Consider the following 142473-nt stretch of genomic DNA (forward strand, 5'->3'; position numbering starts at 1 on the left):
ATTTTCAGCCCTGTAGAGCAGCTCCCTGCGTGAACCAACAGTTCCCTGTGCCTCTGAAGAGAGCAGGGCCAGCAGCCTGCTTTGGTCAGACCCTGCTAGGATGGAGGAGGGTGGCTTGTCTGAAGTGCTGAGGGGGCTGGCTTGCTTCTGTGCTGGGCTGTGTGCCAGTGTGATCCTCCCTCCATGCCCTGGGCTGCTCCACATGTGTCCTCTTGGAGTCAGAAACGCAGGCAGCCAGCTGAGAGCCAAGTGTGAGCTGGGAATGATGGCTCCGAGCTGAGCTTACTGGTAACAGTTGGATATTGTGCAGGAAAGCAGAGGGGAGCTCATGTGGCAGAGGGAGTGTTGGCAAGGGAAGAGGGGCTTGTTGGTCCCTGAGGGAGCAGAGGTGGGTATGTCCAACCCCAGGAATGGAGAGGGGGCAGCGATATAAACCCCGTCCCTCCTCTGACTCCATGGTCCTGAGCATCCACGGTGGTGAAATTTCAGCTTCTGGGCTCTCTTTTTGAAAGCGTGGGTCTCCCCTAGGGGTAGTGGCTGATGCTTCCTTTTGTGGCTGGCTTGCGAGCCTTCTTGGAACTGATAAGCCCGGTCATTGGGAAGAAGCCCGGAAGAGACTTGGTCCTCCTTCGACTTCCCTGTCTCAGCTGCACCCGTGTACCTGAGCAGGGAGCTCTGTGAGAGGGGGGATTGTCTGAGGAGTTTTCCATCTCCAGGCATGGTGAGGCCCAGGACTGGGTCAGAGAGCGGAGCAGGGTCAGCAAGGGACTGGCTGTAGCCGCTGCCCCGTGCCGGGGTAATGCACCCGGGGCTGCAGCTGTGCTGGAGCTTGGCAGGTGTGCTGGAGGCAGTTTCAGGACCTGCTTGCTGTGCTCACTGGGGGCTTTGGGCGTTGAGCGTCCCTGTCCCCTCTGCCTCCATGTCCCGGAGATGCCCGCCTCCCCCCACCCCCGGCACATCACCGCTGTTGCCATGGCAGTTTGGGGGCCAGCCAGGATGCCCAGTTGCCCTGGAAATGGGGGCAACAGCCTGTCTGGCATTGGGGATCCTCCCGTGAGTGTGTCCCCGTGGCCCTTGCGGAGTGAGAGAGGTGAGGGATCCTGGGGGGGGGGGGGGGGGTGGCTGCGTCCCCTCCCCGACCGAAAGCCGAAGGGTGGCTCTGGGTGCCAGTGCTGCCAGGAGGCTCACCCATGGGCAGGGGGGTCTTGGGAGCGAGGCTGAGCAGGGACCGGGGCTGCGGGGGAACTCGGGGGGGGTGGTGACACCCCCTGCCCCATGCCGCAGGGCTGGGGGCATCCCTTGTGCAAGAGTGGGGTGCCTGGGGCAGGGTGGTGCCCGGGGCAGGGGGCCCACGGTCCTGCCCAACCTCTGCTGGCCGTGGGCTGTGCTCGCCCTCCTGTGGGATCTGTGTCCCTGCACGGCAGCCGCTGGTCTGGGGAGGGTCTGAGGGGGGAGGTTGCCCCCGGAGCACAGGGCAGAGGGGGCTCTTGTGCTGGGCGAGAGGCACCTGGAGGATGAAGCACTTTCCCTGTCAGGGGCTGGGAGCTGGAGCCTCTTCTCCCCCCAAGCAGAGCTGGGCAGGGAGCAAGCTTTGCTCCCAGAGAGAGAAAGTGCCGGCCTGTCTCCCTTTCTTCCCCGGGGCTGCGGCTGTGAGTGCACCCGGGCTGTGGGTGAAACGTGGAGGGAGGGGTCTGCCTGCCTTGCTGCCGCTGGCCTTGCCCGCCTTGGTTTACACATGGCCTTTGGGCTGTTTTGGCCTGGAATCTGTTTTGCATGGTGTGTACATGAGGGCTTAGATTATTCTTGCTCTGTCTAGAAAATGCTGTGGAGGCTGAGGATGAAAAATGCAGCAGGTGGCCTAGCTGGGAGGGACTGCAAAGCCAACTCCCCCTCCCCGTCCTTTCCCTGCATTTGAAATCCATAGGGATTTTCTGAGCAGCAGTTCCTGCGTACATCCAGGGAAAGGAGCAGTGGGCTTGGCAGTGCTAGGTCTACAGTTGCACTTGATGATCTTAAAGGTCTTTTCCAGCCTAAATGATTCCATGAAATGTGGTCCAGATGCCAGTAAAAGCATAAATAAAAAGGGAGATGCAAAGTTGCCAAGCCAGGATAGCAGAGATCGGATGCTGGGAAGGGGAAAATGGTGCTGTAAATACCTAAGGCGGGAGCTCCATAGTATGTGGAGCTCCATAGTATGTGGAGCTGGGGACTCTCCAGCAGACCCTTGGAAGGGACCCTTGGTGCATCTCACTGTCAGCGGACAGCTGAAGTTCATTAAATAACAGGAAGGTGTAACACTGGGCTCCTATTCATTCTCTCAACTATGGTAGAGCTTTTGTAATAAATTGCGGGATGACAGTACCAAAGTGATAAAATTCAGAGGGACTGAATTTCAGAGGTGACGGGTGAGGCTTCCTGGGTAGCGAGACTTGATTTAGAAAGCACTCAGCCACTTAGCTGTGGGCTGGAGGGGCAAGAGATTAGTCCTGGAAATCCTCCTCCTTTCCTGGATCCCTTGAGATGCTGTTTATGTGATAATTATAGCTAAGCAGGTGAATTCTAGGCAAGAAATGTGACCTTTCTACTTAAGCCTGAACAGGGCAAGATGATGTAACTGAACAAAATTGTTCAACAGCATCCTGCGTCTCACTTGTAACAGATCTCCTCTATTCCTCTTCCAGCAAAGTGTAATAGGAAGGCAAATTAACCAACTACTCCAGAGGGAGATGGTTGATCTTTGCGTAAGGAAGAAGGCAGAGGCTTTATTGTGCATAGTGAAGCAAGGTTCAGACACCAGCCTGTGATCCCACAAGAGCCGCTGGGTGCAGTGTATTCTAGGGCAGAGTGTGCCCATCTATCCCCAGCCTTTAAGTTTGGAGGGCGATCAGTTGGTATCCGACAGCTCTGAGGCTGGTGCTGCTGCTCCAGCACGAGTGACGTGGGGTCCCTTGAAACAAGAGCTCTGGCACGGGGCACAGTGACAGCCACAGGATCTGTACAGGCACGGAGCTGTGCCTCTACATGGAACTTGCCTTTTTGTTCTTCATGTCCTTTAAGCACTTTGCTGTTTATTCTTAATTTCCCGTCCCTGTCAGCACAGTCTCATCAGAGCTCTGTTCAGTTTTATTTTACCAAGGGAAGCTGTTGGACACATGCACAAAGGAATTTGGGTGCCTGAGGGCCGTATCGAAGTGCTCACATCAGCTTCTTCCTCAGCACAGCTTTTGCCAAGCTCCCGGGCCCTGAAGGCCTTTAATCCCAGCTCTTGCTGCAGCATGGCCTTGTGTCCATAGGACAGGGCTGTGCTCTGGGGTTTCTTGCAAACACAAAAGGAACCGACAACCTTGTCCTTTCCTGAAACTGTAAAGGGCCCAGTACCTCGGACATGTACAACACTGCAGCTGTTTTGGGGGGAGTGAAGGAGTGAAGTTACTGCCTTGCTTGCAGGCTGTGTGTAAAAGTTGAGGGGAAGAGAATGTTAATCTTTGCATAGATGATGTGGAACAGAGGAAGCAGAAGGGAATATGATCTGTGATTTTACTCAATGTCAGGATGCAAAAAATTTTAGAGTAGAGCTGTGTTTGAGGGCGCTGGTCTTTCAAGTCCCAGAAAATAAGTGGGCAAATCCATCTGTTCCTTGGTCCAGTTAGCCAGAAAGGGAGGGAAAATTATTTCTAGTCCAGAGTAGTGCTTAGTAAATGTAGATGTTTATCTTTGATTTTTGTTGGTTTGCCAAGCAGGAAAGTGTTCTGATTTTGTTGACACTCGGAGCAGCAGCGATCCGTGGGTTTGAGGCTGTTCATAATATTCTGAGCACTTAGTAAGGTCAGGCACGAAGTCATGTCGGGTCAGCTGCTCTCGTGAAGTGAAGCAGCTAAGTGACGTTTACCTTCCTTCTGTTCCCACCAAAAAAATCTAAAGAGTAATAAAGGACAGTTTGGATATTAATAGCGGTTTAGTTCATAATCCCAGTAAATGGGGTTCCAAAAGTAATGGAAGCGGGGGGAAGGTGAGAAGTGCCAGCAGGCCCTGGTGTGTGTTTGTGGCTCGACCGTGGCTCGTTTTCCGCTGTGCTCTGGCCAGCCAGCCAAGCCGTCCGGTTTTGCTGGTTGCAGAAGCATTTCTGGCCTTGGAATGAACACGAGGGATTTGAGCCAAGCTCAGCAAGGCCTGACCTCCCCTTAGCCCCGTGCCAGCCCCTGCACAAGGGCACTGGGCAGAGGCACTGGGGTGCGATGCATCTGCTGAGCGGAGCCCAGGGGGTGGAGCTGCTGGGTGAGGGCGTGGGGGGAGCCGGGGTTCAGTCAGGAGTTAGTGCTGTGCCTGTTGGGCTGCGCTTCGCAGGGTTAATTTATGACAGGGCGTCCCCGAGAAGGACAGGGGTGGTTGTGCTGTTTGTGCATCAGTGTGGGCCCGTGCCAGAGCCCTGCTGCGGGCGGGCTGGGAGGTGTGAGCTGGCAGCAAAGCAGCTGAGCTGGTGGAACTGGGATCCGGGTTAGGACCAAGCGTGCGGAGAGGGAAGCAGCTCATCCTTTTGGAGGGGGGTGCTGGCACCACTGTGGGTTGTGTGTGAGTGGCTTTGGAGGCTCTGTTGCCCCCCTCGGTGTTCCCCAGAGAGGGAGAGGTGGGGGATGCTGGGGGGGGTGGTGGCTGCATCCCCTCCCTGGCCGAAAGCCGGAGGGCGGCTCTGGGTGCCGGTGCTGCCGGGAGGCTCAGCCGCGGGTGGGCGGGGGGGGCTTGGGAGCAGGGCGGAGCAGGGACCCGGGGTGCAGGGGAGCTCGGGGCGGGGGAGGGGGTGTGACACCCCCTGCCCCATGCCGCAGGGCTGGGGGCATCCCTTGTGCAAGAGGGGGGTGCCTGGGGCAGGGTGGTGCCCGGGGCAGGGGGCCCTCGGTCCTGCATTTGAAATCCATAGGGATTTTCTGAGCAGCAGTTCTTGCGTACATCCAGGGAAAGGAGTGATGGACTTGGCAGTGCTAGGTCTACAGCTGCACTCGATGATCTGAAAAGTCTTTTCCAGCCTAAATGATTCTATTAAATGTGGTCCAGATGTCAGAAAAAGAGTAAATAAAAAAGGAGATGCAAAGTTGCCAAGCCAGTATAGCAGAGATCGGATGCTGGGAAGGGGAAAATGGTACTGTAAAGACTTAAGGCAGGAGCTGCCGCAGTAAATGATAGTATGTGGAGCTGGGGACTCTCCATCAGACCCTTGGAAGGGACCCTTGGTGGATCTCACTGTTCAGCTGACAGATAAAGTTCATGAAAAGATATAGTTGTGGCTCGTGGGACTGCACCCACAGCAAAAGGCTTTTTTGTCTCAGGGAATATTTTTATGGAGTTTTACTTCTATGAATCTTAACTCTGCCACTTATATATGGTCTAATCACGAAACAGTGTGGGACGGCCTTATGTTCTCCACGTAGGAAGGATTCCACAGCCTGGAGACACAGGTGTATCCTTTGGGTCTGCTGTGAATGGGATTCTGGATTTTCAAAGTCTCATTGTTACTCCTTCCAGGTTTGCCTAGTCATGGCCACTGGCAAGATTCATCGGTCCATGGGATCCTCCAAAATGGCTGATGGACTCCAGAGTAAGGTGGCAGTACGTTGTTATCCGAAGCTGGTCAGAGAGGCAGAGCAGCGTGTGACTGTAAGTACCTGCTGGGGGCCGGGTAGGAGCTGGGTTAAGGCTGGAAGCTGCCCCTGTCCCTCCTCTGCCTTCCCCTCCCGTTGTCAGGGTGCTGTGGAGCCAGGCACCACCTCCCCACCTGTTTGCTGCCATGCTTCTGTTGGAGGGGGCTGTCATGGTGCAGTGGGGGGTGGACTGTGTTGCTTCAGGATAAAGTCCAGGGTCTTGCCTGAACGTGCCAGCGGAGCTGAGATAAAGGAATGTACTGGGCATTGCACGGGAACAGCTGAAGCACAAACATGTGCTTCCGTCCGTCCTCTTTGCTATGTGGACAGTAACATCTTCTGTCACGTGGGCATACCTGCCAGTGCTGCCCTGGCCACACCTCTGGGCAGCTGGGCATGTGGTAGGCTGCTCAAACCACCTGGAGTCTTGACAGGACACGGCTGGTTCCCGATAGAATAGCTTCCAAAAGAGTTGTTTCATGGTATCTCGTGTCCTGTGTGGAGCACAGATGCAGCCCTGCAAACAGCAGTGGATCCAGGGCGATTCCTCCTTCCCATCCACAACTGTCCCCTTTGCTGGCTGGAGCTCCCTTCACTGGAGGTGACCCAGTGCTGAGGCTCTGTCAAGGAGATATCTCTGTATCCTTCTGTGGAGGGGTCTGTGAGGCCAGAACAGAGAGAAAACAAGTGCTAATGGAAAAGAAATAATGAAAACTTGGACCCATTCATCTCCACCTCAGTCTTGGCACAACGCTGCTTTTCTGCTTTCCTCTGACTCATCCAGCAGTGCCATCTCCACCTGCGTGTTGGTTGTGAGCACTGTGCAAGGGTGAAGTTAGGGGATGTCTGATAACTCCTCCCCGCTCTCTTCAAAGGTCTCTGGCTCAATCCAGCAAAACTCAAGAGGGTACAAATACCCGAAGAGCAGAAATCCCCAAACATGTCACATCATCTCATGAAGGAGAAGCTAATGGGACAGAGCCACTTGCTTAGAGCGTGTGTATTCCGCTCTATATCATTAATTTACTGATGTTAAATATTTCAGCAGGTAATTTACGGGACTTCCAGGACTATCCTAGTGGCTGTGATCACAAATTACTCATCAGTGGCACTTGAACGAGAAAAGTCTTTCTGCAGAAAGGCATTTCTGTAGCTCTTGCTGGTGTTTTGCATTTCAGCTGACTCCCTCTGCCTTCCTGAAGGAGATGTCTCTTACCACCAAGCAGAGGCTGGCCAGCACCCGGGAGATGAGGCGGCCCCGGATTACCCAGCTTCTAGACATGGGTGAAACCTCCCATCACAAGGTAGCCTTTTCCTGCCCTTTTCCTTGCTGTTTGATGTGACATTTGAAGAGGGTGTGTGTTTGTGACAGGAGTGCCTCCGGCTCATCTGAATACCTCAGTGACTAGGGCCTGTTGTCTTTTCAAACTGCTGGTGGTGGTGGAGTTCCTTCTGCTGGGGAAAGGTAGAACGTTTTTCCCTGGTGAGAGGTTGGAAGTCCTGATCTGTGCTAAGTCAATATAAATAACCTCTGCTGAAGTTGGTGGGTTTTGCTGGAGTTTAGCTGATACTGGGGAAAGGCTGGGGCAGGCCACAAGGGCCTGAGCTTGCCATTTTCCATCCTCCTGGTGAAATAGCCACCTCGTGCTTTGGTGTAGTCACTGTCAAATGCTTGGGGTCATGGGATTCCCTCAACGGTGGCAGCATTGGCCTTTGAAGGCTGAGGGCCTATAGTAATTACTTAAGATTTAACAAAACCAAGTGCATTAATGTTTTGGGTTGGAACAATGTGTGGGACCTTTACAGGGTGTTAGATTTTGCAGGCTGCCAGATATACAGGGGAATTGCCCTGGGCAGAGGGGAGTGGAAGTGCGTTCTCTGGATCACTTAGATGTATGTTTAAGCTGCTTTTCTCACAGGACTGCTCACTGTAGCACACAGTCCAAACGGGTGGATCGCTGAGGTAGGCTGTTGAGTGGAAAATTGGCAGCAAGATACCTGTAACCATTTGGTTAAGGATTGCCCTAGGCAGCACAGGAGGTTGGGAACGCATCAGATGAGCGCACACATAGCTGGCAGCGTGCTGCAGGCACAAGCTGCCGTGTGAGCATGGCTCCTGTGGAGCAGCAGGAGGCCTGCCTGGGTCTTTTGAGTGGGAACAGTGCAGCTGGGAGAGGGGAGACAAAGCAGGGAGGAATTTTCTCAAGTATTGCCTCTGCTCTGTGAACATTTGCGGTTTGTGTATATTTTCAGACGTGCTTCTGCGGTGGTATTAAATGAAATGGCAATAATGGAATATAATAAAGCATCTATTTAAAGCCTGTGGATAAAGGAGATACCAAGTCCAGTCTTACTCAAGTTGCCCAGTAATGCTGAGAAAAGAGCTAAACCTTACCACTATTCAGCATTCACCTCCTTTGTCTTTTTCCCAACTACTGTGTTACTTTCTTTTTAGCCTTACCTCCTCTGGTAGTGTGGTCTTCTAAGTGGTTTCTAGGCTCTCTATCAAAAAGGTATTTAGGGATGTGTGGGACTCGGTCTCTCTGTCTCAGAGTAAAGATCATCCCAAAATTGTTTCCCATGGAGTCTCGTGTAAATTCTTGGGTTTCGCTTGCTCCGTGAGTACTCGTGGCTCTTCCAGGAAGTGCTCTGGAGCTGTGTGACCACGTTAGCACAGGGCTCTGCTGGCAGTAAGCGCTGCCTTGCATTCTGGAGAAGGAAACCTGGAGGAACACCCGCCAAAAGAGCTTCTTAGCTTGAGCCTGCTCAGTGTGGTCCAGAAACTTTTGATCAGCTCAGAACACAGGTGGGGGGCTGTTTCCCTAGCGTGAGCCACGTGGACGTACTCACCAAGAGACTGTACTCCACTGGAGATCGGTAGGATTCTTTCATGAATCCTTCTCCCAGCAGGTGACCCTCCTCTCACCGCTCTGTCTTGCCTCTCCAGTTCTCAGCAGTTGACCTGGAGCAGAGCTTGTTTCAGCCTTTTCCTTCAGAGGTGGTATTTCAGAACTACGTCCCCGTCGAGGTCTACGAAGTGCCACTGATTCTGAGGAACACTGACAAGGTAAGTGCTGGGATGCGGAGCTTTAACACTGTGCTGGAAGAGGAGAGCAGTGTAATTCCTGTGGTTTAGAGCGTAACAAGTTACCTGCTGCAGCACAGCACATCCAGAATAAAATGTCTCACCACCTTTATTTTGCAAGACAGTGGAAATCTTCCCATGCTGGGAATCCTCCCCCTGATTTTGGCCGTGCATTGGTGGTATCTAACTCAAAGGAGCTTTTCTAGTCAGCGTCCTTCCCCTTGAAAGCCCTGGATTGATGGGAATGTTGAGGGTTGTACAGTTCTTTCTGCTCTCCTGCTTTACCTCGAGTGTGCACCATGTGCTGGTGGCTCCCTGGTTAATCTCCGTTTCTGGCAGGACACCTCTGCCTCTCACAGCCTGTTTAGCTGCCTCTGTGCAGCTCACTGTCAAAGCCCAGGGCTTGAGCCTTCTCCATGCTGGAGGAAGTTATGGTTAGTGGCATTAGCACTCCAGGAAGGGTGTTTTGAAGCAGCAGGGGAAACGGACTGATTTAGCAGAAGCAGTGGGAGGCCTTTAGGTGCCACTTTAGGCTCCTGCTAAGCTTAATGCAGTTCTGCTCAGGTTTTTCTAAGCAACGTGGCTCTCTGCTTTCCCTTTGGAGAACCACAGCACATCCAGAGTAATGTTCTCTTGAAGGTCTCCACCTTCACTTGAAAAAATTGTGATCGTTTTGAGATTTCCCGGGAAAGTTGAGAAGGGAGAAGTTGAAAAATGCCAGCAATGTTGTTGCACTGTAAGGAGGAAAATTGAGACCTTTTGAATTTCGGCAGGGGAAACGTTTGCTTGAATGAGGCATGTGCCAAGAGCAGCTGGTGGGAAAAGACAGGAGGGAGGAAAGGAGCTGAGTGGGAAGGTGCTCTGGGAGAGAACATTGTACATGCAAGGGTTTCTCTTGACACGTAAGAGTAAGTGTGCTGGAAGCAGAGAATGTTCAGAAAAAGAAAGGTGTAATTAAAGATACTGTTCTGTAATAAAGAGTAAGATGTGTACGTGAGAGGAGGGCAGGATGGGCAGGTGGAAGTGTACGTGAGAGCACGTGAATTAACCCCCCCTCCAAATCTACCAGTCTTGTTGGAAAACAAACAAGTGGACAAAAAAAGCTGTCAGGGCATGTTGCAGGTGGGGGAACAGCAAGAGAAGTCAAAATGTATTCTGAGATAACAGGTTTTGACAGGGACATGGTTGGAAATGGAAGACCCTTTGGCAAAGACAGTTGCAGGGTGGTCCCTCAGTTGTTCCTGGAGAGTCCTGCGCCATTCCTGGCCTGGCGTTTAGCTTGGGAATACTGGAAAGAGCAGCGTGGGTGCCCCTATCCAAGGGATACCATTCATGGGGTCCACGCTGATTCTGGGCACTCTTTGCTGTAGTATCCTCTGTCCTGATTAAAATGTGCCTCAGCTTCTCTTTTTTCCTATAGCTCTGCTTTGTTCCCATTAAGGCTTTTGGCTTCAGCTGCTCTGTTATCCAGACAGCACTTCAAAGTATTTGACGTTGCCAAGTACCAGCCAACAGGCAAACAGTCAATTTGCTCTATTCATGCTTCCTCCAGTGGAAAAGAACATCTGCATCAACATGTCTGCTATTCCCAGTAAAAATTAATAAACTTGTACAGCTGCACCTTGTGATTTTTATGCCCTGTAAAGGGGAGGCAATGTGTGAGCTGTTGATTTTTTCCAAAAGGAGTTAGTTTTGAAGCTAGTAAGACCTCAGCCATTGGACAGCTCTGGTGTAAAAGTAAGATCAGCTTTAAGGAAAATCCTTGGCATATTTAAGTATACAAACATAGAGATGATAATCCCAAGAGAGGTGGTTATATTCTAATTTTGTTGGCTTTTGGTGATGTCCAGCAACATTGTACTCTGTCTCAAAGTTTTCTCACCAGTTTCACAGATTCCTCCAAATCACACTGACCTATACTGCATGGTAGCCTGAGGTTGTCTCATCCATAAAAATCCAGCTGACAGCAAAGTATATATTCCAGATAGAGGCTCTGTAATCATTCAAATACAGAAGTGCTTTGCTGTATAGTTACTGCTCTTCCCTGTGTGTTGTAAAATTGCTTTTCTGTCTTCAGGCTGCTCCTCACCACCCTCAGCGATGTTCTGGGTGGCTTTTGCTGAAGGTCTTAGCTCATCTCCCAAGGGACTTGGTGACCAAAATGTTTGTCTGCAGTGTGAAATTGACTCCTGGAACTCGCTGTCCCAGGGCACTGCTGGGAGCAAAGGGCGTTTGGAGACTTCAGGACTGCCTTGGCCATGGGTTATCAGGCTCGAGCGGGTGGTGAAGAATGAACCTCCATTTTTCCCAAGCCTCACGTGCGTTTGTTGTTTATCAGCGAAGCTGCCTGTCAGTCAAAATTGCCTGTTTTAGACTTTCTGAGATGAGATTTGATGCTCAGGGGTTGATATCAGTGTGCTAGAAAACACCTATTTGCTGTGTCTGTGCTTGTGGTATCCCAGAGGGCAGAAACTTGCAGCAAGGTGCCTGCCTGGACTCCTGGGTGTGGGGAGGAATGCCCAGAAATCTGCCTTGCCTGCACTGGCAGCTGCCTGGCTACAGGCACCAGGCAGCAAGAGCCTCCAGAGAGCCGAGAGTGGCTTTTAATAATGAAACCACACTGTGAGTCAGTGCTGGTCATGTATCTCAAGGCAGAAAATGCCTCTGAAGCCCATAATTGATAGGCCCAGCCTGGGGGGTTGTCTGGCTTTCCATCATTTTGGCAAGTTGACCGCTCTCATCTTCTGCATCAGACTTTCCTTGTATTGTATTGGGCTTCTCCCTTGCTTCTTTACAGCCCCCTTTAAATTCCCTTAGCCATCTCCTTGTTTCTTGTCTCCTTGTCTTTCTATGTTCCTCGTTTTGCTCTTCAGGTTTCCTTTTATTCCCAGTAAGGCCACAGTGTCTGTGGTCTCCTCCTCTTGCTGGTCTGCCTGCATGACTGTAGCACTGCAGCTTGACTGCCCCACTCAAACCCAGTATGTTAGTAGTGAATTTCTTCCTCCCCCCAGTATAACAGGTACTGTTTTGCCTTCAGGTCTTTCATCCCCCTCCAGAGGCATGACTGCTTGGGTGTGTGCAGGCAGAAGCCCGCAGGTTCTTTGGGCTGGTTGATATGTGGACTTGATTCAGGTATTATCGCTTGGTGCTGCTGGTGTCTCACCTGCTCGGTGATTCCTTCACAGCAGGGCGTTGCCGTACTGCCTCTGGCCTAGAGCTGTTTTGCCCTGGCAGGATGGATTCCATCCTGGTGTATTAGGTGAATGTACCTCTGTAAGGAACTGAAGGAATTGATGCCTCAAACATTCATCGACACAGAAAACCTCCAGGACAAGCTGTGGCCTTTGTGATTAGTCTAAGGAATGTCACCCGAGGGAGCGGGGGTGTATGGAAGGCCGCACCCCCCACTCCCTTGCGGTTGTATTGACAAACTTCTTATGTGGGCCTCAGAGCGGGGAAACTGAGTGAAACCAAAAGTTTCCCCTCAAGCGCAAAGACCGCTAATCACTGTCTGCACTGTGTAAGCCCGGTACTGTGTGGCTCTATTGTGTAAGCCAGACACCATGCTTGCCTTGCTAACGACTTTGTGCCTTCACCATTGAAGAGGCGACAAGGCCTGACGAGAGGTAAGCATTTCTGCCCCAGAAGCAGAAGTATGTTAATCAGCTGATAAGATGAAACTGAAACTTTGCTGTGTGTGCACCCACCACCCAAGATGGTCGGACCTGAGACAACTCTGGATCCAGGGGTGCTGATCCAGATTTCTTTGACTCTCTTTCTCACCTTTCTATTTCTTTCCTTTCTTTTATTTCTTACAGATTTATAAGAGATCACATTGTTTATTATTCTTTTCCAAGTTTAAATTGTTTTCTACTGCAAGTAAAACATTTTAACCGGTCGTTTGGTGTCGTTTCACCTTAATTTAACCCAAGGGGATCACGGAACTGTTGCGACTTCCTGGGCTTCCAGTCTGGGTTGTGACAACCTCAAGAGTTAAAAGTGCTTTGGAAAGGTGGTTAAGGCAGGATGTCCCCAGGGCATGGCCAGGTATTTTCTCCTCATGTTTCCATATGAGTGGCAAAATCATAGTTTCCTGTCTTTCCTGCAGGTTTCTCAGCTGGTGAAGGTTGTCTTGGAGACGTCGTCTTACTTCAAGTTCACCAGCCCCGGTGGTGTGTGCTGTAAGGTAGCACCTGGCATGTGTTCAACTTTCCGCATCCAGTTCAACCCTGAGGAGAACAAGGTGAGACTGGAGGTCCAGAGAGGTTGGTGCCTTCAGTGGAAGCTGAACCTGCTGGGCTGGATTCAGAACAGGGCATCTGCTGTGGGTTTTGAGGACTGTCCTGGTTCCAGTGTGTTGAAAGAACGCAGAGGGAGCCCAGCCATCATTTAATGCACAAAGGCTCAACTTTATTAGTACTCACACTCCTTTTATATCTACAATAATCAGTTCATACATATTGCAAAAGCGAGCTCCTTATAGGTTGCTAAGGTTAGATACATTGGTTGCTAAGGTTAAATACCAATCCCTCCCCTTATGATTTCTGCAAGGCCTTGTACATAGTCTTGCTTCTGTTCTTTGTTCTTCTTTGATACTTTTCGGTATTTTCCCATCACGTCGCCGTTGTCAGCAGTTCCTCGGTGCTATGCCCTTTCTCACGTAGCCAGTTGTTAGCAAACTGCTCCACATCTCCCCCGTTTTCTTTTTGCACTTGTGCTAAAAATATTGCAGGGCCCTTTGCAGAAGACTGACAATACATGGCAACATCAAAAGTATAACCACAATTACCAAGATCATGACCCCCACAGTTTTGACCAGAGATATCAACCATCCAGAAAGTCCCCAACCTTTAAACATCCTTGTTAACCAATCTAATCCATCTTCTTCTGTTAAATGTTTGACACCATCCTTTAGCTGCTGTATGCTTTTGAAAATAGATTCTGAGTGGTCAGACAAATTCATGCAACACATTCCATCAAAATCTTCACATCCATGTCCTTGCGCTAGAAGCAAAAAGTCAATTGCAGCCCTGTTCTGTAAAGTAGCATGTCTAACACTATCAACATCAGTTAAAAGGCCACTTAAAGCTAAAGAAGTAGCGTTAGTCTGTTTGCTAAGCCAACATCCCAACTTATTCAAATTCGTTAAGGCATTTGCAACACCAACTCCTGGTGCCAATATGGAGGCCGTTATGATCTGGCCTGGATTCCAGAATTCAACGTTATCTCGACAAGAACTTTCAAACCGATGAACGGTCCTTGGGACTCGCTTATGTTTTCGAGTCATATTCAGAATCATTGACACATTTGGTGTTAATAACGTGAGACGTCCGAGGCTACACAGGCCTCCATTCAGTTTAGATGGGACGCCTCCCCAGGCACGATCTCCACAGATTAGAAACACACCAGGAGGTAATGCAAGAGGAACAGCAAAAGATCGTGAGATGTTAGTCGAAGTATAATTGCACCAAGCAGTTGAATTATGATAAGCAGCATTAGTTGCATTCACATTTTGCCCTCTCCGTGTGGTGTTATAGGAGTAATTAAAAAACACACAAGCATCCATTATAACAGAGCCTAGCAACTCTAGCTCTTGGGGTTCTTGCGTAACCTGTGGAAGGTGACTATATACACCATCCCAATTATCTGTACAATTTTTTGAAGAGTTGCAAAGAGAGAAAGCCTGAAGGGTTTGTGGGATTGGCCATGTGTCTACTGGCACTCCCACCAAACACGTGGAGAATGGATTTTCTGGGTTCGCAGTAGAAAGGCACAAGGTTTCTTGATGTGTCATATTTGCCAAAGTTACCCAGATATTCTGCTTGGGTTGTGGAACTACCCATCCTTCAGCCTGATGCAGGTTCCAGCACAGGCCGAACACACCAAGCAGGAACCCAGCGAGGGCCAGCATCTGTAGAGACACAAGCATAACCCTTGCCCCAGGTTAATAATTCACATGGTCCGCTCCACTGGCCAGTAATTAGATCTCTAACATGCACTTTGATGTCTTTTTGCAAATCCTGATTTCTGCATCTTCTATCCTTGCTACTATTCCTGCTACATACATAGAATCAGTTACAATATTCAATGGTCCATTAAACTTAACCATCGCCCAAACTACTGCCAACAGTTCCAAAGTTTGTAGTGTGTCTTGTGCTGTGGCTTTTAATATCTCATGTTTCCATGTATTATCTTCCTGCCACGTTATAGCTGCTGTCTGAGATTTCTTTCCTGCATCTGTATAAACTGTGATGGCATTCGGAATCGGCGCCTGTTGTCTTTTTGGCTGTTCAATCCAATGTAATTGTCCTAACCATCTCAAAGGTTCCATAGATAATTGATCAGTTGACAACATCATTGGCCCATTTAACATGGCTTCCTGCAATGCTATGCTATTTGCCAGGTACCATTGCATGGTTTCCTTCTGCATTGGACAGTATATGAATTGAGGTTCTCTTCCACTTATTTGAATAACTCGCACACGACCTTTCTTTACTAAATTTGCTAGTGCCTCAATTCTTTGAAGTAAAGATTTTGATTGTTGTAATGCTGGCGTGATCCATTCTAGCACCCATGTCTCCCCCGTTTTCTTTTTGGACTGCATAATAGCTCCGAGCAAATGCTGTGAACCCATCCACACAAGTATGTCCAGGGGGAGCTCAGCATCTCTCCGACGCACTTGTCCAGAAGTAATACGGTCCATAATCTGTTGTAGCACTCGCTTCTGGTGTGCTGATAAAGACACCACCTGTGCAGGGTCATTTCCTTTTAACAGTGGTCGTAATTGTTGTAAAAGTTCGTTTGGAATGCCCACTATAGGTTTTAGCCATTGCAAATCTCCTAATAGCTTCTGAGCATCGTGCAGTGTTGAGATTTCAGGATTAATTGTCAATTTTTGTGGTGTTACTATTTGTTTCATCAAAGACAATCCCAAATACTTCCATGGAGCTGTTTTTTGTATCTTTTCTGGTGCAATTACCAATCTTTGCTTTGCGAGGGTGTTTACAATTTCTTTTATCTGTGTTTCTGTAAATGGTTCTTTCTGCGCAAATAATATATCATCCATATAATGATAAATTATAACATTAGTCCATTTTTGACGTAATGGCTGTAAGGCTGCATCTACAAAAATCTGACATAAAGTTGGACTATTTCTCATTCCTTGTGGTAAAACTGTCCATTCAAACCGTTGATCTGGCCCTTCTCTATTTATTGTTGGTAAAGTGAAAGCAAATCGGCGCATGTCCCTTTCATGAAGCGGAATCGTAAAGAAACAATCTTTTAAGTCCACAATCAATATAGGCCATTCATAAGGTAACATAGCTGGATTCGGCATACCTGGTTGTAAAGCCCCCATTGGTTCCATTTGTTTGTTTACTTCCCTAAGGTCATGCAAAAGTCGATATTTGCCTGATTTCTTTTTTATGACAAATATCGGAGTATTCCAAGGACTAGTAGATAATCTTAAATGTCCTTGCTGATATTGTTCTTGTACTAGCAGGTGTGCTTGCTCAAGACTTTCCCTTTTTAGTGGCCATTGCTTTACCCATATTGGATCGTCAGATGTCCAAGGAAAGTCCAAGCAATGGCCATTAGAATAAATGGTGATCGTTTGTCAAAACTATTCCCATTTGTGCTAACACATCTCTTCCAATTAAACAGTTTACCCCTGGAGGTAATTGCACTACAGCAAGCACCGCTGTGACTGTTTGTCCTTCAATTGTTAATTGTAGGGGCGGCGTTCGATTAGCTAAAGTTAAACCACCCACGCCAGTGATGGTGGTGGTATGCTCTTGTAACGGCCAGCCTTGTGGCCAAGAAGAAGGCGACAGTACGCTGGAATCTGCGCCTGTGTCTAACAACCCTTCCACAGTTATTGCGTTACCTTGAAATGACAGATGAACAGTCTTTCTGGGTCTCGTACTCAGATTTAGTGTTAGCAGGGTCAGGCTTCCTGTAGATCCGAAGCCTTTGTTTCCACGACTCTCTTCAGTCACTGGTCGTATTGTTTGAGTCACTTGTGGCAGGGGCACCAGCTGTGCAATCCGTTGTCCCTGTGCAATCTTTACTGGTGGATTCAGTGTATATGCCATAATATAGATTTCACCTTCATAATCTGCATCGATAACTCCCGGTAAAACAAATAGTCCACATTGTGATGCCGATGATCTTCCTAATAATAAAGCTCCCATGGCTCTCCCATTAATAATGATAGGTCCTCGTACATTCGTAGATATTGTTTGAGGATTATTTGTTAACAGGGTAACATCTACTGCTGCTGCCAGGTCCAACCCGAGACTTCCCCGTGTGGCGGGTTGAAGGACTGCGCTGCGGCTGCAACTTTCGTCGTCGCGCGGCGGCCGGCGAATGCGCTTCGTGTGGAGTTTCCCGACCGTCTGCGGCAAGCCCCCTCATTATGGGAGTTGGATCGGCAAGTTTGACACCATACATTTCTGGCTGTACAACTCTTTCGTACATGCCCTGGAGCTCTGCATCGGTAACACCGCAGCTGCCCCTTTTGAGGTGTTTGCACTTTAACTGTTGCTGAAGTCTGGAGAGGCGCAAGGGCTGCCATAACCTGACTTTGAGTAGCCTGAGCCTGTTCTTTCATTCCTTCCCCTAATTTCTTTATTGCCTCTACAAGAAAAGCCTGAGGTCCAGTGGGTATCGATGACGCCTTTTCAAGTGCCTCCTCTACAGTCCAATTTGCCCCTAATGTATTCAATAAACTCTTTGTAGCAGGATTGCCATTTTGCAAAATACATTGTTTTAAGAGAGCACCCTGCATGTAGATAGGTACTCTTGCTCTTTCAATTGCATTTACCAACTTATCCACAAAACTGCCCAAAGTTTCTTCTCTCCCTTGCTTAATTCCCATATACATTGGAACTCCGCCTGGCTCTTTCACTTGCTCTATGGCTTCTCTCACTAACCTCATTGCCTCTCTCACTTTATCCGGACCGAGCAGTGCTTGAGCTTCTACTCTAGCATAAGGTCCTAACCCCATTAATTCATCCATTGTAATCCCTTGTAATGGATCTCCTGCTTGCCGCTGTATCGCTACCGATTCTAATACTCTCGCTTGCCAATGCGCATTAAACAACAACAACTGACTAGGAGAGAAAATTAACTTTGCTATACCCCGACAATCTGCAGGCAAAAGAAGTTGAGTGCTCCAGAGATAATCTAACATTTGACGAACCGGTTCACCAGTAACACCATAAGAACTCACTGTAGAGCGCAATTGTGACAAAAGCTTCCAATCTAATGCCGTAACAGTAGCATTTATTCCACCAGCTGGGTTCAGCTGAAACTGAACTGGAAAAGCCATTGCTGTCGCCATCTGAGTCATCGCCTCATCCCCTTTTTCTAACCCCTCTCGTGCCAATGCATTCCAAGCCCGACACCTTTCTTTAGCGATCTCTATCCCCAGCCCATCTTCTGAGCCAGGAGTAGAATTCTCGCTTTCCGGCGTCACAGTGTGGCTGGACGCGTCAGGGCTACTCAGGGCGGGGGCGGGGGGAGCGGTAGGGAGAACTCGTTCTGAGCTTTCCTGTCCCGTCTCTTCGGAACGTAAAGGTGGTAAAACAAGCTCACGAAACATAGGCGGCAATGGCCACCTAGTTTCCTCCTCCCCATATCTGGTGTTTTTCTCTTTTGCCGCAACTGCGCCCTGTGCAGCTCTTTTTTCCGCCTGATACCTTAGCAATTCATTATGAACCATCCTCCATAACTTTCCCAACTTTTTTGCTGTCTTATCATCGTTCAATGTTAATTCCCATAACTTATCTCCAAATTTTCGCCATTCCGATAACTCATGAACTGTATGTGGATTAATAAAACAACCTTGCTCTACCCCATAAGCTAAAAGCCCCTGAAGATCCTTTTTTACATCTATTCCCTCAACCCGGCGTTGTGTCAGCCAGGATGCAAATAAATCATATGCTGCTTGCCTGTCCATACCTGAATTTTTCCGTTGCAGCCTTTCCAGGTCTCGGCAGCACATATCAGCAGGGTTCACCTTTTATGACACCCAGGGCGCGGGCCTTTTCTCTTATTTCAGTCGCCTTTCGCCGTCCTCGCTGCTTAAGGACCTGAACCACCTTCACTGGTCTTTATCCTTCGTGGCGCCTTATACGTCCTTTGGCACGTATCATGTTGGGGTCACCACTTGTTGAAAGAACGCAGAGGGAGCCCAGCCATCATTTAATGCACAAAGGCTCAACTTTATTAGTACTCACACTCCTTTTATATCTACAATAATCAGTTCATACATATTGCAAAAGCGAGCTCCTTATAGGTTGCTAAGGTTAGATACATTGGTTGCTAAGGTTAAATACCAATCCCTCCCCTTATGATTTCTGCAAGGCCTTGTACATAGTCTTGCTTCTGTTCTTTGTTCTTCTTTGATACTTTTCGGTATTTTCCCATCACGTCGCCGTTGTCAGCAGTTCCTCGGTGCTATGCCCTTTCTCACGTAGCCAGTTGTTAGCAAACTGCTCCACACCAGTGGGGTTGCCCTGGATCTAGAACGGGGGGAAACTCTTTCCCCATGGTGAAGATTATGCTCTCATAGGCTGGAGTCTCTTATATGTTTCAGGCCATTTTTATCCTTCAGTGATGGAACATTTAATGTCATGTCTGCTGGTTTCAGAGATAAGAGAGACTTCCGTCTGTGGTGGGGCGGCCTCCCAAGGTGTTGGTTTCTGGTATCTGTCCAGTGCTGTGTGATTATGGGTTTGCTCCACTAACGGTAGATACAGAGATCTGTTTAAAAGTGACCTGTTATTTGGAAGACCCAAAGTGAGCCTGATCAGAGTGGGGACCGCCACCTTTGAAAACTAGAGTCACCTTAATGCCTAGGGTGTTGGACACGGTAGCGAGACAGCGGAACATTATGTCTGAAGTCATCGTGGTTTTTACGCACTGGTTATAGCCCACAGACTGCTGTGGGGTCTGCTCCAGGCTGTGGTCGGGCAGTCTGCAGCTGGTCCCCTCTTGGCACTGCAGGATGCTGTTAGCTGCTGCAGCAGGGACTGACGGGCTGTGCTTTCCCTCCCTGCGCTTCCTTGAGCGTTCGCGAGGGAAGATGCATGTGGAACAGTAGGAAAATGGCAGGGTGGGGTACTCAGATAGTAGGTGCTTTAAATTCCCATGGGCTGCCCATCCCTTTTATTTTAGATGGTTTAGGCTGCAGGATTGAGTACAAAATTGCTAATTCAGAAAGACTTGCTGAAGATGAAACACTCTCCTGAAATGTGATACTCAGTTCTGTAGGACGTTTGCTGCGGTTCCCTTCCTGATATTTTACCTTCCAAATACGAGAAGCAAAAGCCCTTCTGCAAGGTCCAGTGTTAATATTTGATATGTCTAGGGAAGAAGATCCTTCTTTATTCTTTTTACATCTTGGCTGTGACAACATCTGTTACAGCAACCTTAAACCCCAGCTGGTGGGTAGCGCTGGGTGTTAGTTGTTGTGTTAAAGCAGTAGCTCTGTGTCTGTGCCTCCTCTGGCTGCCTTAGGTCCCTTCCAGGCTTGGAGGGGGCGGGTGTGGGAGAGCAGGAAATCCCAAGCACAGAGGAATCTGAATCTGTTCTGGTTAAGAGTTTGTTGTGTGCAATTCCTAAATCAAATTATCTGCTTGCTGCTTCAACAATGATAAAAATATCAGACGGCTTCAAAGCACCGAGGAAAAAAGATCAGGACAGCAAGCGAGTGATAAGATGCAGAGGTTCCATCAACTCATGGATAAGAGAGCTGCTGGAGGTAATGGCTCCTGGCCCTACTGCAACAGTTTTACCAGTGATTTCAGCGGGGGCAAGAGGATACTTGCAGCCCTGCGATGGCACACCGTCCATCTGGAGATGGATCTGCTCCTCCCTACAGTGAAATGATTTGGGTGATTTGATTTGCCTTCCTACTGCTAAACGCCAGACAGCTGGGGGAACTGTCTGTCTCTTTTGTGATCAAGCCAATGCCGGGGAGTAGCACAGTTGAGTTTGCTCTGGCAGGGCTGTCCCAGTGTCTCCCATCTGCAGCTCCTGCTACCACCTGCCTCAGGTAGGCATGCTAACAAGGCATCAACCCTGCAGCAGAGAGGAAGCAAAGCTATTTCCCACGTCCCCTGAGGCTAGGTGAGCTGGAAGGGGAAACTGAGATTAGACACAGGAAGAACTCTTAAGTCTAGGGTAGAGCTGGAATAGGCTGCTGAGCGCAGGGGTGGAATTGTTAGTGCTTTTAAGTACTTGTCAGACATCTTGCAAGAATAATTTGGGTGTAGAGCTGAGCCAGTTCTGGGGTGGGGAGATAGATCAGATAGCTTTTTAAGGGAGTGTGTCCCCAGCCTTGTCCCTATAATGCTCTGGGAAGGGGTGGGAAATACACACTTACCCTACGCTCACCTGAGATTAAAACAATTCCCGTGTCCAGCTTGTTAAATATTTCACCAAAGACTGCGTGTTGGTTGTGCCTGTGGCAAAGTCCTTTTGAAAATGCACCTGAGCATCCCCTGGTCAGTGTCAGTGAGGTCACTGCGTTGCTGGGATTGGAGTTAGTGCTGTGGCACAGCTGGGTGCTTAGTGGAGCCTTTGATCATCTGCGGTGGTGATCGAAGCGGGTTCTTGTTACTACAGGAATCCCTTACATGAAATTGCTCTATTTTGGTGCCTCTGAATCAAAGTATCAGATAATTTTGTCTGGTTCTGCCAGCTTGCTGTGAAAGCAAGGGAATCAGTGGGATTGGTTCTTCTTTGCAAGTTAACAGCCCTGTTCAAGTCATGCTGCAGGAATGAAAGGTCGCTAAGGTAAAAAGTACTTTGACATTGCTGGATGCTACTGTTAGAGTCATAGAAAACAGCAGTTTTTCTTCTGCCGTGGGATGGTACTGAATGCACTGTGCTGAGATTGTTTCTTTCCCTGCAGGATTATTTCTACCAGCTCACCTGCATCACAGAAAGGGAAAAGTTTATTGTGCCAATCTGAGCTATAGGTGCCCGAGCTATCCTGGACTTCCCTGACCAGCTGAACTTCTCCGTCTGTCCAGTCAAGTACAGCTCCCAGAAAACTCTGCTGGTTCGCAACATCGGTAACCGGGAGGCTCGCTACCGCATCAGCACTGAGAGGTAAAGGAACTCGTCTTCTTTGTGTAAAACACTGTTGCATGATAACGTGGTTGGTAAACAGTAACAACAAGGAACCAGAGCATCTGAGCTGCTGTATTGCAGCCGTAGCTGGAAACGGGCAGGACACATGGGGTTTGCTGTTGCTTATAGTGTTTTAAGTGTGTTAGGCGTTGGAATGGGCTGCCCAGGGCAGTGGTGGAGTCCCCATCCCTGGAGGTGTTCAAGAGTCGGGTTGACATAGCGCTGAGGGATATGGTGTAGTTGGGAACTGTCAGTGTTAGGTTAATGGTTGGACTGGATGATCTTCAAGGTCTTTTCCAACCTAGACGAAAAGAAAAAAAAAAAACAAAACCAAACGCATGATGCAACCTTTGATAAAACTCTGCATGCTGCAGCGAGGTTTTGTACTGCAGTGGTGTCTCTGACACAGCATCTTGCAAGAGTGATTCTGTTAGATTGAAAGAGCAAACGAAGGAAGGCAACCTGGCTGCCCGTGGGCTGTGTAAGATGCTGCGTGGCAGGCGACAGCTCTAGGAGCTCAGTTCCTGTAGACCAAATGCAGTGTTAAGAAATGGGCAAGCTGTGAGCTGGTGAGAGAGACATTTAAGAATTTACCAGCAGCTGTGTCTTTATTTGCAAGTGCCATTAGATATCGTAGATCAAAGTAATTGGTATTGAGGCCCTGACAAGAACACTGTGTGGTCCAGGAACTTTGTTTTCCAGTAGGTTTGGTCTGGTCCCTGGGACCAAATATTAAGTAGAATGAGCTTTTAGGTGGAGATGCGCAGACACTGGCTTCAGAACTGCACCACAGCCCCAAAGCGGCATGCTAATGAGGGCACAGGCAAAAGATGCAGCAAGTGTCTGGTGCATGAGTTGGGGGCCTTTTCTTCTAGAGCTTTCTCTCTCCCAGATTTCCTGGAGAGTGCTCGAATCTGTAAGGATCCAGCTTGCAACCTCCTGATCCTGAGTACCTTCTGAAACGGTTACATACCAGTGTCGGCCAAAGACACCCACGCTCTGGGAGGCTGCAGGCACGTGGTGTTCCGATGGTCCCGAATCAAACGCCTGACATGAGTTGTGTTGTGAACAGCCTGTCCTGCTCCTTTTGGTCTCAGAAGAGAGTCACTCGTTTCCCAGTTTGCTGAATGGGAGAGGGTGATGCAGCTGCAGGGAAAGTGGTTCAGTTGGCTGGTAATTCGTGGTGAGTTGCTTGGTCATGGAGGTCTTGGTGTAGGAGCTGAGGTCAAGAATGCAGCAAAGACCAGCGCTCTGACTTGGTGCACCTGAGTTGCTTCAGCTTCTTCTCCAGGAAAACAGGGCTCAAAAGGCTACTCTTTACTTCTCTCTTGTGAAACGTGAGGGTTTAAGAGGAGCTTCCACCAAAGCCTGTCAAGGCTATTTAAGCAGGCTTCTAGGATGCTATTTAAGGAGGCTGCTTCTTTTCCCTGTGGAAACACGTAGGCAGGAACTTGTAAATCACTGCACAGTTTTCCTCTGGGATCTCCAGATCTAGTTGTTGCCACCAAAATAAATACTCAGTGAAGTCTAGCATCTTTTTGCAATGTACTCTCCAACTCTTCTATTGAGTGATACAGCACATGTCGAATCCTGCTTGATATGGATTTTAAGAGTTTCTGAACTTCAGCAATTAAATATTTCAGTCCTGATTTGCAATAAAGAAATGGGAAGCATTGCAAACGTTTTATTTCAAACTACACAAAAAAATATTCTGAACAACTGGATTGGATGTGTACAGGGATGGAAAGCTGGTATGATTTCCTTTGTCAGCTGATGACATCTGCCATCTCTTCCATTTCATTGTGAACTTTTGAAAGCCACTTTGACATTTCAAACAGATGATTTAAATCTTTGACTATAAGTAGCATTTTATTCTAATTAAGTTGCCCTGACTTTCATTCAGATTTCTTTTTAAATACTCTTAAAAGAGTATTTAAAAACACATGCTTGCATGTGAGAGGAGGAGGAGGATGATTAGTGGCGTAGAAGGGAGTGAGAGATCTGTGTAAGCTTAGATCCATCAGGTGACCTCTGTATCCTTTATTCTCTATCTAAACAATTTAAACTTGTGTTCTGGCCTGAGCATATTCAGGCTCTTGCCCATTCACAAGTCAGCTGCAGATGCCACCATTTCCTAGTCCATCGTGCTGCTCATATCATGTTTCCTTGTAGCTTTTCTCTGGATTTCCTTCTCTGTGGCACCAAGCATAACCTGTTTGCCTTCACCTTCAGTGCATTTTTCAGCCCATCTCCAATCCTAACCTTTCCCCTCAGTACTGAGAGCTCAGCTCTTGCATCTGGTCACTTCATGATGATGTTCCCTGCCTGTTACTCATTTATCTAAAGGCTTTGATGTTTTCTGTTGTGCATTTCCCTCCAGGGAAGAGCTCTTAAGTGAAGCCATGGGGCCAATTCAGCATCCTTCTGCTGTTCCCTGTTTGGAGCTCTCCCTTGCCATAGTTTCTACCAGAAGCATGGCTGCATTTTGACCACTTTTTCATGAAGGGAGAAAACCACCAAAGCACTCCCTGTTATGCAGTCTGGCTTTGTGCCTCTCCTCCCTCTGCATGTCCATACCCAGCTCTTAACTGCATAGCATGGTAATAAAAATTAATAATAGTATAAATAGAGAAAGTCTCTTCCTGTTGTCTCATTGTTAAGGCAGGATAATGAGTTTCTGCTCCATGACATTCACAGAGATAAATGTCATTCCAGTACATTCGAGTTGAAAATGGTGTCTGGAAGCAGATCTCAGTGCAGCACTGCCTTTTCCTGACATTGCCGACGTTGTGCTATGCCATGCTATGGGACTAGAGGGGATCAGTCCGAGATAAGATCCATTTAGGAATGTCCCCAGCAAGCTCTGAAAGCTCAGGAAATGATCCTGCGAGGCACAGTGCCTCGAGCCCCCTTGCATCCCTCCCTGTAGTACCCATACGCTACGTGGAGGCGTGAGATTGGCCAGTTACCATAGGACGTGCAAAGACCATCCAAGGACATGAAAAATAGAGCCTAGGTGCAGTGAAAGAGGGAAATACAGAGCTTGCGAGATGCTGACTCCACACAGGATTTCTCAGCACGGAGATGGAGTCTTGGATGCTTTGACTGTAGCAGACTGGGTTTACTGGAATGGCTATACTGCTTGACTTTGGCTGTTATACCATTACTAAAAATAATATATGTGAAGATTAAACGACCTTTGTTTTTTTACCTGCAATAGATCTTAGTGGACAGAAGAGGCAATTCAATCTCCGGTAATGTTACTGTCTTCCTTGGGTTTGGAGGTAGCTTGTAATGAAATCAATTGTCCCAAACTCAAATGATTTTATAGTGCACCAATAGACCAAAGAAAGGTTGGCTGCAGAAGATAAAGATGCCACGGCACTTGAAGTGTATTGCAGCCTCCTTGCACACTGCATGTGCCAAAGGTGTGGTTGCAGGAGAACAGGCGGCATGGTGGTTTGAGGGCCTGGGCCACAGAACTGCCAGCTTTGTTCACTTGTCAGTTGTGTTCCTCAATTCTGTCAGGAGTATTTGGCCTTTGGTATCATCATGGGATGCCCAGCTGTCAAGATGGTGAAAGTAAGCAAGATGTAAATGCCAAAATATATCCTTATGAAATTGCTTACAAATCTAGTGTTGCTTTCTTTCTGAAGGGCAATAACAGGCAAGATATCGGCAAGTGCTGATGTGCAGGTCTCTCCTAATTTGGTGTGGCTAGATAAGTTTATACAAGCTGGGGACTGCAAGGTGCCATTGGGAGATCTGGACTTGTGAAAGTTTAGATGTCGTACAACAAAGCAAACCTACAAACGGACATAGTTAAAAAGCATGTCAGAAGAAAATGAGCTATTAAAAAACCTCCAAACCTTATCTTTTGTGTCTTTCAGGAGCAGTAGTGATTCATTAGAAGGGTAGATCTAACAGGATGACAATTATCCTAAAGAACAGGTCACACTTAATGGATAAAAAGCCAACGTCTAAATCACTAGCGTCATCTCTCAGCAGTGGTTTTCATTTGGCTATGACAATGTGTCAGGGGTGTCTCCTTGGCATCTCTTCTTATCTGTAGGCTACAGGCAACAGCTTAGTGACGGTGACTGAAATTCAGGGGAGTTAAATTTAACCATGGAGCTTTCATCCTTGTGTCTTGGAGAACCAGGTCCATGTGAGGAATAACGAGCTCCTGCTACAGCAGTAAGAGAGTTGTCTTGTGGGTACAGCATGGGGTGGGATGTAGGACATGCAGTGTCTGATTTGTGCTCCGTTTCTCAGTCCTGAGAATTGAGTCCTGAACTTGGTTGGATCCTCTTCTTCTGACAATTTGAAAAGATGAAGATATCTTCAGGAGTGTTATTCCCATCCTATCCCATCCATCTGAGGGCAGGAGTATGTAGCCATGGGGAAGGAGTAGGAAGGTGATGGGATGGGAGGTAGTGCTGAAGTGTTGCCCGGGATCCCCCTTAACTAGCAGCTTTTCTGTTCTGGCAACATTTCTGAAAAAAAAAAAAAAAAAAAAAAGGAAACAAACAAAATCTCTGCCTTTCCCACACCAGGCAATGGTCCCACCCAAGCCCTGGCAGAGACCTGCAGCAGTCCTGCCATAACCATCAGTGCGGATTCAGGACCGTGTAGAACAGCCTAGTTCTGAGGCTGGTGGTGCCTTGTCTTTCCTCCTCTCTCTCCAGAGTCTCAGGTCCAGCACACAAACATTGCAGGCCCCGTGCTTCGGTGGCAATGTTCTCGCTGGTTGTAATGGGAACAGGTCAGGCCCCTAATTGCAGCGATATCTCCTTAATGAGCAGAAACTCCAGCAATTTCATCAGCTGTCACTACTTACATGAGCAAAGTTCAGCTTGCGCATGGCTCCAGTTGTTCTCAATATTTTTGTGTGTGTTGCATTCTCTAATCATGGTAAAACTCTCCAGAACATGTTTTTAAGGTGACAAATTGACCACCAGCAAAGCACTAAACCAAATAACTTTTGTTTTCTAAGTGGGGCTGTAGAAGAGCCATGAACCCCAGCTGCAGAAGCATGTTTCACCTGACTTGTCCCTTTGCATTAAAGCACTGAGTTTTGTGTCTGTCAGCCAAGAGCCATTTACCTGGTGACAAATAACAATTGCTCATATTAAATTCAAAGTACCCCAACACATTTTCATAATTATTTTCAATGCATTGCACAGAATTTGCCTGGTGGGCCAAGCAAACAGTTATTGAGCTTGGATTACAACCCAGAGTCCCAGATTGCAGTGCTTGTGAATACACAGAAAACCTCCTGTTAAACTCACCTTGATGTGCTCCTGGTAATGGCACTTCATGTAGCCAGGGGTTTAATGGTTCAGGATGTAAATGGGATCCCCCTTCCGTGTCTTGTTTCCGTGTCATTGTATTGCTCTAATCTGCATTTGCACTTATTCAGCTTTTTCTGATTGTTCCTTTTCTTAGAGCAGCTTTCGTTGTAATGCCGATAAAACATGCCCTTTCTTAGGCTAAACTAGGATGTTTTCAAGGTAAAAAAGTGAATTCTGCAAATTAAACCATAATTATTCTCTGGTCTTCCAGAGGGACACTTATTCTCCCTGTCTGATTCCTAGGCTGCAGTCTCACTGGGACAAGTAATGCCCTGACATTTGCATCTCTTGAGGTGGAGTTTATAGGTGGCAGAAAAAGACAGATTCCTGAGGAAGTCAGTGTCAAGTTGTGCAGGCAGATAGCTCTCACCATCTCTGTGCTCCTCAAAACCCATCCTCTGTCTGTATTACTAGTGGTCGGACTCCTGAGCCTCCCTGCAGAGAAGGGGATGCAGAGTATGGGGGAGATGAGGTCGTTTGACACCACAGGATGTTCGGAGAGCTGGATCTCTTCAGAAGTGAGAGTCAGTAGAGCCATTTCTGATCCTCTATGTTCTGGGGTTTTTTACTGACTGTGGCTTGTTTGCTTTTTGCTTGCACAAGTGAGCTGAAGTGGAGTAGACTGCAAAAGGAGTGTAGTCCCCGAATCGCCCACAGTAGCCCTGATGTGTCTCTTTCTCTGCGTTGCAGCCCCTTCTCTGTCAAGCCGTCCATTGGAACTCTTGGGATTGGCGATGCCATGCAAGTAACAGTGGAGTTTCACCCGCTGAAGACTGGGGATCATTCCAGTTCCCTGGTAGTTCACTATGACACAGGTAAGTGCTGGGCACTGCGTGGTGCACGCTCTCTGCATCCTTCAGAACAGAGCCCTTTCTAAGCAGAATAATGTTAAACTTGCTTTGCAAACTACTTCTGAAAGCTTTTCTTTCAAAACCTCTGCACGTTTCAGTGTTTAGAAGGGAGCAGATAACGGACAAAGGCTGAGTCTGTTCTGTGTGTCCTGTGTGGCTGTGTGCTGGTCCATCCCTGGTGTCAGCATGGTGTTCTCCACCCAGCACGCCCCCGTGACAGTCATCTGCCATCATTTCCCATTGCTGCAGCCACCTTAATTCCCTCTCTGGGTGTGCCTCCCCTGTCCTTTACCTCAGGGAAAAAGTGACAAATAGTTGGTGTTCAGGGGGTTGTTAAAGTGGATCCCCTCAAGCAGGAATGAGATTTTTGGCAGGCTGTTTTGCTGGGAGTTGCTGAGTGGAGGAAGGAGGAACCTTGATTCTCCATTGCAGTGCGCACATGCAGGTGTGAAGTTTTATTCCTAGACAATGCTCTGTTTGAAGTGTAACGTGGGGAATGCATGTCTCTGTCGGACTCTCTCTAAATGCCCCCGTCTCTTACACACCTCTGTCCCCTGTACTGCTTCTCCGTTGTCTTGCCACAGACCCTTTTTTTATGATGCCCTCTACCCACCTACATCCCACACTTCACAGCATCAGGACTGAAGCAGCCAGGACTTGAGGGCTCTTGGGGTTTGGCAGGGAGTGCTCGCTGCCTCCCAAGATAGGTATAAAATTTATACTAGGGTACGAGAAGCCAAGCTCAGGCCACAGAAATGCTGTCAGCTTTGTAAGTCACTTTAAGAGTAAGTGGGAAAAACTCAAGAAAAGGTGTGATGTTAAAATGGCTCTGTCTGCCTTGGTTCAGCAGAGGTATCTTGTGATGCCGGTCGAGACACTTCCGCAGTTGCCTGAATGCATTTGGTGTGCCTTTTCTCTTGCCTGAAAGAGAGGTTTGTTTTGTCCCTATTCCTGAACTTTGGTCCTGGGAAGTGTGATGTCCTCACCTAGGTGCTGCTGTGATGCTTTAGCCCAGCAACGAGCATTTTATTGTCTTGAGTTTGTAGAAGTTCTAGAAATGCTCCTGTATCTTCCAAATGCTCTTTGTAGGCTTCTGAGTTATCACAGCTTTGTTTAATATTTTTCAGTCAATGACACATTCACAGAGAATGGTTTATGCTCACTCAGAGAAGCTCATTGGTTTGGGTAACACTGTCTTGACAGAACTACTGAAATTTCAGATAGAGAAGGACAAAAGGTGCCTCATTTGTATGCATATAGGGAACCTATAGGATAAACTTCAGAGGGATAGATCTTCTTCTGAGTTAGATCAGGGCTAACTACCCTAGAGGTTAGGGCTGTGGGGTTTATACCATGTGAAATGAAAAGTCCAAGTGAAGAATCCAGGGCCAGGATCTTCACAGCTTGCTTTGAAAACCTGAGTCTTGTTCTTACTGAAACACCTGATTCCTCCATGGTTAATCTTTGAAAAAGTGATTTTCATGGATAGGCCACAGGGACCAAACTATCTGCTGGCTCTGGAATAGGCAACCTCCCCGGAACATGGTGCAGCCACCTGGGAGATGAAGCCGGGATTCGTTCCTGCCTGTCAGTACAGCGCTGCAGTTATTTTTCAATAAACCACAGACTGAGAAGGAGAGCAAGGAATAATTAAGGGATTATCTCTCAAGCTTTGAAGCATACAAATAAGTAAAAGGCTGCTGAGATTAATTGCTGAAGTGAAACCGAAACATTTAATCAGTCTTAAAAGCTGCTTGTTGCAGGTGTAGTGCAGAGCAGCAGACAATGTTACCCAACCTGGCGGGGCGAGCCCTGGCTGATTTGTCCTGTGCTAAGTCAGACTCCCTGTGACTCGCATACAAAAGCAGCTGGGTTGCTCTTTCAGAGCCACCAACAGACTGTTTCTTAGGAAACAGAGGCACTAAGAGCAAAATATCAGTGTAGGGTGTTGGGAGGCATTTTCCTTGCTTTACTGTGTGTCTGTATTGACTTGCTCACAAGTGGCAGTAGTTCTCAGTGAATCACACTGTTGTTAGTGTGACTGACGCAGGATCAGGTGCATGGTGCGTGGGTTTAGTTTTTGCTGAACTTGAGTCAAATCTGTCCCTAGCATTGCTTAAGCAAACATGGAGCTCTTCCCTTTGCCTGCTGTTTGGTTGATTAGAATTGTGTGTCCTTTAGACTGTCCTGGTTAGGAGTACAGGTGTTGTCCCCTAGATAGACTGTCTATGTGGTGGTAGTTGTGTTGCTACAAACTTTACAGGTGAGTGTGAAGAAAATGTCTTTGCTGCTAAGAGCATAATGATTTACAATGAAAATTTGACCTTCACTGCTTTATATGTCCAAACTCCTCCATTTCCCCCATGTACATGGGTCTGGTGTGAAAAATCCCAGCTCATACTCCAGCTGGGAATGTAAACATGTCGGGATGCTGAATCCCTCTCTTCGGGTAAAATTGGTGCTGGGTTTGGCTGAACCGGCTTACTTTGGTAAATGAGGCCACCCATGCAAGGGCTTGGCGGTGTGTTAGTGGTCACTGTACACATGCAGGAAACTCATGAAATCCCAGCCCTGGTTGTTTACTGCTGTTTGAGGTTGAATAAGCAACTGTAGCATGGACGTGCCAGCACATCTGAACATCTCAGCTACCCACAAGGATAAAGCATCCGAGAAAAGCACTGCCTTGCTGTGATAGTCATCTGTGGTTTTGTGTAGGCTTTGGAGAAAACAACCACCTTTGCAGAGCTCTGTTCTCTTTCCTTTAAGAACCCCCTTTCAACCAAGGCTCTTGTCATCTGTCTTGCAAGGCTGGCATTGCAATCGGTGGCTTCCAGGAACTTGTTTGAAAATGAAATGAAAATCCTATTGATGTAGTCTCTAGATCAAGCCTTTTCCTTTCTCTTTTTTCTCCTTTGTAAATCCACTGAGGCATGTGGACAGGCAGCAGGGTTTAACTGAGGTTTAGCCCTTGTTGTGCTGCATTTTCCATTCCTGAGATCACTCAAACAAGTTGCTGAGTGTTCTCAATTTGCACTGACTTCAGCCAGAATGGAGGAGGCTCAGTACTTGTCTGAGCAAACTCCCTACCTCATTGCATACTTGAGTCGTCCCTGTATTGTGCAGGATACCAGGGTGGGAACCGAAACCATTTTCTGGTTTTAATCTTAGTCTTGTGCCAGTGTTTACAGGGACTCTGACATTGCCGTGAGCAGCGTTAAGTTACTGTTGAGCTAAATTCATGGCAACAGACCGTGAGCTTCTGACGGCCACCGCTGTGTGCCACTGCCACTCCAGCCTGCAGTTGTTCATCTTCATGCACTTCTCCATTCCTTCCACACCAGGCAGATTTATAGTAGCTGCTTACAAGTGCTAAGAGGTGGGGAAATCTTCCACTTCCTAAGCAGCAGCCCCTTTTGAATCCAAAGCTTCACTGTAGTGCACTAACCGATGTAATTCTTGTTTATTTGTGTTTAGTGCTGGCAGATGGTTAGAAACTTACAGTATTCTTACATTATTACAGTTTTTAAAGAAGATCTTGTTTCCCGTGTTATCCTAAAGTGTAAGCCAGAATGCTGTACAAGAGGCTTCTCTAGATTTTCCTTGGTCTATCAGGCATTTAAAACCTTTGCAAAGGGATTTTTCTTTCTGCCTGTCATAGGTGGTGAGTGCACGTTGTGCTTTTTTTCCTTCGCTTGTGAGAATTCCCAGCAGTGTGGATGGTTTCTGTCAAACTTGTATGTTCTTGTACATCTGCTTCAAAGTGAGTGGAGGAAGTCGTATATTGTAGGCAAAAGAAGTGCAAATAGGAGTTTGTGCAATTATATGTTGTCTTTGCATCTTAATAGTAGCAGCACTGCAACAGACCGAGGATTGGTAACTAATACTTTATACAACTGATTGGTTATATGCTTTTATAGTTCAAATCACTTAGATTGATGGGTGAGTCTAGTTGGTCTCCAAAGTGTTCGTTTCTGTCAAAACAGCTAATAGGTAACAACTGTTTCCTGTCTTTGTTCCCCTCTTCTAGAACTGCTTGTAATAATGAATTTTTCTTATACTGTTTTTGATAAGGTCGTTCTGCTCCTTGCAGAGTATGGCCCCTCTCCAGGGCCTTGTGTTTCAAGAGAGATGATCTGTCACTTTGAGGGTAGATGAAGGGGAATTAAATTTGTGCTTCATTTGCTTGAGGTTTCTTTGCACAGCTTTGTAGCTCCACAACTCCATAACACCTCTCCGAACAAAAAGCCTGCTCCAGCAACCCATGGAGTTGACTGCGTGAGCACAGACTGGGATATATGTACTAGGAGGGTCACTTGGAAGTTAAAAATCTCCTTCTGGCTGTTTTGTTCATCCTCAGGCATGCACAGAAACAGACTTCTGTGTGACGCTGCATACCCCATTTTTAGCACATGAAAGATTTCTGGAAGAATGTGGTTTTCATCTCTTTGCAGGTCATCCTTGACCGCAGCTTGTCTACTCTATCATCAGTGGAAATCACTGACATGTTCTGAAGTGTCATTACCGGTGGATGTGTTTCAGGGCAGAACTGACCATTCATTAGCCTCCTTTCCTTGTGGATCGATCAGCATCTGCTGAGAAGCAGAAGAGCAGCTTGAAGGGTGACTGATTTATTACGTGGTCTATTGGGCATGTCTTTGCCAGGCAATCAGAATGAAAGTTCCTGCACTATTTTCCCCATGGCCAAAAGCAACGTTTCAGCCAGTCAGGTACCCCAGCGTATCGTTACTGTAGTAGCAATAATGGTTAAAAATAGCCCGTGGCATCCTGGGTATGCGGCAGTGGTCTTTCATCATCCGACGGTTTCATCGTCCTTTTCAATACATTCTGCGAAGCTCCTTCATGCTGGGCAGGACGAAGCCTCCGTGCTGGCTCCCAGATATTCCTGTGCCAGAGTATTTCATCCTGGAAGGAGGCAAACAGTTCTTCCTAAGCACAGTGCAGAGGGGGTGATGGGGAATGCTGTGGGTGCTCGGTCACAGAAGGAGGCACAGCGAGAGCCTGACTGCAGAGGAGATAACTTAACGTGCAGGAGAGCTGTCTGAAGAGCCTGCAGCCTGTCCTGTGGAGCACTGCTGGCTGGTCACTGCTTTCCACCTCCCTTTTCATCCCCATCTGTTGTCTTACGGCTCCTTGCAGGGCCTCTGGGGTAGAGACCCTCTTCTTGCACTGTGCTGCGTGGGCTCAGTGGGTGTTTTGCCGAGGCCGGGGCCACACTGGGGACTCTGACTGTTACAGCAATAACTGTGGCCACAGTAATGACGAGGATGCTCTGAGCTTTGTTGTAGCCTGGGAATGGTTCAGAAAGATGTTTTAGCTGTTCTGTAAATTCTCTCTTTGTCTGTTTCCCTGCACAACAGGAGCCCCACAGAGGATGACCCAATGCTATATTTCTCACTTCAAGATAGTGAAAAGTTATCATGGTGTGCTCAGATACCTGTGTCCGTAGTCACGCAGAGGGATGCTGGGATAAAACACAGTGGTGTTTCTGCTGTGTCAAAGAGCATCGCTCAGGAGTGCACAACCCAAAGCATCTGCTCTACTGCTCTATAAAAAGTCTAGCTTTTAATTTCAAGTTCAGGCATTGCTTTGTTCAGGTTGCAGAGAAAAAGCTGTGTCCTGCCACCTGTAGGAAATGTATCAAAAGCATGTAAGGATGAGAGAGTTGACAGCCTGTAATAAGATCATGTTGTGTAAATAACGATAGGGCAGACACATCTAGATTCAGTAAATGCGCTTTCATGGCAGCCAAGCATCCCAAACCACACGCCATGGACATTACCCTGTCAAGTGAAATACCTAGTGCTATGTCGCTGTTACAGTACAGAGGGGTTTTTTTAAAAAACTTATATATTAAAGAGCCAAGAGTCTTAAATGAAATGTCACATCTAATTTGAGACCCAAGACATGAAGCCTGCAGCCGCCCGTGGCCGACCCTGGCAGGTCCGCTCTCTGTGTCAGCTCATTGGCCTGGCAGACAGATCCGTGGCTCCTCCTGACTCGCTGGCAGCTGTGCACGCTCTCCTGGACCCAGAGATTTGTGGGTTTATGTATTCAGAACGATGCCGAATGCTCTCTGTGGTAGAAGGTGCTCCAGCAAACCGTCCAGCCTTCAGAAGAGTCCTCGGTGCCTGCAGCCAGGACCGCAAGGGTGGCTGCGTCCCCAGCTCCTCCCCGGGGAGAGCAGCAATAGGGGATGTTTAGCAAATTGTGTAGAAACAGGCAGTGCATATGCTTTCTCCCTCATGGGCTCTAGAGTTAGCATTTTTCTGTGCTGGAGGCTTTATTCTCATCACTGCTTAATAGCTTCTGATGGCTTTATCTTCAAAGAATTTGTCCAGTTGCTCTCTGGATTTACAGCTGTTAGCCTCTACAGCCTCCTGTGGCAGTGTGTTCCAAAGGAAGGAATACTCCCTGGAAAAGTGCTACCACTTTTGTGTAATTTCTGACTAATAACATTATTTCAGGCCCTCAGGTTCCTGTTTTATGACAAATAGTGACCAGTTTTTCCTTATTCATGTTTCCCAGGCCATTCATGCTTTTACAAGTCTCTCCCATCTATCTCCCATATGATTTCTAGGATGAGGAGTCCTATTCAATCTTCTTATAAAAGCTGCTTCATACTTTTAATTGTTCCTTCTGCCCTTCTCTATTTAGCTTCAAATGATTCAGCTTGTTTTTTGAGATCAGAACTATACCCAGTATTTCAAGACGCATGTGGCCATGGGTTTAGACAGTGAGACGATGATAGTTTTCGTGGTGTTTATTTTGCAGTAGTTTGTCATCTTGATTGTTGTAGAGCGCTGGCTCGTGTTTCCATAAACCTGAGCTCGAAGCACTGTGCATGTCTCCCATTTCTTGGCTCCTGGCTCCTTTGTTTGCCAATATATGCCAAGGATTCAGTGGAGGGAGAGGCAATGCTTATAAAGCATACCCACCTCTGTAACCCTCCTGAACATCAGTTATTTTTGTATGCCAAGTTGTCCATTATAGAAAGCAGATTGCCCAGTCATTGTAAACATTGCTGCTGTCCTCGCAATGTAACTCATCTCTGGCCACAAATCCCTACCACTCCAGACTCCCTTAAGAGCAGAGAAATTGAGGCTATACAGGCATGAAGACTGAATTCTCTGTGTGTGGAGATGAGTGAATGACTCTAGAGATCTACTGTTTTAAGGGTGAGTCTTGCTTCATTCCCCAGTGCCCCCCCAAAAGAGGGGGCTCCTTTTTTTTTTTTTTTTTTCCCTGGAATCAGTGTGATTCTGCCGTGTTGTGTCTGGCTTAGGATTTCAGGAGTCCACCCAGCGCACATCCAGCTCTCTCCCTGTGTTGTTGCACGGTAGCCGTTTAAAGGCAGGTCTGTTCTCTGGCTGCCTTGCTGTGACCTGTGCAGTGAGGAGGAGGCTCTGCCTTTGCAGAGGGATGCTCTCCAGGCTATGGCCGGGTTGCTGCACTTGTCCATTGGGGCTGGCTCTGAGCCTTTAAGCACCACTCCACCGAAATGCCGTTTCTAGAGAGCATGTCTGATGTTTGCTGTTTGCATCTCACCTGGGGAACACTTGCCTGCAAGAGGAAGAGTGGGCTTGGTACTGAAGTTTGAGCTCATTTGACTCCCAGGAGTTACTTGGCTGGGAAGAAGGAAGGTTTGAAAGCTCTGGAAATGAGGGAGCCTTTGGTGGGAGTCTGTTCGGGAGGGTGACGTGCTGGCAGGTACTCCAGCAAGGCTCCAGTCGTTAGTCAGTTGATGTGCACAGCCCGGGACACTCTCCTCTTCAGCTGGGTCTGAGGTGGAAAGCAAAGATGCCCTCGCTCTGGTCATTGAATGGCTTGGGAAGACGCAGCGTAGACTTGCAGACTCAGGCATAAGCAACATGGTCCCGGCTGAGGAAATGGGCTTGCAGGACTGTAATGGGCAGGTTGGGGTGGGCCGTGCCCCACCAGTCTCGTTTTGACATGTCTTCAAAACCCACAGCAAGTGAGGGCACTGCTTCTGCAACACAGTGAAGCTCTCTTCTGTGTCCCATCCTGCCTTGGGCTGTCAGTTGTTCCTCCAAACCTCCATTTCCTGCTCACGTGCCCCCAGGCATCTTTGCTTGTCAGCAACAAGGGATCAGGAGAGACACAACACTGGGCAAGCCCTGACTGAGGTGGGACTCCTCAGAGTCACCCGAATGACTTGGATGCAGAATTCCCTGTGACTTGAGTGGGATGGCAACCCAAAGGCCACCTGAGCACATCTGAAAAATCTCACTGTAAATACTGTGACCTTGGGGATAAATCTCTACAAACACACCCAGAAATAAGGTGCTGACGGTGATGCCCAGGACATCCTCATTCTGTAGACGGGCATCTGTCAGGATGTGATAAATGTGCTGATCTGTGGAACTGCTAATATAGGTAAAAGCTGTAACAATTTCTTCTGTTACTGGTGGCTTGCTTTGTTCCTCGTACTTCGACCAGCAAGTGAGATGAGCAAAGATTGCCCTATGCTTTTTTCCGGGTGAAGATATTCACACAAGCCTTTATGGAGCAGCTGTAGATGTCAACATCGGGCTGGCCAGGAGCTCCCTGACAGTTGAGAAGACTTACCTCACGCTGTCAAACCACAGATCTGTGGTCATCCACAATCGGAGTGAAATCATAGTCCACTTCCAGTGGAAGGCTTTTGTTACTCAGGAAGAGGAAGATTATCAGAAGCTGAGGTTTGTTTGAAAGATTCATTTCAGTAAGATACACTGCCCAAGGGTAAAACTAACGTATGGCCTCAAGGGGTGTTGGTGCATTGAATGGTTTAGGACAAGTAAACCATCTACGGCATCAGGTTACGTGTCCCTGGGCTTTAGGGTAATGGAGCTCAGTGCCTCCCATTCCAGCTCCATCCATACTCCAGCTGAGGATGGTGTTTTGGGGAGAAAAGGCTGATTGCAATGACTGGATTTCCTCAGAGAGCAAATTTGCTTTGTGGGAGCACCAAACCACTGAGGTCCAGAGGCCCCTGGCTATGGAGGGTCTGTGAGGCTGAGGAAAGTGTCAGCACTTGTTACCTGGGACTGCACTGAGTAGCAGCACTTAACATAGCTACAGGTAGCATAACTGTTATGATATTCACTGCAGCTTCTTCCACTCCAGCTTTGATAAGGTGGCAGGCTCCTTCTCCAGTAATGTGCAGGTAAAGTGCTTCGTTGGCCCAGCAAGTTGAGGCCATCCTGCTGTAGGATGTTGAATTGCCTTGCACTGTCCCGGTTTCCAGCACAACGAGGTATTTCTACCCTTCCTCAGAGACTGGGGAGAATTCGGAGGTGAAGGGTTCTGCAGGGAAGGTAGGGCAGCACAGGACAGAGCGCATTTGGGGTGCAGCAGCCTGTGTCTTCATGGTGCTGAGAGATGGGGCAGGTTCTTCAAAGGGTGCCTGTGGTGAAGCTTTGAAATTCCCCTTTCAGGCAGCAGAGAAACACTTATAGCGCGGGGGGATGAACTGGAAATGACACTTAAAAGTTTGGGTGATTAAGGGAATCCTTGTGGGACTTTTCAGACTTGCATGAATGTAGGTGTATAGGAGTTAGCTCATAGCTGATCAGGAAACTGCCTTAAACTGGAGCACTTTTTAAGGGCTTCTGAGCCAATAAAGATCAACGTAATTAGGTCAAAAATGCCTTGAAGGCCAAAACTAGTTTTCCTCCGTTCTCTATTTTTAATTACACAGTGTGTGACTTCCATGCAAGCTCAGTGCGTTAAAAGAAAATCTCATTACCTTCTCTGGGCACTTGCCTGGACCATTCCTTTACCGCTCTCTTCTCGCCTGCCTGTCTCAGATTGGACCCTGAGTGATCCTCTTTCCCCTCAGAGGCAACCAGGTTTCCCCCCAGTTCACTTCAACCTGATTCTTTTCCAATTACATTTGATCTCGTGCCAGATTATGTCCTAGAGTCTGATCAGGATGTTTTTTCCCTCCTACTTGCAATCTCAGGGATGGTCATAGCTCCAAGGCCACTGTCCTGCTGTCAGAGAAGCTTTTGAGATCTCAGAGCAGAGAGGGCATTTTCCATGAGAGGAGGCAGTGCAGGACCCTGCTCTGGGCTGTGACCCCAAAAGACCTGGATCATTAGAAGGTCTATCCAGGGGTTTGCTCTGTCTCCCTCCTGCAGGACTTTCTGGGATGTAATGGTGGAATTATTGTCCGTTGATGGAGGTTGAGTTGAGGGTTGCTCCCCGGTGGCTGGAAGCCCTCCTCACGTGCAGTGCTGTAGGTCAGCCATGGAGAAACATTTCCCACTGCACTCCAGGGGGAGCGAGCCAAAGCAAGTGGTTTTGGCGCTGGTGCCAGCCTTTGCCCGAGGCTCTGTCTGTGTACAGCTAGTTACGTCCATGACCGTATTTCCTTTTGAACTTTATTTGAACTTAGCTGAGTGATGATTGCTATCCTGTTTATACTACGTTGCCTCGATCTGCTAGACGTGGAGCCTTCCACTCATCCCCCCAGAGTTGTCACCTGCTGGTTCTTCATGGCCAGGGACTGGAGCGTGCAGAGGGGACAGTGATATGCCAGCTAGGAAGCAACTGCTCTGTAGCTGTGCTCCCTTATCTCTTGGTTGTGATCTTTAAACACTAGAATAATTTCTGCTACAGCTACCAAGTAAGGGAGAGATTAACTGCGTCAAAGCCCTACAGAGGTGGCCAAAAAGAGGAAAAAGATAAGGTGGTTCAAGGCTACATGTAAGGGTTTGGATTCAGAGACGCTGGTCCAGACTTCTTTAGTGGGTGATGCTAGGCAACGCCCTTCCCCTCTCAGGGCCTCTATTTCCATGCATGTAAAGCCATTGGTTTCACCAAAGTGATGCGATGCCTGAATTCATTGGTTTGCTTTTACAGTGCTCTGGGATCCTCTGGTGGAAGGCGGTATAGGGCACAGAGAGCACATTTAGCTTGCTTATCCCTGCAGGTCCGAAGGGGAAGAAAAGAGTGATGCCAGTAGCCTGCAGCTGAAACCCAGCTGCGTCTCCCCTTGCCAGTGAAGCCCTGCAGTGGGTGCTCCTTCATCTTGATCTGCCTCCCCCAAGCAGCTCTGTGGTAGGAAAAGCCAGTTGGGGTTGTTGGTGGATTCTCCATCAGTTGTGGCAGAGACTTTGAGCCGGGAGGCTCTCGAGGGCTGCTGGCTTTCAGAAACCTCTGCTGAGCTTGTAAGCATGGAGTAAAACTACGTGCCGTGCCCGCGAACAGCAAGTGATAATCTGATCCGTGTGGGACCCCGCAGCTTGGGGTCAGCCCCTTGCTGAGCTGCTGCTGTTCCTCCCCGAGCGCTTTGCTGCCCCTGCGCTCACACGAGTCTCTGCAAATATGTTGCTTATTAAATTATCTGCTTGGTTTGTCTCTCCCCGTGGCTGCAGGCTGCAGAGGCAGAAAGAGGACGAGATGGATCGTTGTCTGAGGGAGTGCAAGGTGGAGCCCGCTCTCCAAGAACGCCGTTCCCTTCTCTCCCGCCCCTTCCAGGACCAGCGGGCAAAGGCGCAAGGAGACTCCATGCTTTTCTCTGACGATGTGTTCACCCTTGAGCCTCTGGTAAGCGATAGCTCCCTTCCTTCTCCTCCCTGGCTGAGGTCACTTGGCAGGTCCCTGCATCAGCTGGCTTGATGTGCCGAGAGAAAACACCAGGTTTCTAGTGAGGCTGTGAGAGCTTGTTGCAAAAAGCATTTCTGTGGGCTCCTGACAGAGCGAGAGGCTGCCTAAAGCTGAGCTCTGCTGCAAGGGCTATAAATTAAGGGCACTTCATAAGTGTCCTTACACTGCTGAGAGCTATCGATAATTATGAGTAAGGACACAGCTTACACGTAGCGTATGGGGATTAACAAAGGATATCAGAGCACTCTCAGTTCACATATTGACCTGAGAAATGAAATGGTCCTCTGAAGGAGGCCAAATTCAACCCAAGTTTGATCACAGACATATCAATCTCTTCATATAACCTGGATGGATACCATGGCTGAATCTCCCTTCCAGTGTCATCTGTGAGCCTGGACACAAGGCTGGCAGGTTTAAACGGACTTTTTGAGTTTCATTGCACATAGGTACAGAAATTTTTTTGCTTTTTCTGTTTATGCAAGCAAAACGCCATATCCTTCAATCAGCCAGAGCCCTGGTTCTGAGTATTTGCATGGTCTGAGATGAAGAATGGCCACTGTCCGAGCAATGCAAAATCCCTTTTCATCTTGGAGTAAATCCTAGGATAATCTCAACCTCTTCTTCCTTTTAAAATAGGTGAAACTATTTTTTTTTTTTTTCAAGGAAGGGGATCATCTTCTCTTCTCAGTTACTCCTATATCCCATATAAGTCTGAGAGCCACCAATGTTGGCACAGCTGCAGTTTCACACCACTATAGCTGACAGCAGCATGATGTGACCAAGAGGTTGTGTCAGAGTGGTGGGAATATTGTAGAGAGTGGGAGCTGATCAGCTGAGCATTAAGAGCACGCTGCGGTGTGTCAGAGCTGGTTTTGGAGTGTGTCCCAGGGCTCCTGCTGCTTTTCAGTCGGACTGTGTCTCCACAACTAGCTTAGCCTGCTCTTGAGCTCCTGAAGTGCGTTAAGGTGAGGTCCAGAAGTCCGGCTGCCCACAGCGCTGAGTCCTGGTACTCCATGTAGTGACATACGGACATAAAGTGTAGTGTGGCCTCAACTCTTGAGTGGAAACCTTTCCTGAATGGCTGTGTTAATGTTACGCAGTTTTCTCTAGGACTGAATATAAGTGGGCTACTGCATGAGTCTCTCCCCTTCTGTATTGTCCAGCATTATCAACCTTTTGATTTCCATTAATTCCATTATTTATGGAACAATCAGGTTCACATTCAGTTTTGCTCATGCCTGTCTTTCCCCCTGGCATATGGGTGTCTTTACATCAAATGGTAGTAAGTATTTTCTCCTCTTTATCAAATGTAGAATCTAAAAATCCACTGCTGCTGGCTTCCACAACCTTCTCTCCAGTGACAGCCCTGTAACTTTTAGCTTGGGCGGACACCCTTCTTGCACTGCCATGTAAATCTGCTGGAGAGGCCCCCCAGAGATGGGACCTTTCTGCCTCAGACCTTCTGGCCAAAAGTGGCTGCTCTCTTCTTCCCACCTCTCACCCGTGATGTGTGGGAGCTCCCCACAGAAATAATGAAACCCTTGTAACAGGTGACAGGAGGAAATAATTGCTTACAGAGGTTAAGAAGCTGGTGGAGGGAGAGTAATCTTGGAAACACTTTCTGGGTGGGATGGCTTTGCAGGGTTTGTGCAGAAGCTTTGTTGTGTCAGTGGACCATTAGCTGCCAGTATTTTCAGGTGCTGCAATCTGTAGAAGCTGCAGCAGGTCACTTCAGTCTGTATAGGGTTAACTTGCTGATGAAAATAATAACAAAAAAGAGGAGGCATGATTTTGGAATTACCGTGTGACCGAGAACATTTTGAGCAGTTGTCCAAGCCTATGGGAAACAAGCTGATACACAGCTCTGACTTTCTGAGCACATCTCAAATTTGGTTTATTTTTGCATCTACACGTGTTATGTCAGCAGAGGCAGCTGTGATAGAGGCCCAGGTGGCTGCCAAAGGACAAAGTCCTTGCTGTTTGCTGCATCCTCCCCACCACAGCTCGGCTGTAAGTCACATTGCAGACCCGTGGGAGCTGACTCCTTGGAAATGGCAACCAGAGGAGAGGGAGGACGAGGACTTGTTACTGTTACACTGACCTTGACAAGTCATCGCTGTCCTGTCCTTGCCTGGTAGTGACTCTTCAGTGTCACGTGTGAACTCTGAGCTGATGGAGGTGGTCTTCAAGATGTCCAGGTTGCGAAGGTGCTACTGTTGTTGATCCAGAGGTTGGGCCAGGAGGTAACAGTGTTGTTTGTTGCTGCAAATCTGCACCTCAGCTGGGGAACCAAGCTGTTCCCCATCCAGATGAGAGGCTACTGCAGAGCACTTTGTTTTTTGGCAGAAGACACCATCTCCAGTGGGAGCCGTGGTCCATCCCACAGCTCCCTGTGGGTTCAGTTATTTATGGAAAGAGGCAGATGTTGGCTTTGGCACTGCCTTTCTCCTAAGTGCCCTGAGCTGACAGGATGCACTTTGAGTGTCATTTTAGTACTTCTGTTGCCAGCTCTGTCTTTTGTTTCTTTGACTGCTTTGAGCAGTGATTTCCTTCCACTGCCTTCCCCCTCTGCAAAGCAAAGCAGGTGATTTGGCCAGCAGTTGGTGGTGCCCGGCTTTTCAAGATCAGCTTTTTCTTACTCAGACTGGTGGAGATCTAGCAGATTCTCATTATTTAGGGGCTGAGGGAGAAATAGGATCTGCATGTATTTACGGTTGGGCTCTTGCAGAGAGACAGCTGTGAGTCACGGTGTGCCATCCCCTCCCGTATCACCTTGCTTATGCTGTAGCAAAACCAGGATACGACAGCTGGAGTGGTTGTGCTGTACCATCATACATCCACCATCTGTATTTTATGGCACCGGCCAGCTGCAGCCTGAGGCCAGAAGTGTTTCAGCCAGACGTGTTGCAATACCATGTTCACAGCACTGCGTAGTTTTACATCTGTCCTGGTTACCATCCATGGTGGTTCTCCATGCTCTGACTCAACTGCCATCCTATAGAGAACACGTAGCCCAGGCAGACCGCTGGCTCCTGAGGTGCTACTGGAGTGTGAGCCAGTTTGCTTGCTTCGTTATAGCCCTAATTTAACAAAACACCTCTACCAGATGCCAGTAAAGGTAAGAGACTTAGAAAGTTTTTTTGCAGCTGCTTCCAAACTCCCATAAATTTTGTTGATAAGTGTTGCTTGTTCCCTGCTCTTCATTGATGCTCTAAATAAAGGCTACAGGGCTGTGGTTGAAAACAAGAAATGTGACATTTGAAGACAAATGGTTTGCTGTCTCCTTCTGTTTCAGGAGGGAGATATCTGGCCAAATTCCTCAGCTGAAATTAATGTGATCTTTAGACCCCGAGAAGCCAGAGTCTATCAACAAACGGTCTACTGCGACATCTCAGGTACGGCTCCTTTCTCCTGCTTCTGTTGCCCACAGTGGAGGCACAAGTAGTCTTGCAGCCCACTCGGTTCTCGTGTAGTTGGTAGGAAGGGTCAGTGGTCAGCAGGGTGCTGGTACGTGCCCACTGTCCCTGCGGTTTCCAGGTGGTCTCCTGTCCAAGGCCAGCCCTCAGGATGTGTCGCTACAAGCCTGGATCACCGATCCCAGAACAATCAAGGCAGTGAAGGGATAGGTTTTCATGCCGTGGGTTTGCCAGCATTTGCTCTGCTGCCAGGTGCCTGTAGAGGCCAAAGAGCTACAGTGGCCAGGATTCAGGCACTTGAGGCTGCTCCAGTGGTTCAGAGCATCCTTCAGACAAAGATCCCACACTGTCATCTTAGCAGGCTTACGGAAGAAAATGAGCATCTTAGAGTTTAGCTATAAGCCTTGCAGTCTCAGTTCCTTTGCAGCAAGGGGTGTGTGTATTAGCAGTATGTTTATGGCTTCTCTGACCTCAGCAGTGAGGTTTTCCATAACTGTTCAGCGTGCTTCAGGTAAGGTGTCTTTACAAAGCTGAGCTCTCAGTATCATGGTGGGCATAGGTGAGTGCTTCTCTCTGGAGATCACAAAGCCCTGTCTCATTTAGGTGCCACTGCAGGAGGTGAGCCCCGGAGCCCCAGGCACGGAGCTGTGTGTCAGGCACGGGCAGTGGCTGAGACGCTCTGCCTGCTGGAGGCAGTCTCAGACGTGCATACCGCCGTTAGCAGGGAGCTTCGCCTTGCCTGGGCTCGTACTTCTCGGCTCCTGTGCTCTTGTCTCCGATTGCATCAGTATAGATGGCGTATTTTTATCTTCTGTTTTGTGAGCTTTGTGCCTTCACTGAATGGATTTCAGAGCTCATCTAAGCACATGGGAAGAAATTCAGAGATTGTGTTTTAAACTCAGCATCGCTTTTTCAGGGTGCAAACTGATGGCTCAATGAGAAACCAGCCCGAGGGGTTGGTTAGAAATTAGAAGCCAGCCCCAAGGCATATCTCTTGAGGGAAGGGAAGAGTCCTGTATCTCCTCCTGGAGCACCTAGAGCTGGTCCCATCCAGCCCCGAGTCAGGGAGTAGCACTGAGGCAGCCTGGACAGTCCAGGATAACAGAGGGAATTACTGTACTGAAGTGGAAATCTCTCTCTAGGCCGCAAGACCAGGCTGCCCCTGCGCATCAAAGGGGAAGGCACAGGGCCTCGGCTCCACTTCAGCTTTGAGCAGCTGGACATCGGGAAGGTTTTTGTTGGATTAGAGCACAGCTATGAGGTGATTCTGAGGGGCTGGGGGGGATCCTGATGGCTCCCAGGGCAGCAGTGAGCCTCGTGGACCTGTGGGATTTCTGGCAACTCAGGTCATTGTGAGCAGGGAGTATTTGACATACTAGTCAAATCCGGGGGCTTTCCCAGAATCTGGATACTTCTGATGGGATCTGAAAGGTGCATATGTTGTTTGTGAAGCCTTAATCCCTGCTTTTTGGCAACCTTCCCTGGAGATCAGCTGGGAGGCTTCATGTGAAAAAATACCCCCTTGACACATGAAAGCAACACTGGGACGAAAAGATAAATATTCAGAGGCTTTTGTTTCAGCCCTGGATGCAATGCACCTTTGTACCCGGGCTGTTAAAAAGCAGCTGGAACAAATTTACTGTGTTTGAACTCCAGTCCAGTGCAGCCAGTTTTCGGTTAAGTGTGTGCTGCTGGTTCGTGAGAGTTGGAGGAAAGTTGTCCAGACTCCTGGCTCAGAGCTGTGTCTTGCAACAGAACTGGGAGTGCTTTCCCTTGCTGACCAGTCTCTCGCCACTCCTCAGATTTGCTGCATCTCTATGAAGAGCAAAGCATTTCTGGAAAGGAAGCAAAGGAATTTTCTACATATTTGCCTCCCCCTGCCAATGGTGTCAAGTCTTCTGCAAAAAAAAATAAGATAGGGCAACTGAAAGAGGTAGAAAATGAGGCAATACTTTTAAAAGCTTGACTGTGGCAGGGAAGGACACATTAAGGTGTTTTCTTACCAAAATATTGTGCTCTCTATGCATTTTTAATGGTGATAATTTATTGATTATCGTTTTATTATTTTCATGACTTGAGAAAATGTGACTAAGTACATGATACTGTTAGTGCTGTACTAAGCAGCTAGACTGGAGGTAAACCTCAGCTCAGCATTGGATCCCTAAGTGCAATTTGTAACTGAGGTGTAAAAGACAAGAGAGGAGAGAGTAGTTTTCAGGTTACCCTTGCAGAGCTTGAATACGTGAATATTTTTAACAGCAGCTGCAAAATTAAAAAATAAAGGACATCTCTCTGCTTCTGTCTCAATTTTTCTACCAGGTTTTACAAGGACAAAAGTTAGGGAAAAGAAATCCAAAGCAGATAGTTAAGTCCATGGAAATGGCAGGATTTCACCCTGCAGCAATCAGAACCTTTACCGCTTTGCTTCGGGTGGGTTTGTTGGTGACTGACAGCGTGCTGGTACTCGCAGCAGCTGTGGGCATTTCTCACCCAACATGAGAAGAGCTGACTCTCAACAAGTGCTACGGGATTGTGTCACTTGATCGAGGCAGTAGATCTCTCAAGTGTTCAACAAAATACGGCTTAGTTCTAAATTTGCAGTTTATTCTGATAACGGTAAAGTCTTAGATGGTGGCTGTGAATATTTAAGAAAGAGAAATTCTTTGGAATAGATAGAGCTGCTGTGCACCGCACGCTCATCCTTTCCTGACACGTCTGTTTGAGCAAAGACTAAGAAAGTATCCCATTAAAGAAAAAATAAGAAAACTAAATTACATACCGTAGCAGAGTTGGGGAGTGCTTCTGAAGTTGGTTATAGTGCTGCCCTGAGGTGTCTTCTACATGCAGTAAACTTGTTGGCTGCAACATGTTCTGCCCTTGGCAGGATCGGACTCATCGGGAGCAGAATCAGTTGTGTGATGAATCACTAGTAATGCTGCAACTGCCCTTCCTTGTTCTTAGGGACAGGTCTGAATCGACTTGGTGATGCTGAGCAGCTCCTCTGCACTGCAAGTCGAAGTGGGCTGCTCTGTGTCAGTGGAATAAACCCCGAGTGACTGTTTCTATGAAGCTGTCACTGCTTTGTACGAAAAACCCAAAGGCAGAACTTGTCCTGTTGCATTTTCTTTGGCTTCTGCCAAGCAGCAGCACACAGCATCTTCTGCTTTTTACAGACATTAATTGCTTAATCAGAAGACAAATCAGCCTTCTGTAAGAAAGGAAGATTCCTTATGTATTTCCATTTTGCTTTCTTGCTGCTGCAGGTGGTCCTGTTTAACAAAGGAGCCATCGACACTGTCTTCAACTTGGTCCCTCCAGCTACAGCTCTGGGCTCCTGCTTCACCTTCCTCCCCCAGGAGGGCATCATTTTGCCGGACGGGCTGCAAGTCATCCGGATCTCCTTCAGTTCCGCCATCCTGGGGGAGTTCACAGAAGAATTCAGGTTCAGTGTGAATGGATCCCCTGAGCCTGTGACCTTGACTATCAGGTGAGGAGGGTTACAGGAGCTTGGTGGGAACATCTGTAGCTGTCTCTGGGTAATCATCTCCCACCTACCTCATTTTAGGATGAAACAGAGAAAAAAAGGTGTTGTCTAAGGTTGTAGTCTTGGCTCGGATCCTAGCATCCCCACACTAAGAGCCCCACTGATTTAAAGTGGGCAGAGGAAGGATGAGGACAGAAGGTGGCTGTTAAAAAGAGAGATGTCATTATATAAAGCAGTTTGCTTTTCTTCCTGGTCTTATATATCCTCTCCTGAAGAGCAGAATGAGTTGTATTCACTACGGTGATCTCCAGTGGGGACTGAAAAAGATCTGGCAGCCATGAACTGCACAGCACCTGCTGGGCTGCATTTTGCCCTCAGCTTCCCAATGTAAAGCTGAATCTGTTGAAGTTAACAGATTGACTCTGGATTTATGCTGTTGTAGTTGAGATTAAAAATTCGTCCCTTAATTTTAATACAGTGGTGAGTAGAGCATTAATGTAATCGTGCTTACATATGCCCTGGTAAGGGCAAGGTGTATTTAACAAAGCAGATTTGTCAGAAGACTTTTGTTGCTCCCAGCAACTGTGCTCTGTACATGGACCAGCAGAAGAGTTAGGGCAAAATCCTCCCTCTCCTGCTCGTGGAACAAGAACCGGAGGACAGCACACATGGACGATGGCTTTTGGAAGTGATGAAGTGTTTGATGCTCTTCTCTTCCACCAGGTCACCCTGTGTTCCAACACTGTGAAGAGCTACGAGCTGGCACTGGTGGTGGACGTGTGCGGTGTTGGCAAGGCGGTGTCGGCGCTGCTCCTCACAGCCAGGTATCAGCGCTTTCCTTGCAGCTCGTCGTCTCTCCTTGTGCATCCAGCTCCACGCTGCCTTGCACGTGGTTTGCTGGCTCCATCTCCAAATGACAAGTGTTGCTTAATGAGCTAGTTCTGCCCAGCTAGATGTGAGATTGGCAGTGTTCTGAAAGCAGCACCTGTACTCCACGGACAGGCATGGCCCTGAGCCTTTTTCTAAGGGGAACAGTAATTATATTCATTATTGGCCTGTTTTTTGGTGCTTGAGGTGTAATAAGTTTCCAAAGGGCCATCTTTCCTCCTTCCCGCAAGTGGTGGACTTGTGCTGGGTTGCAACCAAAATACAGCATTCATTTGGGCCGCAATGAGCAGCCTGCTGAGAGCTGGTGTCTGGGTCAGTTAACGAAGGTGCATGCGAATGGGAAAGGGGCTTATGGCAGGACTGGTGAGGGAAAGCTCAAAGCACGATTGTATGAAGGGGAAAATAGTCCTTGATGTGAAAGGTGAGCTCAGGTTTCTCTGCTTCCCTCTGGTTCTTTTGAGCACTAATGTTCTCAGACTTAAGCCAGAAGTTCTTGCTGCAGCCAGATTCAATCCTGTTGTGCTGCAGTGGGTGTTGGTTTGATTACAAGAGGGATGAGTTCACTGTGCTGTTCCCTCTCCCAGGCAGAGTCATCCAGTCAGTGCCTGGGCTGCAGTTTTGTAAAACAAGTGCAAATGGGGACAGACAATGCATGGAGCCGTGGGGGTGCAGGAACTGGGAGAGGGTGATCCCCCACTGCCTAAGGCAGGGGGTGGCTTGTGCCCTCCATCGCTGGGGCAAAGGGCTGAGTTCTCAGGCAGGGCAACAGCGGTGTGGGAGAGAGGGAGTCATTTTCACTGAGACACTGGAGTCTTGTGTTCTTTGAGCCTTGGTGAGCACTGGTCCTCAGTGGGAAGGCTCCCCCAGAACTCACGCCTTGCTGGGACTGTTGGGAGGGTCCTTGCAAGCCTCCTGGGGCAAAGAGCGGGCAGAGCTGATCAGGCAGCTCTGGGACAGGGCACTGTGTGCTGCCTGGGCACTTGGCAGCCTCTGCGAGGCTGAGTCCCAGGGTTTTGCCCCACCTTTACAGGAGGTGGTTGAGTCAGAAGAAGTTAAAGGTGATTTATCGCTGTAGGGGTATTAAGTGTCTATTTGACAAATGTGTTATGCTCTATTTCATGCTACTTGGGGAGTAAACGAACTCTACATTCTCTCGGTATCTCTAATTCCCTTTTGGTCATCTCTTTGCCTAGATGCGTGGTTCCTCCGCTGTGAGTACTCAACCCTGTCGTGATGTTTGGACGGTGCTTTCTAAAATTCCCTTATCAGCAGATGCTGACCCTTGTGAATGACAGCAATCTTCCAGGCTGCTACAGGGTTATCCCTCAGGTTTGGCATTGCATCCACCTCCTGCCCTCAGATGTTATAAAGGGGTTTATTAGGGGAAAAAAGGGTTTTGGATAAGACCTTGATGGTTTATATTCAAACCTAAAGGTTGCTGAGAAAAGGAAGCTACCTGAATATAACTTCAGGAAGCAGTTAGACAGGAACCTACCTGAGTATAAACTTCAGGAAGCAGTTTAAACTTTTTAGGAAGCAGTTTATATTCTAGTCTTTGGGGTGCTTTCATGCAGGAGAACATAGAGGGTTGTGAAAAGTTGCTGCAAGGAGGCTGCCAGCCCAGGAGTGGGTGTTTGTGGGTGCAGCAGCTTTTAGACCCCCTGAGGATGCTAAGCCCATACAAGTCTTGCATCTTGCTTTGTACCTTTCTGCTTTCTCCTGGGGATTTTTGAAAATGTGTGTGAATTGCATTGTGTAGATGTTGAGGAGTTCAAAGTTTCCTCAAAGGTCACTCCTGTGTGTTGCATTTGACTCTGTCCCTTACAGGAACACAAGGAGGACGCTTCTGTGTGGTACTCCAGCCCCGTGCCGTGGGGGATTGTCCAGCCTCACAGCTCGGTGGAGGTCCCATTGACCCTGGAGGCCCAGGTGACGGGAGAGCAGGACACTGTTGCTCATGCTGCAGTGTTTGGGAGTGAAGGATCCCCTCTGGTGAGTTCCAGGGGACGTGGGCCTTTGTGCGACTCATCTTGGTGGGGTGTGAAGCGTAAGGCAGGGTTGCTAATTCCGGGGATCCTTCCCGGGAAAACAAGAACTTGTAATATATGCTGGTGTGGACAAGGAAAGAAGGCGTTTGTGGCATACACAACAGCTAATGCCTGTGAAACAAAGAGCTTCACTCCACAGTCAGAACTGAGTATAACTGTTGTTCAGCAGGGATTCTTTATTCGCAGCGCTGGGCAGCACTGGGGATCACTCCACCATGAGTGCCACGCTTACTAACAAAACTCTCTGACTAATATACACAAAAAGCATACGTATGCATCAGGTTTCCTAGAAAAGACAGTCTTATGCTAATGGGTTCTCAGAATTCATTTACATAGTCTGAGAGCGCGTAGTAAAAATAGAGTGAGGGTCTTCTCCCCACCTTGGTGGTCCACATCACCTTCCTCACACTGTCTGCTAGCTGAACTTTAGGTTTCCCATGTCCATACATGGTCATGGAGTGACCTCATCCCTCCTTCAGCTCCTGTTTGTTTTGAGGAGGTTGGTTTAAACCGGCTTCCAGTCGCTTTTCTTGACACTGGCGTCTTCTCAGGCACTTGTCTTGCATTTTTAGGTCCCTGTTATCAGGGATGTACTCGGAGTTTGCCAGACTGTCCAAGGCCTGTTTTATCTCCACTAGGCAAGGAGTTACAGGTTTCAAGATGTTTTACCAGTGGGTAAGATGTCAGAGGGTAGTTAGGAAAAGAGTATAAATGAAATTATATACATTGCAGTGAAATATGGGAAAAATAAAAGCTAGTGAAACACAAGTGATGGTTAACGTTAAAACTAAACGTCCTACTTTACTGGTTTCTATACATTAACAAGGTCAGGAGGTCTTGTAATTTCAAGTATACTTGCAGCAACTTCCCTTCACCTAGAGAAGAGGAAGGATGTATCATCCTAGGTGGTAATCTAAGTGTCTGACACAGCATTTAATTACGGTAGGTCAGTCGGGGATAAGAGGGCCAGTCTGAAGCCCAGAACAACCCCTGGGTCTCGTACTGTGCTGTGCTATTAGATGAACCGCACTGGTGCTTCGTTAGGCCTTTTGTTCAGGAGCACGCAGGGACGTCGCTGAATCCTGCTAAGGCAAGTGCTGTGTAAGAGGCCATGCTGAAAGTCAGGCCCATCACGTCTGAGAAACATCCATCATATCTCTTTGCCAAGAGCCCCAGCCAAAGACTCATGAGTCTCCACAGCACTTGCACGTGGAGCACAGAGACTTTTTTTTCTACTAAGTTTGGAAATGGATGAGGCAAAGCATTCCTGGATTAAAGCCTCCTGAAAGATGATGTCCACATTCAGGCATACACAACAGCAGCAATGACAACAAAATGTAGGCAAGAGAATGTTGTCTGTAGTGTCCTGACTTCATCTAGCTGAAATCGAGAACAAATATAGTTAATTAAACTTTAATTTAAGATGATATCAACTTTTGAAGCAGCTGTTTTAAAACGTCTTCTCATCTCTCTGAGCATGAAAGAGGATGTCACAGGATTCCTGGGAACCTTAAGCTTTCTGTAACAGAACGAAAGGCTGACATTTTGAAAGTAGTTACAGGGATTTAAACTTTTAATAAAACAAGTGGAAATGATGCTGCTAAATCTCCTGAATGCCTCCTGAATGTTTTTAATGATGTGAGAAGGTGGTTTAGCCAAGGGATCCACATTCCTCCTCCAATAGTCTGTGCCAGTTCTGCAAGAACAGAACTTTTGGGTCTCAGACTGTCAAAAGAAAACAATACTGCTTGAATGATGTAATTAATAATTAATGCCCATTATCCATATAATACCAGGAATACACATTTGTACAAATCAGAGGCAACTAACTTGTGTGATCTCTACTCTAAAGGGCCTGCTTTGCTTCTGACTTGTGCTGGCTTTCACAGGTGTAGCTTTGGGGCTAAAGTCACTGTCCAAGTGTGCTGTGCAGCAGCAGAAGTCAGGGAGGGTGGTCTGGGGCAAGACTGAGCAGTAAAAGGAGTGGGAGCAGGCACAAGGTAGAGGAAGGAGAGTTAACAGTGTGGAGGAGGTGTGAAAAAGCAAACACAGGAACCAGGGTTTCTTCATCCCCTGATAACGGGAGCTTGTGCTTTTCAGATGGGATCAGTCCAGATCCCACACTTGCTCCAGGCCTTCTGTTTTGGTTTTACAACACTGAAAAAACTTCAAACAGCCATAATTATCCCCCAGTCTAGGAGTACCCTTAGAGCTGTCTAATCATTTCAAACTTTCTCTGTTGTTTTTTTTGATCTTTCCTACCTGCTTTCTGGAGCAGAAAATCCATTTAGTGAGCACTGGAGAAGGAGCAGTTGTCTACGTGCACCCAAGTAAGATAAATTTCGGCAGTATCCAAGTTATACAAGATGCTTCCCGAAGTCTCCAACTCTCCAATCAGAGTGTCATCCCTGCATCCTTCAGGGCAAAGATTGTAAGTATCTGTGGGGCTATTTTCTAACAAAAATGACTGACAAGCAACCTGTGACTTGATTTTTATATACAACATTTGCATATCACTATATGATTGAGAAAGCAACGTATTCCATCACAATGCAGCAAGAGGAGCCTGGCTCTGGGGGCAGTTTTTGCTGGGGGACCCCTCAGTAAAACAGAGAATTTGCATAGATGTTTGAGCAGAAATGAGTCTGGATCATTTTTGCAAGTTCTCCCTTTATTTTGGGGAAGGTAATTTATCTCTAAGAGTCATGTGTTTGGAGCTCTGAGACCAAGAGAACACTGTGGCCCTTTGCTCCTGAAAGGGCATGGGTTTCCGCACGGTTTCCCTGTTAGATCTGCATTTGCTTTCTGTCGAGCTGCTGTTAATGATAGAGACTAGGGTGTGAGATCTGTCCTCAAACTGCTCGCAGTGAGGTGAGTTTCACACCTACTGGGGGTCAAACCAGCTGGGTTGTTGCACAAGAACGTACGTGTAAGGGTCGTGTACCTACGGTGGACTGTGTCGCATTGCAGAGCACCTCTGGAGATTGGCTGCAGAAAAAGGCTCTTTAATTCATGGAGGCTGCGTAGTGTGAGAAGCTGCATAGCTGAGGGAGGTTGGGTTGCTCCCTGGCAGGGGGAGCAGGGCTGATGCAGCCAGGACAGGCTCGTGTGCTGAGGCTGGTTGGGGTGTGCTCCCCACTGGAGGGGGGATCTGTGAGGGGCTTGAAAATGGGTTCAGAGGAGGTTTGTTCTTCTCCATACTAGGTGGGTCAGACTTCTGGGGCTGGTTAGCCCAGACCTGGCACTGTGGACTTGGTGTTGTGGATGGAGCATCAAGCAGTGTGTGAGAGTACAGGCTCAGCCTCCTGGGCCAAGGAGGGGGCTGAATTTCCCTCGTGCTGCTTTTCCAGCTGTTTGGGGGATAAATGTAACCTCAAAGTGGGGGATTCCCAGAGCAGCTTGCTTTGATTTCACAATGAAAACCTGCTTTCCATCTCTGCAGAAAGCAAGCTACCTGGGGTGGGTGGTACTGGTGTACGAATGATGGGGTTTGCGTGCTCATACCAGGCACTGACCCGCAGAGCTGCTCAGGCACTGCTGTCCCGGTCCCTCCCTCCCCGGGCAGCTTGTGGTGTACCCGGGGGGCTCACAGGGTATATCTGCCTCTGCATTGCCTCAGGGCCCTAAGGTATGGGACTGGGCAATAAATCCTATCCTGCTTCACTGCGATCTCTGCAAATACGGTGGCTAATCAATAAATAGAACAATAAATACGAGGTGGTTCAGGGATGGTTTCTTTCCCTGCAGTAAGGGTGGGCTCTGCTGCTCCATAGTCCCCCCTGCTGACCCCACAGGCTTGACTTACCCCACGGTGAGCATCTCGGCTTCTCAGGACAGCTGCTGCTATCATGGAGGTGTTCAAGGAAGCAGGTCCTGAGAACCTGCTCGATCAGTCGTTTCAGCAAGGGCTCTTCAGACTCTTCAGCACCCTGATGCTGAGCGTGCTGGGTGGAGGCAGCACTGCGGCAGGCAAGGTGTGCTCCAGCTGCTCCCCTGTCCTCAGCAGGTGCCTCCTTCGGTGCTGCTCTGCTGCCTCAGTTGAAGTTTCACCCTTTGCTGCTGCCTTAGGCTGCCTGGCCATTTATTGATGGGAAGAAGAGAGGACTGAATAATTTTGGAGATAAATTTGAGATGTAGTCAGGCATCAGGGTGAACTGCACACGTACATCTGAGAGCAGAGGCTGTCCCTTAGCCTAGATGGTGGGTGACTTGGACATCCTGCATCCAGTTGCGCCCCTGAACCCAAGTCTTGTGTTCTCTAAGATGGAAAAGCTGCTGCTTTGATTTCCTGCTTGGAGATTGCTGCAGGACGGTGAGCTGTGATTTCCCTCTCTCCGTTTGATGGCTATTCTCGAAACTGTGGCTGTTTGCAGTTAGGCTTATAGATCACGGTCCCTGCTCAAAGGAAGGAGCTATGATTGAAATTTTCACAGCAGCATTGGATCAGCAATGTTACAGCATGCTGACTGGCAGCTCAACAAACTGAATGAGATTAAATTAAGGGACAGCAACAGGGCAAGTCAAAGGTTGGTATCTTGTTCGAAACAGGAAAGGAAAATGCTGTAATGCAGATGGTCACGGTGCCACCTTGGTGGTGGTATTAACCATCACATGCAAATTGCTGTTCCTGTCAAGCCAAGATTTCTTCTTGCTCTATGGGAGAAAAAAGCATTATCTGAGCAAGCCAAGATGCTCTTTTGTGGATAACTTCACTTTGGGGTGGTGACTTAAGGAATTACCTGGAGTACCCCTCGTGCACAGGCTTCCCCGTACCGTCTCCTCTTCTCTCTGTTGGATGAGTTGAGTCTTTTATATTCTGAGTTGTGGGGAGCAGCACTGGACATCTCTGCCACCAGAAAGAAATAAATAAAAAACCTCCAAGTCTGTGCATTGAGATGGGGCTTTTCTGGGTTTGAAGAAGAGCATAGGGACTTTGTAGCCTAGTCCTCTGTTGGCTTATCCCTGTGTGCCAGGGTGTCTGCAGGTCTGTGACCCCTGGGACCAGTGTGTCATCCCGTGCTGAATCCTGTGTGTGTCTGACGTACTTTTCCTTGTCGGATTGCTTTCCCAGCTGCCAGGCAGCCCTGTTAGAGGATCCTCTGGATCCTGCAAGGCAAGGTTTTGAGCTTTTTTGGGTAGAAAAGACTGGAGGAACAGGTCAAGGTGAAGGGGCTGCTGCAGCTTAGCTGGGACTGATGCGACCTGCTGAAAAAGATGGCTGTTTCTCCTCCTTGCTGCCGCTGTCATCTTCTTTCCCTAAGTGCCTGATTTTTTTGCCATATTGAGCAGTACAAAAGAGTTGTATTGGTTAATGGAAGTGTTTGCTCTCCCTGCAGAAAGGCAGAAAGGAAAAAGCATCGTTCTTTGATCATTTCCTACTTGTTCTTTGTCACTCTGTCTTCTTGGGGATCTTTTATTCAGCTGCTAAGAATGACATCTCTTGGCACCACGGAAGGCAGCTGCATATCATGCCTGTGTGATCAGGAAAGAAAAGACAGAGGTGTAATTTTTGTTAATCAGTGGCAGCTTTCTTCTCCCTGCATAACCACCATGCTGGGTCTCTCATGTGCTACCATAGGGAGCCAAACGGTGGTTTCCCAGTGCCTTGTAATGAGGGAGGAGGGAGAAGACCTTTCTTGGGATTTCCTCTTCTTATGACAGTCCTAATTTGGGGTCCTGACTCCTTCGACCTGATCCTCGACCTCCCTAATCCCAGAGCCCTGTGCTGCTGGTGGAGCTTGCTGCTGCCTGGTTTCCAGCAGCGGTCATACAGCCAGATGTGTTGTCTTCTTCAGGAGGGTGCCTGCTGAGTAGATCCCCCTCCACCTTCCCAGGGACGAGCTGCCATCAGATTCAAGTGGAGCTGACATTGCAGAAGAGACACAGGTTTTTTAATTTAAAAAAAAAAAAAAAAAAAAAAAAAAAGCTGTAACTGTTTATATTCTCACTGGGATTCACTGAAGAAAAGTCAATTGATTTTCAGGCAGTGTCTAAAGGCTCATGGTCAACCGTGATGTAAGCAAGGGGAGGACACGCAGTTCCCATTCCCGTACTTGCTTCTCTCCTCATTAGTGCAGGATTTGTTTCATTTACTAATTTCATTGCTTAGTATCTCAAGCTTTTGACAACATTCCCTTTATTAAAGAAATGGCCATATGGAGAGACAGCAAAACGTGGAGATAAACTTAAAAACAGTGCCAATAAAGGGATGCTGCTTTAGTGATTCTGTTTCCTGTTCTGGCTGATGGGCAATTTTGCTGATATCCGAGCGAATTGTTCAGGCTGTGGGGAGGGAAGGCTTTGAAGAGCGTGTTGGCATTGTTTGTAGCTCTCTCCAACTGAAGTTGGAGCAGACTTGAATTGGCAAGAGGGGCTGGTTTTTAAATCTACTGTAAATTGCTTTTTTTTTTTCCTCCAAGCATCTGAATAATTAGCCAGCCCGTCAGTGTTTGGTCGTAGCAAGACAGGCAGACAGACAGTGCTGTGCCCTTCAAATGATATCTGCAATGCTATTTAGAAATGAGTGTTAAAGTAACTTTCCAGGATATGGGCAGCACTGGCCCTGAATATGTGATCTCTTCCAAGGTGAGCAGAACTTTTGAAGATAAGATGCACAGGCTTAACTCTTTCCAGAGCTGTCCCACCAGAGCCTCGTGGTGCCCCAAAAGCTCACCTTTAGGCTTAAGCCATTAGTTTATATTTTAAAGGCCATGTTTTGCTAATACAGCAGTACCAATTTGCTGATTTCCACTCAGTTTGGTCTTGCCAGAGCTGGAGGGAACCATTCATTGTAGCCAACTGTGCCTGGAAACACACAGCATCAGTCATGAGCAGGGGTCATGGCCAGGAGCGTCAGTCTTGTCCTGGTGACCGGTTGTACCAAAACCTGAGGAAGGTGGAAGGCTCTGTCCCTCCCAGTGTCGCACAGGCTTAGGTCCAGCAGGCTTAAGTCCAGAGCATGTGGCTCTTGGAAAGGGGAGCAGAGGTGTGGAGGAGACCTTGGAAAAGGTGCCTGAACCCTGGCCACAGGGGAGAGTTTGGTTTTTATCACGTAAGGTATCTTATATGAGTTCATGCCCTTTCAGAATTTCTGTTTTTCAGTAATGGAAGAAATTGTTATTCTGCTTGTCTAGGGAAACTAAACTTGTCGTATCATGCTGCACCTGTTGGTTAACTGAATTCTGGCTTCCTTTAGGGTGAAACTGGCCTGCCAAGCCCACCCAGCCTGGCCCCTACCACCTCAGACTGTCCTGTTCACCCCTTTTACAAACTTGTTGAGATCCAGCTTCGGCCTCCTGCAGCCTTTCCCTAAGGAGAGGAGATTGAGAACCTCTCTCTTCCCAGGGCCAGGAGCCTCCTGCTCGCCTTTCTAATCACCCAGGAGCATCCTGCTGCTCTCAGCTGGTTATGCTCAACCACTTCTTCTGCTCCCCCCTGTTTCCTAGTATTCTTCACCCTTGCAGACACACCCTTTGTGTTTCCAAGCTCTAGCGCTTGTCCCCCTGAAAGCATCCTGAAATGGTGAGTGTCCAGATCCCTGCCACAAAGATGGCTGGAGCACATCTCTCCTCCTTTGCTATCGGTCACGGGAGTCAATACAGTCGTCTGTTGGCAGAGATGATTTTTGAAGCATCTGGTACAATTGTAATTGGTACGGATTACTTTAAATAGCATCTGCAAAATATAGCTGTCAGGGCTTGTTTAATTTTGAACAAAGACTGTAATTGTATTTATTGTTAGAGCTACTGATTTGATCGGAGGGGACCTCTGGGCAGAGTCGGATTGAGAAGCATTTTTCTATCTGATAGAGAATCAGGAGCTCACCTGATGCTTATAAATCACCTGGCTGATGTGCAAAGCACAAGGAAGGGGAGGACTTACTGGGTCATGCTTTGCCATCTGTAAAAGCAATGCAAGTCAGAATAACTCCGGTAAAGTCAGTGGAGACTTCGTCCAGGGCTGTGACCTGTCAAGAGAGGGAAGTACTGCTGCCAAAGGATGATCTCCACAAAGAGCCGCTGTGCCTGCGATGCCAGTGGTGGCTGGCCCTGGTCCAGCTTCAGCTGAACCAAAGTGCCTGAGGAGCTTTAGTGCCTGTCCCCTGCAAAACTGGACCAGCCACATCCCGTGGAAGTACTCTGGGAGAGGCATGAGCCCTGTCAGATGGAGCCTGAGGGGCCTCAGACCCTCCTCTGACTCTTCTCATCGAAAGTGATGGGATGGTCAAGGTCTGTGGGCTTCAGCAGGAGCCAAGGAGTCTTGTGCACCCAAAAATCAAATCCTGTGGCTCCTGCTTAAAGGTGCTGGCGAGCTTTGGTTGCTGCCCCAGGAACATGAGACACTTCACTTCGCTGCATCCATTCCCACACAATTTCTGCTTTCAAACAAGAAATCAAAATTCTTCCTCATCTCTCAAAACTGACATTTTTTTGACTTGGATAAGTAAGTGGCTGTTGAAATTGTGTATGAACTTCGAGTTAATTAATACGTGGTCACAGTGGGACCGCTCGCTGCATTTAGATGAATGCCAAATCCAGCTTAATCCCTTCCAGCATGTGCAAGACAGGAGTTGGAGGTGTTGGATCTCACCGCAGCAATGTTGCTTCTCTTCTCTGTCTCTCTGCTGCCTGGTCTGAATTTCAGTGGGTGGTTCAGTAAATACACAAACCTTAGCTCAGCAGGGGAATTTATCCAAGCAAAGAAATAGGCTTCAGGGCCATTTGGATGAAATACTGTTCAATAGTCACTCTTGATGAGGGCAAACCCTCACCACTGCCTTCCTCAGCTGCTGGCCAGTTGGCCCAGCTCAAGCCCAGTGTTCCCACACCGTGCGCTGGAAAGGCTTTTGGTTTGCACCTGTATTATATTATTTTGTTTTCAGCAGCAAACACTCTTGAGCTGTCTGTAGCTGGCTCCAAAGTGCCTTTTTAATATGCATCTGATGGCCAGAAGGAGAAATAAAAGTGCACTGTAGGGGCCTGTAGCCTGTTCAGGTGCCTCATGGGCATGGGGTCTCTGGTGCTTTTCCCTGTGATGACCTGAGAAGAGCTCGTGCTTTGCTGGGAGGCTTATTTTAACCCAGTGCCATGGCTAGTGGGGGCACCAGTGGGTGGTCCGTGGGGACCTGGGCAAGGATGCTCCACACGTGGGTGCCATGCACTAGGGAAGCAGTCTCAGCACCGTTAAAACTCTGGCATTTAATGTGAAGGGGTGGTGGCTTCTGGCTCATGTCCTTGGTGCTGGCCGGGGCTGTGGGGAGCTGGGGCACCCCTCTTGCAGCGCTGCAGGGTTGGGGGGACGGTCCTCATGGCTCTCGTACAGCCTCAGCCAGCCGGGTCACATCATCCTGTGTGAATCTTCACATGTAGTTTGCAGAAGTGGTGGGATTTCTAGCTCCTCTATTTTGGGAGGTGGGTGTGGGAAGCTGTGAGAAGCTGTGGCCCTAGCAGGCTCAGAAACCAAGAGACAGGCTGAGATACTTTTAACAGGAGGTTGGGGACAGTGGGTGACACAAGGTTGTCCTGGCCTTAGCAGGAAGGACTCCTCTCCCCCTGGTGTCAATCCTCCCATACTCCCATTAAATCCCCACTGTTAATTCCTGGATGCATTTTGTCTCACCTGAGGGGTGGCCAGGTTGGGTGAGATGGACATGGAGGGCTTAACCCCTTGCTTTCAGCCCCTCCAGCTCCAGGATGACCTGCTTATTTCAGGAGACTCCATCTCTCAGCTCCATGGTGCTGGTGGAGGCACGTCCACAGCCCTTCAGCCCCTCTGGTTTGGGATGGGTCCTCTCTGCAGGTGGAGGAGCTGCTCTCTGCTCCTTGCCTACCTCCCTGCATTCACAGCCTTGGCCAGAAGGTGCTGGAGGACAAGAGCTGCCTAAAGCTTGGGTTGATGCTGAGCATCTTGTTATCTTCCCCTTTCTTCTCCTTTTTGAAGACAACCCCCTTTTCTTCAGCACCAGGAAGATTTCTTGTTCCAGGGATCAGCTTTCTATTGGCACCTTGGGTTCCTCTCTCCCTTCCTTTTCATGTTACATTTCTTGTTGTTCATTCTGATTTCCCTCACTGGAAAAAGTCCCTTACCATGCTTTGTGCTTCTCCACAGCAGGGCTCACTAATCACATCATATCCCAGCACCAGGTCCCAGAGGCTTCTGCTTTAGAGAGAAAAATATTGTTGTCTAGGCACCACGATCCCATGAAGTTGCCTCAAGCCATTCTATAAAACTAAGGGTAATTTCATAAGTGATTGTGGATTTTGCATCTTGGGGGTTTACCTCTCCTCAGGAGCTGTTCTTAACCTACAGTATTTATCACAAGCAGCTCTGAGAGCTGCGCTTTCATTTCCTGGCTAGGATGGGTCACAGCTAGCAGTTTTGGGACCATCACCATGACAATGGCCAGACCCATGCGCTGAACTGGTGCATGGACTGGTGTGTAGCTGGAGAGCTTCGAGGTGTTCCTGGCCCTGGATGTGTCTGCCCCTGCGCTGCGGGCATCTCCCTATCACCAGGGACAGGCAGCGTTCAGCTGCAGGCTGCCCGGAGGCACCGTTGTTGCAGATGAGCTGGATTTATTTTATCCTGAGGCAGATGCCCAAGGTAGCAGCTGCTGGAGGTGTTGAGCAGGTGGGTCACCCCTCAGGGCACCCCAATACTTGTTAAGGTGCCTCGGCTGAGAGGAGCGAAGGTTGCACTAGTGGGACTGGAGATGGGCGATGCTCTGCAGGGGCAAGCGCATGCCTTCGTCCCCTCCAGTCCTGCTTTGCTCTTCCACGTGGACGGTGCTGAGGTCGCCTTTGGTGTCCCCCATGTGGTCCCAGTAGCAGGCAGAGGGGGGGCTGGGGAGGAGTGACAGCGCTGCTGCTCATCGGTCCCTGCTTGGGGCAGCTCGCCTGGGCAGAGCCTTGTTCTTGCATGTGGTTGCAGGAAGGACAAGTCAGGTGGGATCTCTTGGGGGTTGTGAGGCACAGAGCCTCTAATCCAGAAATGGAAACCAGCCTTAAATGATGAGCTGCAAAGCTAGAGACAAATACTCATTTGGGAGCACGTCGTTAAAGGCACTGAGTTCCCAGCTGGGAAGGAAGCACCCACATTGCTGTAAAAGATGGGCCTCGTTTGCCCTCGGGAACACTTGCAGATAGGTGTGGTGACAGGCAGGCATGGTTCCAGTGTGTCCTCCATGGGGCATCAGAAGGGTGAACAGAGTTACTGTGAGCACCTGCTGCAATTTGAAACAGGGAATGTAGTCTGAGTCACTGGGAATGTTTGAAAATGTTAAACCGAACACTTTTTACTGACACGTGTTGGTCCAACTATCAACTCAGTCCTGTCAGTAAGATGAGCTGTTGAACTGCTTTGCTGAATCATTTGCCAAATTGGTCCTCAAATGGTTTGCGTTTAGAAGCTGCTGGGGAGGTGATCATGCCGTTGGTAAGTGCCACATCGGTTATAGCCTTGTTTCAGCAGAGCTGCTGCCCTTTTAGCGCGAGGTGCGGTTGGAGCCGTTGTTTCACAACCAGGGAATACCGGCAGCACAGCAGGAGCTGAACCTTGTCATCGGCATTTGCTGTGTATTGATTAAAAATGACCAAAGCTTCCTTTCCCGGAGCACCAATCGCTGCTGCTTCGGTGCTCCTCAGGGATCAATGGGCTGTTCAGTTGTGAGTCTCTGCCTGGAGTTGCTCAGCGTGTCTTTCCACGCTGCCCCGTGTGTGTGGGGGTGTCCTGTACTGGGCTCCATGGGTGCCCCCGCACGGTGCTGGGCTCTGTCGGAGTTAGGGCACAGCAGGCTCCGGGCTTATCCCTGCTCCTGCCGTACGGCACTTGGAGAAAGCCTCAGGCATTGCTGCTTGCTTGTGCTGACCTGCAGCTGCGGGTGGGTGACAGGGGAAATATTCCGGATTAGCACCTGGTAGAGCTGCAGAAGTTCTTGCTTTGGCCCTCTGGGTGGGGGAGGCACAGTCTGCAGCTGTGGGTGCTTTCGGGAGGGCACTGGTGGGTCTGCACTGGCTTGTTGCTGTCCGGATCTGCCCCTTTGTGTCTCAGGTTCACCTTTTCGCACAGTTTGTGTGTCTCTTCCTTTCCCGCTGTGCTTTTTACCTCCCTACAAGGCTTTCACCCGTGTCCTCTTCCATTTCTCCTTGCAACCAGTTGCCAGCTGCCTGCGCTGCCGCTGTACCAGCGTCATCCCTAGGCAGCCCCATATGCTGACCTGCTCCATCCTGGTTTCGGAGCTGTTGGGTCAGACCCGTTACTGAGTTCACACCACCAGTGCCCAGCCGGGGGCCGCATCCTGCTGAGGAGCTGTTCGTGCAGGCTTCCCTCCCTCCCACTGCAGGTCCACAATCAAAGTTATGTTATTTTCCAGGTTCAGCCCTCCAGTACCTAAATTTTTCATCAAACCCCAACCACCAAAGGAGGGGGGAGCCTGGTCCAAGTGCTCGGTGTCTGCAGGGAGCAGCTGCAGGGATGGAGGTGTGGAGGAACCAGCCAAAGCCCTGGGAGCCGCAGGGGATCCTGCCCAAGAGCCAGCAGATGCAGATGACTCCCTGGAAGCAAAGGTAGATTTTCTTGTACACCTACTGCTTGCGTTGCCTCCCCCAGCTTGCCACCAAAAAGCCGTGCTTGTGCCCATCCCCTTTTTGCTGCCCTGCTGTCATGTGCCCTGAGGGCGGGCTGGTCAGCAGGGCCAGTGGCTGGACACGGGGCTTCTGGGGAGGGAGAAATCGGATAGCTTTGCTTGGAGAAGCCCTCTCAGATCCTACGGACCTATGCTGAGTTTGGGGGTTTTTTGGCTTGTTTTTACACTGTAAAATGAGGCTTTTATCTGCATCATGATGTGAAGGCTTCCAGTTTCCTTCCTGTATCAAGCTGTGCCAAGTACTGTGATCTCCATGTACCACCTTCTCATCCCCAGCTGGAGCCGCCTGTTTTTATGTCTCTGCCTTCACCCGAAACCTGCAGTATTGCAGGGATGGCCACAGAGCTGTCTTTGATAAGATGAGACTTTGCAAAGTCATTGTCTCTTCCTCCTGGCATGGAAAATGGCCTTTGGTCTGCTGACCTTCCTGGTGAACCTCGGTGCTTTGGAACTTGACGTCCATGCTAGTGGGAACTGGCGCCTTGTTCTGCATTGTGTGGGACAGAGGCTGCTCCTGGGGCAATAAAAAAGGATGCAGGAAAGCATGGGAAGTTCTGAAAGCACTGGCGTTGGCATTAAGTTCAAGGAGAGGGGTTGCATCTGCTCACATCCAAATATCGGTCATTTTAACATCATAACTGCACATTTTTTCTGAATCAGGAGAAATGATACCCTGTAGACGTAAAGAATAGTGTGGCTGAATGTTTTCAGATAGAAGGGTGGAATCATCTTTATTTCCTGCTTTGTTGCCATGTATGCAGAAATAAAGCAAAGAAATTCAAGTAGATATGGCTAAGTAGGATCCAAAAGTGCCTCAAAGGATATGTCTGGATTGCAGCTTCATCTTCCGCTTGTGTCACTGTACCACATAACCTCCCTGGGGAGGTGGGAGACCATAGGCCTAGGAAATATGCGGGTTAGAATCTTTGGGAACAGGCGCTTGGCAAAGCTTTGCTAGGCTTGAAAATGTGAAGATGAGAGAAAGAGCATTGAATCTTCTGATTCTGAGCTTCATCTACCGGGGAGGTGTAGCCTCTGATTAGGTGTAAAGATGTCCCATAAATATTCTTGCAGATTCTGCTGATGTCAAGGCCCCAGCACAAAGCACTTCTTCACGTTACTGAAGAAGCAGGTATTACTACATTTCAAAAGCACTCACAAAGCCCTCGCTTATTAAATTAGGGATCAGAAGCCCAGGGATGAGGTTCCTTTTGAAAGATGGCACCTCTGAGGTCAAACACCAGCTCTCAGCTGCTGCAAGACAGAAGAACACCTCGGCTGCCTTCTTCAGGAAGGTGTCGTTCAAGAGAATGACCTGGTGGAGATCCTCAGCTCTCCAGCACTGATGGCTGCACGAGATGAAACCTAAGCACTCTCTGAAATGGAATAGTTGTGCCAAGTCCTTATTTTCCTGGTTTTGATACTTCTCACTTGCAGCTGTGTTCCTGTTTTTGTCATGAAGAACCTAACCTGTCAAGGCTTGGGGTTCTGGGCACATTCCTTGGGCAGGAGTGAGCGAAGCTGGGCTGGCACAAGGGTGCAAAATGCCCTTGAGGTCTCTGCCAGGACTGAGGGCTGAGTGCACTCAGCTTCCCCATGCAAGCTTGTGCGTAGGAAGTGCAGATGGAGCCCGTGTCTCACCTGTGGGTGGGCTTGGACCCACTCTCAACGGATGGCACGGACATACCCATACTTGATTTGCACCCAGGTCCCATCTCAGCTGCTCCTGGCTGGATGAGGTGGTGGAGCCTGCAGCAGAGTGGTCTCACCCAGACCAGCCAGCTGCTTACTGCAGCCCATGATGCTTGTTTTCCAGTTGCTGCCATCCACTGCTGCGGAGCTGGAAGGTGCTGTGGAGACTCAGAGCCTGGTGGGGATCAACAGACTGATGCAGTTTGTGGAGGCAGAGCCCGTCACCTTGGGAATGGAGGAGGTAAATGGGAATCCATCTTGTGCCATGTTTCCAGTGTGGCAAGCAGTTATGTAGCCCCCCTCCCACTGGTGGCCCTCGATGCTGCTCGCAGAGTGGCCTCACTTCCCTCCAAGCCCATCGCACAGCGCTGCTGAAGCAACTGGTCACTGGAGAGGCCACGCAGGACATGTCGTAGGGTTGACCTGTGCAGCAGCTATGGAGGGCATTATTCATCTTGTTGCTAATCAAGTGGTCAACAGGAAATTTCTGCAGTAGCTTTTGCTGTAGCATCTTGAGAGAGCGCAGCATGCAAATCGGAGAGAGTGAAAAGCATCAGGAGTCAGATGAGCTGGGCTGGAGTCCTCCCTCCCCAGCTCTAAGGGCTTTCACCTCCGAATACTGTGTTTTTCTTAAGGCAGTAAAAGGTGCTTTTAAAGGCAAGTTCTGCAGTAAAGAGAATTTCTTGCTGCCAGGAGACAGCCCAAATTACTTTAATATGTAGTGTATTAATGAATGCGTTAATGAGTGAGTATGGGAGAAAATTTTTCCCGTGGCCCCTCCACTGGTAAGTGGAATGGATACAGGATGAGATTAGGGTGCTTTTGCCTGTGTTTGAGGAAGAGCCCCCTCCAGCCACGTCTGTACTTCGCTCCAAGCCATGGCTGCTCTTCTGCATCAGTTTCCATGCTCGACATCTTGATCTCTCCTCGCCTACCTCCAGGTTTTCGATGTCCTGCTGCTCTACGGTGTGCTGCAGCCAGGTGAGAGCCAGCGGGTCATGTTCACCTTCTTTGGCTACACAAATATCGTCGCCCATGTCATGGTGCTGTGCAGGGTGGAGGGAGGCCCGACCTATGACATCGTGCTAAGTGGAGAGGCTTCGCTCATCAGCTACCTCCTAGACATCACAGAGATCGACTACAGGCTGCAGGTACCACACGCATCTCTTGGCCGAGGTCCTTGTCGTGAAACCATCACCGGCAGGTTGCCACCCACCTAGGGCTAGGGCTCTCTCCCCTTCCCAACTACTTTGTTGGCTCTATGGCTTGGAAGTACAACCTTGGAGTGATATGTCCTGCATTCAAGCTGGTTTTTAAAGGCCATCTCCACCCCCCTCCAGCTGGGAATTCCTCCTCCTCAAGGTAACTAACAGCACCTCCTGGGGCAGGCAGGGTCTCAGTGGTGATCTCCAGAGGGACGTGCCCCAAGACATCCATCTGCTGATCCACTCCTAAAGCCTGAGGTCCAAGGAGGTGCTCTCTTTTGATGTTCTTGATTAATCAACAAAATAAACGAGGGAGGAAGTTAACTTGGGCTTCCCAGTTACTGTAGCTGGAGAGAATGTCCTAGAATAATCCCCACTTCTTTTTGGTTAAAAACCCCACAGATATTTCCAGCTGTTGCCCTGTCTCCCATTTTGCTGTCACTGCAGGTGCTTTTTCTTCTGCAATGTCTTGATGCCACCTCCTTTGTTCCAGCTGGGTGTGAGATGACACCATGAGGTGCAGAGAGCTTGTCTCCTCCTTGGTTTCCTTATGACTGATCTCTGTGGTTGGCATTGCCCCTCTGCATGCCGCCATCAGTATCTGTTCCTGTGTAGGGCTAAGGGGTGCCCTGTGGCGGTGGCTTCCCCAGGTTAACCTGGGAGACTCAAGTGCCCGTACCTCCTCTGCCTCTGCTTTTCTCCTGTGTTGAGTTCATTTGCTCGCATCCCAATGAAAGCAGAAGGAGGTTCCCAGTATCAGGCCTGTGTCTTCAGCTTCCCACTCCTCTGTCCTCTCTTCAGCTGTTTAACAAAGTCACCGAAGCAGAGCTCACCCTGCCGAACAGCGGGAAGATGGGATTCACCTACGTGGTGCTAAGGCCCAGCGCAGGCACCGCAGACAGCCCTCTGCCCGGTGTGCCCCTGGTCCTGCCCAGCACAGTGAGTACGGAGGTGGCGCGAGTGATTGACCCTGGCTCTGGGTCAGGCTGCCCAGGAGGGGGTTGTAGGGGAAAAAAAACAAAATTAAAATAAAAGAAAACAACCCACAAAAGCAGACAGGAGAGACAGGACTGCAAGCAGCTGCTACTGGGAGGCAGGGAGGGTCAAGCAAGCGTGGTCCTCATCGCCCTTCACGGCCTTTGCCGGCGGGTGACCCTGCTGTCACACAGCAGCCATCGGCCGGAGGCACCAGTGCTTCGGTGGCTCTGGGGACCCCAACTGCTGAGTGCTCCAGCTGTGCGGGCACTGGGGTCGCACTGTGCCGGCTCTCCTGAGAGTCACCTTTCCCAGGGTGTGTGATTGGACAGGGCTTACTCCTTGTCCCTGCCTGTAGCACACCCTGCCAGTCCCCTGCCAGCACTGAGCGGGACTTAAATGCTCTCACTTGGGCATGAAGCTGCTTTGCCAGAAATTGTAGCAGCCCCTGTACCGGTCCCCCGCTCCCCCAACTTTGCTGCTTCGCAGCAGCTTTGTGGGGCAGTGAGGGGGCCAGACAGGAGCAGGGCTGGAACAGTGAGGAGAGGACTTTGCAGCATCTCACCATCCCAACTTCTCAGTCCTGTGTTGCTGTCTTTGGGCTGGAGCAGCATTCCTGTCTAGTCCCTTTTTGCAGTGGGAAGAGGAAGCCAAAGGCGTTCACATTTCCTCATGCCTGTCTCCTACAAGGGGTGACACACTGATGCCCTCTTCCTGCGAACTTCCAAAGACCCAGCTCTGCTCAGACCCGCGCAATCAGTTGCTGTGACAGCCCCATTGGCACTGGCAGCTTGGCAGGGCTGGCTTTTGCTGCAGCTGTGTTCTGCGCTGCACCAGGGGCTCAGGGGACCAAGTGGCAGGATCTGTCCCGCTCAGCAGCTTCTCCCTGCAGCGTGAAGGGGAGTGGGGAGCTAAGGGTCCAGCCCAGTGTGCAGAGGGTGAGCCGAGGAAAGCTGCGGCTGTGTCCCGTCACCCCAGGCTATGTTGCTGTCTGCTTGCATTTGCTCTCAGCCTGGCTGGCGGGAGCCTAGCCTGGGGCTCAGGCAGCTTTCTGGAAGCCTGGAGAGGAGGTGCCCTTCCTGGCAACACCTTCCCTAGATCTTGTCCTAGTCTCTGCTCCTGCCTTTCCAGAGATGCATGTTTGCAGGTCACCGTGAGTCTGGATAGGCTCATGCACCCCCGGTGTAACCGCACAGGCAGGAGGTGTTTGGTTGGGATCATTTATAAGGGGTCAGGCCCTTCAACACCAGCCTGGGAACCGCTGATGTGCTGTGGCAGGAGCTGCTGGCCATGCTGAGAGTGTGGGCACTTCCCTTATTTTGCATAGTGGCTGGTAAAAGAGCTTTTATTTCTTCAGTCTGGCTCTTGCTAGCAGAGGGTAAACACTGCTAGGGGCAGAGCTGTGCTCATGCTGAGCAAGGGGCGGTCTGTGGGTCTGTCCTGGGGGAGTGCATCCCTACGAGCCCTCTGAAGGACCTAGTGTAGGAGACTTCAGCTTCTGGGTACAAGAAAGCTAGAAGGCGATGTTGTCTGATACTTTCTTATATATGAGAACCTGCCTTCTCTTCTCGGCGTGTCTGTCATCCGAGCCATCCCTCCACCAAACCCTCTTTGGTTCATTCCCTCCCTCTTCTCCCACACCCTGCAGGGTTAAGTTGGACCTGGCCAGGATCAAGTCCTGAAAGTCTATTACCTGCCAGGAGTGCCTGGAGCCTTCTGCAGGACTTTCCAGATCCAAGTGGGTCACCTAGAACCAGAAGAAATCTCCCTGAAAGGAGAGGGGACCTTTCCCAGGATCTACTTGGACCTGTCCAGGAACATCAAAGGTGAGCACGGCCTGTCTGCTCCCCAGGAGGATCCCCTGTTTCTCCTCCATGTCAGATGCCCGTAGGGCAGCTCACACCTGCCTCCATGGAGCCTGGAGGTTTCAGGGCTGTCAGACCAACACTCAACCCCCCAGTTGCTTCCTGAGGCTCTGGGAGATGAGCCCGTGTGGGCTTTGCCCCAGGAACCATCCTGCAGAGCTTGCCAGCATGTGTCGGAGTCCTGGGAAGGTGGTGGCTGGACAGAAATGCTCGGGAAAGCTGAGCACAGGCTGGCAGGGATTTTGGCAGGGTTGGATTTGCGTCACATTGCAGGGGATGAGATGCTCCTATGTGGGGAGGAAGATGGGTGGGAATGAACATCAGGGTTGATAGAGGAAAAGCAGCATCTACTTTCCATACATTGCTTGAGGAGGGTGTTTCTGGGAGAGGCCAGAGTCGAGGAAGTGGGGCTTCCCAGCTTAAATGGGAATGGCGCTGTGCCACGCTTCTATTTGTGGATGTTTTCTTCCTTCAGGAAATGAAAAATATGAGAAGGTCCTCAAGGAGGTGATAGAAAAGATGGAAGACAGCCAGAGAGAGGAAGCAGTTGTTCTGGGGGAGGCTGTGGCCGCGGAGCCACCCCCAGATCCCTTGGATGCCATGGTGAGAATGGCTGCTGCCCCATTTGACACGTGCCTCCCTCCCCCGGTGTCATTTGGTCCCCTGCAGCCCGCATCAGGCTTCCCGGTGCCCTGCTGGCACTTGGGACCTCCCTGCCCATGATCCTGCATCAGGACACCCAACGTGCCCATGATCCTGCATCAGCTCAGCATTGCCCCCAGGGCTGCCCCAGGGAGAGATCCTGAAGACCCTGCTCAAGTGATTGAATTTATGGTACTTTGGGATGGAGATATAGGTCATCACTGGGGTATTTGCTGCTCACAACCCAAGCCCTGCCAGGTTTACAGAGCTTAATAGCAGCAGCCTGACTGTGCCCTGGGACTGTGCTGCCAGGACTGATCTCTAAGAGACAGCAGCTTTATCGTGGCTCCCTTTACAAGAGAGCTTTTGTCCGAGCTGCTTTGGCACTGGCTGGGGCCAGGCAAAGACTTGGAGCTCTGGAAGGTTCCCGGCTTGTCTGTCTGTTTGTCTGGCCAGATCAGGTTTTATAACAGTGACTGGGCAGGCGAAGATACTGGAGTTCATTGCCCTTGAGATGAGGCCCTGACTAAGAGAGCAGGAGGTGTCACAGACACTGAGCAGCAATACAGAAGGACCCCATCACCCCTCTCAACACAAGCAGGGGGGAGCCTTGGGAAGGACCGTTGCTAACCAGCCACTGCCTTTCCTTCCCTCAGCTGGACCCTCGGCTGCAGATGCAGATGGAGCAGATGCTGATAGAGGAACATGCCCTGGAGCAGCAGAAAGCTCTCACCTCTGGTCCCCCAGAGGCCACTGCCTTTGACCAGCACGCTCGTCAGAGGCTTCTCAAGTTAGTAGGGCCTCTTGTACCCTATCTTCTTGTGCCCCAAGGGTAACACCCATCAGTGCACCCCTGCTCCTGAGAGGTCCTTGTGTCTGCAGAGCTGGGGATAGTGGGGACTTCAGAAAGGGTCTGATCCTGGTAGCTTTGACATGCTCCCTGTGAGCAGCTGAGTGTCCTCACTTCCACAGAGCCACCCTGAGCTTTGGAGGTGCTCAGCTCCCCACAGGCTCTGGGTCCTGCTCTTAGGGCTGAGGGGGTCCAGTGCAGAGCATCAAGCCCTTCCAGAGAGCACCAACACCATCCCTGCTGACCAGCTCTGAAAGAGGCAACTCAAAGCTGGCATCTTTGTTCCAGCTAACAGACCACACTGAGCAAAAAGAGTAGGGAACTGCAGAGGTTGACACACCCTTGACAAACCCTAAATCAGGTGGCTTGGATGCTGGTGGGACTGCAGGACTTACCTCGGTAACTTCCCTCTGCTCCTTCATGAGGAGGCACAGGCATGGTAGGCTCCAGTTCGGGAAGATGCTCTGCAAAACTGATCACGTATGTGCTTTCCCAAGTGTGATTGCTCTGGAAAAGGACCCTCCCGTGAATCTTGTAGGTGTTGATTACTGCATTTGTCGGTGCTGCTTTGGGGACAGATCTGGTTGCAGAGCAGTGAAGATTTCCTGTGCAGGCGAATCTTATGACAAGGTCCTGAAGCCATTTCAGGCTGGGGCTGTACACCAGGCTTAGCAGTTTCATTGAGACCAGTGGAGGTCCACTGGACTTATCTACAGTGACTTTCTATAGCAGAGGAGCTGTGACCAGTATTCATTTTAAACTAGTTTTATTTTAAGGTCCCACTGGTAGGTGATAAAACCTAGGTCCTATGCTCCTCGTGACTTACCAAAGTCTTATTACCAGGTGGTCAGGCCTTGGGTTTCATGGGCTTGAGTTGAGTTTTTACAGCAGCGAATCCAGAAATATTCACTTTATTTGCATCTTCCATGCTCTTGGAAATGTAGCCAGGCTGTGGTTTAAGGACTGTCCTTACTCCTCCTTTCAGAGTTGAGCTGCCCGAGTACCTCCTGGACTTTGGGTACGTGATTCTCGGTAACACCCCCACGCACGTCGTGAGGATCACCAACACCGGGCAGTTCCCTGTGTCCTTCCGCGCTGATAGACGGGTCCTGCGTGACGCAGGTAACTGGTGCTGGAGAGACTTCGCGTGGGCTTGAAGGAGCTGTCTCTGACAGATTAGCTTAAGCCACTAGACATGGGGAGTTTTTTTGAGTGCTTGTGTGTATAACTTTTTCCTCCTTGGGACCCTCTGCCTGGTGCTTTAGAGCCTGAGTTCTCCTGGCCAGCAGTGCTCAGAGACCCGGCCTGCCTGTGCCTGCCCTAACACTTCCCTGCAGGGGCTGGATGGGCTGATCACCTTGGTCACCTCTCAGCATCTTCTGCACTTGGCTACCATGAGCATCATCTGATGGGCACTCCATGGGCTTGTGTTGCAAACAGATGGACGTTTTGTGGTTTGGAAGTGCTTTGTTTAAAGTTCATAATGCCATAGCACTTCTGTTCAGCCTTTATTGAGAAGACAGCCTGTGAGGCCCTCTGTTGTATCAAAATAGGCTTTCTAAACAGGCCTTGACATAAGGCTGCAGTACCAGCAAACGGTGACTCGCCATGTCTGAAGGGTGATCAGGTGCCTCCTCTAAATTGTTTTTCAGGGAGTACCATGGCATGGGGGAATCTTAGTTGGAAATTCTCCTTTGGAGAGGTCTGTGCATCCTTCCCTGGGGTGCCTAGTGAAGGAATGGTTGGAGCTCCTCAACTGAGATGTTTCCTTTTTACCATGTGGGTCTTGGATTCTGGCTGTGAAAGCCCTTTCTCCTTGTATGGTGACAAGGGAGAAGGAGTGGCAATCTTCTCCACAGGTACAAAGGGGTCCTTCACAGAGCTGCCAGCCAGGACATATGGCCTTAACGTGCTTGTGACACATTCATGTCTATTGTGCATCTCAGCTGCTTTATTTTCATCTGTTCAAGGTTTCAGTGTAGATCTGGACCACGTGAAGCACCTGCTCTGCTGCGAGACCAAGGTGTTTGAAGTGCGCTTCGACCCACAGAGCGCCAACCTGCCACTGGGAGAGGTGGACGTGCTCCTGCCCATCGAGGTACCTACGGCGTGCTTCCTCACCCCGCTGTGTCCGTGCACCTCTCGGGGCAGGTGGAGAGTCGGTGACAGCAACAGATGTCACTGGGGCTCTCAGCTGGACACTCGGTCCTTCCCTAGGTAGCAGGAGGCCCCACGTTCCATGTCCACCTCCATGCCAGCGTGGCTGTGCCATCCCTCTGCGTCTCCAGGGACAGACTGGAGTTCTCCACTCTCCAGTGTGGGCAGTGCCAGGAAGAAACTGTCCAGCTCCACAGTCAGCTCCAGGTCCCCTGTAACTGGGTCATCACTATAAATGAGCCTGTTAAGAAGGTAAAGCACAGACAATGTGTAACACGTAACTTCTCGGTTGGGCTTTCTTTGCCTCTCTTGCCCTTTCTGCCCCTGTGGCTGCGTGAGCACTTGGGCCACAGCTCATCTGAGGAAGCTTTGGAGGGTACAGAGCAAGGCTGGCTCACCTGGATCTGTGCATTAGCTGGTGCTTCACTTCTCTGCCACCTTCCCCCGTTCCTCCTCTTCTGAGGATGGTGCCTCCCCATCTGCCTGCCCTGCCTGTTTTCCCTCCAGTTCTAGGCCACAGGTGGCCTCGGCTGGTTTGGCTGTGGGTGCCCTCAGCACCATGACGGTGTCTCAGAGCACTGGAGGAACTGAGGGTCTGTCCTCGCAGACCAAGGAGACCTCACACAATTGTTTTTTTGTTCTCAGATGGACAGACATTGGCCAGCGAGGATGTGTCGGAAGGTGCCCCAGAAGTTGAAGGCCCAGCCCTGTGTCTTCAAGGCGCTGCCCTCGGCTGGATCCCTCGCTCCAGGACAGCGATGCAACGTGCGAGTCAGGTTGTCACCCACAGAAGAGGTGAGATCAGCAAGTGTCACCCCCAAGAGGTCTGGCAGGGCAGCGTGGTAACGAGAGCCCAGCACAGGGAAGAGGAGACGGCGTCTGCCTCCACAGAGAGCTTTCTGCAAGCACCGTACCCACTGTGCCTCAGTTCCCCCTGCAGCACACTCTTCTGAGAGGGGCTTTGAAATCCCCCTGGGGAGCTTGCTCAGCATCAGGGCACGGTGAGGTGGCTGCCTCTCGGCGCATGGGGGGAAATCTGCCTGTTTGCCCTCGTCTTCCCCTTCCACAGGCCTGTTTAAGGCTGCAACGCCCTGGTGCAGAGCAGCTGGTGCGCTTGCAGGGGATAACCCTGGAAGGGCCAATCTAGGCAAGTCCTGCTGCTGGTACCAGCAGACAAAACAGCCACCAGGCACCTTCCTGGGCACGGCAGGACAGTCGTCTGCAGTGGTGTGCTGCCAGCAGTCCCTGTGGCTCTGGCCCAGCCTGCCTGCACGTTCCCAGGCAGTCTGGTAGTCAGGTGAAATGATGGGGCATTCCCAAAAGCAGTTTGCCTGTGGCCACTGTGACTTGGAAACTGGCAGTGGGTAACAGGATGGACACAAGTGCTTCCGTGCCTGGGAACAGTCCCAGGGATGTTTTAATTGCTGTAGAGGTGTAACCATCTTGTGTCTGGCTTTGACCAGAGCCAAACACTGAGCAGAGAAGACGACCCTTATTTCTAGCCAGTGAGAGCTCATCTGCCTCATTCATAGAGCTGATGTTTGCCTGATGCAGCAGTGCCAGGACTGTGTCTGGGCAACATAACCCTGAGGACCTTTCTCATGAGCATCACACTCCCTCGTGACTAGGTGAAAACATCTGACAGTGCATTTTAGATTCGTCTGACACCCAAATATCCAGTTACACTTCACACCAGGATTCATCCCAGTTACTCAGAGCCAGCATGCAGATGCTGTAGCCCCTGCTGGAAGTAAATATCTGTTTTCTATTCCCCTTAGAGGTACTGGTGACACCCCTGCCCTGGGGCAAGAGTTGAATTTGAGGCCCTGTCACCTGGGACTTCATGGAGGAGCTTTCTGTGCTTCTCTCTTTTCAGAAGTCCTATAGAAGTGAGCTGAAGATTAACATTTGCCAGAGCAGCCAGCACCTCCAGCTGCAGGTCTTGGGGTGTGGGCTGGAGCCACAGCTGGAGTTCAGCCCTCCAGTGCTTGAGCTGGGACCGTTGCTGCCGTACAGCTGTGGAGCAGAGGGGACGGTGGTGGTGAAGAACCCATGCGAGTTCCCCATCGAGTTTTACTCACTGGAGTTCGACCAGCAGTACCTTGCTGAGGAGCAGGTGAGAGGGAAGGTCTGGTCCCCGTGTGCACGCTCCCGTAGCTTCACAGTGCTCCAGCATTCCTGGGTTCGTGCCAGGGAGATGGAGACAGTCCCCAGGGCAAAGTCTGGTGGCATTTCAGGGTTAGCCAGTTCTGCTGGCAGACTGTGGAGGGGCTTGGATAGTCCGTGTTGTTAGAAACACGTCCTGCATATGGCTTCTCTTCCCTACATGCACAGATCCTGCAGACGCTTAAAGACTACGATTGCCACAACACCTTATTGCTGCCTCTGCGTGCCCCGGGTGAGAAGCTGCCCCCTGAGGTGCTGGAGTACTATCAGGACCAGAAGAGGCTGCAGGATGAGCAGACAAAGTCCAAGACTGGGGAACCAGCAGGCCAGGACAACGGTGAGGGTTTGGCATTGGCTGTCCTGAGTGTGGACACAGCAGGGAGTCCAGCCCGCACGCCCCAAGCTCTCCATGGGAAGCCCAGGCTTTTAGCAGCCACCCATTCCCCAGCTTGGTGGAGGAATTCCAGCATGAAGGTCTGTGGCTTGTAACACGCATTCCCTACCAGCCCTGAGTGCAGCCAAAGCAAGCTCATATCTGCCTACCATGGACCGGGGAAATAATCATGTTGTCCTCTTGTGTCCCCTAACCACAAAAAATAGGATTGGATGAGTTCTTCAGCCAGCAGGACCAGGTCTAATATCACCAGCTATCTTATATTTGTTCCTTCCCAGCACCAAAATCACAAACTCAAAATCCCCCCGAGGGCAGAGACAGCCTGGACAGACTTCTCCTTGGGAAACTTTCCATCTTTTGCACGTGGCCGTGCAAAGTGGCAAATGTCAAAGAACAGATTGCCTGGCCATGTCCACCCTCTTCTTCCCTCCCTGTGGCCTTCCTCCTCAGCAAACTTTGAAGATGTCCAGTCTCTGTCAGATCAAGGAAGAAAGTCCTCTGCTGGGATCATTCACACTGTCTCATCCCAGAGCTCATTCATTTTCCCCTCCGTGTTTGATGAAAGCCAGTCCAACAAGTGGACTCTAAATCTGAATGCGGAGAAGGAGGAAGGTGTTGAGAAAAGACAGGGGATGGGTAATGTTGCAGACAGGGCAGGGACAAGTGAGAGGCCAGAGAGGTTCTCCCCAGTTTTGCCAAATGAGCACCTTTTCCCCCAGGAGCTGCTGGGATCAGGATGATGCTGTTCCCTTTCCTAGGCAGGGCAGCGCGCTCTCTGTCCTGCGTGACACTGCAAGCGAGATGGCTTTTGGTGACCTCCTAAGGGCAAAGGTGGGAGCTCTTTGCAAATGCTGTTACGGTGAATTCAGAGCCCAGCTACATCTCCTGGTATAATATTCCTAAAGCATCCAGCTTTTGGATAATGGTTTGATCCACAAATGGAGCCTCTCCCTTGGGACGGTGTAAAATGCCTGGTTCTGCCTGTCCCCCCTTTACTCAGCAGGACCTGGGACCAAACTCCCATGAGGACCATGTTGACAGGGCACGGGAGATTTGGCCCAGTCCTTGTAGGTATTGCCAAATGCTTGCTCTTTCCTCTTTCTGCCACCCCATTTCCTATACTCTGAACAGGCACCTTGACCACCATCTAGGGCAGACCCTGATCTGCACAAGCCTAAAGGAGGGGCATGGTGAGACCTCGGTGTGGTGTTGGTTTCAGCAGAGTCTTCTCTCCCAGGATCTGAGGGGATGGGGAGGATGATCAGGATCATAGGTAGGCAGGAGGCTGACTTTTCTATCTGGTTCTGCACAGCAGAGCATCGGCAGAGCATCACCAGCAGCAAGGCAGCCGCGGGAGAACTGGCCGACAGCCCTGTCTATAGGGCCATCGCCCGCCACCTTGGCATCGATATCTCTGCAGAGGGGCGCGCGCGAGGGATCGTCGTCATCATCCATGGGGCACCCCTGACAGGTAGGTGAGCCGCAGCCCGTGTCTGCAAGGAGTGGGGAAGCAGGAGAGACACATCCTGGTGGGTTGTGGTGCTTGGTTGACCAGTTGAAGTGAAGCGAGGTAAGCCACAGCTCTGCTGGTACATGAAATGGTCCCAGGCCTTCACCAGCTGGGGCAAGTGCTGTGGCTCACCCTGTGTCCACACAGCTAGGCTATCGTTCCCCCACACAGGGTGACCACGTCACCGTTGCTTCGTGGGAGCACAGTGCCTAGTGCCCATGTTGCCTCATGGGAGCAGTCCCTCGCCCACGCTGACCCCCAGACCGTGCCCAGACGCTGCCTGAGGCAGCGCTGGCCAGCACAGGCTGGTGAACGCTCTGAGTGGTGGCGGGACAGGGCTCGAAACAATGTTCTGGCCCAGGGTTGAGGTCACCACGAGGGACAAAGTGCTCAGCTGGATGTGAGGTGGAGGTGATCCTCCTGGCTCTAGAGGAGAATGCTTCTAGCCATGCTCAACTACCTCCCTCATGGTCTCCCCTAAAGGGGCACTTGATTTCCGACTGTCCTTGAAACTTTGAAATCCTGTCTGGGGACTTTCTAGAGCCTGTCCTGAAAATGCTTCACATGCAAGTGTCACCGAGCACTCTTCCTCTCTCTCAAGGAAAGACAGCAGCAGCGGTTGCCCTGTCCAAATATTATGGCACTGCCTGCTTGTCCATCGACACCGTGGTGAGAGAAACCATCTCGGACAGGAGCAGCTCAGCAGGGCTGTGCGCCCGGGAGCTGTGCATCGGGGCTGCCGTTGAGCAGAGCTGCAAGGAGGCAGAGGGTGCCGGTAAGGAGAAACGCTGGACCTAGAGCAGCGCTTCAGAAACCCACCATGACCATCCACTTCTGCTTGCTCCAGAGAGTAAGTCTGACAGCCCTTGGGTCTCCTAGGGAACATGGGTGCAGGATGTAGAAATGCAAAGCCATTTCATAAAGCATCTCGTGTTATTAAAATAAATAATCTCTGTTTTAAGGGCTCAGACAGGGGCACTTTTACTGCCTCTGGGCTTCTCAGCACATACTCCTTTTCCTAGGAGTGGTGAAGCACACCTGTATTTTTCTCAGGGGTTTTTTATATTTCCTCAAAGCTGAATCCAGCTGGCTCCTCGTGGCCATCAGGCAGAACTGCTGCCCACTTTAACAACAAAGAAGCCCTCTGAAGCTGCTCATTAAGCACTAGACAACTGACTTTGAGTGTGGCTTCAGAAACATGAGAGGAAGGGAAGAATAACCTCCCAGACTTTCAGATGAGACATGCTGCAGATGAGCTCTTTTCTCCAGAGGTTTTCCTATACACACTGTCAGGTCACACAGCTCGTGCATGTGGTGCTGTTCTCCACCTGAGACCAGAGACTTTTAGAAAATCTGGTTGGGCAGTTGGTGCCCCGCGCTCTGCAGGGTGAGGCCAGACCCTGGTTCTGGTGGGGGAAGTTTTGCATTGCTCCGCTTTGAACCTGGTTGGGTTGGGAGCTGGTGGAAGGAAGAAGGGTCTGGGCCTCAGGTGGGGTTATCCCATGCGGAGGATTTAGCTCCAGTGGAGATGGGGGATGCAACTGGGGCAGGGCTGCATGTTACCATCTCCATGTGAGAATGCAGGATGGGTGCAAGGTACACAAATGATGCTCCTGGAGGGTGGAGCCTTGGCTTGATCCATAGGGGAGCTAGTGTGCAGTGTCACCCGAGTGCACATTTGTGAGGAGGGACGCGGAGCTGTGCCTTAAAAACTCTCTGGCTTTAAAATCCAGTATCAGATGGTGTGCTTTACCACGCTAATAAGAGAAGCAGGGCAGGAGCTGCTTCTGGAGATCGGTGCTGCTAGTGCCCAGCAGGCTGGGGAACAATGGCCGTGTCCCTGCCAGGGCGCAGGGCTGTGCCCGTTGGGGTGGAAGGTGCCTGCTTGCTCCCCACTGAGCGTCTGTCCACTCCACAGGTCACAACGCAGATGTGTCCCTCAGCCTGCAGTTCGGCACCAGGGCCAAGCGCAACCTAGACATGAGACGGTCCAGCTCTGTGGACAAACTCAGCCTGCGGTCCGTCAGGTCCTGAGGCCAGGTGAGCGCTGCGGCGGGCAAGAAGAAGACAGATGGCCCCACACCCCAATCCCAGAAACAGCATCTGATGGATCTGACAGACTCCCAGGTGAAGCACGATCTGCACTGGTTAATGCCTGGGACCTTTCTATTGCCTCTGAGAAGTGAAGGGGCCGCTTCCAGTGGAGGCTCTGTGTCACCCAGAGCCTGGTGCGGGGGTCTATAGTGCAGAGAGCCAGCTGGGCAGGCTGGGCGTGGCTCGGGGTGGGAATGAAACCCTGTACTCTGGCAGAAAAACTCTACGGCATCTTAACAGATTGTTGGCAAAGTGCAGTCCTGGCTAACGTGGCTGCAGCAGTGGGCAAAGCTGCCGGGTGCTGCGCTGGGGGCTTGCGAGCTTGGGTCTCTGCTGGCCACGGATGCACCCTCCAGCATGGTCCCCTGGAGCTGCTGGCCTGCAGTTTTGTTCTAGTCTCCTGCTAGTGAGAAACCCCAGCTCCAAGCCCAGCAGTTGGAATTGTTTGGGGGTTTCCAAAGTGGTTGATTTTTCTTGTGGTGTTCAACATTGCAGGGCTCATCAAGTTCTCACCTCTCTCCCCTTCCCTGCGTTCCTGCGCAGCGACGGCTGAGCATCAGTGGCAGCACATCAGGAGAGCTGGGCTTTAGGAGCTGCGTGCTGCCCGAGGACCTGCTGGTGGCCATCCTCTCTGAAAGGCTGCAGGTACGTGGGGTGGGGGCAAATGGTACGTTCTTGCTACAGAGAGACAGGCAGCGAGGTACAATTCAGAGAGGAGGAGGGCTGTGCCTGCTCTTGGAGGAGTCCTGGGCTGCATGCAGGGATCCGTGGGTGAAGCTGCAGATGCCATAAGTTGGCAGAGCGTGGGGAAAGATCAGAGCTTGTCTGAGCTGCTGCACTTGGAACTGTGATGTCTGGTGATCTTTGACATCAGGCTTTAGTGACTAGCTGAGAGCCCAATGCGTGCAACAGCTGACTTTCTCTTCCTTTTCGACTTTATCTGCAGCTGAGTGACTGCTACCAGGGAGTGGTGTTTGATGGTCTGGAGACCCCCTTTGCACGCGACACGGCGTCTGCTCTCCTCTGCCTGCTCAAAGCTGTCAGAAATCGGCCTTACATCTATTTTGTGAACCTGTTCCAGGATTATGCTTCTTTGAAAGCCAGGGAGATAGCCGCAAAAGAGCAGGAAGGTGAGACTCTTCGTCTCCGTAACTCTGAAATCTTCTCTCTCAAGCCCTCAGCCTTACCCGTGTGTATCTGGGTTACCAGCAGAACTTGTAAGAGATGTTTTTATTAATCCTTCCACCTTCTGCCTCGGTGTAGCCAGCACTCAGCTCACAGCTGCTTAAAATTCAACAATGCTGAGGCTGACCTCAGTCTCTAACATTAAAACTTGGGCACAAGTGCAAGCTGTTGTGGCTCAATAACTAATCACTGGCCAGCTGTCCACAGTGCTGGTGCATGTGAGCCAGGCAAGGCATGGGAACTCACTGGCCAGCGATAGTTTGGGGGCTTATCTGAATTCTGAAGCAGGGATGTGAGCTTGCCAGTATCTCCTGGCAGGATGATAGGCTGGGTCAGGACAGAGTTGTGAATGCTGGCAGCTCACCCAGAGCAGCAAGCTCTGCTTGCAGGCACTGATGGTTTCTCCTTGGTCTGTGCTGAAGGACAGGAGTGGGAGGAAGCTGCCAGGAGGGAGAAAGCACGTCTCTGGGAAATGGAAGAGGACGAGTATGATGCCCTCACCGAGGAGGAGAAAATTCAGTTTGATAACAGTATACTGCAAGTCCAGCGTGAGAGGAAGAAAAGGTCTGTAAGCCTTCTATGGGTGCCTCCCCAGGATAGTGTCCCCAAAGGGTTTCCCTGCTCTGGAGACCTTGGTTGTGCTCAGAGGGGTTACCAAGGCCAAAAGCATTAATTACCAGCAGCACAAGGATTGCCAGTTCCACCTCCCTGGTTCCCAGCAGAGGAGGGACCTTCCTCCTGTGACATGAGAACATCTTCTCTCCATTTTAGTGGTAAGCCCTTCGGCTTTGACACTGGCTGCAGGGAGCTGGGCTCTGTGCTTCCCTTGCCACAGTGCTTACAAGTGTCTCTAAGTTAATTATGTTCGTTCTCATCTTCATCGCCCTTCTTCACCAAACCAGAGGGGTTGTGCTGTGGGTTGGTGTGAGGCGCAGCTGTGCTGGCTTGGTTTGGATCCCAGTCCTGCTGTAGGTGAGGGAGGCCCTTGCACTGCTGAGCTCCCAGGGTTTTCCTTACTGAGTGACACCAGCCACAAAAGCTGGTGTCTCTTAGGCTCACCTTCAGCTGCAGCAGCAGGTGAGCCTGGGAGAAGCTCTGATCCAGCAAAGCAGCCCTGTTCAAGAGGATACACAGGATAAGCTTAAGCCCCTATTAACCTGTGGTGGTTTGACCTTGGCTAAATGCCAGGTTCCCACCAAGTCGCTCTATCACTTCCCCCCCTTCCCCTTTTTTCTCAACAGGGCAAAGAGGGGAAAGAAAATAACCAACCCTTGTGGGTAAAACAAAAGCAGTTTTAATATAAGCAAAGCAAAGCAAATGTCTGCACGCGGAAACAAAAAAAAAAAGAAAAAAACAACAGATTTATTCACTACTTCCCATTAACAGGCGATGTCGGGCCTTCTCAGGAAGCAGGGCTCCAATACGCGTAGTGGTTGCCTCGGAGGACCAAGGGTGACCCACCCCCTTCCTCCTTTCTCCCAGCTTTATGACTGAGCAGACTGAGCAGACGTCATATGGTCTGGAATATCCCTTTGGTCAGTTCGGGTCAGCTGTCCTGGTTGTGTCCCCTCCCAAGATCTTGCCCACCCCGTCCCACTGAAGGGGCGGGGTGGGGGGGGAAATGTTGGAAGGAGCCTTGGTGCTGTGTAAGCACTACTCAGCAGTAGCCACAACACCATTGTGCTATCAACACCCTGCCAGCTCCCAACATAAAACACAGCACCATGAGGGCTGCTACAGGGGAACCAATCCTGGCTCAGCCAGACCCGGTACATAACCCCTGCCTGAAACCTGGGGAGGGACTTGCTTAAAGCGAGCCTGTGTTTCAGCACTTCTTTCAGCCCCAGCTGAAGTTTGTTTCCCTGGGAGGAGATCACTAGGGCTGCTTCAAACTGTGATTTCCAGGACAGGCAGCACAAGTTTCCCATGGTCCCAGCTGGGCTCCAGCAGGAAACCTGGTTGTTTGGAGCCTGTTTTGCAGGAGGGCAGTTACTGCAGCCTTTGCTTTCTGATTGATATAGCTAGTCTCACTAAGGAGCAGGCTGTGCCCAGGGAGAAGGGCTAGATAAGCCAAGTATTGGTGCAGGGATAAGCAGGTGTTAGTGATTTGTGAGCTGGATATTGAGAGCTTCAGGCTCCAGTGTGGAGCAATGGTGGATCAGTCTTTGGCAGCATGCTGGAGGTGTCCAGGTGGACCTTATTGGAGAAGTAGTGCAATTTAGACCTTGTGACAGCAAAGCCTAGATTTGGCTGGCCCTGGAGGTCCCCTCCCACTTCCCTCACTTTGGATGTCCCAGCCTCCCCAGGTTGAGGGAAGTCCACAGAGCTGGTCTAACAGTTGTGCCTGGCCTTAGGGTCAGTGAATGAAGTGTGGGACCAGCTAGGATTGCAGCGAGCCCCGATTTCTGGCAGTGACTCTCGGGGATGTTTTCTGTTTGTCTTGCTGAAGGAAGATGGAGAGGCTGGCTTAAGAGCTTGAGGAAAAGCACCGGTGGGAGCTCGAACGCTTGAGGGAGGAAGAATTGCTGAAGAAGTTGTCTAAGTGGGCCAAGAGAAAGCTTGGAAAAGACAAAGAAAATGCTTCAAGGAAGAAAAGCCAGCCTGGAGTCAGGCAGGTGGGTGGTTGGGTTTATAGAGACGAGTGAAAGCCCTGGGGACCCGCCTGCTGAGCCGTACCATTCCTGGCGAAGCCAGCAGCCACCCGCAGTGCTGGGGGTGAGTACCTGGCCATCAGCAACACACGGGGCTGTGCTGGGAAACAGCAGCCAGTGTTTGATCGTGCTGCTGCTTCACCAGGGGTATTTTCGCATGGGTTTGTTGGGTAGAGCTGTTCTTCTAGGGTCATGCTGCCTTCGAGTCGTGGCTTCACGTAACTCCAAGCCCTAGATAGTTTTAGTTCAGCATTTCTCCCCGTTCTGCATGTGACTTACACCTCTGAGCCATGACCCGCCTGGGATGTGGTGTCTTTTGCTACCTGTCTGGCAGGAGATACCACCAGGCCCTTTAGGTATTTATTAGCAGCCAGACTTCCCAAAGTGTCAGCCAGACACAGGGATGGATGCTCAGCACACCAGAAACGTGCCCGGAGGACTGCACAGGAGTAAGGAGGTGTCTTAAGTTCCCTGTTTGGGTTGGGGAAGCTGTTCTGTTTCTCAGCTGGTTTGCAGGACTCCTCATCAGTCTGGCACTGGGGAGTTTAGTTTCAGTTGAGCTCAGCTGGGTACCAGCTGCATTCTGAATTGGGATTTGTAGAGCACCTAGCACAGGTCTCAGATGAGGCGTGGGGTGCTATTGCAAAGATCGCCGCTGTCCTACAGCATTTGAGTTGGTGCTTTGAAATGCTCACAGCTTCTTCCTGCTCCTCCTGCCCAGAATACGAACGCATCCACTAGCAACACCAGCGCATCCACCGGCAACCTGTCCAATGTCACCGAGGGGGGAGAGAAGAAGGGATCTGCAAAGGAGCACCCAGACTCTCTTGCAAGTAACAAGGAAGATAAGAAAAAGCAGAGCAAGGCTCCCCTGACAGAGGCCTGCCCAGTGGAGGTTGTGCAACCTGCAGACCCAGAACAGGGGGAAACCAAAACTGAGGCGCAGAGTGACAGCGAGAAGAACTTGGCCCTGAGGTTTAAGATCTACGAGGCATCGCAGAAGGATGTCACGCATATTTTGTCATCCTGGGACAGGGCTCAGGGTATCCTGCTGTCCCCTCTGAACCAAGAGGTGATGCAGCACCAAGTACAAGGTCAGCACCAGCATTTATCCAGGCGGAGGAGCCGAAAGGACAGAGAGAAGGAGCGTCTAGAAAAACTGAAGGCTCTTGAGGACTCCGAGTTATCTGGGCTGGAAGGGGAAGGTGCAGAAGGGTCAGCCAGGGGCCAGGACGTCGGGGTGCCCTGCTTGGACATCCACGTGCTGAGCTCTGCAGATGTGACTAGGGCGATCCTGGAGAGTGGCAAGCTGCCAGCGGCAGAGCAAGTAAAGCCCTTGTGAGGCTCAGATGCTGAGCCTGCCGTGGTCTGGGCCCTGGTGCATTGTGTCCAACCAGGTGACAACAGCACAGAGCCTTGTCCAGGACACTGATGATGTTCCACGATGGCTTCACAGCAGCCACGTGGCTGGGGAAGTTCTTGCCATCCCTCAGATGAGTGGAAAGAGGGAGGGCTCTCTGTTAGAACATCCTCTCTGTTTGGAGAGTTTCCCAGTCTGGAAATCATTAAAAATGGTCCCAGGGCAGGGCAACTCCTGGTCATTGTTTCCTTCAGCCGAGTCACTCAGAGCTGAGATTTCTCTCTAGGTCCCACTTGTAGGTCCTGGCACTGCTCTGGAGCCTGCCCACCCCACTGGGCATAAAAAAGCACTGTACTCCATCTAAATAAAAAAACGCATTGCCAAAAGCTCAGTGCCTTTCAGGAAGTGTGAGGATGAAGGCGATGAGAGTATAAACAGGGTTTTCTCTTATGCTTTAGATCCTGGATGACCTGGGACTGGGTCCCTCGGGGCCTCCCATTCCACCTACTGCTTTTTACTCTGTGATCCGCTACCCGGAGAAGCGGATGGTCCCTGCAGCAGGAGAAGCCCTCGAGCACTTCACCTTTGTGGTGCCAGAAGGTGCGACTGCAGAAGAAGGAAAGAAGGAAACCAGAAGTTTCTTGGACGTCCCTGTTGTGCCTGCAGTGAAGGTGCCAGGGCAGGGGCCAGGCTGGATGGGGGCATGGGGGGCAGGTGGGATGGAAAAGGATCACTGTGGAAGGGCAGTGAAGACATGATGGGGCCCCGTGTCTGCAGGCATCCCTCCTGTCTGTTTAAAAGATACAGCTCTGCTTGAGACATAGGGCAGTTCTGTGAGATGAGAGAAAAAAAAAATCAGCTAAAACCTTCAACTTCCCTTGAGGAGAGGGTCCTGGGCAAGGAGGGGTGTTGTAGGAGAAACAAAGTCCCATAAGGAAGACCAAATCCATGGGCAGAGGTGGTTGGTGGTTTATTCTCCCTCCTGTCTGTTAACAAACCTGCAGCTTTCTCTCCAGGATGGGGGTGTCTCAGGGCAGGTCTCACCTCTCTCCCTTGGTGTGAAGGTATCAGAGGAGCAGGTCACGCCAAGCAGGGGCCGGTCGGGGAAGGAGAAAGCCGCGGGCAGGCGGGAGGCTGTGAGGGAGAAGAGGAGCTCCAGCCGGGGCAGGAGAGGTCTCCAGGCGCCGGGCACGGGAGCACCCACGCGGCCCCCCGAGGCACACCAAAGCGACACAGACACAGTCCCATTCCCGGGGAAATCCGTCAGGTGAGCTGTGAGGGAGGAGGTGATCCCTCTGCTTCACGTCCATCTTGCCAAACGGGGTCCATCATCCCCAGCTCCACAGGGACCCTCTGCCGGTGCCTCCACGGGATGGCGAGTCCATGAGCCTCCTCCTTCTCTTGTTTGCTCTTTAGCAATGTCTGAAGCCTCCTCTTTAATTGCCGGGCTGAGCAGCTGCCGGTGGATAGTGCCTGCCCACGGTGAGGTGGAACTGAAGGTCCAATTCAGCTCCACGGTGCCGGGGCAGTTTGACCAGACGCTGCATTTTGAGGCCCTGGGGACAAAGCGACTGTACCAGGTGCACTGCAGGGGTACCTGCCTGTATCCCACCATCAGCCAGGACCCATGGTAAGGCTGGGGCGTGGGAGCCTCCCACACTGCTCCCACCTGAACTCAGATCCAGGGCTGCCCCTTGTGCCCCAGTGACCTTCTGGCTTGGGCAGAGCATGCGGCCTGAGCCGCCCAGCATCTCTTCTGTGCTTGGAGCTGGGAACCAGTACTGGTACTATGGGAGACCTCGGCTGGTCCGAGGGATCAGAATGGAAGTTTGATATTGACCTTGAACAGATAACCACGTACCCTTAAGAGGCTTGAAAGTCCCGAGAAGAGCTGAGTAAACAAGATTAAGGAACTGCCAGACTGGAACTCCCTGACCGCAAGGAGAGGAAGGTTATCGAGGTTGCGGCAGAGAAGAGGTCATCCAGTCATGAACTGTTAGTCTGTAATTAAACCAATCATATATGGACACATACTCTTCATAAAGTTATAAAAAGGCTTGTTAGAACAATAAAGTAGACATTTTTGCACAATTTGGTGTTTGTCGTGTCCATCTCAACGGGGGGCACTGGGATGGTTACTGGGACGTACTGCAGGGCACTGGGACATACTGGGATATATTTGGGAATGCTAGCAGTGTTATTGGGATATACTGGGGGGCACTGGGATATATTGGGGAGCACTAAGAGGGTCATTGGGACATACTGGGGGCATTAGGAGGGATACTGGGACAGAATGTAGGGCACTGGAACATACTGGAGAGCACTAGGAGAGCCACTGGCACATAGTGGGGGGCACTGGGTGTCGCGGTTGATAGTATTGACACGGTGATGGTTTAGCAGGAAATCTGGATTTATTAATAACTAACAGCAATTTATCATTACAAAATAATTCAGAAATGCTGAAAGAAAGAAAAGCGACTTACTCACAGATTCTGAACTGCCCAGATTCACACTCCCTCACTTCCCGGTGCCTTCATTGATCCATCGATCCCTGCGCATCCACCAACGGACAGACACCCAGAAACAAGGGTCCATCCCCGCCATGAGCAGAGACCGAGCGGGTGACAGAGCAGCGAGCTCAGAGAACATTTCCCTCCTCTCGAGGTTAGAGCCAATCCTCCCGAGGCCTCGGGATTCCCCCGCGGGCGATCCCTGAGCCTCGAGCGGGGGAACTTCGCCCCGGCCTGCCCTCAGCTCTGACAGCAGACGACACCTCCAGGGTTTGGTCCCTGCGAGGCTCCAGCTCAGGGGAGGTGCTGGTCACAGGCCACTGGGATCCAGGGGAGCTCCAAGGGTCTCCCTGGGGGTCGCAGTTTAGAGGGTCCAAGATAATTGACTTTTGTCAGGTCCCTTCTGATGCCATCCAGCAGCTGCACAAGAACTTGATGGATGTGCAACTCTGTTCTTGTTCCCATCTGGCCCCACCCCAGGCCCAGGTGTGCCAGGCCCTGAGGAGATGAGGGGCTGTTAGAGCCGATTCCCAGCAGGTGGGAGGGCAGGAGCCAGGCTCGGTAACGTTCTCAGTCCTTATCTCCAGAGACGGGGCACAGCTGGGGGAGGTGGGGGGAATCACACCCAGCACCAAGCACCCAACCAGGAGGGGCAGGGAGGGGTGAGAATTGCACCCCCACACCACCTTATCCCAGTTGTTGAGACAGGAGACAGCAACAGTCAGTCACAAACGAGCTGCCGGAGCATCACAGGAGTTCATGGCACTGGCACCAAGTCCAAGTGCGCTCTCTGCCAGCCCTGTGCCCTGTCCCTGCGCCAGCCCCCCACTGCAGAGGATTCCCTAGAACCAACGGGATCGAGCAGCTCCCCACCCCTGCCCCTTCCCCGTTCCCAATGAACACCGCCCCAGCACACCCGCTCCTCTGAGCTCCTCACCCAGCGCAGAGCCCAGCCAGTGCCCCAGGAACAGCACTGCGATGTTTCCAGCAGCGTCACCGCCTTCCCTCTGCAGGACGGGCCTTGGGTGAGCCCCGTCTGATGGCATCGAGGGACTCCTGGCATGGGGCTCTGTCTGGCTTTTGGAAGGACAGAGGGCAAGAGGCTGATCCAGGGTAATTCAGGTGGTGTAACACAGAAGGAAAATAGCCCCCTTCGAACCACATTAACACTTCATGTTTAAAGTCACATGGTTTGTTTGGTTTTTAATTATCCTACCCAGGTCTGAACGCTCAGGCCAGCAAAACCCCTCTGCATCCCGCAGCTTGTTCCCTTCAGACAGCACCAGACCACCTTTCACAGGAATAACTGCTTGCCACGGTTCTCAAGAAGCACTTTTGCTTCGAGGCTCACAACATCACCCTAGAGACTCCTTGTAGCTGATAACAAAGGGGTCACCCCGCCCCGCATACCCGGGGGGGCGGCCCTGCCCGGAGCAGGAGCAGCCGTTCAGTTCCCCCCCGGCCCCGAACTCACAGACACGCCCGCAACGAACTTCGTACTTCTACCCGCTCCCCCGCGGCACCTCCACTCGCAGCGGGCACCGAGGGCACGGACGGGGCGTGCGGCGGCACCGGCACCGGCTGCCCGAGCGATGGTGGGGCGGGAGGGACGTGCCGGGGGCGGGGAACAAGCTTCCCCGAGCCCGCTGAGCCCGGCTCCGAGAGCCTTGGCCGGCGCCTCGACGGCCCCAGCCGTCCCGGCGGGCTGCCCCTGCCCTCCCCGTGCCGGAGGGGCCGCGGCACCGTGGACCGATCCCGGGACAGGCAGCGCCGTCGGGGGCCGGTCCCGGGGTGGGCAGCGAGGAACCGGCGGCCGGTCCCGCCGCGGGCTGGGAGGCACGGGGGTCTGTCCTGGGGCGGGCTGGGAGGCACCGGGGGCGGTCCCGGGAAGGGCTGGGAGGCACCGGGGGCGGTCCCGGGAAGGGCTGGGAGGCACCGGAGGCGGTCCCGGGGAGGGCTGGGAGGCACCGGGGGCGGTCCCGGAGCGGGCAGCGCCGCCGAGGTTCGGACCCTGCAGCAGGGCACCGGAGGCCGGTCCCGGGGCGGGCAGCGCGGCACCGGGGTTCCGTGCCGGGGCCGGCAGCGCCGTCCGGGTCCGGTCCCGGGGCGGGCAGCGAGGTACCGGCGGCCGGTCCCGCGGCGGGCTGGGAGGCACGGGGGTCGGTCGTGGGGCGGGCTGGGAGGCACCGGGGGCCGTCCCGGGGCGGGCAGCGCAGCCGAGGTTCGGACCCTGCAGCGCGGCACCGGTGGCCGGTCCCGCGGCGGTCTGGGAGATAGCGGGGGTCGGTCCTGGGGAGGGCTGGGAGGCACCGGGGGCGGTCCCGGGGAGGACTGGGAGGCACCGGGGGCGGTCCCGGGGAGGGCTCGGAGGTACCGGAGGCGGTCCCGGGGTGGGCTGGGAGGCACCGGAGGCGGTCCCGGGGAGGGCTGGGAGGCACCGCGGGCGGTCCCGGGGAGGGCTCGGAGGTACCGGAGGCGGTCCCGGGGTGGGCTGGGAGGCACGGGGGGCGGTCCCGGGGAGGGCTGGGAGGCACCGGGGGCGGTCCCGGGGCAGGCAGCGCCGTCGGGATCCGGTCCCGGAGCGGGCAGCGCGGCACCGGGGTTCCGTGCCGGGGCCGGCAGCGCCGTCCGGGTCCGGTCACGGGGCGGGCAGCGAGGTACCGGCGGCCGGTCCCGCGGCGGGCTGGGAGGCACGGGGGTCGGTCCTGGGGCGTGCTGGGAGGCACCGGGGGCGGTCCCGGGGAGGGCTGGGAGGCACCGGGGGCGGTCCCGGGGAGGGCTGGGAGGCACCGGAGGCGGTCCCGGGGAGGGCTGGGAGGCACCGCGGGCGGTCCCGGGGAGGGCTCGGAGGCACCGGGGGCGGTCCCGGGGAGGGCTGGGAGGCACCGGGGGTGGTCCCGGGGCGGGCAGCGGCGTCGGGATCCGGTCCCGGAGCGGGCAGCGCGGCACCGGGGTTCCGTGCCGGGGCCTGCAGCGCCGTCCGGGTCCGGTCCCGGGGCGGGCAGCGAGGTACCGGCGGCCGGTCCCGCGGCGGTCTGGGAGATAGCGGGGGTCGGTCCTGGGGCGTGCTGGGAGGCACCGGGGGCGGTCCCGGGGAGGGCTGGGAGGCACCGGGGGCGGTCCCGGGGCGGGCAGCGCCGTCGGGATCCGGTCCCGGAGCGGGCACCGCGGCACTGGGGTTCCGTGCCGGGGCCGGCAGCGCCGTCCGGGTCCGGTCCCGGGGCGGGCAGCGAGGTACCGGCGGCCGGTCCCGCGGCGCTCTGGGAGATAGCGGGGGTCGGTCCTGGGGCGTGCTGGGAGGCACCGGGGGCGGTCCCGGGGAGGGCTTGGAGGCACCGGGGGCGGTCCCTGGGCGGGCAGCGCCGCGGCACTGTTGCAGTTTATCTTGATCTGATTTCAGATACCTCTGATTCGCCTTTAAAGAGCAGGTTCCCTCACTTCTAAGAATACGAATTTAGTTACTGGATTTTTCTGTCTCATGTTGCAATTGTATTTTCTGATTGCTCCTAGTCAGGCTTTATTTCCTTGTAAAGCTTTTAAAAAGGCTTTGTTGGGACATACATTTCTTTTTTTGTGGGAGTGGGAACATGTCCTATTAAAAATCCATAATTCCCATAAAATATCCAGCCTGACAAGACACTTGTTATATTTGTAAGAAATTCCCTGAGATCTGGGTGAATTTTTCTTCTATAGTCATAACATGCTCTCACCTAGGAGCAAGTCTAGCTGCCCCATATACTACTGCTATCTTAATTTGGAATATTGCTCACCTGAGGTATATAGGTTGAGCACCAAAGAGAATTTGAAAGTCATCTTTATGTCCTTAGGAGCTTCAGTGGGAAGGTGGAGGTTAAGCAGAATGAGTAGGAGTAAGTGCAGTGATATAACCCTGGCAGAGTTGGAAGACAAAAGTATTGGGGATCAGTGCTACAGCCTTAATGGAAGCCATGGAAAACTTCTGTTGACAGTTAGATATGTTCAAAGGACAAGAGATCCAGGCCTTTAGAATGTGGGCTCATCTAAGCAGGTTAAGTACAACACTGAAAGGAGCAGACTGTAAGGGTGATAGAACTGCTCAAGAAACAGAATTTGTGGGATGGCATTCGTGTAATGCAGCTAGAAACTCAAAGTATAGGAAATAGAGAAATCTGTTGGTGCGTGAGGTGGCAGCCCTCTTGTAGGTTGTCAAGCTAGTGAAACTTGGTGTTCCTGCAATCCAAAGAAGGGTTAGACTCTAAAGTGCCTCCTTTGTACTCTAGCTGGAAACTGGTCTGAGCAGTGACTCTGAGCAGAGGATAGGCTGGGGGAGTACTGTGCTCAGGAGACCTATAGGGAAGTGCAACAGGTGTATTTTGGAAGTGCCAGTAGAGGATTAAAAAATACTGAAGACTTTATTCTTTGTTTTCTGAGTAGGTTTTAGTGGACACATCTGTTCTTGTCCAAGATCAGTCGTTTGGCCAGAAATCAGCCACACCATCACTACTCAGTCACACTAAAATGCCAATCTCAAGGAAAAGAGTTACTGCCCCATGGGACAGGAGCTTCGAAGATGACAATGACAGGGAGGAACAGCATATGTCAAGAGAAGAAGCAGTGCAGAAATCTGTAGAAAATACAGTTCTTATTGGGAAAAAAAGAGGGTATGGTATGTGCCAGGGCTATGTTAAGAATTAGCATAGCATGGAGTCTTGAAGCAAGGTATTATTCTGGTTTTCCCAATCTCTCACCTTTTTTTTTTTTTTTTTTTTTTTTTTTCTGATCACCCTTATTCTATCTAAATCCAGCATTAAGAACTAAAAGTGGGATTACTCATCCTGTGGTGCCTGTTGTGGGAAAACTGTATAATATGTCTGAATATAGACTAAGCAGTAAGAATTGCAGATTTGGCTTTCTCTCCTCCTCCTGTCAATGCACAGCAAATATTACCTGCTTTTAGCAATACAAGACTGTTCCTCTGTATTCTATGCACAAGAAAACGCTGAAAACTGTTCCTTAAGCAAATTTAGTCACTTCTAGGGAAGATGAGGAGGGAACAGAGGGCTAGAAACTGTTTTATGGAGGTTTCATTAATATTGCCCCAAAAATGAGCATCTGGAAAACAAGATCCAGTTTCTGTGGAGCTTAAGCCTGTTTAAGACAACTTCAACAATTCCTGTAATAAAATGGATGTTCTTTACAAATGTCTGCTCTGTGCAAACTTAAAAATTGCTGTGTTAGTACCAAAGAGATATTTTGATCTACTCATAAATCTTCCTGTTTATGAATAAGCTAATAAAAGAACTGGAAGAGCTTTTTTCAGGTGCAAGAGTAAAGTGGTGTTGTAGTGTTTGAGGAATGAGAAAAATCTCACTTCTGGGAAAGCATTTCTTTATGAAAAACTTAATAACAATGGTAATTCTAGATGCTGCTGAGTCTCATAGAAGAGTTGAACAAAATTCTTGCTGAAAAGAAGAATAAGTTACTGCTGTAATTACAAATTCGTGAAGAGGTGACACAGGAATTTGCCCGATATTTTGCTGAGCAGGAAATATATTTCAAGTAAGTTAGCTTTAAGTGGTTTTTAAAGTTAATGATTAAAAAAAAATGAAATTAAATTCACTTATTTCTTAAATCTGTCTCTTGGCTATAAGAGACCACACTCTTCTGCTAGACTTACTGCCTCTGTTAATAGATCAGTTTCTGTTTGGACTATGAGTTCAGGAAAAATACTGTGTAGGAAAGGCTTTGATTCTGGGGGGGATGGAGGGGGGGTGTGTGTAATCTGTCAGCAGTGTTCCTGCAGAGCTTTCCCTAACAGAAGAGCTTTGATAGGATGTCTGTAGAAAGAGTGACACTTGCACATTCTTTGGTTACTGCAGTCTTAGTGCTACTTCAAATGGGTATTCTGGCTCAAGAAGCTTAGAAACAATGCTTGTAGTTAGGTGTCAGCCATAATCTGTGTATATATGTCTCCCCCTCATTCTTCGGGAGTGTGTGTGCAGGAAATAGACTTCTGTTTTGGTGTAGGAACACCATTTTGTGTATTGTTCTATTGTGCCAAAATAAAGAAAAAAACATCTTTGTTTATAGGCAGCTGTACTAATAACTTCTTAGCAGCTCATGCTAGCTAGCTTTTATCTGACTTATTTTTCCTACTATAGTGAGTGCCTTTCTTACGAATGAGAACGGCTTGAAGAAGATGCTGACACACGCCTGGAAATCTTCAAGGAACTTGTAGATGGTTATCTTGAAGACATGGATGAAGAAAATAAACTAAAGGATCAGCCTTGCAGTGAACAAGCTGGACCTCTGGTGTTTTTATCCCCCTGATAACATCCCTTTCACTAACTACCTGTTATGGTGATGGTACGTCTCAAGAATTAGAAGAACGGTTTCAAGGAATTGCATGCTGTGTAACTGTATCCTCAGCAAGATGTATTTATCATGTTAAATAGGAGTAGTTGCTGTGCCTCGGATATGCATTTAGGAATCTTTGGGGTTTTCTGCATTTCTGCAACACAAAGTGAAAATTACTGTGTACAAAGAAGCTGGGGGAAAAGCTGCAATTGTGCTATAAACTGTTGCATTAAGTGCATATTTAAGGTATTTGAAGCTGAATTCTTAGGCCCCATATATGGACTGTACTGGAGTGGTCCCAGAGACTTTTTTCCTCTTTAGGTTATTGTAGCTACAACTGAAGCAATGACAATTGTATAGACACTTAAGCATAACTAAACCCTTAAGTTGAGGCTGGTTCTTGTGAGTTTGGAACCCTTTGTTTTTAAAAAACAAGGAGGAAAGATATAAAGTCAATGTTTTAAGTACAACTTAATTTGATAAGTTACCACAAACTTATTTGACCTCACAAACTTTTACTGATATTTGAAAATTTCGGATGTATTCATTTTAAAACTGTTTGCTTGCTGTGTTCATTCAGTGTTCTCATTGGGTAAAAATGCTAGCTTTTATATTAAATTTGGAGGGGATGCTTTTGTGGTGATATAAAAGGGAATGTGATGATGGGCCATTAAGTGCTTTAAAAATAAAGTATCTGTTCCTTGATGCTGGAGACTTCTGTGTGAAGGTAGACAGAAACTGGCAATCCAATTGCCTATGAACCCACAAGATGGCTTTGAAGTCAGAATTAACTGTACTTAGATGTTTGAGGACATAATGGTCTTCCAAATTTTCAGTAGAAATAGTGGATATTGTGTAATTATTTCTATTTCTAAAAGGATATAAATTATCTTTCAGAATGAAGAATATGGCATCGGGCCAGGCACCTACACTGATCTTGAGGGCATTGCTGATTCTCTGCAGAATGATGTCATTGATATCAAAAAGCAGGCAGAAGAAACACAGACACGTGGTGTCTCTGGAGGACCCACAGGAAGCTACAGGTTGGCTTGCAAAACAGCTGGGCAAAACTACCACTGAACTAACTCAGACCAAAGAAAAGCTGACAAAGAAAACCAATGAACTAATCAAAATTGAAGAAGAGTTGACACAGAAAACCAAAGGTGAGCTCTGTGTGTGTGTGATGTGAAAGAAAAAAGAAATGACTACTGTAAAATAGTAGTTGAGCATTGTAAAATCCAGTTGAGCAGGATTTTGGAACCAAATCATATGTATAGAGGTGATAATAATTGTTTTGTGTATGTTCAGGTTGAACAATTGCACAGGCCTTGATTATTTCATTTTTAAGACAAAACTTAAAACTGTCAGTTGAAGACTTCTGAATTGTGGGGTAACACGTCAACATTATTTATTCGTGATTTCATGGTTATATTATGATCCCAGCACTTTACATTTTGCTGATGCAGTGTTTTCAGGTATTCTGTGGAACACTGATAGATAAAAGTAGCAATACCTCATAGTATGATTTCAGCAGAAGTCTCTTGACGTGATCTATATTTTATACGGGTTGCAGGGCTCAATTCTATTCAAAAAACCCTAAACTTTTGAAATGTGTCCTGCAAGTAGAAGCCAACACAAAAAAAAATGAGTCTATTCAAAAGCTACTAAAGGACCAGGAGATCTGGAAAAATGGATTACTGAGTAAAATATGTAATGGCTGGTTATTTGATGCAGGGTTCTTTTCCTGTTACAGACTCTGAAATGCAGATGATTAAATCGGATGAGTCTGCTGAGCAGCTTAAAGAACCAACTGAGGTAACTTTCTCAAAAAAAACTTGTGCAGAATTACTTGCTTTAATACAAAATTTCAGTAGCTTAAAATGCTGTTGTAGTACGTTTCTAGCTTTTTTTATATCAAGTTTAGCTTAACTGATCTTGCTTCTAAATGCATCGTATAGTTCAAGAATTTAACATTGACTGAACTACTTTCTTTTCTAAGAAAATGAATACGCAGAATAAAAGGATTCAAGAACTAATAGATATTGTGGAGCAAAAAGATGATGTTCCCATGAGACTGCAAGATTTGATATCCCGTTTAGAAAAAACTGTGAAAGACTATGTAAGTCTGAGACATCTTAATTTTCTGTTTACAAAAAAAATCTAAATCTGTGCTTATAATGGACTTGACTATTTTGGAAAATTGAAATTTTCTGTAAGTAATGGCTTCTTTCTTGAAATGGCAGCAGGTGAAGTTGGCAATGAAACTGAAGTTACAGCAGAATGTGTGTGGAGGTGTGTGTGGAAAATAGGACTTTTGGAAGCAGTGATCTGGAGTTATTATTGGAGGACTGTCGATGAGACTATGAAGAGCCACTCTAAAGAGAAAAAAAAACCCAACACTCAAACTGGGAGGACTTTAGCAGTGGGAGGAGAGGGATTATGTCACTGTCTTTTTATTTTTGCCTGAATGGAAGAGGAAGGAAAGGAGGTTTTGCTGCAGCAAAAGGTCAGATTTAATTGAAGTTAGAAGTTAATGTGAGAAGGACAGTGATTGTGTAAATTGCCAACAAAAATCAGTGTGTTCCCCCTACTACCACCATGCACACGAACTTTTTAAGGCAGAGCAATAATATGAACGTGTTGAGTAGAGTTTGAACTAAGAGTGGATGGCCAGGGTATCTCTGCTTTTGATGCGATCAATAAAACTTGCAGCTGGCTAGTCTGCTGCTAGCTGCTGAATGCCAAAAGACTGGCTTGGCTACATGTATACAGGTTAGAAAAAAATCAAAACATGCAGTTAGGTGGTTTTTTGAGCCTGATGCCCAGTAACCTGAAACGTAGTTCTGAGAACATTTTAAATTAAACTTAGGCAGCACTCTGATCCCTTTTTCTCTTCCACTGTGAACTTAAGGCTTTGACCATACTTAATCTTCTGTTCCCTCTCTGCCTCCGAGCACCTTAGCTTTTCAGTAGCAGGAATGCTCAGGGTGATGGCAGTTGTGATGACTGCTTCCTATCACTGCTCCTTCCAAGAGAAAGGCTCCAGCTCTGTCCAGCGTTTCTATGAGACTCTGTGGCATGAAACTTAAAACGTGAGCACAAACCTCAAGTCTGTTCTACAGATTATTTGTTTTTAATGAATTACTTAGATGAGTGATTGGTCCTTGGCAACCAGCATGGCTTGCCACTTGTGTCATCTTGTGAGTAAAGAAACTTCATTCTTAGTCAAATATATAGTCTAAAGTATATATGACAGAACTGACTAGGCTTTCAAATTGCATCAGATCTGTCATGATAAAAATGATCTGTGGCTTTGCTGAAGGAGGTTAAAACTCCCAGCTCTACCAACCATGACAAGAAAGTGGTGAACTTGTAGAGCTGACCATTGGCCCTTTGAGCAAATCATGAATTTCCTCAGCTCTTTCGACACTGGATACTTCAGGTGGTAAACTCGTTTTGCATTTTGTAGTTTCCTAGTCTCTTGCTCTACTTTCTGTACAGTGCAAAACATTGTGCTTATTACTGTCTGAAGGTGTACCTACTTTTTGCTTAACTGATCTGTAACTGACTTGTTCTTCTGACAACCCCTATACAGGTTACCCAGATAGATTTGTAAAAATATTTGCATCTAAAGGATTACTAAGGCTTTTAAGTGCTCACTTGGTAAAACTTCAAAGTAATTGATCTTATTTTAACACAGGACAACACTGTAACTACCATAAAAAGAAAACTCGCAGAAAAAAACTCTAAGGAAGTGATTGAAAGCAGCCAATTCAAGGATTGTGAGGAGACTGTATTGGAAGTGGGAAGAAAACGTTGCTCTGAAAGTAAGCCTATTGTGGAAAAAGAGCCACCTGCAGAGAAAGGTAAAATTTCTACCATCACTCACAGGGGGCCTTCCAAAAAAACTTGATTACTATTCCAGAACAGAAGCGAAAAATTGTGAAGTGTAAACGTTATGTTGTGAGGAGAAAATCTACTATGTTAAACTGTAAATCAAAGTAACTGTTATGTAAATATCACTTTTGCAGAAGGTCCTATACTGCTCACTCCTAAATGCTTAAAATAAACGTTAGTTTTTAGACTCTCCTTTCTGCTGCTTTTTCTCATCTGTTAATGTACTTGCAGACTCAGCTGTAGTTCTTAATTTCTTAACAATTGTTTTTGGACTAAACTTGCTGTTGCTGGACTTCTGGGAGAGTAGCATCCCCTGCTCAAGTTTTTTTAAAATTGCCTACGCAAGCGTCAACGGTGTCAGCGAGTTACTGATTGTTCAGTCATACAGCACGGACTGTGAAACTTGATGTTTCATGCTGTATGCGTGCTGTGAACACACCAGCTTTGCTGAAGGTGACAGTGCTGGCAAAGGAGAAAAGCTTTTCACTTGAATGGAAGTAAAATTATTTTAAGTCCACAGATACATATTTTGTGCAGCTCTCACGTTTGCACTTCCAATCTGTTTTGCTTTCCTTGCTTTATCTGTGAGCTTACCAGTCTTTTTAGAATGAGGTGAATAAACCAGCTACAGTTGAAGACCTTCAAGCATGAAGGTGAAACTTAAAAGGACACCACTACTTACGTTATCCATTTCATTAAAGTCTATTAATTGGTGAGATTGAGCTTTATGGGACTGACTTGTGCAAAATGGTATTTGTAAGATCTTCAGGACAGAGCTGGGCTCCAGTTTCTCGTAGAACTATGGAAAGCATATGCCAGAGGAGAATGAAAGATCTTCCCTTTGTATCCCTCACTTTCTTGCCTTCTTCCTGCAGAATAGGTGCAAGTAAGAAGATCTTCCAGGCAATTGTTTGGGTGAGGATAGGATAGAAAAAGAGAATAAGGTTAAAAATGGGGATCAGAAAATATCTATCTCCATAAAGAGAGATAAAATATGTTACAAGGAGACTTGTCAAGTTCACATGATCACAGAAAACTGAGGATACAGATGGTGAATAAACTGAATGCTGGACTGTCATTCATCACTGCAGTGAAAGAACAAGGGAATGCTCAATCTAGAAGATCAGTTTAAGTTTATGGAACACAGCACTTCATGCCATGGGTAGTGAACTTCTAGTATTTGTTGCCCTAGGAGGTGAGAGAGACAGATCATTCTCAGATTCCAGGAGTGGTTAGACAAGCTAACGGCCAACAGGTTCATACATAGATACTGACAGGGTTAAGCAGGGATTTACTGTCTCATGTTCCTCCAACATTCCCAGGTGTTCTATGTCACAAAACGTTTGTGGAAAGTGGCTGGGCCTGCCAACAGCAGCAAAAGGAGGCAAAATATTAGGCTAGGTCAACTGATGGTGTGTCATCCAGTAGGGCACTTCTGATGTCTGTGCAGCTTGTTCAAAAACGTGTCATTTGAAGTCTGTCTTAAGAAAAGCTTCTGTCTGTACCAGATGCCTTTCTGATTTGTCTCTACCTTTTTTGGCTGGGATGAATACTGGATCCTAGCATGACCATTTGATAGTGCCAGCTATATAAATGTTACAGGAAGGGGGTGAGAACTGAAGCTGATGTAGACTCTTTGATATATTATATAGTAGTAGGTTTCTTATCTCATGACTGAAACTTGTTTAAACAAGCAAAAAACAGAGAAGTGATAGCTCTTCTCAAACAAGAAGTTAGTTAACAGTGCCAATTAATGACAGCACTGAGATTTTCTTTTTATTGGGAAGAGCAGACTCTTCAGTCATGTTAAATATGTTTGATATGTGGCTGTTGAGAATATAAGGCATCTAATTTAAAAACTGAGTTACTAGATGCTCTGTAATGATGAAACTTATATATACTTACATTTAACCGTTCTTGTTAAACATAGTTGGTACAATAGAAAAATGAGCACAGGTACATTGTGATGGCTTTGTTGTAGAATTTAGACATGCTAGTGGCCTATGACCAAAGCTTATTTTGTGAGAAGATAGGTTATCTTGTCTTGAGGTTCAGGTTTTTGTAGTCTTCTCTAGGACTTGCCTCCCATGTTTTGGGATGGGATTTCTTCCTTTCTTAGTACTTCCTACATAAGAAGCTTCTGCACTGAATATCATGCATCTTCTTGCACTAGTATTTATCCTGCTTTGCTACGTGATTGTGGTTGTCAGTACAAAGCATCTCGATCACCTCTAAATCCTCTTATGAATGATCATACTCTTCTCACTATAGCTGTTGGGCAAAACTCTGCTACTTTTTGTATCTTGGCACCTTAGATCGCAAAATATGTCTTAAGACATCTCAGCACCTCTCCGTTTTAGTGAAGTATGTTAAATTCATGTCCAGTGTGAGGAGTTTGTAGTATTTTGTCTGATATGTTTTCTTGAGACCACACAACTAGGCTTTCAGAGAAAACCATCTCCCAATTCCAATTTTTTCATCTTGTAGTATTTAGAAGCATGACTTTACAAGCCAAAGTAAAGCTGCTGTTTCCTCTGACCTAGCAGGAACACTTGATACATCTAATTAGAACAGAAAAGAAAGGGTACAGAAAAGCAGGAGGAAAAAAGTGTCCTGTAGAATTTGATCCCTCTAAAAATAATCAAAAACCAAAACCTGAATTGAGATGGAAACCACTATTGCTAATGCTTCGGTATGACTTTTTGTTAGTGACTCTATAAAACTTGTTGGATTTGTTCAGAGGATGTTTCCATGCAGTACACATGTACCCGTGTGCTTAATGTTCCCAAAGCGAGATGACTGCCAAACTCCACCTTACTGTAGTTGCAGTACTCACAGAAATCTATAGTATCACTTTGGAGTACATAGCTGTGATGACCTAAACCTCTAGTGATAGTCAGGCTTGATTTTAATACTAAAACATACATGCATGTTACTAAATGGACACAGTTGGATTCTAAAACAGTGGAAAATACAGCTGGAGTCAATTTTGAAGGTGGTGAAATGCATATGATTTTACTTCAGGGAAAAAACAGTCTTAAGCTAATAAAATGTTTATGGAAATTTGGGATCGTGATGGAATGTTGTAGATCTTTCTGGGAGAACCTTACATGCAACACATTAGGTGTGGGCATAAGTTCTCCTGAAAAAACTGAAAAAAGAGAAGAAAGTCCCAAACACTAAGCAAAAAACTTGTGCTGGATTTTTAGCTTAATTTTTAAAGTAAGGGCATATTGAGTATGAATGAAAATTCTCAGGAAAGTATACAATACCATTGCTTTTCTAAGTGTAAAATGGGTGATTGGCTGTATTAAAAGGATTGTTGAACCAGTGGAAGTGGAAACTAGACATAACTGTGACCATTATCTGGCTCATAGATATTACTACATATTAGTAAAACTAGCTAGATTTTTCTATAGTGGTGCAGAGTAGAAGGCTGGAACAGAGCCATGGCAAAATGTTCTTTAAGGCTCCTGAACACCTCTTGCTGCAAACCACGTCTATAAGCCTAAGAGGCACCTACTGCATTTTAAACTGTTCAGAGGGGCTTTACTTCAAGACTTCAAAAAGCCATGTGATATAAGGGTGTGGCTTTCAGATGGTGACCATTTTCCACATAGTAATTGCTATTTGGCAGTGCTAGTGACGTGTACTACTGATTTTAATCATCCTGAACTGTTGTTTTGGGTTTGGTTTGTTTTTTTGTTTTTTTGTTTTTTTTTTAGGAGGTATGAAGGAGAGTTGGGAAGATGACTCTCTGGATCAAAAGAGAACTGAATATGTGAAAGCAAATAATACTGAGAACTATGCAGAAATACTAGCACTGAAGGAAAGAACTGAAACCTTGGAAGGTCAGCTAGCTGCACTTGAAGAACAATGCAGAATAGAAAAAAGCAAAAAAGAAGAGTTCAGTGGGCAAATAAAAAACTTGAATCTCAAGCTCTCTGCTTCTGAAGAAAGGGCTTCTGGCTTAGGTGAAGAACTTCAGCAGTGTTGAGCTGACTATCAGGAGATTGTTTCTGAATTGGACAAACAGAAAACTATCAATAGGGAACAAGAAGAAAAGATTATTCAGCTAAATAACGAAGTAGAAGGTGCTAAACAAAATATAATTTATAAAGTGCCACTAATTAAAACAATGCAGTCCAAAGTAGATGAGTTGTATAAATGTCACTTAGAGTCTTACACTATGGATATTGATTCAGTTGATCTAAAGGATTCCTTAGACTCTCAGAAAGATGAACTGGAGAGAGCTCAAATGAGTCCTGTGTGCATGGAGTCCCAAACTGCTTCTACAGCAGCTCTGGGACAGGAGAGCTCCTTTCATTGCAGTGTTGAAAGCATTTGGGAAGAATGCAAAAACATTATTAAGGCTTCTTCACAAAAAAGTCAGCAGATTCAAGAACTACTTCGACAAGTTGAAGACTTAAAGAAGGGACTTGATGATGCTGAGAATTGCAATAAACAACTAAAAATAAAGTTAAATGAGACTGCAAATCAAGATCATCAGTCCACAAAGGAAAAAGATCTTATGAATCAGTTACAAGAGCACATCCAGAAGAAAACCCAGGATTTTGAAAAACAGGCTGCAGAAGATCACAGAGTAATTGCAGAGTTTGAAGAGGAAGTTACCAGCTCCAAGGGAAAAATAAGAGAGCTTGAATGCTTCTTGGAGGCTTTTAGAGCTAAAGATGACAGCATAGCAAAGTTAGAAGAAGTACTTAAAGAAAAAGAATCTATTATTTTAAATCTGGAAAGTAATACAGTAGCTCTGCAAGAGGAATGTGCCAATTCAGACAAAAAACTGAAAGAATTAAATGATCGGGAAGCAAATCTAAAGGAGGAAGTTGTGCAGTTGATGAACAGCTTGCAGAACATGAAACACACTCTTTAAGAAAAAGAGAAAAATGAGGACGAGCAAATACAATCTATAGACTTGTAAGTAAATAATGAGATAATTCCTAGCCCTTTGAGAATGGACTCAAGTTAAAACTACCCTCTGTGAACATCAATTTATTTTGACATAACACATCTTCATGTTTGTCAACTTTATTAACCAAACTGCTTAAGAACTTTTAATGCACTACTTGATTTCTATATTTGCATATTTTGCTAGCTATGTTTTCCTCACCTGTTTCTGTATTCTTTCAGAAATATAGATCTAAATCATGCAGAACTATTGTAGGGGCAAACAGGAAATGATGAATTATTTGGGGATTTCTAACAGTATTATGTTACATACCCTTTTTGGAGGAAATGACGTAGTTTAATGTTATATGCTGTAACTCGTATAAAAGCAGGCAATGTTTTCTTTAGAAAGGACTGAATGGTAAAAAGGAAAAGAAGAAAGGAAAAAAAAGCCTAGTAATTAAACAGTAAACAGCCGGTTTTGGTAATAGCTATTTTAGGTGAACACAGTATACTATAAGAACTTGAAGGAATAATGGGTGTAGGAGATTAGAACTTCCCCAGCCCCCTCTAGTTTTTAAATCTTTAAGAAATAAGAGATTAAATGTATCTGAGAGATTATATTTGCTATGTGGCAAGGAAATTGCAATCATGTAAAAATAGCTTTAAGATGCTGTGTAGCCCTTCTGACTAGGGTTTCTTTAGTTCTGATATCTGTGGGCACGTGCATGTACTCTGAAATACAATTTAGCATGAAGGTCTGGGGAACTTTGAAAGGTTTTCCTTTTGTGAGACCTTATTTTGCATTGTTAATTATAGAATTTAAGAAATCTTCTATTAGGTAATTGCGAAGTAAAAATCCAAGGTAACTTACTGTAAGCTTTTTAAAATAAATATGACCATTTAAAAATAAACCCATTAAACTTCTTAATGACTTTATAGCACTTAATAACAACAGGACTTGTTACAATATTGTTGTTTTTTCTACTTTCTTTTGATTTTTATTTATTTTGATCCTTACAAGGTCTGGGATGTAAATATCAAGTTTATGCTTAATTGATATTAACCTTGTCCCTTTTGTTACTGTGTAAGGACACCTAGTGGTAGAAATGGTTAGTCTACTGTGCTTAAAAAAAAGAATTTTAAAAAATTGCACTGTTCAAGAGTGAATCTGAGCGGTTTGTTACTTCAGGATCATATAATATGTAGCTGAAATCCAAAATTGTAATGCTTGTCATTTAGCTGATAGATCTGGGATTCTATTCATGAATAAAACCAGCCATCGAAGAGCCTGAGTTAATGTGTAAAAGCTGTTTCTTTGAGATGTGTAACACTAATGTTATTTACGTCTCTTAATTTCTAACACAAGGCTACGTAAAGATCTTTCTGAGAGCTCTGCCCTTGTACAGAGCTTGAAAAAGGATTTGCAGAGGAAAGAGGAAGAATATGCAGATTTGAAAGAGAAACTTTCTGATGCCAAGAAACAAATTCAGCAAGTACAAAACCAGGTTTGTAACCCTAGGGCAAATGTTTCTTCTGCAAGTTTGTTTGGGGTTCTGTTAGTAAAACCTGTTTTCACAAGTCCCAAGCTACAGCTGTTAAAAGTGATTCATAACAAGGCTGTGTTCAGCCATCCATTTAGAGTAAGAGTGACTCTAAAGTTACATTGCCATTGAGCTGTGAGCTAAAGATAAGGTGTCAAAACATGGATTAGTACTGATATTGAAGGGGGGAAGTAAATTTTATTAATACACTTGAAAAAGGCTTGTCAAAAGTAGGTTAACCTGGTTATGGAGGAGGACTTTGTAATCATCATAACAACAGTAGCCTTCTGTTGTTATTTGTGCTGACTTCAAAGCCTCAGAATTCAGACTTTTGGAAAATGCTCATCTCTGGGAGGAAAAGATGGATTAATTGGAAAAGGAAAGCACAAAATTCTAGAGACTTTTTAAAATCTGAGATGTTTTCTGTTATTTCGGGGAAAATAAATGAAAAAATGGAATAACTTTTACTAATGTTGATTGTTAGTATTTAGTTATTAAGTTATTTCTTAGAACCTTAAGTTATTTCTTAGAACCTCATGGGATATCACAAGAACTTAGAATCCAGAAGACTATTGCAAGAGTTTGGGCTTGAAAGTGGAGCCTTAAAAAAGTGTTAATGTCTTCCCCAGCAGCGTAACATTTCAGGACTTTTTCCCTACTCAACATGCAGTGTATAATCCTTTGGGAAGTAGCAAGGAGTGGATGGGATCGCATGTCAGGAAACACTTTTTTTTTAAAGGACAACTGAATTTGTAGTTCGATTAGGCTATTTCCTGGTGGTTTGGTTTTGGTGGTGTGGTTTGTTGTTTTTCGTTTTTTTCCTGCCAAACTTAATACTCTATTCTATGGTGAAAATTGTTCCCTAGGCAGGATGTACAGCATAGTGCACTTCTAGCCCCTGAAATTTAGCAAAGATGCTTGCGAAAATTTGATTCTTGATGAAAGTATTTTTTTACTTAGATAACCTGCAGAGATTGTAAAAGGCTTATAGCTAAATGTTAGCTTTGCTTGCTGTCTTTATGCATTGTTACAGGTGTGTAGAATGCAATCTGAGGAGAAATCCCTGAGGAACAAAGTTAATGAACTTCAGAAAATTAAAAACCAGTTTAGTAAAGAATTAGAGATCAAACAGCGCACAATCCTGCAATTTAAAAAGGTATTCTATTTTTTTAAATTTTAATTGCTTTTAATTTTTTTAAGTAATCCAGTAATGGGGCAAATTTTCCAACCAACAGGAGAAAGCTTACAGAAATAGGGGTAAAAACAAGAGTATCCAGATGAAATTAGTCTTAATGGATGCATGAAAGATGTTTAAAGAACTTCTCACTGCAGGACCTTGGCAAATTGTTTTAAATCGAGTAATCTGCCTAGTAAATACATACTTAATACCTGCAGATACCCTGATTCTGATTAGTGACACTTAGATATGTTAATAGTAATGTCTTCTAAACACTTTTTTAGTCAGCTTGAATGCTCCTTTCACTACATGAAAAACTTACTTATTCTCGACTGTTTGTCTTTAAATACTTCATTTAATACTTACTGAGGCTCAGAATGAAAAGCTACTAATATGTAGCATGTATATTTGTTTCTTTCAATATGTTTTTGACATGTTTTCTTTAATTCGCTTTCAATGTGATATTTAGAAGCAGCCGAATAATGAGAAGCTGGAAGAAATCTCCAAACAGTATGAGAAAGTGTGTAAAGGTCAGAAAAAGCCCTTACTGTGCCATTTTTTGGGTGTGGAATGGCAACATAATGAGTTGTGATGTTATCTAATTTGGAGAGTCTTGCATATTTATATTTTAAAATACTGACAAATCCAACCTGGGCATTAAAATGTTACAGTCAGGAACTAATTTTTATTGAATCATTTTTAGCAGGAATATTTGAAAGCAAAGAAACAGCCTCAGAATAAGAAACATAAGCCCCGAAGAAAGACTGGATTTGCTATATCAGTGTTAACTTACTCGATATTGGTATTTATTTGCCACTTTAGTTGGCCATGTTAACAACATCAAACACTGAAACATGAACTAGCACAACAACAGTTTCTGCAGGTTTGATAAACACTCAGCAGTTGAACAATAGTTAGTTTTTCATATAATACAACCCTTAGCCTGACGTTAACACTGAAATGCTCACCTAAATCAAGTGGATGAGAATCACTTCAGAATTCTGGATTTGGAAAGTTCTGTGAAGATACTCTATTTCTTTCTAATAGAGCTTTAGATCTCAGGAAATGGGGGAAATTGCTTGTGATGAAGGCACTTTGGGAGAGTGGGAACTAGGATGGGGGCTCATCTGTAAATTTATTTTCAGATCTGTGTGTGTTGAGGTTTGAGCTCAGCCGGCAGCCAGTCGCCACGTGGCAGCCGTTCACCTCCCCCCTCCCCTCCCCAGTGAAATAGGGGAGGGACAAAAAGAAGAAAATTCGTAGGTTGAATAAAAAGAAAGAATTTACTAAACATTACAAGAAAACAACAGTAACAGTAGTGAGTCCAAAAAGCGGGTAAAATGCAGCAGTGGCTTACCGAGCGCAGCGACCGCCCCCCGCCCCCAGCAGCACCCAACCTCACCCAAAACCTGAAAACGGCAGCAAGGAGGCAAAATTGTTTTGGATGTATTGTGATAGCTGCTTTAAATCTCTGTTTTGATTTGTTGAGTGTTATTTAGGCATTAATTTTATATAGTACATAACAAACTTCTAACAGTTAAAGGCTTCTGTTGTCCCTTTGTGGTCATAGCTGATAAATCCAAGTAACTTCAGTAGAAGGATGTGAATGTGGTCAAATATGCATTTAAAACTGTGTGTTATATAACCTCATTTTGCGTACTGACTAGAACTGGAAGCATGGAAGCAGAATTATAGAGAGCTGAATAACCAGAGCAATAGTGACTGGCGGCAAAAGATGAGCAACACCGTGGAAAAAAGCATAGATGAAAATGAGGAATTCATAAAGCTGCAAAAAGAACTGAAGGTAAAACATGGTGATGTAATTCATGCTTAGGTTTAAAACCATAACTTTCATTTAGGAGTCTAAATTTTTTTTGTGTCACTATCTTCAAGAGCTAGGGCATGATGTGGCAAGTTCTTACACTGGTGAAGGAAACCTCCTCTAAAAACTGCAGTGCGTCAGTGCAGCAAAGTCTGGATGGAGTGTCTTTGTAATACACAGCATCACTGATGCCCCACAGTGGAGTGCACCCTTCACTGTGGTGTGCTGCCATGGACGGTGCTTCTCTAGCTGGGCTCCTCTTACAGCTGTCCTGAACAGATGTCAGGAGCTGGATTGTTTCAAACCTTTTTCCCATCAGTTGCTTGGGCAAATAAATTGGACACTTTAAAGATCTTGTGCTTGCTGTGTGACCTGTAAGCCCTTCCCGTTAGGCTGAGGGTTTACCTCTTAATTCTCCTTAGATTAGAAAGTAGCCTTTTTTCCCAGGCGGCTTTTCAGGTGCCTTCTCTCTTGTGTGGGAGAATGTCTGACAAGAGGTTTGAATGTGGTAGAGAAGGAGGCAAAGTTGCTGTGGATTGAAGTGACATTCCTGGTTACATACTATCTCTGTTTCCCATTCAAATTGTGCTGCATTTTTTGCTTTTCAGTCTTGAAGTAGGTTTCCTAACATGACCTGCAAGGCAGTATAAAAGATTGGGAATTTGTAAGTAAAAAGGGTCTTTTTGCCATTACCTTTGGTGTAACTTTAATAGTGTTTGTGACTTACCCAGAGCATTTTTAGAGGAAAAATAGTCTGTTCCCTGAAGACATGCCAGTCTGAATAATAAATTCTGAAAACTGCTAAACAATTGTTTTAAATGGAAAAAAACAAACGAGAATGTAATACTTGCACTTGGGAATATGCTGGAGTAAAACTGTGCTAGTATTTCTGTTATCTTTTTGAAACTAATGTGTTTAACGGTAATTTGGATTTTAAGACTTCTTTTTGTGTCGCTTAATCTCTGCCTATGGCTTTATTTCTGGTTCCACTAAAATAGGAGAATGAGGCAAAGTATCAAACTGATAGAAAGAACTGGCCGGAGGAGAAAATGAGACTCATAAGTCAAGTGAAAGAAGCTGAGAGCCATTGCAACAGAGAAATGAGAAAATTTGTGGAAAACGTTGGTAGAGCAACAAGCAGAAATTGTAAGTGACTGGAGGTCTCAGCAGAGTCCTCTAGCGTAAGTCTTTAGTACAGAGCAGATCTCGTGTCAAGTGTTAACAGTGTGGGCGCTTGAGGGGAGCTGGCCTTTGTCAAAGTCCCCTCACTTTATCACATGGCAAAGCCTACATGAGATCTTCTCCGTGTGAAAAGGGAAGAACAGGAGTGTCACAAAATGAAAAAGCATAATACCTAATGGAAGTGCAAGTGCCTGTTCCTTTCTGTCCTATCACCACCACCACCTTGCTGTAAATTCTTCAAACTTCATCTTGTGTGTAAAACACCAATAAGTAACCTATGCTTAAATGAATTGCTACTTAATGAAGCTGAGAAAACATACCTTGAAAAACAAGGTTTCTTGCTTGGCTTTTCTGAAAAAAAGAGGCGGGGGGGGGAGGGGGGGGAGGAAAAAACCTATGAGGCTTTAGCAGGAAGAGAAGAAGCAGGCAGTAGTTGACAAAAAAAGCTTCTTTCCAGTAAAAATACTTGGTCAAAATGCTAGTGGTTTTGCTCCCATATCGCTTTCAAAGTAGAGTGACTGATAGTTAATAACAAGGCGGATACCTTGCCTGGTCACTGGACTGTATCAAGGTTGTAATTTCCTGAGCATATGAAATTATTATACGAATCTGTACAATCTAAAGCTATACTTGCATCTAGAAGTAGTTAGCAATGACCTTCTGGACCTGCAATCAGTACAGGAGGATGTTAGGAGCTTAGGACTACTTTCACTTTGTCTGTGACTTTGCTTGCCTGAGACTTTCCAGTAATAAAATCAAAAAGTGGGCAAGCAGGAGTGGTGGTTCTTGACAAAAATTCTCTTCACAAAGAGTATAAGTATAGACACATTTTTTTCTAATTTGAAGCATGGTTTGGTTTTGTATATTTGTAGTGAAACTAGTTCTGTGTGAGCTTTTTAAGATCTACATCTCAAGTCTACTAAGGCCATAAGATAGTACTAACTATGCCAAACTAAACTGTCAGAACAGTTCAGATGGTTTGTAGAAGTTTTGGCTCTATTTCAAACATATTGAAATTGTTTGCAGCTAATATAAAAAAAGCTTCATGCTTTTCTGAAACTGAATTTGTAACAGTAACTGAAGTTTCAAAAAACTTATTAGTTCAAATAAACACTCAAGTCCATTTGATCATTTGATTGCGATTTGATTGGACTGGAAATCTGAAACAACTATCACATCTGCTGCCTTTTTCACAGAACCAAGAACTTCATGAGCAAATGGGAGGTGAACTTTTATAACCCTACATAAGTAGAGTAAAATAAAAATTTTGCGTTACATCTTCCCAGGCTGTTATATGACCTTTCTTGACTTTAAATAGAGGCCACTCATACATGAAGTTGTTGGCTTTTTGTTGGACAGCTGGCTGTTTGAGCCTGCAATTCTAAAACTGATGCTGCTGAGTAATTGTAATGATGCTCATGCACATGTTAATTTCTTTTGCCAATCCTGCAATTTGTGGCAATTTTTGCTATGTTTATTAGGATAAGGAAACTGATACAGAAGAACTAAGAAAACAGGTGGCTGAGAAAGATGACTTTATAAAGGCATTGAAACAACGCGTTAACCATAAAAGTCTTCAGTCTTTGGCAGAAGTACCTTTACCTGAAGGACAAGATAAAATAGATCAGTCTGTAAACAAAGAGGTATGTTTGTTATATTTGTAGAAAGTATGTACTAATGATATGTTGTTAATAACTTCGTTGTTTTGTTGTTTGCTCACTATATATTTCAGCAATGTGGGGAATCTCCCAAAAGTTACTTCCTGTAGTTCTTCGTACTTTAGCTGTATCATTAGTTCTGAGTTCTTGTTCATTCTTCCCTCTCCCTCTTTCAAGTCCCCTCTCAGAAATAAGAAGTACTTTAGTTAATAGAACATCACCTCTCTATACACTATAAAACTTCTGTACCTGAGGGAAAAACTAGTTAACTAATCCAGGTTCTAGAGATCTGAAGACATAATATTTGTGATGTCACCTCTGTTTGGTTATGTCAGTGGTAAGGGGATTTCAGCTCAAACAACTTTCCCGATATCACCTATAGTGTGGTAATAGAGATGGTTCTGTAATTAGAGCTGCCAGTCCATATGGGGTTCACAAGAACAGAACAGTATCTTTCATCTTACTTAAAAACAAAACAATATTTGAAGTTTACACAAAGAAAAGATCGACTTTGCATATTTCCTGAACAAAAATTAAAAGGCTTGCACCTGTACTGAGCCTTCTGATTCTGACCAAATCCCTGTGTGCTACATGAGCAGTATTCAGTGAGGTAGTTTTCCTGTTAAACTGAATTAATGCTATGTGTCTTCATTGCTAACTAGTAATGAAGAGAGCTGAACATGGATTTCCTAGCAGACCCTCCCCTGGCTGCTGGAAGATGCGATTCTCCTCTTGTGGCAGAACTGGACTGAATGATAAAATGCATCTCTTCATCTCTTTCCTGTCTACTGCCAAATAAGACTGGCCAGTTTCTTGCTACTTCATCAGTTCAGCTAGTGCCGAATAGATAAAGCTTGTGATGTATGAGGGAGTAGAGAGTAGCTGTCAGAATGGTTATTGCTTTATATAGCTTTGTAATGGCAGCTAAGAGAGCACCATAAAATTAGTTATTTTTGCTATAAAATTAGTTCTAGAGAAGAATTGTTGTGAACAGTTGGTGCTGAAGTATTTACCTCAAGCCAGTAGCAGCAGTACTTGATGTTATGAATAAGGAGAGGCTACTACAGGATTATCATGGGAGAAACTGTTATGGTGGTGAAGTGAATGGGATAGAGTTTTTGGGGGAAGTCAAATAATTCTCAGGAAAGATATAGTGGAGATAAAGAAGAAAATCTAAGGTGGTCAGGACGATGTGTGTCTCCTGCCTTGTGAGGAGAGGCTAAGAAGCTGGCACTCTGATTAGGAGAGGTTAAGGCCACCAGAGGGTTGTGGGGCTGAGGTTTACAAAATCATGGCTGCGATGGGTAGACAGAAGGCACAACTGTCCTTGGTAAAATCCTGCAAGAACTGGGCAGCGCTTCATGAAACTAATAGGAGATAATTTTAAGACAGTTAAGATAACATATTCCTGTATGAAGCAGCTAGTAATCTTCTGGAGGTGGTGGCAACAGGTACTGTCAGCAGGGATTAGAAAAATTTTGTAGTAGAAATCCATAAATATATTTTTAAATGGATACTCTGAGGGTTAGGCAGTGGTGTAGACTCTGACAATTCTAATGCAACAGCTGAGAATGCTGGGAGAGTATGGAGAGAACAGATGACAAGGTGACCAGGATCACACACGTTATCCTTAAATAGCATCTCCCTTTGCCACTCTTGGGGCAGAATATTGAACTAGACAGACTGTTGGTGAGACCCACCAGGGCACATCTTATGATGGCATCGTGAGTCGAGGTTACTGCCTTCGACTTGTGTTGTCTTTCAGCCCAGGTGTTCATTAGCTGTCTGCACTTGAGCTTTTGTATTGTAGCTTTAGAAAAATCAAAATATTTTGAGGTTTACAGTTTAGCATAATCTTTTCTCATTCTAAATATTTACACTTCATGGAAAAACAAAGCAGAACTAATCCTTTACTTGGACAAAGTATTCCAGTTAGATATGATGAAGTTAAAAGGAATTATTCATTATCTCGATGTCTTAGCAGTGCCTCTTCATTAAGTGAGGTAGGTACAAAACTGAGATTTAAAAATTTTATGCAGTTGTATGGGTTTTGCTAAATGCAGAATAGGGAAGAAAATGTATCCTGCTGTCTGAACAATTCTAAAGTTTTCTTCTGCAAATACCTTTCTCGGTGATCAGATCACCTGATTTAGTGGCTTTTGGTAGAAATGAAAGATGTGTAACATAATCACGTGAATAGCTATATCTGACTTCAACTGCATGCTCTTGAAATCCTACCTCTCACCAATGCTTATGAAGTGGCTGATTATTAGATAAGTCACTTGAAAAAAAGATAAATAAACCCTTTTAAATGGATGAGAAACAGCAGGGCAAATTGGATTTGCTTTCTTCCACTGCAGGATTCTTGTGTGTAACTTTGTTAGCTAACGACGCTAGCCATTCCTACGTAACTTTTTGATTGCTAACTCTCATGAAGTAGCAGTTACAAAGAAAAATGTTTTTATTAGCCAACTGCATTTTTGGGAATGCAGTGGTGCTCGTATTCCCACTCAGAGTCCCAGCTAAACTGCTGCCACCGAGATGCAGGAGCTGGGAAGACCATAGCTCTAACTTGCTGGTTTTGCTAAGAAAAACAGGTTGGGTGGATGGTGGAAGGTAAGTGCTGATGAGGAAGAAAAATTGTGCAAACTGACTTTTCCGTCCCACCCTCCCTGTGCAGTCCGTGCGGTTTGGCTGTGAGCAGGTACAAGACAAGGTTTTCAGCTTGTGGGCAGCGGGCTGCCTTAGTGCCTGCTCTTCCTCCAGAGAACAGGTGGTGATGTAGAAGTCTCTCATAGGTTGAATTTGGCTTGTAGCTTGCTGGTTGGACCTCGTTACTTGCACAACTTCTCTGGTGTAGAAGGGGAAGGGAGAGTTCCTTAAAGATAGGCTAGAGAAAGGTTATACTTTTCTCTCAAAAGCTCCCATTACTGCCTAGCTCCTAAGGAGCGGCAGAGTTAGGATGAAAGTCATATCAATTCTACTCCTGCTACTTGTGAAAACTGTGACTGTCTCTGCCCTTGAGCAAAATGACTTGGAAACAAAGTATCAGGCTGAGTTCAAGTTCTGTGGTTGTGGATAGAAACATTAACTTTTTAAAATGTAACAAAGATTTAGAAAGTAAGGGTTAAACTCTGCTATGCTTGAAGTAGATTCCTTCAATTAGAAGTGTTCTGAAAGTGAACAGCTGGAAAATGGAATGCTTACTTTGCAATCCATTGGGGAAAGATATGTATTATGGGTTTTTTAGCTCAGTTATTTCAAAACTTGTGTTCTTAAAATTTCCATGTATTTGCAGGACCATTCAGAAATTGTCCTTCACTCTTCAGAAGTGTCCACAGAAAATGGAAATACTAGTCAGTTCCCAAAACCAGAGGTGGAAATCCAGTTCACAGCTCTGCAACCCAGTAAGATGGAGGTGAAGCACCAGGGCAGCACCTTACCACTTACAGTTAAAATGCTCAAGCCAAGAAAGAAAAGGAAGAGTGAAGAGATGGATGAGGTATGACTTAGACCAACTGACAAAATATGTTGTGCAGTTTTTCAATTTATTACTCCGATCATTTGTTAAAATCCTATCCTTTTGATTCTCACTGAGATCCTAAGGATACATAGAGAGAATATTTAAACCTCTTCCCCCCCATGCCCCGCCCCCTGCCAAGTGGTGGATCTCTGGCCTATGTTGAATAAAGTCATAGATTTCAATTTATCCAGACTCTGGACACTTGTCCCTGATCGGTACTTCCTCTTTACCTTTTAATTTCTCTCTCCTTGCTCTTACTGTTTGCTTCTGTCTCTAGCTGTGATCTGCAGGATTACAGACCAGTTCAATAGAACTGCTTCTTTTGGTTTAAGCAACCACTGGTATCAATTATAATCTCTTCTAATAGGCAGTTACAAGTTAAGCCCCTGGGCTTAATCAATGCATTTCAGAGTTTCAAGACCACTTCCTTTGACTTTTTGTCCAGTCTGGGTTTTCTTTGATCTTTTTGTACTTAGAGGGAATATACAGAACTAATTGCATGAGCACCTGAACCTCCCTGTTTTCTGTAGAACTTAATTCCTCTTTAATTCCTTCAGCTGTGCTAGGTTACATGCACCAGCCTTCCTAGAGTGCTGTGGTGTCTACATGCGAGACTAAGGCTTCACAGCAGTTCAGGCTGGTAAAAATCTTCTCCGCTCCTACTCGAACTGCACATTTCTTTCCTCTGCCTTTTATCAGCACTAGCACAAACACAGCTATCTCTACAACACTTACAGAGGCTCTGAAACCCTGACACCTCATTGTGGTGGTACTTACATACCTGTAATCTTACTTGTGGGGCTTATGAATCTCTGCACTTGTAAGGACTTCTGCAGCTGACAGGGGGGTATAAGGGAGGTGACCTGTGGATCATTTGCATAAGTGGTAAGTGACGCTTTGAGTGAGTTTGTCTCAGCTGGGGAGTGAAGTGTCTGATGCTTTTCTAGCATTCTCCTTCAAGTGTTCTCAAGTGGTGTTTTTCTAATCTCTTAGTAAAATAGTTAAGGGAAATGGCCACTTCAGTGATTAGTGTTCAACAGTACTTCGATAAACTCACTTTGTTAAATTTGGATTGCAAAAGTAACTGTTAAAAGCTGTGTAAGTTAATTCATCTGGAATTGAACACTTCATTCTGGAATAATGTGCAGGGTTGATTTAAACTTCCTATGTCTTGAACCAATTTTCTTTGAGAGTAGTATTCTCTTAGGCTGCTGGAAAAGTAAGTGTAAAAATAATCATCCTTCTGAAGGCACTGAAAAAGTACTGCACTTATCTACAGATGGATATATTTCATCTAACGTAGTCACCCATGTTTTGAGAAGACTGTTTTACTGATCCGTTTATAAATCCTCTCATAGTGTAGATGTTCATACCCCGATGGGATAACATTTAGCTAAGTAATTTTTCAATAACATGGAACTAATTTTAAAAGTATCTTATTGCTGGTTTATTCACCTGAATGTTACTCTTAAATATTTATCTTCATGTTACATATGCCAAACAGAGATAGATTATAAAGTGATTCAGTAACTTTAACTGTTACAAGTCTACTGAAGACACAATTTGGTTTTTAAATTTCCTAAAACTGAAAAACACTGTTAAAACTAAAACTAAGGACTGAGGGGAAACCTGTAGTGCTAAAATAACCACATACTGCTCATGTCAAATTTTTTTAAAAAAAATAAAACAAAACCCCCTTGGTTTTTTTAGAAACAAACAAAACCAGATCTTTTGCAGAGACTCCCTTCTAATTAAAGAACAAAACCCTCTTTCCATTTTCTGATGCTGTTACCAGCTGGTATGGCTGTCGGTTATCTGAACTCTCTTGGCACCACTTCACGAGATAGAAGATGTCATTACAAGACAGCTTAACCAGGCACTGTGCTACCAACCTGGCTTTCATACTTGTCACCATAAATCTGAATTTACACTTAGATTTATTAATTTCAATTTGTGTGTTGGCTTGTCAAATCTCTTAAAGACAAAAGTATAGGAAATAATGGAGAGAAGAAAATAGTAAATGTCAGAATGGTTTGACTACAGGCATTTCTAGTTCCCTTCCACAAGTTTGTTTAGCGTTTCATTCACATTTGAATAGTTACCTCTATCCAGTATTAGTCAATGCCTCCCTACTGTTAGTCATAGCATTTAAACAGTGGCTGCTTCTCTAATACAGATAATTGTTCTTTCCAGAAGAATCCTAGTTAAAATTTGTCATATTTATTTTCTTAGGATTTTGTGAAAAGTGAGAACAAGAAAAATGCAAAACCTGCTATGACTAATTCACCTTCTACAAGCAACAAGACAATAGTTTGGTTATGTTCAATTTTGAAGTTAGTTCTCCTTTCACGAGTCCACCTTTTCTGTATAGGTGGACTCGTGAAAGGAGCAAACATTCTTATGCAGCAGTATCTTATCCTTATCTATGTATTTTGATAGGATTCTTAAACACTTACGTTGTCTTCCTACTAAACTTTCTAAGCTAACCAAAGAGAGTCAGTCTGTATTTGCCAAGAACGTGTACTAGCTGCAGCGTACAGGGATTCACAGGGAAGGATGTTGCATGCTGAGTAGTTACGAAGACTAGTCTGAACATACTCTTAGCATATGTCATGTTATAGGCAATTCCTTTTGAGGTAAAACTAAGGTTTGTGTCATCTATATGCATGACAATTATAAAAATATGATTTTAGGCCTTAGTAGTAACCTGGGCAGGCTCAAAGGGTGGACAGAAGACTTATTTTCACCATCAGTTTCCTTCTGTTTTATAACTAGAACAGCTGGTCTAATGAAATACTCTAAAACTTTGAATCTACTTTTTTGTAAAAGAAACTATCTGTTTCCTATCTTACTCATGCCCTTAAATGTATTCTGTGAAACTCTGATAATTTTTTTTCTTTTGGGTATAAAATAAGGTTGTCTACATTGCTTGCTGTGGCAGTATCATTAGTATAATGAACAGAGGTATCAGTAGCAAAGCTCAAAATGTCAGCTTGAAAATAACATTGAAGTCAAATAAAATGGAATTAAACTTGAAGATAAGTCAGTTTTTCAACTTAAACAATGATCTTGTATTTCTGTACAGATGTCTTCTACAAAGTTGTTTAGAAACGTATACCCCTTAAGAAAGCAAGAATCTACTTCAAGTAAGAAGTCAGCTAAAAAGAAAGATGGAACACTACGAAAAACTGGAGATTTTTTTCCAAAGTTCTCCTGTTATTATTCGCTCTAAAGGTTTGTACAGAATAAATCAGGCTTATTCCATGTTATCTGGGTATTGCTCCAGCTCTCTGTGGTCTCTCTGATATGGGGGGGTTTTGTGGGATATGGGGGTGTGATTTGGGGGTCTATGGGGGGGTTTAATGTGATTTGCCGGAATATGGGGGTGTTTGGGGGGGAAATGTGGGGGTGATTTGGGGGGATCAGGGGGGTTTTGGGGGTGTTTGGGGGGTATAAGGGTATTTTTGAAGGATATGGGGGTTTGGGGGTGATATGGGGAGGTTTTGAGGTGATTTGTGGGGATTTGGGGAGATATGGGGGGTTGGGGGGATTTGGGGGGATATGGGCATATATGAGGAAGTTTTGGGGAGATTTGGGGGAATATGACGGGTTTGGGGTAATTTGGTGGGATATGGGTGTTTGGGGGATATGGAGGATATAAGGGGTATTTTGGAAGGATATGGGGTTTTGGGGGTGATATGGGGAGGTTTTGAGGTGATTTGTGGGGATTTGGGGAGATATGTAAGGGTTTGGGAGGGTTTGGGGGCATATGGGGTGTTTGGGGGGATATGGGGAAGTTTTGGGAGTGATTTAGGGGATATGGGGGGTTTAGGGATGATCTGGGGGATATAGAGGAGGTTTGGGGGTATAGTTGGTTTGGGGGTGATATGGGGGTTTGAAGGGATATGGGGGTGTTTGGGGTGATTTGGGGGGTTATGGGCTGTTTTGGGGTGATATGGTGGGATATGGGAGGTTTTGGGGTAATATGGGGATATGGGGGGCTATAGGGAAATTTTGGGGTGATTTGAGGGGATATGGGGGGGTTGTGGTGATATGGGGGTTGTCTGGGGTGATTTGGGGGTGCTAAGGTCTGTGGGGAGCACTGTGGGGGCACGGTTTGGGGGCAGCTGTAGTGCACTTTGGGGTCACAGCCCCCCCCCTTTCCGCCTCCTCTTCTCCCGCAGCCGCCCTGACGCACTCTGGGCAGCGTCTGTGCGTGGTGGTTTACCGCTCCCGCCCTGGCCCCCATAGTGACCACCCCCACCCCAGCGACCCCCCCATCTCTGCCGGTCACCCCCGCCAGCCCCTCACTTCCCCGTCCCCCCCCAAGCCCGGTGGGTTGCTCTCCCCCCACCCTACAAGTGCCTTAAACCTGCCGGGCGGGGGGGAGGAGTGTGGGGGGGCGTGGCTTGTGGAAGTCCCACCCCCCTTTTATTTTTGGTGTATTTTGGGGGGTTTTCTGTCGGGGGGGGGGCGGGGGTGTCCTAAGGGAATAAAGAACCTTGCAGTGAAGGTGTGGGGTGGAGTCAGTGTCAATGGGGGGGGGTGTAGGTCCTACAGAAATATTTGGGGGGGGGCTGTGAGCCTTCAGGGGATCGGGGAGTGGGGCTGGGGGGGCTGTGAGCCTCCAGCTGCCTTGTCAGCAAACCAGGCTGCCCCGGCGTGCCCCAGCACGGCTGTCTTCTCCATCTGAAACTTTGTTTTAGGCTATTTACAGCATTTTTTATTTGTTTATTTACTTGTTTATTGATTTAAAAAATCAAAGGCAAGCTGAGGTCTTGCTCAGTACCGTGCCTGCGGGCCATCTAAAAGGTATTTGTACCCCCTGGGGCTGGCGGGGAGACCCAGCGCTACGGCTGCCCCCTTCACCCACCAGAAACCCCCGACCGGCTCCTTACTTTGGGAGCGTTTAGTACTTCCCTGTGCAGAGGAAAATTGTGTTGGAGGAAACCCCCCAGGCGCAGCTGCAGGACTCCAACCCAGGAGTGGGTGCAGCGTTTGAGGGGAGGGTTTCTACTGCCCAGAGGGGACGTTTGGTTTGTACCATTGCCATGAGTTCGGGGACTCTGAGGAAACTGCCCGACAATCCGTGTGCAGGGATGAGGGCCCCGGGGGACAGCGAGCTGCCGGGGACGGTGGCCCCATAAGGACCTTCAGCCCTTCCTGGCCACCGTGCCCTGCCTACGTCTCGCCCTCACCCTGAGCTCACGGCGCTGCTCCTGGGAGAAACCCCAAACTCCCCAGGACATGGTGCTGGGCAGCCTGCTCGAGCTGAGCCTGCTTGAGCCCAGCTTGGACCAGACGACCTGGACAGGCTCCGTCCAACCTCCACCCTCCCGCGTGACTCTGGGCTTGGGTTTCCCTCCTACAGCACCTCGACTCAGCCCTGACGCCCACTGGGAAGGGTGCTGGGACAAGGGACCAGCCCAAACTCCTCCCCCAGGATCCATCACAGAACAACAGCCCCCACTCCAGAATGTCTTGTGGCAGACTCGGTCACAAGAGAGAAAACAACTTTTTATTGCAAACAGCAACGCTGGGGGCCCCAAAGTCAGCGGATCAGGCGGTGACAATGAATCGGCACCTGCAAGGAGAGAGTCAGAAAGCTCTGGTGAGTCCCTGGCGGCAGGAAGAGGCAGGGTTGTGCTGCCCTCTCTGGGGAACACCATGTGTGAGGAATTGCTGACGGCCCAGAGCAGAGAGCTGTTGCTGGCGCTGGCTACGGGGTGGCTCTGGCGCCTCGTCCCCCGGGCAATGCCCTTCGAGCCCCGAGCGCGCGCAGAGACGCGCAGTGCCCCTGTGCCACGCCGCAGGGCTCGGCCGGGAGCCCCTGGGCCCTGCCAGGGAGTTATTTCCAGACCCCGCGCAGCACCGTCCCTCGCTGTCCCTCACCAGCGCGTTGGGCTGACGCAGAAGAGTGTGGAGAGGTGTGAAAGTTGGGCAGAGAGCCCGGCACGCACCTGGGCTGCCCGACCTGCTGCGCCTTCCTGCGTCTTTTCGCTGGTCCGTCGCCAGAAGCACCTTCTCTCTTCCTCCTCTTCTTTTCCACGCAGCTTTCGCTCTCTTCTCCCCAGGCTTCTCTTCTCTTCCGGCTCCTCTTCTTCTCCTCGTCGTGGGCAGAGCCTGCAAATCTTTCCATCCCACAGCGGGATTAGATAGGGAAAGCCACGACCCACTGGAGTCAGTTCTGATTTTAACCAAAGCGAGCTCATTTTACCTTCTTTCCTCTGGAAACCTGGCCAGTTGTTCTGGGCGCCCCAGGGAGTCTGCCATGCTCTCGGGGGTGGCTCGAGGCAAAGCTGGCGGTGCCTAAACCAGAAATGTCACAGTTGGCATGTGGCAAGGGGTGACCTGGAGTGGTAAGCGACTCTTTGCTAAATTGGTACCTGAGATCTCCAGAGGAGATGCCTTGGGCTGGTTTGCATCAGCCACAGTTCACACAGTCCCCCTGCTGACCCCCAAATAGACCTGAGGAAGCTCTGATGAAGTAGGGCCTGAGCAAAACCCCCCTGAACTTGACAGCTGCTCCCCTCTGCCTCTTTGTAGGCATTTTGTGGGCCTTTGGTTTGATTAAGCACCTGCCGAGTGCATTTGAGACACAACCTTGCCAATTTCCCTTGCTATGTATCATCCCAAGGGGTGGAGGAATAACCCAAACCCACACCAGCTCTACTGCCAGGCAGAGGCACAGCAGCGACTCCCCTCCTACCCCAGACACGCTGTCACCGTGTTTGGGGAGCTGACGTACCTCTCCCACTTCAGACTCCACCGCCGTATCTCCCCCATCTTCCGTGAGGACACCGAGCAGAGAGGGGGGTGCACGCGGCAAAGCTTCTGCTCGGTGCTCGGTGTCCACTTTGCCTGCAGGGACACTTTTCTCTTCCAAACTCAGGTCTAGAAAGCAAAAGCATGTGCAACATGGTGACTTCTTGGAAGCAAACAGAGCTAAAGCAACCCCCACCCGAAGCCCTACACTTCTGTGGTCAGCCCTCCGATGCCCTGTCTGCAGGCTTCAGCTCATCCTGCAGAGGAAGACGTTCATGTTTGGAGAGCAGTGGCAAGAGAGGCCACAGGACAAGCGGGGCTGAGAGGACAACACTCGATGCCCAGCCCTGTCAAAAGCAACACGGAGGTTTCTGGTGTCCCAAGGCCCAGCCGGTGCCAACCCGCAGTCCCCCCTCTCACCTCTGAAGCTCTCCAGAGGGACTGGCAGCTCCTTGACTGCTGGGCTGGAAAGGCTGCCCGTGTCCTCCTCAAAGAGATCCCTGCAGTTCTCCACCAGAAACTCCACCAGCACGTTCACCTGCACACATCAAACCGTGGGTCTCAATCCTGACAAGGGACCAAGCAGCCTTTCCCACCCCTGCCCCCTGCTCCTGCCCAGAGGCTGTGGCTGTGGGGCTGCTCCTCCAGGCAGCCACCCCGACAGCATTTGCTGGTGGGAGGAGGCCTGCAGAGCCCTCTGCGCAGCCAAGCGCTGGTGGGCCGGGAAGGCTGCCCCGGCAGGTGGGGACGTGTACCTTGTGGGTCACCTCCAGCATGGCCTCCAGTGGGAGCAGGTCTGCGTGGGCTGGGCTCAGCAGGTTTGGCCCAACGCAGACAGCCAGGTTGCTGCAGCCCATCCTGCTGGTGGCTGCGTGGTGGCCGATGTGCTGGAGGAGGGACAGCAGCCGCTTCAGGAGGAGGAGGTTGGCTGCAGGCAACTTCTCGGCCACCCTGGGGGAACAGGAACACGGCGCTAATAAAGCAGATGTTGCCCACAGCGTTCCCCAGACTCGCCCGAGGCTGGTGGGAGCCAGCGCAGCTTTCCAGGTGCTCTGGGCCAGCGGTCAGGGCTCCTGCTCAACAGGCAGGCTGCTGCCCACACTTACGCTCTCAGCTCCCTGATCTTCTCCTCCCTGCTGGCCTTCTGCATCGCCGCCATCCAGTCCTCATAGAGGTCAGTCACAAGGAGCTTGCAGGGGATGCTCCGGAGGAAGTCCTGCAAGGCCCAGGGCTCCAAGTGAGCATTTGAGCACTCGGGGCCAGCCAGGAGCTCCTCCAGCCACAGGGCAGAAGCGCTCACCTTCAGGATGGCAGCCAGCAGCAGCGCGGGCTGGCTTCCCAGGTCGACGTCTGCGCCGCAGTCCAAGGCCTCCCGCAGCTCCCGAAGCTCTGTCCCACCGGCGGCTCTCCGGAATATCCCCTCCGTCGACGGTCCTTCCTGCTTCAGCACAGCCAGCAGCTCCTGCAGGAGAGGCAGGAGGACAGTTGCGTCGCTGAGGAGCCACCTTCCAGCGGCGGTGGCCAGAGAACTGCCCCAGAGCTGGCTCCGTGCTGGGGGTGAAGAGCCCAGTGCCCCATCCCCGGAGCTCCTGGGGACACCCGCTGCCCCTCCGGAGCCTGCGGAGGGAGGGCTGGGGACCCCCTGGACAGGCTGGCTGACCTGGATGGGCCGGGGCAGTGTGCCATCCTCGCAGAGGGCTGCCAGGGGCTGCCCAAAGAGCGCCCTGCTGCAGCCGGAGCCCGCCTGCCCTGGCGCCGGGACAGAGGCCGGGCTCCACCGCAGAGCAAAGGGCCAGGGCAGCCCCCTCCACCTCCTGCTGCTGCTGCTGCTGCTGCTTCTGCTGCTGATCCCTCCTGCTGCAAAGGAAAAGAGAGCAAGAGCCCATCAGTGGATGCCGCCAGGCCAGCGCTCCCGGAGCCTGCCCTGCCCTGCCTGCAGCATGGTGCTGAGCGGTGAGGCAGGACAGGCAGGGAGCCGGCAGCTGGAACCACGGCTCCAGCTCAACAGCTCCGGCTCGGGGGTTCCTGAGAGCCTGGGACAGCCTGGCCCAGTCCTGGCCCTGTCCTCCTCCAGGCTGTGGGCAGCACCAGAGGCTGCGTGTCCCTGCAGAGCCACGTCCATCGGCCGCTGCCCAGTGCTGTCCTTCCTTCTCTGGCTGACGTCCTCCCTTGGGCTGCCCAACCTGGATGGGGACACTCAAGGGACAAGTGAGCACAGCCCAGCTGCATGCAGGAGGGTCCTTTCTTTCCCAAACTCACCTGGTGAGCGGCAAAGTCCCCCTTCACTGCTCGACGGGACCATTGGAGGCCCTTGCTTGAGATCAGCCTGCAAGAACCCGGCACCAGCAGCCTGAGCACCGCGGAGTGGGGACCCTCTGCCCTCCTGGGCTCTCTGACCCGTGTGGCAGGTTTCCTCCCAGTGCCACCAGCAAGGATATGCCAGCATTCCTGGTGGCTCCTCAACCCTCCCCACTCCCTGAATTGCACCAGGGGACCCTCCCTCCCTCCCTCGCAAGCTCACCCCACTGCATGCCCATCCCTGCACCCCAGCACAGCCAGAGGGGAAAGGCAGCTGTTCTCACCTCTGACTGGTGCTCCACCAGCCTCTCCAGGCTCCTGGTGCTGAACGGCCTCCACTGGCAAGAGAGAAGCAGCGGCAGAAGGTGAGCAGTGATGCCTGTGCTGCTCAGCTGGAGGAGCAGTGCTGGGGACAGCGCCCAGGCCAGACAGACACTCACGGCATGGCGGCGGCTCAGCTGCTCCAGGAGCTTGAGTGACGGGACAAGGGTCACTCGGGGCTTCTTGGCTCCGTCAGGTATCCTGTGCACCGGGAAGGGACAGAGCTGGGTGAGCCCCAAGCCGCCTCTTCTCTCTCATCAGGCAGCTCTCCCCGAGAGGTGCCCACAGCTGCGGGGGCACCTCTCCCCAGCTGGGGAGCTGTGTTCCCCCATCTGGCTGTGGCTGCAGCACCCCCCAGCTTACCCCAGCAATGTATGCACCCACAGCTCCTTCAGCGCCTGGGAGCTGCAGCAAGAGGAGAAACAGCGTCAGGCCCCGCTGCCCCCCAGCCCGTGGGCAGAGGCGGATGCCTGCACAGCTCTGCCCCCTAGGGAAGGAGACAGGGGCAGGACGAAGCGCCATGGGGCGGGACAGAGCTGCTGCCCAAGCCCTGGCTCCCTCTGTCCTGCCACAGCACCTGCTTTGGCCCTTCCCTTCTGGGGATCAAAAGGTGACCAGGGGATGCAGGACGCAGAAATGCCCCCCATCCCTCCCTGCCGGCGTGCTGCCCGCTCCCTGCCCAGGCTCTGCACGGAGGGCAGAGGCCCTTCACAGGAACCTCTCCTGCCCGGCCATGGGACGTGGCACCACGACTCACCCGAAAGTGGCAGTGCAGGAGCCCCTGGGCCAGAGGAAGATGAGGGAGCTCCTCTCCTCGCGGCTGCCGACACCCTCCACCTCTTCCTCCCACGCCGCCTCCTTCCCGTCACTCAGCACCCACAGCTGGTCCAGGGCCAGGCGGAGCTGTGGGCGCAGGGTGGTGCCACCTCTGCAGAGAGCAGAGGCAGGCAGTGAGCTGGAGGTGGCCTCCTTGGGGTGCCCCCCCGGGCAGAGCCCTGCTCCCCTCCTGCCCTTGGGATGGGCATTGGTGCATCCAGCACACAGGTCCTGGGGCCGGGGGCCAGGGTGTCCCAGCCCTTGAGCCGGGGCCAGGGATGGGGCAAGGGCAGCTCGGTCGGAGGGTCTTACCGCAGCTTGGTGACCACCAGTTCCTCCTGGAGGAGGAGAAGGCGCCTCTCGCTCCTCTTGCAGCCCCGGGTCAGCTGCACGTCTGCGCTCAGCACCGGCTCTGCATCGGCGAGAGCGGCCCTGCGGAGCAGAGCACGGCAGGCATCAGAAAGGCCGCTGCTGCGGGGCCTGGCCGTGCCCCCCTGTCCCCAAGCCACGGGGGGAGCCCACCTGGAGCCACAGCAGCCGTTGGCCTGGCCCATCCTGCCCGGGACAGGAGGACCCTCGCTGTGCACCAAGGATGCGGCCCAGCCGGTGACAGCGAGGATGGGAAGCGGGTTGCCGGAGCCTGGTCAGCGCTGCTCGGCCAGACCCTGCCTCCTCCCAGTGCCGCTCTGTGCCAGCACAGCTCCGTGCTGCCGGCGCTGGGGGCTGTTGGCTCCAACTGATTGACAGCCCAACCCCAACGGACAGTGGGAGGGGCCACAGGCTGGGCGTTCTCTCCAGCATGGCCCCGCCTCTCTAGCATGGCCCCGCCTCTCTTGCCCTGGGGAGCCCAGCGCAGGACGGAGCAGAGGGAAGGACCCCTCCTCCCTCCACCTGCTGGCAATGCCTCTTGCCTTGGGCTTCCCCGCTGGCTCCCGGGCTCCAGCTGCACTTGGTGCCGCTGCTCACCACCCTCTGGCCTTGGCTGGTCAGCCACTTTCTACCCACCTCCCCCTCTCCTCAGCCAGCCCACGCTGCTTCAGCGTCTCCACGGGGCTATTCTGGCAGACGCTGCGGAAAGCCTTCCTCACGTCTGGGTGGACAGTGGCCACCGCACTCCTCTCGTCTCCCCAGCCAGTCATTTCACCACAGAAGGTTATTAGGTGGGGCCAGCAGGGTTTCTCCTGCTGACTCCATGCTGACGCCTAGTTCCAATGACCTTCGTTCCTTCATGTTTCCAGGATGTGCTGCGGCATTCCCAGCACCTCCATGAACACAGAAGCCCCTTTTCTCATCCAATATAATAATACAATAATATTATAATAATTATAATAATAATATAATGGTGCCTGGGACACACACACACACACACAGAGTGACAGAGAGGGGTGTCTTGGGAGGAACCAGGCACCTGGGGAGTCCCCAGCCCCACTCTGAGGGAACCCAGGTGTCCGGGGGGTACCCTGGTGTGTGTGGGGGTCACTGGAGTGGAGGTTGGCCACGGGGGTGTTTGGGGAAGTTCTGGGGTGATTTGGGGTACATGGGCTGATTTGGGATGATATGGGGGGCTTGGGGGCATATGGGGAGGTTTTGGGGGTGATTTAGAGTATATGGGGGTTTTTGGGGTGGTTTGGGGGGATATGGTGTTTTGAGGGGATATGAGGGTTTGGGGAGTGATTTGGGGGGTATGGTGGTTTGAGGGGATGGGGGGGTGATTTGGGGTATATATGGGGGTTTGGGGGGATATGGGCAGGTTTTGAGGAGATTTGGGGGTATTTGGGGAGATATGGGGGATTTAGAGGGGATTTGGGGGGGTTGGGGGGTATGGGAAGGTTTTGGGGGTGATTTAGGGGATATGGGGAATTTTGGGGTGATTTGTTGAGATACGGGTGGTTTGGGGGTCATATGGGGGATATGGGGGAATATGGGGGTGTTTTAGGTTTATTTGGGTGGTTATGGGGGTTTTGGGGGATGTGGGGTTGATTTGGGGGGATATGGGGTTTTGGGGGGGTGATTTGCTGAGATATGTGGGGGGTTGGGAAGATATGGGGGATATAAGGGGGACTTTAGAAGGATATGGGGGGTTAGGGGTGTAATGGGCAGGTTTTGAGATGATTTGTGGAGATATGGGGAGATATGGAGGGTTTCGGGGGGTTGGGTAGATATGGGGGATTTTGGGGGCATATGGGGATGTTTTGGGGGTGATTTAGGGGATATGGGGAATTTGGGGGTGATTTGTTGGGATATGGGTGGCTTTGGGGTCATATGGGGGCTATGGGGGGCTATGGGGGTGTTTTAGAGCTATTTGGGTGTTTGGGGAGTTTTGGGGGATATGGGGCAGTGGTTTGGGGGGATACAGTTTATTTGGGGGTGATTTGGTGGGATATATGGGTGTTTGGGGGTACATGGGGGATAGAAGTGGTATTTTGGAAGGATATGGTGGGGTTTGGGGTGATATGGGAAGGTTTTGAGGTGATTTGGGTGTATTTGGGGAGATATGGGGGATTTAGGGGGGATTTGGTGAGATATGGGGGGGTTTGGGGCATATGGGTAGGTTTGGGGGGTGATTTAGGGGATATGGGGGGGTTGTGGGTTGATTTGGGGATATAGAGGAGGTTTAGCAGGTATAGTAAGTTTGGGGGTGTTATGGGGGTGGTTGAGGGGATATGGGGGTGATTTGGGGTTTATGGGGGTTTTGGGGGATATGGGGGACTATGAGGGTGTATGGGGAATTTTGGGGGTGATTTGGGGATATATGGGGGGTTTGCGGTGATATGGGGGTATATGGTGGGGTTGAGGGTATCTGGGGGTGATTTGGGGGCATATGGGGAATTTTGGGGGTGATTTGGTGGTATATGGGGGGTTTGGATGGGACATGTGGGGGAAACTTGGGGGATATGGGGGTGTTTGGGGGATATGGGGGATATAAGGGTTATTTTGGAAGGATATGGGGGGTTTTGGGGTGCTATGGGAAAGTTTTGAGGTGATCTGGGTGGATTTGGTGAGATATGGGGGTTTGGGGGGTTATGGGGAGGTTTTGGGGTTGATTTAGGGGATATGGGGTGTTTTGGGGTGATTTGGGGGGATATGGGGTGGTTTGGGGGTGATTTGGTGGGATATGGGGTGGTTTGGGGGGATATCGGGTGGTGATTTGGAGGTGATATGGGGGTGTTTGGGGGTATAGGGGGGATAGAAGTGGTATTTTGGAAGGATGTGGGACGGTTTGGGGTGATATGGGAAGGTTTTGAGGTGATTTGGGTGTATTTGGGGAGATATGGGGCATTTAGGGGGGATTTGGTGAGATATGGGGGGGTTTGGGGGCATATGGGTAGGTTTGGGGGGTGATTTAGGGGATATGGGTGGGTTGTGGGTTGATTTGGGGATATAGAGGAGGTTTAGCAGGTATAGTAAGTTTGGGGGTGTTATGGGGGTGGTTGAGGGGATATGGGGGTGATTTGGGGTTTATGCGGGTTTGGGGGGATATGGGGGTGTATGGGGAATTTTAGGGGTGATTTGGGGATATATGGGGGGGGTTGTGGTGATATGGGGGTATATGGTGGGGTTGGGGGTACATGGGGGTGATTTGGGGGCATATGGGTAGTTTGGAAGGATATGTGGGGGAGACCTGGGGGATATGGGGGTGTTTGGGGGATATAAGGGTTATTTTGGAAGGATATGTGGGGTTTTGGGGTGCTATGGGAAACTTTTGAGGTGATCTGGGTGGATTTGGTGAGATATGGGGGTTTGGGGGGTTATGGGGAGGTTTTGGGGTTGATTTAGGGGACATGGGGTGTTTTGGGGTGATTTGGGGAGATATGGGGTGGTTTGGGGGTGATTTGGTGGGATATGGGGTGGTTTGGGGGGATATGGGGGATATAAGAGGTGTTTTGAAATGTTATGGGGGGGTTTATCCCCCACAAGATCCCTCCCAGTACCCCAGCAGCCCCCACTGGACCCTTCTTGCACCCCATTACTGTCCCCCAGGACCCCAATATGTCCCCCAGAAACCATCCCCAGGAGACCATTACACACTGCTCCCCCCCCCCCCCCGACACTAATAACCCCCTGAACTCCCCCATGACCCCAATAACACCCCCCAAGCACCAAGACCCTCCACCAATACCTCCCTTATGACACCCCCAGGACCCCAGTACCTCCCCCAGAAACCCCCTCCAGGATGTCCCCAATCCCCCCACCTCAGACACCAATATCTCCCTCAAGACCCCCCCCGAGGACCCCAATAACCCTCCCAAACCCCTCCAGGACACCCCCCACCCCCCGACTCCATTACACTCCCTCTAGGACCCAAATAACCCCCTCAGGACACCAATAACTCCCACAACTCCCACAGAACCCCAATAACACCCCCCCAAGAATCCCCCCAGCTCCCAAATCCCCCACTCACAGCACAGGCAGGAATGTGGGCAGGTGCTGGGGGGGGACAACGTGCTGGAGCCCCCCCAGGGGTCCCCTGGCCCCCACAGGGCCTACTTCCTGCTGACAGTCTGCGAGGGCCTATGGTCTGCAGTGAGGCGGCCTAGGCAGGAGGTCCTCCAGCTCTCTGTGGTCTGCACTGAGGGATGTTCCAGGAAGAGAGTTTGGTTCACCCAGCAAGTGGGAATTCCTCCTTTTAAAACACTCGCTTTGTTCTGGATGGCTGAATGAATTTTTCTCCTGCAAAGGTGGCACCAGCACCAGCAGCACCAGCACCAGCACCAGCAGCAGCACCAGTGGTGGTGGCTCCGGCCTAGCAGTGGGTGAGTGCAGGGGCTGGGGCCGATTTCCCTGGAGGGGGTGGTGGGATCCCCGGGGAAGGGGAAGCTTTGGTCTAAAACCCCAAACTTTTTCATGGTTCTGATTTTTTTTAAAAAAAGTTTTGTTGTCACAGTTCGGGCTGTTCAGACGTTCTGATGTGTGTCTGTGCTTGTGCTTTTACCTTGAACTTGTTGGGTCTTTGCTGTCTGTAAGGGTCTGTTGTGTCTGCGGGGTTTATCTGTCAGGTTACCCCAGGGAAAGTGAATTTTAGCTCTTTATTTTTACTTCAAGTGTGAAAGAAGTGACACATTTAATATTTTCTGCTGTCTGTGGTGATTTGGGTTGGGTGGGTTCAATCTGATGAAACACCTCAGAGTGGTGCTTCAGAGGGTGCCAGTCACCAGAGCCAAGAGGTGCTGATCAGAAACCGGCATTAAGCCCGAGGGCGAGAGCTGGCCCAGGCGGGCTCTTGCCTTCTGGCTGTGGGACAGTTTTTCCCAGCTCGGGGGTGCTGGGAGCGATGTGGGGGGGTGAGCATGGGGGTGTGCTGGAGCCCAGCCCCTTTGCAGAGCCCTGCTGCTCCTCTGGCTTTCTGGACAAACTTCAGTTTCTACACAGCACCTTTCCCAAAAGACAAATCCTGTTTGTTTCAAGTTGGAACCACCCTGCTCTGCTTTCAGAAAAGAATCTCTTGACATCTGCAGGCAGAGCAGAAGTCTCACACAATGAAGGTACAAGAAGTAATTGAAAAGTAATTAAAGGACAAGTTTCTGTGTGCTGGGATCCTGGGAGTGCTTCTGGTTGTGAAATCCAGCAGCAACACTTGCTCTGAGACTGCAAACATCCGGCAGAGCTGCTGCCGTGGGTGGCACTGCTTCAGCCTCCCCCGTCAGCCGCTCCTTCATCTCCAGCTCTCTGCTCTGCACCAGCTCTGCATAAAATAGTCGCTTTTCACTGCATGTGGCTGTGGATTGCTGTAAATGTGCTGTAACCAGTAGTTTTTTCCAGAGCTGGGGAGCAGATTCTTACCCTGTCTATACTGCGTCTGCACTGTGAAAGCTTGTGCACAGTAATGCCTTGCTGTCTGACCCTTCTGTTTCAGAGTTCTGCCGTCAGTTGTTTAATACCCTGCTCTGGTTACTATTGTCATGGTCTTGTTTTCCTTCATCCTTCACTGACCTTGCTGAGTAGCAGGCATCTGAGGGTGGTGATGAAAATGTGATGGAGCAGGAGAGGCAGCAGGACCACTGGCAGTGAAAGAGTTGTCAGGTGTTCAGTCTCACAGGAGAAGCAGCTGAGAGGTTTCAGAATGGTGATTTGTTTGAAGATGGGTCACACGGGGTCACCAGGACATCATGAAGTTTAATTTTGTGTTATAAAGGGATTTTCCACTCTAAAGCTCAGGCAAGTAGCAGTTATTTCTTGGTATATTAAAAACAGTTAGAATTTCCTCTGCTACTTCTGTCATTACCAGGTGTTGAACTGGCAGCTGACAACGCCAGAGGTCTCGCTTCTGTCTCACCATCTTCCACATCACACCAGCTGTTCCTGTGTGGTTCAGCTGTGGGCATTGCTGAGGCGCCTGCACACATTCCTCTCTATCCCATTGTTTCCTACGAGAAAAATGGAATTGGGAACAGTCGCACTCTGGGGATTCCATCCTGGGCAGGCAATGGGATGTTCCTGAAACTGTAGTTTGACTGTGTGGGGAATTATTGCAGAACCAGAGTGTAGGGTTGGGGAGTTAAAATGTTTCAGCAGCAATGAAGAGAGAAGTATGGGAAGGTTTCAGCTGCCAGCCTGCACACACTGGGTGTGCATGTACTCGAATGCACGGCTGCATTGCCCCAGGCTGCAGAGGTTATTGTGTAGAAAAGCCCTTGGTTAGTGGAATAATTCTCTGTTGGAATAAATCTGCATCTGGGCAGCGGAATGGGATATTTACCTTGTGACACAGAGGTGCCTCTCGGGCAAAGCAAAATACTATGTGATTTTTTTGACGAATGTTCATTTTCCTTCTGATTTTATGCTGCCTGAACTGTTTTGTCCAATCCTGACTGTTCTCCCCAACTGTCCATCACCCACTCTCATGTTTTGATGGCTCGTGTCACAGACAGCCTGGTGAAAAGATCTTGGTTATTTTTTCTTTCCTTTTTTTCCCCTTTGAGAAGTCTCATGAACTTTTTGCAGCTGTCCTGACTCTCCTTCCCTGTCCTCACTGAGCAGCAGTGTGGCAGTTAGAGCTGGCCACCCCTGGGAGGAGGTGTGCTCTGCTGGCTGTTAAAGAGACGGCAGTGCTGTGCGCTGTGCTCATCTCCAAAGCTTCTCTGCTCTCCCTGGGCAATGGATTTTAGTGTTCTGCCGCTCCAAGTACAGTAACATCTGTACAGATACAGAACCTCTAGTTCATGGATTGGGTTCATGAACACCTGATTCTATTAATCTCCTTTGGAAGCTCCATTGTCCCACATTTTCTCTCTCCCCTCTTCTCTGTCAAACTGTTTCACAGCTGGCCTTCTTCCCCAGGCTTTGCCTCATCCCCTGGTCAGACTCGAGCTGTTCAGTTCCTGCAGGCCCAGCGGCTGTTGGGGGATCTGAGCTGCTCAGAGACAGCAGGGCCTGATCTCTAAAGGAAGCAGATTTTGTGGTCTGACTCTGATCTTGCTGAAGCTGCTTTTGTCACCCTTTCAGAAAACCAACCGAGGGCTGAATCAGAGCTGGTGGTTTGCTGAAGGTACCAAAGAATGGGGGGTTTAGAAGCCAGTGCCTAATCCCGTGGACAACCTTAATGCTGTTGCTTTGATAACCTGTAGGAGGTATTTTATTGTGGGTTTTGTGTAAGGTGCTATAAAGCAATCCCATGCAGCTGGAAGCCAGAGGCAAGACTATTTATTTCAGAGCTTTGAAGATCTGTACTCCTGTGACAGCTGTCTCGCTGCTGCAGTGGTTGGGTTTTATTTTGCTTTGGAAAAACTGAACAAAAATTTTCGTTCCATTTCCTTTTCCCTGAGGTGGGAGAATTCCTGGAAGTCTCCAAATCGAGTTAAGGGGTGTCTTCATCTTTTTTCCCTGGACTGGGCTGAGTGCAGCTCCCAGAAGGGCGGGGTTTGGAAGGCTGGGAGCGCTGACCCGACCAGTCCGAGAGGACTCCTGACAGCAGGGCTGGGCTGCAGCTGTGGCTGCAGGTACTGCGGGGAGATGCTGGGTGTCTGGGTGGGCTGACCTGGCTGGTTTGGTTGTTTTGAGGGCGCTGTACTCTCTGCACCAGCTGCTAATAAGGTGTTTTCTGTCGGCAGGTCTGGTGGCCCATCAGTCTGTGTTCTCAGAGATGAGCCCACAGGAGTCCCTCGCTGGGTCTTGGCTGCAGAGAGCTTTGTGGTATCTTGACAGTGTTTGGTATTTCCCAGACAATGCTTAAACCTGCCAGTTGACGCTATTTAACACTCTCCTCTGTAAGAGCCTTCCAGCGGTGATGCCTATCAACTCTGGCTTTCCCTTCAAAGAATTGTTATCAAAAGCTGCTGTTATCTTTGTCACTCGCCAGATGCCACCAATGAATCTCTACTTTTGTTGCTTTGGGCTTTTACATGTTGCCTTTAATTAGGATGTGTGCTCTTCTGTCCAGGGGCTGGTGGGCAGCTCTCTGGTGACCAAATCCAGGAGAAAACAAGAGGGTTTACTGTATTACCTCTTGTACTTGAAGGAACAATCCTTTAGCCCGGGTGTCTTTGGACATGTCTTTTGGGAGGGGGCTACCAGGCCTCCAAATCCAGCAGTTTGTCAGTTTATTCTTTGTCCTGTTTGTGTTTTGCTTCTGGCCCTTGATCTGCAGCAGCAGATTGGGGCTGCGTGATGCACAGAGGTTCAGGGCAGGGTTACCTGTTCCTCCAGGACAGGATCTGCTGAGTCAGCTCAGTATTTTAAGCAAGATGGAGCCGAATGAATCCTCCTCGTAGCAAGAGCTGGTAGCCAGGATGGATGAGCAGTTCATTCGCAGTTGCTTAAACACTGAAGGAAATTCTATTTGTATATTAAAAATTGCTTTCTTAACCAATGTTTAGCATCTTGGGGTCTCAAGGGTTAAAATACCTCTGGCAACTTGGATCAGTGTATGGGGATTTAAAAGTGCTCTGGATTAAGCAGGCAACTGAGTTAAACTGCATTTAGCTGATTCCCTGGCTGTGAATAATCCAGCCAACCCTGTGCTGAAGACATCTGGGGCTCGTCTGCTGTTCGCAGTGGAGGTTTTGGACCCTTTCTCAAAGATGTCACCGCTCTGTAAGTTACGGCTGTACTGACCAGAAGTTAGGAGTCACTTTGGGAGTGGCCCCTTGTGATGGAGACTGGAGACCTCTGCTCTTCTGTCCTGGACGTCAGGCAGTGGCTTTCGCAGTGGTCCCATCTCTCAGCTCAGCTCTGCTTTCTGTCATTAGGATACAGCTTTGATTTGCCAGGGGTGAGTGAATTGGCACATCCCCTACTGCAGATCTGCACGAGACATACCCCTCTAGCAAGGTACAGGACAACCTTACAAATACAGAAAGCTGAACCTCCCACTAATTACTCAATGGGAATGCAGCAGGCAGAGCTTTTGGTCTAGATTGCATCCGTGCTGCTGTTAGCTTCAGGAAGCCAGTGCTTCCAGCACTGCATCTTCCTCCGCGTTCTCCCCCATGCCCTGGGCAGATCTCTGTTTCAGGGTTGGCCCTGCTGTTCCATGAGCTGTGCCCTCTAGGTGTGGTTATCAAGTGTTAGCACAGACCTTGGATTCTGCGCTGTGTTATTGCAGTGGTTGTGTCAGTCAGATGTGGACAAGTTCTGAGTGCAGGTGTGTGGTGACTAGTCCCCGTTATTTGGCCTTGACTGCAGGAAGAACTGAACCCCTTCAGCCTTCTCAATCTGGGTGGAGATGAGTGATGGAAAGCAGTTGCATACTTTCAAGGGATCAGTGAAAGGAGGATCCTTTGCTCTGCTCCCTCAACTAAAATGCTCTGCTGGCAAGCAGCAGCTCTGGGTTTGCCTTGATTATTGCAGTGACTGCTTGTTGTGTTTAGTCTGCTGCACTGTTATAAGCAGTCTCCCTGCGAGCAAGAAACTTGTGAGTGGCTGAGCTGAGATTTCCAGGTTCCTGATGAGAGGAAAGGCTGTCCCAGCCAAATTGGAGTTGGGTTCCTGATTGCATCCCGATAGAAAAGATTATTCATCCAGTGGGAAAAAAGCCCCAAACCAGAACTGCTGTTTTATTGTTTGACATAGCTTAGCTGAGCAGATCTTGGCGCTCAGTACGAGTTACAGCTCTGCTTTTCTGAGCCCATGAGCTGGGCTCACTTACAGCTGGCCTGACTCTCAGGAATGCTACCTGCCTTCTGACTTTTCCTGCCTCGTGGGCCTTGGGGGCTTCAGGAACCCTTTTCCTTCTTTCCATCAGCCCATTTACCACATGCTCTACTATCAGGTTGTTTGGGACTCTGGCCTCTCCTCAGTATTTTCTGGCTGAAAGAGTTTGGTTTGTACAAGCAACTGTCTAGATGTCCATCTCTGACTTGCTCTGTCTGTACTCAGCTGACAGACCAGGAAGTGGAACGGGCATTGCTGCTTCCCAGTTAACCCCCTCCTACCACTGCAGGGAGCTCCGGGTGGCTTTGGGGGACCAGACCTTACCATTCCTATAACGTAGGTGACCCTGACTGAGACTGGGATGTGCCCTTTCTGTGTTACTGCTCCAACCATCACCTTTAGTTTTTCCAGGAAAGAGAAACACAAAGAGATGTAGCCCAACATACCAAAAAATCAAATTCTTCCTCCTGACTTTGTGGCGAGAGCCAGTTCAGCCAGAATCACTGACATGCTGCCCTCTTCTCTTCTGGCTGGCACAAGTCTGGCAGCCTGTGTCTCCAAGGGCTTCTTACTGAAAAGGCCCCAGGGCAGACGTTAGCACTTTAAAGTACTTGGAGCAGACACAAATCTGCACCAATTTGTTGCAATCACCCATATTTAAAGGCAAGTGGTACCTTTTATTTCCATGGGATTATTGGTCCATGGCACATCTGGCACTCCTGTGCACAAGGTCGATGACCTCCCTGCCTTTCTGCTGAATGCTGGGTTTGGCTTTTATCTTTGGTAGGAAGCAACTGGCATTTTGGTCTCAGCAGATGGCTGCTTAAAAATAAAAAAACACCCAAACTAGGAGACTTTCTCTTCTTTTCCAGGAGCCAAGGACTTTGAAGGCACGTGCTGAGGTTCACTTCCAGAACAAGGGTCACAACACACAGTATCTCTTGGAGCCTGTGCTGTAGCTGAGGACAAACGTCTGGTAACTTTAAAGGCAGGTAAAAGTTTATTGTGATCCAGAGAGGTGGGGAATCTCCATCCTGGGAGACATTTAGCGCTGCTGGACGCATCCTGCACAATCTGTTTTAACTTTGAAATTGTCCGTTTTGCGCAGAGGGGTTGGACCAGAGACATCCAAAGTCTCTTCCTCCTAAATTTTTCCGTGTTTCTCTACCTGATCGTGCTGATGACCCATGCAGTCTGCTTTATGAGTGAAAGGAAGAGAAAAATCATTGTAAAACATGGAGAATTGTATCAATATTGCTGTCTGCTGCAAGCTCTGCCAGGGAGCAGATGCTAGCTGCCTTTTCTCTTCTAGATGAATTTGTTTGACTGGAAAGGCAACTGCTGTTGCTGTGAAGTGTCCAGATGAACCTGTACATAGACCTGGGGCAAGTGGGAATGACAAGGGGGGAATTTGGGAAGGCAGGGAGCCCATGCTGGCAGCAGCCCCTGCCCTGCTCGGAGACCAAGCAGGACTCTGGGAGTGATGTGCTGGGGAGGAGCTCCTTGTATTGCTTCTTTCCTCAAGAGCAGCTGTTTCAGGCTTACCTGGATTATGACCATAATGAGAGAGGGTTTCTTGTTGGGCGTACATCCCCAGGAGGGGTTGCACTTGATGTCTGACCTTTGTTTTCATTTCATACCAGGTGTTTCTAGGCCTTGAAATTTTTCTGTGGGCTCAAGGGGACAGTTAAGTCAAAGAGGACGAGAGTAGGGAGACAGGATGTGTGCAAGGGTTGTGCTTTTGTGTTGTAGCTTTTGTGGGAGACAGACAAGCTTTGTGGGCCAAGAACAGCAGGACTAATGATGGGCATTTCTGGAGGGTTGTGTGCCTTCAGAGCTCTCGGCAAATGTCAGCCAGTTTGTCTGCTGCCCTGCAAATGCTGCTTGCTTGGAAGGAGAAATCCGACTGTCCCAAGTGAATCCTTCTCCTCAGCTGCTTTTCAGCTCACTTTGCCAGAGAGACTGAAAAAAGGGCTTCCCTTATGTGCAGGGACTGTGGATTGCACAGAGATACAGCCCAGCAAGCTTGAAAGCATGGAGGGGCCAGTCCAACCTCCCCAGGGCCCTCTCCCAAGTTCAGGGCAGGGAGGGACCAGTGTGTCCAACGAGGCAGAAAAGCTCTCTGAGCTGTGGAGAGGAAGGAAGCTAAGCCCAGGGATCGAAGCTGCCATTATAGACTCAGATGTCCTGTCTGAAGGGAGGTTGGCTACCTCATCTGCTGCCTCTGCCTGGGGAGGGAGGGCTTGCAAAGTGGTGGAGGAGGGAGCTGTGTTCTGCCAGCAGCTGGAGCCTCCCAGAGTCAGCCTGCAAAGCTGTCACTGCTCTTGCTCGTGGAGAAGAAGTGTTACTGACAAGCTGGCTTCCTGACCAGTCTCCTTGCTGGGCTGGTTACCCAGATCTGCTCCATAAGGAGGTTCATCAGTTCCCCTGCAGCCCAGCTATTCCTTGGGACGGTTTGATGTAGCTGGCTTGGTTAATACCAGATGTATTTTTAATGAGATATCATTTGTAAAAGGAGTTCCCAGTGCTGGTGAGACCAGACAGGGAAAAACAAAGTTTCCAAACAGGTTTGGAAACCTCTGTCTTCTAGTCATAGGAAAATTAAACAGAAGCCATCTTTCTGCGTTCAGCCCAGCGACGTACTGTGAACCTGTCTGGGAGAAATCAGCATCCAGTTCCTGATTAAAAAGGTGGGAGCAACAGCCAGGGAGGGTTAAAAGAAGGTATGTGCCTTGAGGCTGTGCTAAAGGGAAACCCTAGATATTTGTTTCTCAGTCAGAAGTTCAGCTGATGGATGCCTCTAGAAGGTCCTGGTGCCTGGGCATAATTTTACTTGCCCTGCTCTGTTTTTCTTTAGAGATGGAGGATGCTGAAGGCTGAAGGCACCAGCTGGGTGCTTGGTGCCCTTCCATTTCCCTCTTCAAGGGTTTTAGGTGGGTGGCCAAGGCCGGAGGCAGGCAGCTGTAACCTGGCTGCAGATGTGCCGGGCATCGAAGCCCACAGCAAATGGGGAGTGTGACACCTCGTGTCTTCTGTGGGACAGGACCCTGCTTGTAGGCAGTTACTGGAGAAAATCTGATGCATAATAGACTTACACCTTAATTCTGCTGTGCAATATCATCTGCATCACAGTTCTATCCACCAAGCTGAGATGCTTTTTTCTCTGCCTTTCAGGACTGCTGTAGGCACATACTTTAAGGAATGCTGATCTAGCCAACATGCTGTAAGGATATGGAGAAGGTAAAGTTTGTCAGTAAAACTTTTTGTTCCCATCGAGTTAGTCTGGTAAAAGATACCATTTTCTACTAAGAAAGTTTATTCTGTATGTTGTGAAAAACACTAGGCTGCTCAGAGAGGCTGATGACAGAGAGGATAGCTAAGCCTCTCTGCAGCATTCACAGCACCGTGTTGAATGTGAGCTGTTTGCTTGTCCTTGTGACTTTGCCTTTTCCCAAATCTGTATTGCTGGACTGGCCTGGCAGGTAGGAAAGTTGAGTCCCTGTGAGATCAAACACCTTGCCTGGTCCCTGGCAGAGCTGTGATGAGATGAGTGCAAATTTGTGACCTTCAGTGTCACCCTTGGTCCATCTTAGGTGCTGCCTCTGTCGTGGGGGGGATTTTTTTTTCTATCTATAGGAAAGAGGAAAAAGTTTTGGGTTGGTTCAGGAAATGGGGAAGGTTTCTTCTCTGGCCTAGTTGCCCTGGAAGTTCCCGTGCGGTTTTGTAAGGGAAAGTGTCAGGGCTGTGTCTGTGGTGGAGCTCACGGGGGATGCTCTGGGCATAGCAATGAAGCAAACACCTTGGAGGGAAGGGTGGTGGATATATGTACCTTCTCTTATGCTCTTGCTTACAGGACATCACCTGGGTCTGCTGAGGCTTCCTGGAGTGCTTGAATACTTGAACTAGAGGCTGTGGGATAGGAGTGTGATTCCCGCAGGCCCTGTCGGGGATCCCAGCTCAGGTACCGGGACTTTGCTGCTGGGTTTGCTGGTGCCTGGAGGCAGAGATGTGCTGGAGAGGCTTGAGACATGGTGGCTGTTCCAGCCAGCACCCCGCTCCTCACTGTTTGCAGGGACAGGATGGTCCCGGACGTGGCACAGTCCTCACATGTTGTCTTTCCTGATTGCAGATGAATTTCTTCCTGACAAAGGATCTCTTATTTACCAAGATTTCATCTGCTCCTGCTGTTTACTGCCCACCTGAAATTCTCCTTGTCTCCTGCTGGCCTTGTTGTTGTCCTTCCAGGAGCAGCCAGTTGTGCCTCTGCCGCAGTGGGGCGAGGGATGGAGTCGGATGGGTTCAGTGGTTGGCAGCTGACAGCTGCTTTTGGTTTCCATCTGTTCCCCTCTTCCTTTTTAATGAGATCAGGTGCCAGGATGCACTAGGAAGACTTTTCAATGTGAGAGGAAGTCACAAGTGGGGTACTCAGATCCCTGTTTTCATCCTTGGCAGAGAGAGGCTGTTCAAACCAAACCTGCACCCTCTTGAGCTGCTCCTATAACAGACCTGGTAATGGGAAGCAAAAGCTCTGCCGTGAGGCTGACAGCTCCGGGTTGGGTGGGTCTGTCCTGCAACGCTGAGCCTTGAAACTTGGAGATGTTTGTGCTGGTGGTCACTGAAATGCAAACATGGCTGATTCTGGACCCACTGGGGTGCCTATCTTTTAATTTTTTATCCTCCTTTTTTTTTTTTTTTTTTTTTTAATGTGGCTACTGTCTTGTCTTGTAAAATCCCAGCTGTTTTCAATGATATCAGTGGCTTGGCAGATTCATTCTTTCAGGCCTTTGGTGCTCCCTGCACAGACCGATCAGCATTTCTGATGAACCAGTCTGATTTCACGAGTGGCTCCACTCCTGCTTTGTGTTTTGAAGGGTTTTCCCCTCTGCTTTTGAGGCCGTGTGCTTATTACAGAGCTGTTTTTTTCACGAGTGGGAAGGTTTCTCTCAAGGAGAATCTGCAGATGTTTGGGGCTGGTTTTGTTGCTGGCTCTTTGATTCATGGTAGTTCTTGGGATGTGTGAAGGGTGGGAAGAGGTTCAAAGGAAGAACCCGAGGAGCTCGTTTAACAGTTCAGCTTGGACGATCTCTATGTGGAAAATGAAAACTTGCCTTTCTGCTCCCACTGCCAGGATGTGATGTGCTGGGAGTCAGCATGGAGACCTCGATCACGTCAAAGCTGTGGAGTCTGACAGTACTTCCACAGCAGAGAGCAGAGGCTCTTTTGTGGGGTGCACTAGGTGCCCTGTTTAAAAATCATAAAACCCTGGCTCAGGTTCCAGCCCAGGACTGCCTCTGTGTGGCTGTTCTTTAACAAAACGCCCATTTTTTTTTGGCAAAAGACTTCTGGATACAAATGCAGTCAAATATTTGACAAATCCAGCAATTGCTTTGGGATTTTGCTTGAGTTCAAACTCAGCAGTTGTGGCTGTTGCATGGTTGTATTAAGCCTCTGAAGGCAACTGCCCAGAGCAGGTAAAACCACATTCCACTTTGCCTTTTTTCTTGATGCCTGTTCACATTGTAACTTCCTCGCCCAGCAGAGCTGGTGCCTTCAGGCTGCCCCAGCACCTCTTGGCACAGCCTGTGTGCTGCAGGGAGCTGTACCCGCTGGCCTGGCAGTGGCAAGGAGACCAGTTTGTCCCTTCAGTGCTTCACAAGGCATAAAGAAAGCAAGTTGCTCCTTTCCCAGCACTGCTTCTGAACACGCTGTGGTGCTTTGTAGCTGCCGTGACTGTGCCTGGGGCTCCTGTGGGCTGAGGCTGAAATGCATGTCACGGGCTGGGTTTGTCCCTTCCCTGTGTCCCACTTACAGCTCTTGTTTTTTCTAATCTTCCTCTCCTTTGCTTCCAATCACAGAACCAGATGTTGGTGTTTGAAAGCGCCCTGCAGGAGAGGTACTGGACCTGCTGGGGCTTTGGATGACCGATTTGCTGTGAAACCAGGAGCCAAGGAGACCCGTCCCACTGCAAATGGAGCTGCCAAGTGATGCCAGAAGCTGCAAATGCAAACCAAGCTGTGGTGGACCAGGTAAAGCACATTGTTTTTTTCTCTTGTCCTGGAGAAGTTGGAGGGAAGGACCACTTATGGTATTTAGCGTGGTCCTTGGAGCTGACCATGGAATGATCTTGCTGGGCTGTGGGTGCTCAGGTATTGCCATGGTTTTAAATGCATGAGATGTCCAGTGGTAGAGAGTTGCCATGTGCTTGGGCTCTGAAGGAGGCTCTGTGCCCTCCTTGGGTGGAGGAGAGGAGGGCCTGGTGCTCCCCAGCCTGTGGTGCCCCATGGCACAGGGTGGGATGGAGAATGCCCTGGCAGGACCCTGCCAGCTGAGGAGAAGAGCTGGGTGTGGAGGAGGAGAGACTGACCCCTGCTCTGCCTCTGTGACTGTGAAAGGCCACTAAGCCCTGCCCCTACAGTGCACTTGTACTGCAGTGTGTTTCTGCCCTCAATATGGTGGGGACTTAGGTGTCTTTTAGCTGCCAGAGGGAACACAAGGCCAGGAGAGTTGGGATTAAGGTAGAGTGAGCCCCAGAACAACTATCAAAGCATCCTGTAACTGTGTAGGTGATCAGTGCCCTTGACAACTGTCCACTTTCTTGTTTAGGCTGAGATGCCTAAGGGCAGTACCCTGCTGAGTCAGGCCTGAACCTCCATCCAGAATCGACCCATCTTCCTGTGGCGTTGTCTCCTGGCAGTCACAGCCTCACAGTTACTGCCTTGCTGACCTCCATGTCAGAGATTCCCCTTGAGCTGTGATTAACTTGTTGAGGCTTGCAAATTTTCTTCTGCATTTACACAAAGACACAAAGGCTGGATTAAACGGTTTCATAGTATTACAGAAAAGGAAAACCTAGGAGGCATTACATTTGTTGGGGCCAAGGACTTTGATTTGTTTCAAAAAGTAGTGGGGAAAAATGGGTTTACTCTTTGGATTTCGTGGTTGCACTGCTAATGTCAGGGTGTGCAAAATGTAGACGTTTGAGATATTGTCTTCATTTAGAAAAGGAGTAGAGAACCAGCTCAGGGTTTGGAAGTGAGATGTAAAATAAACAGAAAGTGAGGAAAAAAATTGATTCCGAACATGGGAATAGAAAGGGAGAAAGCAAACCCAGGGCTGTGTGTTGAGGTGTGTGCTACCAAAAAAATCAATGTTCTCCCCTGCAATGTGGGATTGCATTGCTCAGGGGAAGGCAGGAGAAACATGTCTGAAAGGAGCCAACTTTATTTCCCTTCTTTCTCAGAAGAAAACAAGTACAAACCCTGCTTGGATTAGAGAGGATTATGGGCTGCCCATTTGGGAATTCATGTTTGGGACTTCGTGACGATGCAGCTGGGTAAGTGATCTCACTGCAGTTATTTGGTAGGAAACCTTTTGATAGCATCTAAAACGGTTTGAGTGTTGCAGTCAGTCCCTTCGTTGAGCGCTGGAGTTCTTCCTTCATGGGTTAAAACGGGGGAAGGGAATGCTCCCATGGATGGTGTAAGCTGTCTGTGCCAGCACTGCCCTCCTCTCCCTTGGTCCTCACTGCAGCCCTTGTCTTTGTCTTTGCTGCAGCTCCATGTCCTCTGCAAGACACCAGCTGTGCCCAGTTACTCTGTGGGTTCGATCTGGTGAGTGCAGCACTGATGCCAGGAAAGACGTTTCTGATGTGCCTGTGTCACCCCCCAGGGGCTCTGGTCCTGGTGTCCAGAAGCTGGGCAGTGCCTGTGCTGGGGCTTTGTCTCGGAGTCTGCAGCAGGGCTGTGGGGGGATGCAGGCTGATGGTACCCTGTGTCCTTCTGGCACTGCAGCAAGAGAGAGGTTAGTAATGCTACACACCTGCTGCTGGCCTTGGCTGTACTCTCGTGTGTTTCTGCAGGAGGATGAGAGCTGTCAGTAGCATTTCCCAGGGGATGGGGGAAGGATTTTCAGCCCTGTAGAGCAGCTCCCTGCGTGAACCAACAGTTCCCTGTGCCTCTGAAGAGAGCAGGGCCAGCAGCCTGCTTTGGTCAGACCCTGCTAGGATGGAGGAGGGTGGCTTGTCTGAAGTGCTGAGGGGGCTGGCTTGCTTCTGTGCTGGGCTGTGTGCCAGTGTGATCCTCCCTCCATGCCCTGGGCTGCTCCATATGTGTCCTCTTGGAGTCAGAAACGCAGGCAGCCAGCTGAGAGCCAAGTGTGAGCTGGGAATGATGGCTCCGAGCTGAGCTTACTGGTAACAGTTGGATATTGTGCAGGAAAGCAGAGGGGAGCTCATGGGGCAGAGGGAGTGTTGGCAAGGGAAGAGGGGCTTGTTGGTCCCTGAGGGAGCAGAGGTGGGTATGTCCAACCCCAGGAACGGAGAGGGGGCAGCGATATAAACCCCGTCCCTCCTCTGACTCCATGGTCCTGAGCATCCACGGTGGTGAAATTTCAGCTTCTGGGCTCTCTTTTTGAAAGCGTGGGTCTCCCCTAGGGGTAGTGGCTGATGCTTCCTTTTGTGGCTGGCTTGCAAGCCTTCTTGGAACTGATAAGCCCGGTCATTGGGAAGAAGCCCGGAAGAGACTTGGTCCTCCTTCGACTTCCCTGTCTCAGCTGCACCCGTGTACCTGGGCAGGGAGCTCTGTGAGAGGGGGGATTGTCTGAGGAGTTTTCCATCTCCAGGCATGGTGAGGCCCAGGACTGGGTCAGAGAGCGGAGCAGGGTCAGCAAGGGACTGGCTGTAGCCGCTGCCCCGTGCCGGGGTAATGCACCCGGAGCTGCAGCTGTGCTGGAGCTTGGCGGGTGTGCTGGAGGCAGTTTCAGGACCTGCTTGCTGTGCTCACTGGGGGCTTTGGGCGTTGAGCATCCCTGTCCCCTCTGCCTCCGTGTCCCGGAGATGCCCGCCTCCCCCCACCCCCGGCACATCACCGCTGTTGCCATGGCAGTTTGGGGGCCAGCCAGGATGCCCAGTTGCCCTGGAAATGGGGGCAACAGCCTGTCTGGCATTGGGGATCCTCCCGTGAGTGTGTCCCCGTGGCCCTTGCGGAGTGAGAGAGGTGAGGGATCCTGGGGGGGGCGGGGGGTGGCTGTGTCCCCTCCCCGACCGAAAGCCGAAGGGTGGCTCTGGGTGCCGGTGCTGCCAGGAGGCTCACCCACGGGCAGGGGGGTCTTGGGAGCGAGGCTGAGCAGGGACCGGGGCTGCGGGGGAACTTGGGGGGGGGTGGTGACACCCCCTGCCCCATGCCGCAGGGCTGGGGTCATCCCTTGTGCAAGAGTGGGGTGCCTGGGGCAGGGTGGTGCCCGGGGCAGGGGGCCCACGGTCCTGCCCAACCTCTGCTGGCCGTGGGCTGTGCTCGCCCTCCTGTGGGATCTGTGTCCCTGCACGGCAGCCGCTGGTCTGGGGAGGGTCTGAGGGGGGAGGTTGCCCCCGGAGCACAGGGCAGGGGGGGCTCTTGTGCTGGGCGAGAGGCACCTGGAGGATGAAGCACTTTCCCTGTCAGGGGCTGGGAGCTGGAGCCTCTTCTCCCCCCAAGTGGAGCTGGGCAGGGAGCAAGCTTTGCTCCCAGAGAGAGAAAGTGCCGGCCTGTCTCCCTTTCTTCCCCGGGGCTGCGGCTGTGAGTGCACCCGGGCTGTGGGTGAAACGTGGAGGGAGGGGGGCTGCCTGCCTTGCCGCTGCTGGCCTTGCCTCCACCATCCCCTGTGCAGAGAAGGTGAGTGAGCGGCTGTGTGGTGTTTGGCTGCCGGCCGGGTTTAAACAACAATATGGCCAAAATGAAAAAAAAATACTGACCGAAGTCAATCATCTTGTGATCCTATAAATAGCAATCCTGAGTAAGACCCTTTGAGCTCTCCGGGATCACAGCAGGCTGTGACCCAGTATCTCTGAGTTGAGATGCCTCTCAGGGTAGATATCACGAGGATTTCAAATAATAGATTTCTTGAAGATTTCAAAGGAAGATTTCCAGGATCATCTGCTGATAGATGCCAGTGAAGATAAAGGGTTCAAAGATCGTCTGCTGACAAATGCTGACGATGGAGAATAGTGAGTAATTCACTACAATCAGATTTCTCCAAAGTTTCAAAGATCGTTTGATACCAATAATTTATTATCATAGGTTAAATTCTGTATCTGTGTGTGTGTGTGTTTCTGTTTGCACATTCGATTTAGGAAACTTCATAGTGTTGATTATAACAAATTCTGTTAAATCACTCTGATAATTGGTTGATGATTAAACATTGTTAAAAATCATTCAATCTAATCTTGTGGTTTACCGTAACAGTGTGAAGTGCTAAGGCTTGGACAATAAGCCCAAGCCAGAGTTGACCTATAGATGAATCCTGTACATTTTATAACTGATAACCATTGTGCTAATAGGTATTATACTAAGTTATAGCAAACCAACTATTCTGATGTAAAAGGTGGGAATACTGAAGCCTGAGCAACAGGCCCTGAACTGAAACTGCTAACTCCGTGTATAGTCATTAGTGAAATATGCATAGAAGATGTAGCTTAAACATCATAAAACATGTCTATGTTGAATGTATCCTTATATTTCTTTATGTGTGAGCAAGATAACAAGGCCACAGAAACAGTTGTCTGGCCTTGTGACCTTGCTCATAAATTAACTAGATAAGCAGGGAAACTCCCTTAGCTTCTCCCTTAAGCCCTGGCCAGGCTCTGGGGGGCACCTAACGTGAGATGAAAACCAGATATTTCCGCTTAAAACAAAGGTGCCAGCTATTCTGGCTTACTGATTTTTAGGTA

General features: G+C 49.1%; 2 pseudogenes; both read left to right on the forward strand.

Annotated features, from left to right (window-relative positions):
- The first annotated feature begins 5529 nt into the window (after nt 1-5529).
- Nucleotides 5530-86363, forward strand: LOC141918790 (hydrocephalus-inducing protein homolog; annotated as a pseudogene).
- A 50-nt stretch (nt 86364-86413) lies between these two features.
- On the forward strand, nt 86414-116685 carry LOC141918791 (kinesin-like protein KIF20B; annotated as a pseudogene).
- Nucleotides 116686-142473: the final 25788 nt, after the last annotated feature.

Source organism: Strix aluco, chromosome Z (genome assembly GCF_031877795.1).
Source record: "Strix aluco isolate bStrAlu1 chromosome Z, bStrAlu1.hap1, whole genome shotgun sequence".
Taxonomy (NCBI): Eukaryota; Metazoa; Chordata; class Aves; order Strigiformes; family Strigidae; genus Strix; species Strix aluco.